At 46.9% G+C, this 144,179-nt stretch overlaps 1 protein-coding gene across 4 annotated transcripts; it reads right to left on the bottom strand.

Moving 5' to 3' along the window:
• Positions 1 to 1,451: 1,451 nt before the first annotated feature.
• LOC118510168 (myb-like protein I) lies at positions 1,452 to 120,141 on the bottom strand. 4 transcript variants are annotated; one of them, XM_036051680.1, is made up of 4 exons: positions 119,781 to 120,141; positions 117,974 to 118,413; positions 116,902 to 117,869; positions 1,452 to 13,620 (listed from the first exon to the last, which is right to left on the bottom strand). In XM_036051680.1, exons 3-4 carry the CDS (start codon positions 117,094 to 117,096, stop codon positions 11,539 to 11,541), a joined length of 2,277 nt encoding a protein of 758 aa, XP_035907573.1. In that variant the 5' UTR covers positions 117,097 to 117,869; positions 117,974 to 118,413; positions 119,781 to 120,141; the 3' UTR covers positions 1,452 to 11,538. The 4 variants fall into 4 exon arrangements, with proteins under 4 accessions (XP_035907573.1, XP_035907574.1, XP_035907572.1 ...); XM_036051681.1 differs by lacking the exon at positions 117,974 to 118,413 and having other exon boundaries at positions 119,942 to 120,141; XM_036051679.1 differs by lacking the exon at positions 117,974 to 118,413.
• Positions 120,142 to 144,179: the final 24,038 nt, after the last annotated feature.

A 144,179-nucleotide genomic window follows, 5' to 3' on the forward strand; every position in this document is an offset into this window, starting at 1 on the left:
TGAAGCAAGAGGATAACCATTAAAACAGGTTGTGTGTGGCGGTTTTGAGTTCATTATTCAATAATTATCCTTACACTCTCATACACACGTAATTAACTTCAACTTGAACGGTCTCAACGGACCGTTCATCGGTCACCCGCACGCACACACTCTCGCTTTACCACTTCACTTTACAACTTCTAGTTTATATTGTATGTATTTTGTTTCGTTCGCTTCTACCGGTAAGATTGTGTTGTATTTGTATTGTTTTACTTTAGTTTTGTTTATCTGTTGCTGTTTTCTGTTTGTGTGTTTTATGTTGTTTTCTTTCACTTTTCTTGACCAATAATACTACCACCACTACAACACCGCAACTTCATAACTCTCACTTACACTTTATACACAATATTCACAATGCTGCACCGTTTCTTTACGCTTCGGTAACGTTTTGCATACTTTTACTTGTTTTTTTCTTTTGTTCTTTTGTTTGTTACTAATTTGTGTACTGTGGGCCCCAGGGTTACAGTTTGTGTAGTGTTTTATTTCTTTTTCGAATTAGCTTTGTTTTTTGCTAATTTGTCGTCCCTTTTCTTTACCTCTGCTAAATTGATGCACCAGTCAAGATTATTCAATTATGTTTGTTTGTTTTTTTTTTCCTTTTTGTTTAGCTTTGTTTTCGTATCCAGACGCAACGACACAACACTGGCCTGGTTTGGAAGGCTCCCGCAAAATTGTCCGGGTACTATGCTTTACCCCAATACCAGTTTACTTTCCAATTGCAAGCAATCATAACAGAACCCCCGCTAAGGAGTTTTCCCTTTTGTTTCGTTAAGTCATTCTAGTGGTAGTTGTTGTAAAGTAGCACCTTGCCACCGAAGTCTGGCGGCCATTTCTAAAGCGCGATGTCGGTGTGATGATTTACCTATGCTTGTAACAATGGAACACACATTTTGACATGCTGGCTGTCTGTTTTCTGATGATGATGATGATGATGGCGAGTGAGTGGCTAGCGCTCTAGCGTCACAAGAGAGAAAATCCCGAAACATTCCTAGGGCAACGACTAGCCGACTAGCGATTCTTGTGCGTGTGTGTGTTAAAACCATTCCTTTCATTATGAAACCATCGTCTGCATCTTGTTTTTCTTTTGTTTTCCTTTCTATGGTTTTTCAAATCAGTGTTGCTAAAGTTTCTCCCTCTCGTCCACATCTCAAGCTTAATTGCCATATGCAAATATGTTTTGCGTGTATGTTAGTTTTCCATTCGTTTTTTGGTATTTTTCATAAGTTTTGCTCATGTCAACTGCCACGCGTCCAGCGGCTCCAAGTCTGCCGCATTCCCAACGTCTACAAAATCCCATCTTCAAACTAATTGCTCCTTTTTTCGTACCCATACAATCATGCCCAATGACACAAATGTTTGTGTGTGTGTGTGTGTGATTTTCCTTTAATGTGTTTTTTGTATTAATATTACTCGTTTTTGTTTTTGTTTCTCTCGTTCTTGGACCTAATTTTTTAGCACCCGGTTCAAACAGTTGTCTCTGCCCGTTCGAAAATCGAACCCTCCCAAATTTATTACGTCTCACACAGGGGACCCCAGCACGTACGCCAACCGCACCCAATAATAGCTCAACTTGATGGCTAAGAGAGAGACAGAAAAAAAAAACACTCAGAAACACAAACAAACAACATCCGAGCAGAAGATGGGTTTAACAACAGTTCGGTTCTAATGCTCAGACTCTTTAGCTACAAAATGTACAAAACGTTCGGCACATCCATCGGCCGTGTGCTCGTTGTCCTGCGGAGAGGACATCGTTCCGAATTGAACAGTCCCATCCATCGAGCTGAATAATTTCTCCGGCCTAAGACACACGCACGTACACGCCAATAGCTGGCCCATTTGCCCAAAGTTCGTGGCTTGGCAAAATATTTGCAACCAGTCCAGTAGCACGACCAAAACGACCAGACTAGCTCCAACAGTGTTGCTGCCGATGCTGTAAATATTCACTCTCCGTTTTGTGTGTTTTGCTTTTCTTCTCTCTATTTGTTACACTTGTTTAAATCTTGAGTTAAGTGCTGTTTGTTTCATTAACGTTACCAATTCCAACCATAATATTGCTGCCGCCGAATGGTTGTCACCATTTAAATGCTTGCACTAATTGCACATTGCTTTAGCCACGTTAGGTTTTTATTTATTTTGTAGATAAGTTCTTGTCCAAGTCACACACACACACACAAACACACGCACTCTCACATGCTAACCAGTGGTGTGAAGATTTCAATAGTCCTTATCGTAATAGTAATATAATAATATCAATACTTATTATTATACTCCTAGTGTACTGCTTGCTCCTGGTTGGTTGGTTGGTTGGTTTAGTTTACTTGCTTTATGCTTTATTACTTGTTTTTTTTTGTCACTTCCTTTTACCGCTGCTTCTCTTGTACACACTACCACTTTTAATTGGTTTTTCTTCTTTACTTTTCTGATTTGTTTGGTTTGGTTGTAAATATATAAATAGACATTTAATGATTTGTTTTGTTTCGAGTTTCGATTAATATAGTGCGTGTGAGTTTTGTTTTACTTTGTTTGCTTTTTCTTTCTCCTTCCTACTTCATCTGTTTTTCTGTTTGTAGAGTTCTGTAAGGGTATTTTAAAAATTTCAATAACTTCACCCACAAACGCGCCCATCTGTGACTCGTTTCAGACACAGGCTTAGTGCTCCGGTTCAAACACTGTTCTCTACAAACTCGATAAGAGACAGCAGTAGGACACAGTGTTTTTACGGGGTTTTATTTTAAATGGGTGAATTGATTAGTTCTCGCCACTCGCCACATCCACTAATTGAGTGTTGGTTGTGTTTTGTTTAATAATAATATTCAATATCACTCAATGTAACATGTTTTGTTTTGCTTGTTTTCTCTCTTTGTATAATGTATAACTTACGGTATGCTAGATTATTCTTTACCTTTCTGTTTAGTCTTAATATGAAAGAAACGGTTCACTACACATTGAAAGCGATGTTTACGAATATGTTATGCGTTCTCAACCCTTTTTTAATAAGTTTTTTTTGTATTTGTTTTGTTTAGTTTTTTTGCATCATTTTCAATTAAGATGCTGGTGGCTTCTAACTTCAGCCTTCTGCCGGCCTTTGTTCTCCTGTTTGTTTGTTATTCTGTTTATCAATATTAGTCCTGCTTAACGAAAGCACATACTATACTCGGTGATTCGGTATACTTAAAGGAAAGAAATATTTCTCCAAACTAAATAAGAATAACCCCTTAACTTCTCTCTCTCTCTCGCTCTCTCTCTCTCTCCCACTAGTTATTGCCACAGTTTGATTTGATTAACTTTGCCGTGCGTGGAGATTGCTCGGATAAAAAACTACCCATTGAATCGTTTCCGGTTTTGATTGAGTCTTGAGATGAAAAAAAAGAAGATCATTCAGGAAAGAAACATTCTGCAAAGCAACCTTTTCATCCCATATAAAAAGTCAAACAAACACAACAAATAAAACACAAATGCATCGTTTACCCTTTTTTTGTTTTTGTTTTGTATGCTTGGCAGTTTCGGTTTTGTTATGATCATGATTGGTTTTTGCGTTGTCAGTTTTTCCTTTCGTATTTGTTTTTTGTAGATTGTTTCGCTAAAATGTTATAACTTTTTCGGTTTTTGTTTTCTAAAATTTCTTGTTTTAACTTCTTTTATTTTTCTAGTTTGTTTTGCTTTTTTGTTTCTGGTCTTTTGTTTTGTTTTTGATTCGGTTTTTGCTCTGAAAAATTGTGTTTTGTTTCCTTTTTACTTCTCACATAAATTTTTGTATTCAAACATAATCTTCATCATGAAAAAACACACAAGAGAAAAAAAGAAGAAGAAAAAAACAAACATAGAAAATAACAAATGGAAGAAAAAAAATATTTGAAAAGAAAGTTTTAATAAAAGTAAAACCAAATCTCTTTTTACAATTAAACAGTAAGTTGAAAACGAAACCTAAAGCGAAAACGAAACCTAAACATAAAATACAAACACGTATACAAATACATACATACACACTTCCAAACACCACTGTCTCAAACATGGATCAATAAAAACTAGAATAAACAAATAGACTATTTCACAGCCTGTTTAGATACCTGAATATTTTATTCATTTGTTTTATCGTGCACAAACCTGAACGGTTGCCACCACCTTGCACTTCCCCCGGTGCCGCTGATGAGGTTGGCTATATAGCAGCGATGGCGGAGTATGCGTTCGTCCCATTCCCTACGCTACACAATGTATCGGCCAGCACTAAACGGTTGTGCTGCATGTGCCTTAAATAACGATTATTACCATGGTTTGCGTTTGCCAGCTAAGCACTCGCATTTTCTTCTCTTCTATGCCACTCCGAACAAAGTGTTTGCCCAAAACTATTGGTTGGTGCAATATGTCGTCTTCTTCTCCCTTTCTACCGCACTCTAATCGTTGGTTGGTTGGTCACAAAAATTCAAAGCTATATCTATCTTTGCGCCTTTTTCTTTTAGTTGTCCTTTTAACAGCTTTTTTGTTTAGAATAAAAATAATAAAACCGAGTAAGGAAGGTAGTGCAACGAGTAAGCACTAAGATAGAGATTGTCTGAAAAATTGGCTTTTGGATGACTCGCGTGTGTTATGAGATCATTGTGGGAAAACAATAGTATCCAAAACAGGCAAAGAGGATCATTAGTAAGAAGAGGTCGTTAGAAAATTGTGAGAAAAAGTAAAAGAATAGGGGAAAAGACATCAAGCAAACCAATAAAACTGCGATATGTTTGTAACTTTAAGACATTAGTTACTTGAGTTTGGTTTACGACAAAAATAAGAGATGCAAATAAGAGAGGATTATCGCACGAGACAATTCGAAAGCGTGGTTTTCGGTCCTGGATTGGTGGAGAGTATTTCAGTCTTCCCGTATCGTCAACGAGTTCTGGATGCACAACAACGCACCGGTCCTCGTCAGTGAGGACCCCCGCGCTTCAGTATCGCTTCGGAGTACATCTGTAAACTTTAAGCCTTTGTTCGCGTCAACCTAATGCATTAGGTGCTCGCTATAGTATATGTGTTGCGACCTAAGCGTTTATGTTGATAGCCAGAGAAAACACTACTAACACCGACACTAACACGATTGACGATTTACCCATTTTTTCTTTTGCGCTAAGGTTTTGCAACTGTTGCCGCTTTAACCCTTCGGCAAATGAAAGCTGCACGGCAAGGATGAGTGTTTTATATGATTGTTGTTTGATGAGAATTAATTGCAGCTTAAAGTACCGCGCATGAACCAGTTTACACACGTCATTGAGCATCAGGAGGGCCACACAAAAATTAGAGTAAAACCGCGAACGCTTGCTCTTACTGACTTGATAGGCTCACAACCGGCTCTAACAAAAAAAAATAGGCTCGCCAATGCAATTTGCAAACGAAGTTTTTCATTCCAACCATTGTAGTTTGCTATTAAAAATTCACATCCTTCCCCCTCTCAATTAAGTGAGCCGGATGTGTCTGTTAAGTGGCGAATTGTTGCTGTAAAATGTAAACTGTGTTGTCTTTATCGATTGTTCGTAGTAATGATTGTTGCGGATGTAAAAATTTGTTTCGTATGTGTGTGTGTGTGCGTGTATGTGTAAATCTGTTCTATTGCATCCACCAAACACCAAATTCAAACTAGCCCGGTTCCGAATGATACATCCTTCCCCGGCCAGATAGCTGTGGACTAAGTGGAGTTCGAAGAACAACTCTCGGTTCGATCCACGACGCGTTAGGTTTTCGTCTATCCTGCAAAAAAGGATCCATTTCGTGTTTATCACTATTCGTACTGCGTTTCGTTAGTAAACTGATTGGTTTTCTTCCTGGTAGCTGAGCTTTCGCGTGCTATTTCGTACGCGACTACATGCACAAAAGAATCTATCCGATCAAATAAAACAAACCAAGCTGCATGTCCTTTTCCCCACTATTGCTACTCATCTTGGCCTCTCTTCTCTCTTTTATCGCAATGAAGATTTTCTTTTAGAAAGAACCTAAACACTACTTACACCTTTTTATTTTTCCGGGTTATTCGTTTTTGCTGTTTCGCTTGTTTCCTACACCACAAAGTTTTGCTAGTTACGTTTCGCAAGAAATTTGTTTGTTTGTTTTGTTTTTTTTTTTCATTTCCTGAGTTTTGTAATTTGTTTCATTTATTTTGCTTCTTTGTTTGTTTGCTTTGTTACGCTTTTTACTAATAGGTAAGTAAAACCGTTTGTTTGCGTTTTGCGATTTGAACCTTGCTGTAGATGCTCTTGGGTTTTTTTGTTTTGTTTTGTGTTTTGTGTTGTTAGTGTTTGGTAGTGTTTTGTTTTTATTAGTTACTTACTTATTTCATGTTTTTGCTTCTCTTCTATTTGTTTGTAGTGTTTTATTCTGTTTTTTTCTCATCTTCTTACCACTTTTCGTTGTAAATTTTTGCTGCTCGGATATACGGACCGATTTACGACGGCGTTATTTTAAAATTCTGTGTGCCCAGTAGCAGTTTTCACTGCTTTTCTTTGTAAAACTTGCCTATTTCACTATGTATGGTATGGTTTTTTGGAACATTTTTGCTGTTACTGCGAGTTTTATTGCATTTGAAGTTTGAGTTTTCGGCTTCTCTATTCTATTTCTGGCCTGGTTTTCTTTCTTTCCGCTATTTCTTTTCGATGTATTCTTGTGTAGTGTTTGATTTCCCCTTTTTGTTTTTGCTACTAAACACAGCTCACTAGGGATTGTTTCATTTTTTCCATTTTCTTCTCTGCTTCTTCCATTATACGGTACAAAAATAGTATTAAAAAGCTGTATGCACTGTTACGCTGCTTTCTTTCGCTCTCTCTGTCTCCTTTGCGTTCTATGTTCCGAAAGATGGTTCCCTGATATTTTTTGCTCTTGTTAGTTCTGAGTCGTTTTGTTTTTGACACTTCTTATGCAAATAAACCATAATTGGAGGATCGGCACCTGAAACAGAGTGCCACAATTGCTTACCACAAAACGGTTGCTACTGAACACATGCTGCCGGAACACTGTGCATAGTACTTGAAAGAGGGCAGCAATCCACAGTGGACCGGGCGAACTTTTCTCTCGGTCGCTTGTAGACGGTAACAGAAACCACAAACAAACAAACAAACAAAAACACGAAACCTTTTCTAGTGAACCGGCAAAGGAACTTCTCACAACCCCCATTCGGCAGTTCGAATCCGGAAACCAGCAAGGAAACAACCCGGTAGATGGGAACCCCCCCTTGGGCGCCTATTTTTTTGTAAGTCATCGAAGAATGGGAACAAACGGGAAAACAATAAGAACGGGAAATAATAACTTAAAACCATTTGTTTTTTTTTTTTGTTCAAGGTAATTCTATTGATGCCTTCATTTTTCATTTGCAAAAACACATGGCTGCGATTATTCGGTAGTAGTTATAATAGTGTTTACCAGTAGGTTTTTTTCTAATAGTAACCGTAATTAGTAGTAATACCTTACCTAGCTGAAACTGAAACGAACAAACTTTCAGCTGTAACGTGTCTTGCTCCGATTCTGTGTTTTCTTGTGTCTGTGTGTGTTTGTGTTTTTACTAGCCCTCCGATGAGGAACGAGCCGCGGGCGAAAAAGGGTAACATTTATAAAATAGTTTGCGATTTTCCACTGCCTATATCACACCCATGGGACGTACCAGGGAGGGAAAATGTTTTCACTTAAGTGTGTTTCTCCGCCGTCTGTTGGTAGTGTGTGTGTGTCTTACGTTTACGAGGCTGTACTAGCGCGATAGGACTTGTGCAAGTGTTTTGGCACACTTGCACCACACCAAACGGTAGTTCGTTTCGTGTGTGTGTGTGTGTGTGATTTGTTTGTGTCACAGTTTGAAGGGGGCCAAATTTTGGATTACTTACGGCGGTGTCTGCAACACCGTCAAAACTAAAACAAACCCTGCGCTAATCGCTCTCTTAACTCTCGCTCTCTCTCTCTCTCTCTTAACAGTAGTAGCGCATTATCGCTTCACTAACTTTACACAAATACATTTTATATATATATAGATATATGGATATAGCTTAAACCCTTTTTTGTGTTTTCCTGCTCGACAAAAATGTTTCGCACATTTCCCTAAACGATCGCCGGCCCCCATCTGCAGCACAGTGGTTCGCCATTGGTCGTCGTCGCCGTTTCGGTTTGCCTTTTGCCTTAATCCATTACTTTAATCACATATTCAGCTTAGTTTTCGTTATTTTCATATCTACAGTGTGTTTGCCTGTCGAGCAACCGTCCCGTCACCACATGCGTCTGCCTGGCGTTCGTTTTTTGTTTAAATTGTGTTTTTTTTTTTGTTCAGAGTAGTTCACTACCTTAACTAGTCGCACTCCACTAGTTAGCACCGCGGCCGAAATGATTGGGCGATTTATAATTTTGAAATGGGGATATTCCTTTTTTTTGGGGGGGGGTTTGGGGAAAGTTGGATTGAGAATAGAGATGAAGAGCGATAATAAAGTACGCACATCTTATAGGATAATTATAGCGCCTAAACATAGAAACAATGTGTGTGTGTTGTTAAAGTATATGGTTTTAGGATTAAGAGTGTGAGTGTTGCTTATAAGAAGAGGGATTTTGTTGTTGTTGAAAATTGCTCTCACTTATACTAACCGATCCGATCTAATGGAGGGGATAGGGTAGGAAGAAAGTAACACAATGTCAACACACATCGATAGGAAAATCTGAGTGGCCGGAACGCTTGGGGGGAAAACAGAAAACAAAACAAAACAACAAAACTGCACCGGACAAGCGTACGACAACGACAGTAACTACCTTACCAAACTCAAATGTACAACTTTAAACATAATGTATAACATCAACAGCTAGATTCTTATTCTTAGGAAAGAAAAAAATAATTCCTTACAGACTAACGGACTCCCGCACGCCGCTCTATACACGCAAGCCGACGGATTGAGGTTGTGTGTGCTTTTGGTTGGTCATCAAGTTCATAAATTGACCATTCAAAAAGTGGTCTGACCAAACATGAAACATGACTCTACTTCTCATTTCAAACATCCGCTGTGAAGTGTGTGTTAAAGGTCTGCCTCGCGTCCCGATTTCTCTGCCCAAGTACTGCCAGGAAAATGGGGTGTGCAGTGACGGCATCTTTTCGTCACAACCCAAGAACCAGAAATCAAACCAATCCTTATCCGGCTGGCGGCTGACACACCACCCCTCTCGAGCTGGTACGGGACCGAAAAGAAATTGCTCGTAATGCTCAATCATCCCAGGTTCGGCAGGTCGTTCCCTAGGTCGTTTGGTGATTTTTCGAAGTGTAAAGAAAAACTCGAGAAATATTTCCCGAGCTTGGCTGGTAGTAAAATCGTTCCAGGATTTATCGGGGGCTTTTTTTCGAGCGTAAGCTGACAGATGGAGTGAGAGAGGTGGGAGGATAGCGAGAAGGAAAAGAGGAAGAGTGTGGCGCACAATTTTCCCAATCTGGAGATTGGCTCTCGATTGAGGACGCACACACCCAAAAAACCGAATAAAAGTCAATTCTTTTTTTCTGCTTCTAAAGTCCACAGCTCCTCAAAACATCTTGGCGAGAAAGGAACGAAAAAAAACAGACTTTGCTGAATCGACCCGGGAAAACCCCGGAGGATAATAAACCTGAAACCTTCATCCTTTTCCCTGCACTTTTCTTCCCCCTCGGCGGGCTGTTTTCAATATCGGCGTGGCTAAATTTCGATTATTTCGTGAACCAAGAGCGAAAAGTGCAACAGCAGCCAGGGCGCGGTGCCAGCCGAAACCTGGTGAGCGATATGCTCGCTGTGGAATCTGGAATGCTGCTCCAGGAAAAAACGCTGCCCGAAAAAGTGTGTCCCGGTGTGAGAGAAGAAATGGGACGAAAATAGGACAGTAGGGCGGGGGAAAATCCTGCACTACCGGTTCAGTTGGTTTGGGAAAGCGTGCGTTTTCTATTAGCTTTCTTCCAGTCTGGCCGGCTGGTTGGCTACACGAAGCGTGAAAGAAATTTAATAAAACACCTTCCTTACCGTGGAAGGATCCTTGGTCGCAGTGGCCGGATACTCAGGGCATTACATTAATCAAATTGTTTCACCTTTAGTAGTGGAAACGTTTAGCCTGCTGGGATGCGAGGCTGAGTTGTCCGGTGGTTCCTACGGGAACTCAAACCTCTTTTTATCCCAAAGTCCAGCACGAAAGGTCCACGAGAACTTGGGAGCAAAATAGAAACAAAAATTCCACACGAAGTGCAATGTCTTCGCTGAGTCCTTGAGGACTCGCCAAACATTTTTAACGAATGTTTTGTTGGGATGTGGAATTTAAAACAAAACGGCCCCAAGAAAAACAAATAAAACCCTGGATGAGCGATTTATTAATAAATCGTACTCTATTAAAAACACGTACCGGACCAATTACGCTTGTTGGAATTCCACCAAAGAAATGGCATTCCGTTTTACAATCCGTTCCTTGCTTCTTGACGTAGCAGCAAGTACGTGAGCTATTTTTAATTACAAAACTGGGCAAGGCGCAATGGCCGTTGTCGGATTTGTAGCAAAACATTCCAAACCGCACACTTTACCTGATACTTCATCTCCACAGCTTCGAGTAGAATTCGAGCTCTATTTTCACCGATATCGAGATGGTGTTTATCCAGGATACAGGAGGAAAAGCTCACCAAGAACAACAAGCACGCACCTCAATCTGTCGACTTGCAAAACGTCCAACTTCACCAACGTCCAAATTCACTCAAACCACTCACTCGACACACTCGCACGCTCCAATCCATTCACTCACCTCATCTGGTATCTTCATTCTAATTCATCCCCACCCGTGTTTATGTCCTTTTCGATCACTTTCTTTCCGTGTGTGGCTGTGTTTGTTTGTTTTGTCCCTATTTTCTGTTAAGCTCTGAATCGCTTGTTTGTATGTGTGTTTTGTTTCCATTTTCTTCTGTTTATTACTTTCTCTTTGTTTTATTTCATTTTTCTTCGCTGCTTTGCTTCTTCTCTTAACTGTGTGTTTCTTCTTGCTTGCTTACTTTCTCCCTCTTTTGCTGTTTGCTTTGTATCTCTATATGTAAATTGCAAAACTTGACACACGCGTGCCGTACAGTTTCCCAGCGTCACGTTAAGTTTATCCTTACTGTTCTAATGTATTATCGCACAAAACATTCGCTTCCTTTACAAGCTTTACGCTTTACATTCACGCATCCCGTACACGCACTGTTCCACACTCATGCACCTCTTTTCATTTGATAAAGCACTTATTTTTTCCACGTCTCGCTCCTTTTTCTCCTGTTTCTTCTCTTTGTTTTTCTTCTCCGTCTTTTCATTCCGACTTTTCGTTTCACGCTTCCGCTCTTACTTAGTTTTTGTTTGCTATTTTTGTTTACCCAATTGATAAAATGGTTCAAGCAAAGTTGTGTTTTGTTTTACTTTTGTATTTTACTCTCTCTCTTTCTCTCTCTCTCTTTCTGTATGTAAAAATTGAATTCTGTGTATGTTTGTGTGGGTATGTATTTTAAGGGGTAGGAGAGTTGTTCGCTCACCGGTCGCCGTCCTAAACGTTGTAACCGATCAGGTTCGGCTCGGACAGGAAAATACTGTTGTCCTCGGTGATGAACTCCAGGTGCGAACCGCTCGAAGACGACGCCGTCTCGAACCCCTCGAACGTGTAGTCCATGTTGGTGGTCCCGAGCATGTCGAGCAGCACGTCCGTCTGGCTGTTGCCGTCGATGATGGTACCGTCGAGCACGCCGAGCGATAGGGACGCCGCACCGAACCCGTCCACCGATGGGGAAGGCTGACAGTTGGGGACCAGCGAGGTTTCGGCCAGCAGCGGCAAGCTGCCCATATTCTCCACGGCGACCTGCGAGTCCACCAACCCGACCTGCTGGCAGCCGTACTGTCGCAGAGGTAGCTGGAACTGTTGCTGGCTCTGGTGCTGCTGCTGCTGCTGGTGTAGATGCTGGTGAAGGCTGTTCGCGACCAGGGGCTGGATCGCCAACGAGAACTGGAACGGTTGCAGCTGTTGCGGCTGGTGGCACTGTTGTCCGTTGGTAATTTCGTTAAAGCTCGCTAGTGTGCCTCGCTGCTGCTGCTGCTGCTGCTGCTGCTGCTGTGGCTGCTGTTGCTGGTTGAGGTGATGTGACTGGTGTGGTTGCAGTCGCTGTTGCTGCTGTTGGTGCTGTTGCTGGGACGCGTTGGGCAGCGTGAAATTTCCGTTGAAGGTAACGATCTCACCGAAACACGCCCCGGAACCGGGCGGACCCGCGGAACCTACCGAGCCCGGGCCGAGATCGAGCGAGTCGTCTATTCGGTTGATGCCGGCCACACCATCCAGACAGCTGTCGTCCAGCATGCTTCCGAACCGGTCGCTCGGACACTCATCGTCCTCGTAGTACTTCTCCGTCTTTACGCAGTCACCGTCACTGTCGGTGTAGACGGACTTGACGGACGGCGTCGTTTGCTGCTGGTGCTGGAGGTGATTGTTGTTGATCTGAAGACTGTTGTTGTTGTTATTGTGATGCTGCTGATTGTTGCCGTGTTGCTGGTGTTGGTGTTGCGCCTGATTGTGATGCTGAGGATGGGGACTGTTGCAGGACGCCACGTGGTTCCCGGCGCCGACGTGACTGAGCGCACCCGGACTACTGTTGCTGGAGGTGTTGTTGTTGTTGTTGTTGTTGTTGGTTGTAGTGGCGGAGGTGGAGGAGGTGATGTTGGTGTTATGGCCCAGCGGACTCCCCACGCTGTCACCGGCGAGATCGGGCGTGTTGCCGTTCGCGTACAGGAAGCCTTTTGTGTCCTGATCGAAGTGATTGCTTTCCTCCATCACGAACACGTTGTGGTCCGGCGTCGGGATGAAAATCGGCGTACCTTCCGAGAACGGACCAAACGTGGGTTCGGGCGAGATCAACGACCGTTCGTCGTACAGTGTGGCACTCTCCGGTGAGTTTGGCAGCAGTTTGGTCGCCGCCAGCGAGTAGCAGTCGGGTTGGGCCGCAAGCGTCGTAACTGTGGCGGGTGTCGCTACCGCCGCCATCATCGGTTGGGCCAGTTCGTGGCTGATAACTTGCTTCTTGCCCTTGAGCGAACCCGCACCATTCGCGGCGCCAGCTTTGGACACCTTCCCGCTAGCAGTTCGGCTGCGCTTGCCGGAAGACGCCGGTGACTTACCGCCGACCGTCGAAGATGATGACGACGACGAGGAACTGCTCGACGATCCACAGCTATCCCGGGACGATACCGATTCGGGCGAACCGGTCGACGAGGAGGAAGAGGATGATGTGGACAGGGCGGGTGAGCCGGCACCCGTCGACGAGGACGAAGACTTGGACGAACCACCAGTTCCTCCAGCACCACCACCACCACCACCAGATCCACCCTTGACCTGCTTCTTCTTTGGACGGTACTTGTAGTTGGGATATTCCTGCGTGTGCAGCTTGCGCAAACGTTCCGCTTCCTCGATGAACGGCTGCCGTTCGGCCGGGCTCAGCTGCTTCCAGCGCTGGCCAAGATTCTTCGAGATGACCGCATTGTGCATATCGGGCGTTACCTCGCAGATCTTGCGCCGCTCAATCTGGCTCCACACCATGAACGGATTCATCGGTCGCTTGATGTGGCCGGGGCTGTGTTTTTTCGTCTGTGGATGAAACAAAGAGCAAAGGGCAAAGTGGCGCTTAGTGAAATGAGCCTTCAAAGGAGGAAAACTTCGCGTACATAAACCAGACACAACAACACGCGAATGCGCACCATCCAACGCGAATTACGAGATTACGGTCTCCGGTGTTTCGATGCTCACGGTTTGATGATATGAACAAAACGCTTTTTCACAGACCTTTTGGGGGGACAGTTTTGACAACCTAGACACAGCGGGTTCTTCAATGGACCATTAAAAAGAAACGAGACTCTACCGTCAACGACGACGACGACGGTGGACTTCTCCCTGGGCCCTGGGTTAAAAGCCTTCCATTACCGGACCGAAGTTTAGTGGAAAAACGAATAGCGGGCTTTCAACTGTCAGCGACCGCGCAAAACCCTGGCAAAGTGTTTCAGCGAAATAAATTCGTTTGATGTTTTGCAGAGTTGCCCGTGTTTTCGGCGAAACACAGGATTAGAGTCCTTTGCCCGCCATCCGGACATCACGGGGTTTGTGGAGAGGGGAACTGAGGGTACTTTGAGGTAGGAGATTTTACTATGACGATGAAAAATAAATCCCTTCGTACGATGTGCATACCCTCTCTGCCGAGTGTCCCCCTCCAGACTCTGGCAAGGACTCATTTTTAATTCAACCGTAAGCTTGTTTCATGCCGCACATAAATGTTTGGATATTGTAAAAACGGACCACAACCACACACGGTCGGTCGCCACTCACTCAAACCAGCAGCCGGCGACGTCGTCGTCGTCGTCGTAGGCTAATGAAATTACAATCCCATCCCAACTGCGCGCGCGCGCGCTCACACACATCTGATTGACATTTATCGCTGGCAAAATCCTGTCCACGCAAATAAAAGCTTGGGACGAACGCGAACCGAAGGGTGGCACAAACATTTACTGGCCTGCCCTTAACCTCGTGGCGAGTGGGGGCAACAATAACCGCCGGACGACTTTCATCACAGATCCGTGGTTTTTTCGTCCGTGATTTTCGGAACGAAAACGGTCAAACGAAGGAAGCAACACCGCTCCGTCATGCGTGTAAGTTTATTATGTTCAACATGGATGTTCTACCCGACGGCCATTTCCAGCACGAGGTACCATGGATGGGGAGAGTGTGGACAATATTGGTCCACAGCAACGGCACAACGGGCTCCAGCGCCGGTGACAAGCGTGGCAGTTATAAATTATACTTTATAATAGAGTTTTTTTTTCGAGCTTGTTCTAGCCTGATTCTCCAAGCTTGGCGGACGTCCTGATAACTAGATTGCGAGCCGAAGGAAAAACCCCGGAGTTGGTTTAATGCCATTTTTTTAAAACCCATTTTCCACCTAGCAAGCACCGATAGATGGTTCACTATAGGAACATACCGCCATGCTGATGTTGATACTGCTGGTGAAGAGATTTTAGGAACGACGGCATTTTTTTTAACTCTCTTTCTAGTACAAACATGCTCTTGAAGTAAAAAAAACGAACACATTCGTGTTGTTTAACCATGTTAGGAGCAAACGACCCCGAATGGCCACCGGCTGACAACAACATATGGTTAAATTAATCTACCGCCTGGTCTCGGTGATCCGAGCAAGGGAGAAATAAAATCCCACCACCCGCTCGCTACGGCTTCACTGCACAGGGAAGAGTGGAAAAATTAAACTGTCACCGATTATTTTTTATAAATTAAAACACTGAGCGACGTGTGTATCGTGTAGCTCCTCCAGCACCACGATACGGAGGGTGGGAACGGGCTTAACTTAACGAAAGGTTATGTATGCAGAAATTATTATCGCCCGTGTCCATTTCCGCAATCAAACAGAATCCCTTCTGCCATCCGTCCGACACATTAGTGTCACCATCAACATCATCATCGTCGTCGGCATCAGCCGTCAGTTAGCAGTCGGGCCGATTGCGAGCCGTGCTGAACACCTACTCGCCGCCGCCGCTGCTGGATTTGCTGCGCTCTGCACTGCACTTATAAAAATGCATAAATCGTACAGGAACCCGCACCCGCCAGCTGCTGCGGCGAGGGTGGCCGCGAAATTGACGCGTGCGTAAGCGGTCGCGGATGAGGAAGTGTTTTCGCAATGAACTGCCGATCTGTATGCCCTGCGCACCTCGCTAAAACCGCCACCGATGAGCCGGGTTCTCCCGGGTACGTGAGTGTCCTTCGGATGCCCGTATAAGTCGCGACATGTTTCGCGCGCTCGCTCACTCTCTCTCACTATTCCGTACCACCTTCTTCTAGCGCTGGGGTTTGATTCAGGTTGGTCAGTTTAGTGGAGTGGTCTAGGGTCCAGCGAGGTTTGTTTGCGTCGGGCTCGTTTTGTGTCGGGTCAGGTTGCCTTTTCGAGCGAAGATTTCTTCAAGCTATACAAACGTATGGGTATGGCTGACCTAGGCCTTGGACTAGGTCCTCAAACCTTCGAAGGGATATGTGATATTCGGCTTAAATCGACCAACGAAACTAGAGTTTTTGAGACTGTACAGCAAAACAAATAGGAGCATATCTTAACGATGTTAGAGGGTTGTTTAGTTGATGATACGGATCAGTCAACGCTAAAGGTAATGGAGGTGGCATACTACGCCGACAGCAAATATCAGTCCTAAGTCAAGTGTAGAACTCGTCAGCATCTTTGGAGCTAGATATCTCCTAAGATTCCACTGCTTCACAGGTGATGGATACTACCAAGATGTCAAAATACGTCGTGATTGCAGTGCCATCCTTTACATATTGCTTTGGACCTTATCAACTGGAAAACCCTGTATACATTCATTTTCCTAACTCAAAGCGTTTCTTCCGCTCTTAGGTACTGTACTTAGATCTTCACACACAAACTCCAAAACAACAACTTCAAGCTCTGACTAGCGGATGGTGGCTTGGGGCAGGAAATTGGTTCACCGTTCCCATGTTGCGTTCCGAAAAGCCGAATGCAAAATGGATGAAAAATAAACAACATGGCGGCGTGATGGGATGCCTAGGATTGCAAGTGGCCACCGAGTGTCTGATGGTTTATTTAAATTTTTGCATTTTTCCATCCCGTTCCCCACTCTTTCCCTTCCTCTCATCATCCCATTTGACCACGGGACCACAGTTCCGTTCCGCAGTTTCCTCAGAACCGGAGCAAAACAGCGCTTTCCGAGCATTGCGCACTATCTGCCATCACTAATCTTTTACGATGATGAATGAATAATGAGTGGATTTTTCTGTTCGTCTGCTGCTTCATTCTTTTTACTGTGCGCGGGGCGTTGTGTGTTGCTGCACATTTGCATGAAATGTGTTCTTTCTGTGCTGTACGTGCACAGTTTTTAACTCAGCTGCACTTTCCATCGTTCCATTATGTCACCCATTTAGACGAAAAGAAAAGAAAGTCTGACAACGCCAGGGATGCTCACAGATGACAACGAAAAGAAAAAAATAACAACGAGCCCCTAACCCCAGAACTCCGAGAGTGTTTGTCTGAAATTAAAGAGCATCCACCAGTCAGCGATCAAGATTATCGCTTGGTCGTAGCGTAAAGGGGAGTAGGGGAAAATTGGCAAAGTTAAACCTTGTGTTAAAGGATGGACGAAACACGGACTCGGTGGGATCGTAACTCAATTTTTTAGCGTTTAATTAAAAAGCTTTCTTTGCGATGAATCAATTTGGAGGGAAAAATCAATAGCTACACACACACAGACACAGAGAAAGTTTTTCGGAATCTCATTTTTCCATAACTGGATGCCTAATAAAGGAGAAATGAATTCTGCATCTCCGGGACTCTTTTTTGCCGATGTCCTCTTTACTTCAATACATTATTCAAAGTGCTTCAAATAATTCCACGAAACAACTCGAACCTTTTTGTTTCATTATTCCGGGAACCATCAAGACGCCGGGCAGGGAGCACGCCTTAAAGCACCTAAATTCATTACCATCCCTTTATATGGCTTCTTGGAAGATTCCGCTCCAGAAAACCAGGAAGAAGATACAAAGTTTTAGATTTTTTCGCGAGTCTCCAATCCAAACATTGCACAAATCTACCTTCTTTGTGGAGCAACAACAGCTTATCCGCCGCAAGACTCCAATCCATCCAATGATGTTTTATCGGGAGAAAACTTCACAGCAAACTCCCTTTTTATAAAAAAACCCCCTTATGTGAGGGTACACCCGTACCGGACACCGTAAGAAGTGGCCCAACCGAAGAGCACGAGTGGGAAAAGACAAACAAAAAAGTAACGAAAACGAAGCAAACTGACCACTAATCAATTAAAAATTTTGTTCATCTGTCCCCACCACAGCCACCCTACCGGGCTTCTTACCGTCGGCGAAGAGCGTATGGACCTAACGGGGCTTATTGGTGAAGATGGGAAACCGATCGGCAAGTTCCGGTCGGCGAGGATACTGTCCGACGGAGTGCGGGTAACGCGAATAAGTTAGCGTAGAAGTTTTCTGACACTTGTTTCAATTTTTTGTTTGCCCTACACCGCCAATCTCCACCGGCTATCTTTGCCGCCCTCGGTACCCGTAAAGTACTAATGGTTTAATTTCTTTCCTTCTGTTCCTAGGTGTTTTTTTTCGGGAGGTCCCTAACTTCCTTCCTTTTTTTTTTTGTTCTTCTAAGGGACACCCAAACTGACAGCCACGACGCGCGTCCATCGAGTCCTGCTGTTTTCGAAGTAATTGAAAACTTTGTCCCCGACCGACCTGTTTGCTTTGTTAATTGACTGGTCTCGTCCACTTCCTTCATGTTGCCTTCGCGTTCGCTGACTATCCGTATAAGTGTAATAAAATTATTTCCCCCCTCCCGCCACACCGTGCTGGACGGGTAGGGAATGATAAGGGTTTTGGGGCCGGCTGCGATTCGAAAAATGTTCGTTTAATTGATTGCCACAGCCGAACGGAAAGTAGCCGGGTGGCACGGTGACTTTGTGGGTCGTAAAACAGTTCGTCATCCGCCGAAGCGCATCAGAACCGAGGCGGACTGAGTAAAGGACAAACAAACCAACAAAAAAAACCTACCAACTTTTAGGGCCACAACATTACAAAGTAAAATTTCCGAAACGATTTTCCTCGTTATGGTTTTTTATTGCCTTCGAGGCCTCCTAGGGCAATGGTGTGTCTAGGATTGAGTTGCCTTCCATCGGCCCAAGGGGGAAGGTTTAAGCCAGGCGCTAAACGTCATAAAATGCCCAACAAGTGCGTTAATATCGGCGTCACCGTCGGTTTTATTCAGACGTACAGCTCTATATATTCATGAACCTGGACAAATCGAACCCATCAGAACCGTTTTGAAGCGAAGCATTCACTCCAAGCTCACTCGCTCTTGCCCTCGTGCCTTGCTGGGAGCGTTGTCAGTGGGTAATAAATAATACAGATTATGCACTGATTATGATTTCCACATGTTGACCAAAAACGTTGACGCAACGACCACCGACCGAGAATGTCAGATTATTCGGAAGGTCTCGTAAAACAAAAATGCCCCAGCAGGACGAGCTTGGCGCAGTTAAGCTGCCTTGCTAAGCCTCTGCGGGGAAGAAGAGGAATCCAGTTGCAAATCGGGGTGCGCATAAACATGTCATGTTAACGATATGTGAGGAGTAGCGCGGCTTCAATAAAAGCGAAACTAAAGCAAAATCAATTTGTAACCATGGATTACCATTCCGTGAGGTTGTAGTTGGTTTGGAGAGATCCAGATATCACGCACTGTTTGTCGGGATACGCCATTTGCGTTGAAGCGAACTCCTCAGAACTCATATAATCTCATGTCTATATTAGCTTATATCTCTTGTGTGATTTATTGAAGAAATGCATTGAAGAACTAATTACCACACTAAATGTTTTGAGCAAACTCTTCTTACAGCTTGAAGACCCGATACAACCACCATCAGGCACCAGCCAGACCTCATCATCATCATCAACCAGAGATCGGAATAAACCAGAAGCCCTCCCCTCCCCGAATGGCTGCGCTCATTCGCAATAAGGTAGATCTATACTTTTATGAAACTTGTTATCTGCAAACCGCACGGGCGCTCACAACAACCCTTAGCTCGCATGCTCACCAAACCACGGTGCAGCGATGCCGACAGTGGTGCAATCGTCCACCGAGCCTGCCGGGACCTGTGAGCTGCCCGTGATTATTGTTATTAAATAGAAAATAATTGCAAATAATTACATAATGACGACAAGTTACTCTTTTCGCCACCCGATCCCGCCACTCTGGGGATCTCCCGTCCGACTTACGCTTGAGCCACAAGAATCTTACCACTACCACGCCACCGTCCGCAATCGCTCAAGAAGGTTTGTGATGTTTGTTTCCCCCTTTTCGCGGTGAGCGCACTGGGCCCTTCATTCCGCCACCAATGCCTCGAACTTATACTATTAAAAGCTTACTCACTGACTTGCGTTTACGGCGAATCTGTAGAAAGTTTTCGGCAGGTTTGTTTCGTTCGCTCACTCACAACGTTTCGAGACTAAATCTCTTCACCAAGATTCGTTTCTTCGAAGGAAAGGGAGCTTAGTTTTGGGACCAATTTTGCTATTTTTTTCGGCCCGTAAAGTCAAAGCCTGATGTCGTGTCCATCAGTGGTCGAGAATATGTTCCTTCCAGCAGCTCGGATGCGGATTAAAATCACAAACTGTAAGTCTCGGTCCGAAAGCAAAAACGGCACCAACCCTGTTTACCTTTCTCTTCTCGGCCATTTTGACCCCGTGCGTGTGTGTGTGTGTGGGGACGATAATGACAATCGATCATCGTTAGGCGCAATTAGGCGACCTGAAAAAGTGAAGTGTGTCCGCTTGTTTGGGAGGGACGACCGTTTTGCTACAGGCTTGCTGTGTGCTAAGGCTCCGAGATGGGTCACTGGGTGACGTTGGGATTCGTTGGAGACCTCCCGCTTCTAGTATCATTTTGTTCTCTTTCGCCTTTTTTTTTTTTGTTAGGAAAAGTTGGACGTCGCTTAGTCCCCAGGCCCGTTTCGTTCGTGATCAACATAAATGGGAATCGTATGGGAAAAACACCCGACGCTTTATCGGCCGCTACCTTTTCTTTAAGGCAGAGATTCAATGCTCCGTTGAGGCTTCTTTTCCGACAAACCCCTATCGCCAGCAAATCGTAACGTAACCCGGTTGGGGCGGATGACCTCTTAACGTACCTTAAGTAAATATCGCAGCAAATGTTTCGAACAAATCTTTTCTCCCCCCCCATTTGCACGACACACAATCGTACCGTTCTCCATCAAAGGGAAAGCTAACTTTTCTGGACATCTTCACAACTGTTTGCTTCACCGCATTTTGTCATTATGCGCCGTCGCAACCCGCGACTGGTTACTTTTCTTCGCTGCCAAATTAAATTAGAACGAATTAAACATCTTCAATTTCACGCTCCCGTGACGCAGCTTGCTTCTGGCCGGGGTTCGCTGTGTGTATGGGCGCGCACCCTTTCAGCTCACCCCCAAAGGGCCATGCTGGCGAGAGGCCCTTTCCTGGTGCGCGTAATTCGTCCAACGGGTTGAATTTTCGGGTGACAACGAACAGTCGAAATTAATTAATTTACGACGCAAGCTGTGAAATCAATCAAACTCTCGAAAAGAGAACTTCTAACCCGAATCCATGGAGAAGAATGGGAGAGCTGGTTGCTACTTTCGCACCCGGAAGCGAGGAACTGCTGGCTTTTTTGTGTGCAAGGTTCCCGGTGTCGTCTCCGCCGGGACAGGTTGATGAGGCTCACGGTGATTATGTCGTTTGAACGCTCGCTAGTAGCATCCGAGGGTCGAGATTTTTCAGCCCCGTTGACAACGGTCGTCCCGGTGCGTTGATCAAAGTAAATAAATGCGAAATTGTCAGCCCCGGCTCGGAACGTTCGGCGCAGATGGACAGACCGATTTTTAAGAAACGGAGAATAAAAACGAATGCGTAAACGCATGAACACACGCTCAGACGCACATGATAACCATTAAAAAATCATAAAAAGACCCTTCGCCTTCTCGTACAGGGGGCGAAAAGAGAGACCCAGAAAAAATGGGAACAAAACCATCAAGATCTGCTTGGAGACGCCCGCACCAGTGGACGACCGGGAACGGAAAATCACATAATTTGACATTTATCATAATAAAAGATGGGCATGTTTCGATGATGCGTGCACACGGTGTGTGGAGCAAATAAAAAACCAACGTTTTTTTTCCAACCCTACTTCTCATCGGCAACTCTGGCGCTGGGAGTTGTTTTAAGGAATCCTGAAGCATTCTTGGGCAAGCGTAATGGGGACTCACGGAGTTGAAAGGAAAGGATTATGCACAGGGTTGGCTGAAGGGGTTGTTTTTTCACTTGGCTGGCCTCATTTTTCTACCCAGAAAAAGCCACTGTTGTCATCGTTCGAATTTTTCTCCCGCGCTCCGGCCTCTTCTTATCCCGAAAAACCCTACAAACGGCAACACACTGATTGCCATCGAAAATTTCCAGCGCGTTGAATCGCGTTTCAAATGAAAACGCAACCATATGTATGAATTTTGAACGCCCAACCGTAGTAGGTACTGTTGTTGGCCTCGTGCAACCCGGTTCTACACCCCAAACACCCCTTTCTGCTTCCAAATATCTTCCAAAGCAACACGATCTCCTCCGCATTTAGAGCGTGTGGATTAGCGTCTTAATGATGTGATTATGGTCGTAAAACATGTGGTAAAATTTACGACCATAGGACCGAGTTTCGGAATTTTCGAACACACTGCCTCGTTCCAAATTGGAAAAACCGTGAAAAGGCTGGCCTCACCGGAGCGGTGCATCGTTCTAAGAGTCGCGCACTCTCCCAGGCGACCTCTGCGTGGCGTTTGATCTGGCGCGCCGGAGATGAAAGGACACGCGTAAAGAATATATATTTTTGAAAAACACACCACCACATCTCGAATCGCGCCGGGAGCTGAAGTTGGCTTAATTATATCGGAAATTATTACACACACACACACACACAAGCACAAGGAAGGAGGACTGACGGCTAAGCGTGGATGTTTGAGCAACGCGGGTTTTTTTGGAGGGAAAAACAACCAGATTAAACACAGCTAAATTTTTATGGCAATTAACGAAACGTTCTCCCCGAGTCGCCCATTGACTCAGGAGTCGCGATGGCAATGGCAAAAGGTACAACGGTTCCACATAAAACTGTAGCCAATAATCGGCGCAGCTACGTCAAGGCCAGGTGAGAGGTTTTGATTTGAGGAACCGAACGTGCTCTGCTAATTGAAATTTACGATCCGAGCTGCAGAGCTGGCACGTGCCTTATGATTGTTTGTTTGATTCATCGATGCCTTTTGGGGGTGATAGTTTCGGACATTTAAATCATTAATTAGATGACAGCAGCCTTGTGGAGTGAGATTCTAATAATAAGGATTTGACAGGAAAATGCTGCTCAGCAATTGCCGAACTACAGCACATCCCCAGATAACTTCGTTTAAATTGAGAATTCTAGTTATTAACGTGGAACTTTGGGTTGAACCAATTATTAGAATCGTGAAAATCTGCATCCTTGAGAACCTGTCCTTCTCGAGAAGACTAGCTGCACCTCCATATTTTTTGGTCTAAAACAAGTCTAATTCTTCACCATCGTAGACCTCATAAATCGATTCTCCCCGGTCGCGCACCAGTCAACGGATCCTCACGCGGATCCTATTAATAATGGCCCTAATTGTCCATTAAGGACGCCTCCTTTTATCACTTCCTCTACCGACTCTTCCTTTCTGTCCTCGCATTCCCACCATCTCACCCCAGTCACAAAAGTCACCGTGAAAGGATGGGTTTCCTTTCAACCGCCGGTGTATTATATCCACCGCCACTGAACCTTTCCACGCCCGCGGAACACACTGATTGTCCATAATTAGTGTGAAACATGCGAGGTCATAAATTCACTGTTTACGATCCCGTACGTCAAAATGGGTGACTCTGTTTGATAAAAATAGAGCACGGATCGGCGCCTCTACCACACACACACATACGCGTACAGCAGCAGGGTGTTGTTGGGAGAAACTCGAACTCGGTTGAAATAAAAATCCATATCGATGTCATAAAAGATCTCGCTTTACATACCACCTAGTAGTACTGGCTGTACCCGTCTGGCAACTGGGGAACGAATTACGGTCGGAAACGCTATCGTAGTTTCACTGACAACTCGTACAGGAAGACGCGCACCGAAAAATGCGTGCGAGAATTTAAAGCACATAACAATACAACGTGGAACCGGGTCGGAACTATTTAATTCCTTCTTCCCATTCCCAAACAAAAAAAAATTGACCGAATTGTTTCGCTCCTGGGTGTCTTTGGATGTGTGTGTGTGTGTGTGTGTGTGTGTGTGTGTGTGTGTGAATACCCTTACACACCTTTATTCTTTTCAGTTCCGCCCGTCTATTGTCCTGTCCTGAAGGGCAAAGAAATTATGCGGCCCCGGCCTGTCAGTGACGGTTCGGTGGGTGGACGGCAGTGACGGTTTTGTATGCCACCATGCCTGAGGTCACGCAATTTCCACGCCGAATCAACGTGCAAACACGAGCATCATCTTTGCTGCATGTTTTGGCTTCCTTTTTGGGCAGCGCTGCCATCCCACACACGGAGGAACGCACGCGATCTCGGCGGACGTAGACAATCGGCAACTTTCGGCAACAGTCCAGTCCAACTCTGCCCGACAAAAGACAAACCGTCCAAAGTGCACTTTTATTTTTCAATGGAAAGAAATTATTTATTCGCTCTGGTAAATTAACGAAAATGGTCTCGGGATTGGGGATAGCCCAAGTTCTCTTGGTAGATAGAGGGAGGGGACGAAGGTTTGCTTGGTAGCTTGGCACGGGTTCTAATGCAGTTGATTGATGCCGTCCATCAAAATTGACGTTGACTTCCTTTATGCTCGCAGCTTTGGTTCAGTTCCACTCAGAGGTTTTTACAAAGTTTTTTGGAGAGGTAATCGTTGGCAAGACCTGAGATATTATACCACTACTTCAAGACATAAGCTTACTAATAATTCTTACAGTAACTTTCAACTGTTTAAACTCATTAGACTTTGCAAATCTCAACTACAAAACCTTGGCAGATTGAAACACACGCTCGTGCAACACCCAAGTCCATCACCGGATCCGTCCTTCAAAGGTGCATTAGCGCTGTGCCACAGTGCACCACTTCTCATCCTTCAACAGTACGGACCCCGTAGTAATGTTGTATGCTTTTCTGTGTCATTTTTCCAACCCCCTCCCCACCAACTTCTGTGCACGCTTCACTCAACTCTGAATGCGTTCAGCAACAGCGTTTCATTTTTTTTTGCCATCGGTACGCAAACCCGCCTTTTATATTTTGTCACCATCGGAATGCACCGATCGTTATCGGGCCTGTTGCATTAGTAGCGCAACCGTGAGTTGACAATAATGTTTCAGGGCTTTTCGCCCCCTAAAATGCCACCGACACTGCACCCGTGTTGAGGCCAGCATCGGTAAGCAGCATCGTGAAAGGGTAGCAATATCCTTGAACCTCCTGGTCCCAAACGCAACCCAACAGCGCGTCATCGTGTGAGTGTGTCTTAATTAGGAACCGCAACCTGGCGCTAATGATCGACGTGTGCCTGTGAACGGATCGATGATCGATGAACGGGAAATTAATTAAATGCAAGTGTGAATACGCCGGTCGGACGGTTCAGGTCGACCGCAGCACACGATCTTTTGTACCAAAAACTGCAGGCGCACATCGATCAGGTCCCGGTATTGCCACCCGTTCGGAGCCGGTGGTTATGATTGATGGTGTCTTACCCGGAGCTCGCCAGTAAATCGTGATTTAGTGCACCGTTTGCCACCTGCAATCGTGCTTGAAAGCGATTTGTGGCCCCTTCCTATTGTTATGTAAAATAATTAACCAAACCCGAGCGTATGTGACATGCACCTAACATCCGTGATCTGTTAGGGTAAAAAAAAAATCGTCCACTTCTGTAACACCGTCGTCGGCTAAGAGACTCAGCCGAGCCAAAACCACAGAGCCATAGACTGTTTCTGAGATCGCCACCATTGGTTTGAAGGGTGAGAAATTCAGCGCTCCAGCATCAGCAACGGTCATTTCAGCCTGTCCCGTACCCGAGAACGAGCGCGTTTTGCCAACTTCAGTCCACGTCTCTCGGTCAAGCTTCATCGATTGCGCCCGATTGGCACCCTTACTCGAGTGGAGTTGTAAAGTGAACCGGCTCAAGTGGGTGTACGGACCAGGCTATAAACACACGATTTCACATGAGGCGAAACGGCGGCGTCCGGATAGCTTTAAACACATCCTCGCTCGCACAACTGTCTAAAACCTCTACACCGCTCCCAGGCAGACGGTCCTCCCGAATGTCGGCAACCGAGAGGCACGTCTGACGCAAAGTTTGAAGTGTCTTTGCCGCGTTGGCGTGGTATACATCATCCCGTACACCCGTGGCCACGGCAACAACAACGAACCTGATTGATGGCAAAAGGAGGTTAGGACTTATGTAAGAAACGCTCAGCAGGCCAGCGTCTACCGAACCCGCACCCCGTCTCGGGTCTCTCGGTGGATATTGAGAGGAGCTTTCTCTTAGCCTTCGTCCCAATCCACCAACCCACCTCCCCCGGGCAGAGTGGCGTCTCGAACGAGGAAAGATATGTTCACTATAATCCCAACCACACTGCAGGATTATAATTGCAATCGTTGAACATTGCACCGTCGTCGTGGTATCGCCGACACAACGACTCCGTTTGATGGTGCCACCCGATGCTCGTACAGAAGCTGCTAACAGGGCTCTTGCGAGTTGATTCATCCGATGCGTGCATCCGACGTTACAAAAAAAAAGAAAAGGCAAGAAGACCAGAAACAAGAAACTACATCATCCATCGCTCCACCAGGCTCTGGTCCGCACCGTCAAGCTTCGAGTGGAGTCCGGGCGAAACCGACCAGGAAAGATAATAATTAGCTCAATGTCAATTGCAGTAGCAGCAGCAGCAGCAGCAGTAAGCTTCTTCAGTGTGCTGCCAGCAGCGTGGTGGTGCCGATGGAGGACGATGGGGGAGAATGATGAACGCCATCTTCATCCATCGATCCGATCGATCAACGGGCACGGGCGGTGTTTAGTCAGGATTTTAATTATTGGTCCACCGTCCACCGACTACTGTCGGTCGGCGCAGATCCCCGATGGGCTCCTTGATGTCCATCGTCGCGTAAAGTCAAAGGAATCACAGCAGTAGCGCCTCCCCCGTGCTATCCATTTACCGTTCCCCGGGAGCCAGGTCCCCGGGAACGGCAGAACACGAACAAAAATGAGAACGAATCGAATGGATATAAATTACACTGGCGTCAATGGTGAGTTCGTCCACCGGGCATCCAGACATCCAGTTCGTCAACGTCATCAGTGTCGGTGGATCCGAGCAGTAACGACCTGTTGGGAAGGTGCACGCCTGCTTCCCTCGGGACGTACCACACCACCGTGTTCGTGTCCTGATCCACCACTCGCTTGGCTGTATGCGCATGAAGCAGCCGCCGTCGGAAATGACTTTTGTGTAATCCTTATAATTTCGATCGGCTTTTGATAACCGCTGTTCGAAACAGGGCTGTCCGAAGCGAAGGAAGAGCCACCCCGGGACCGATATATCCATGGCCCGATGGATCAATAATCTTGTTGCCCCTGTCTCTCTCTGGTGCTCTCCCCCAGGCTTCCAGTTGTCCAGTTTGTCTCTTAAAAGGTGCATATCTTGGGGAGGAGGACCGGGTTCGCGGATTCCCAAGAACTGAGTGAGAGCATCGGTGCGAAGCGGGTGATAAAACTCATTAAACCTCTTTCAACGGTCGATTAGTTTCCTGATGAGGTTGTTACACAGCAACCAGGCAAGCAGCAGTCGCCCGGGCACATCAAGGGAGGTCTTTTTCCAATAGAATTGCAACCGCTCCGAATGGACGGTTGTGTTAATTGTTTTTAACGGACGATTGGACCGATGGAGTGGTATTGCAAAAAACGGACGGGCAGGGAACGCAGTTGACGAACGGCATGGGGATGCAAGGACAAGTTCTTTTTTGTTTTTTTGCTGCTGCTCCTCTTCATGCTGTTCGGTGTTCCGGTAAGCGATAGAAAGATGAGTTTCGCGCTGAGAAACTATAGCCGGCGGGGATCGAGACCAGATGATACGCTTCACTACGCTTACTTCAAACGAGACATGATGGTAATAACGAAATGGAGGATGAAAAAAACAACTATCCTCCTATCATTTATTGAGCGATGTATCGCTCGTCCTCTACGGAGAAGCAGGCAGCAAAAAAAAAGACACCTGTTCAGACAATCTGTTATCAAACTAATTTGCAGATAGCCAGTAGGCTTCCAATTCTTTTTTCTACAGCCACTGTGATACGTGTGAGGTCCAAAAGCCCTAGGAAATAAGTCGCCTTATCACAATCTTCGCTTAGCGAGACCGTAGCACGCATGCTTCCCCACTAAAAGTCTTTACAATAACCCGGGGATTAGGAACCGATACAAGTTGCTGCCTGTAAAAACGGACATTGACCATCCCCTAAAGGAATGGAATGTTTGAGTTCCTGTCAAGAGTATTGGCAGGCCACTTTCGCTTCCCTTTTAAGCGGTCCTTTCCGCTATTCCCGGAAGTTCGCGTCAGGTCAGGCCTAATCGTCTAAATCGTCAAGCAATCGTCAAACACACTTCAGGAACGCCCATTTCGATAAGCAGCGGGCCGGGGAGTGGTTTCGGGGAAAATTTCGGTGCGAGTTCGGTGTTTGCTTAGGCCAATCCCAAAAAGGAATTCTGATTATTTTGCTCAAGTAGAAATTCCCTAGTTGCAGGTAATTTACATCCAATTCTTTCTCTATCAGAGATTTGATACAAGACGCTTGAAGGTTCCGATATTATTATCAAACTAAACTGGAGCTATTTGTTTATTTTGCGCTAAACAAATATCGATCGTTATATCCCTCGCAAGCTCTGACTTGGTCTAGACCATTTTACCACAAATTCTACCATATCCACCATACATCGCCGCACACCGAGTGCCGTGGCGTACAGAACAAGTAACAACTTTTTTTTTGCCCAGTTTTCCACCATCCTTACACGACGACGGGTTTCCCAACAGGATGGCGGGAAAATTGTTCGTACCGTACCGGACCGGAACTTTTTCCTCCCGCATCGCTAGGATGAAGCAATAACCGCAGCGCCACACTAAAAAAAAGACAGAAAAACGAATAGCGCAAAGCAAACGGTATGGTCCCCCGTGGCCATATGGCTTATTTCTCACTGGTTTTTAATTTCCAATTAAAAACTCAAAGTTGAAAGTTTTTGACATTGGTCTGGATTCCTTGCCTTGCAGCTAGTGCTCTCCCCACCCGCTTCCCTTCCGTAGGAAAATCGACAACCCTCACCGTTCTCCTTCTTCTACGCGAGTTTTGCGCCATTTCCAACAGTGACACGAAGCGGACATCCAAAGTAGCAGTATCGTCGTCGTCCATCCGTGCTTCGGCGGTTTCGGGAGATGTGAAATGGGGGGGGGGGGGGGGAAAGAATACCCGGCGGACTTTATGTCGAAGAATGTAGCTGCGGCTTTTCTAAGCCGCCAAGTTGACGAGGAGCGACCACACCCCGGTCGGCCGACCAAAGTCGGCAGGCGCTAAATGGTGTCAAATTTTATGCGGTCTTACAACTGTCCGATGCGCCCGGGTGGTAAATGAAGGCAACAGCAAAAAAAAGCCCCACCGAAATGGTTTCAAGATCTGACAGCTAGAAGAAGATGTTTTTTTTTTTTGTTGACGTTTGATTTCTGCAAGTAAGTTGTATTTTTTTTTTCTCTCCTGGGGTTTTGTTTCTCTTCACCTCTTTTCTTCGATCTTAATTTTTGTTTGTCAGTTGCAGGGATTGCCGGCGGTGTGAGAAAGGCGTGAGGCACACCAATGAAGTGGTACCATCTTAAACGGTTTGATGAAGATTTCAGCCTGTCAAAAGCCGGTGGTCCCGCACACTTTCAGGCCTTGCGGGCAGTGGGTAAAGTTAAGTAGGTAGGTCAAGAGTGCGAATCCTTGAGTCACACCGTGTACGCGAAGCAACCTGCTTACTTGCAGACAATTTTCCCGGTAAGCAATCGGTTCAATCAACCAGCCTAGGTTCAAACCAGGACTTGCCTAGCAGCAGCAGAAAGAAAAACTCGATGAAACCACTATCACACACACACGCACGCGGAGCATGGAAGAGTGGGTTCGAAATTTAAAGTTTGCCCACGAATAGTTCAGCGGCAGAGTTCGCAAACATCGGTTCACTGGCTAAGGGCGGTGACGCCTGCGATGGATGGAAAAATTGTCCAAGGTTAGAGGTGACTAATGGAAACGCGAAAAAATGTGGTAGTCGGATAAGCATCGGGTAAGGGAGGGGGAGGAGGAAAATTCAACCACCCAACCAGGCTGCTAGGGGGGGGTGAGAAATATCTCTCTGTCCGCCTCTAAGCGCCGCTACTCAATCACGTGCATTGTGCAAGCCGCAACCGAGCGCGGCCAAGACGGTGTGTCGTTTGAGGCTTGGGCTAGAGTTTGGTTAGTGAGTGTCTATTTTTTTTCCTCCACTTGCTGTTGGTATTCCATTTTTCAAACATTTGTTGTACTCCCCCCGTACTCTATCTCCCCCTCTCCTCTCCACCAACTCCACCAGAAGGGATGAAGTTAGTTTTGGTACAGCACAGAGGGGTTGGAAATTGCTGCCACGGTATGTTGCATAAAGCAGCGAGCAGCGATACCGAGGGAAGATTGACAGGGATTGAGAGAGCCTTGAGCGTCATCATTCAACATCGCGGTAGCACAACCGAGCAAATGGTGGCAGCCACTCTCGTGGGGCAGCCAGTGATAGCCGTGCCGGGGAAAATAAATCCACCCTCCCGAAACCGAGCAGCGGCAGCAAGAAGGCCGAGACCGTTCATCGCGGGATGTGAAAATGCATCATACGCTACGTACCAGCAGACCAGCAGAAAAAGAGAACGGAGGAAATTTTCAATCAATTTTCAAATCAAATTCAATATTCACCAGTGACCGTTGCAGGAACCATCCGGCACAGTGGTCGAGCTTGAGGCCGATGGACAATATCGGAACAGTTCTCAGAGTTTCGTGAGGAATAGTTCTTCCAGAAGGAGTGTCTGTCCAAATTAAGAATTTTTACGGTGATACCTTTCAAGATAAAGGAGGATGTCAAGATAAATTATAGGTTTTAAGTAAAAAACTATCCTTCTTGCAATAAACAAACTTGATTCTTAAATCCTGAACTCTGACATAAATATTGCAAATGTCCGTCACTGAACCATCGTGCAACAGCTCTACAAACCACAGCACCAGCACACCATAACCGCAACTCGGTTCGGTCGACACCAAAATAATATGTTCAATAAATAGAGTTTATAAGTAAACCACCAGCAAGTAAAGGCGTTCCCTGTTGAGTGAAAGGGAAAAAAATTGTACAGTACAGAGCAAGCAATCTCTTTTGCTCATCTAAAAAGCATCAAGATAATGCTGCCTATACAGTCTTGTTGAGGACATATTATAAGACTTATAACAAGCTTTAAAAATACGCAAAGAGTACATTACCCAATGCAACCAACACTTCCATCATGAGCAAAACTTCATCCCCATAAACTTCCATACCACAAGACTCGAAGCAAACTTTACCTGTAAAACAGAGAAAAAGAGAAGGAGAAAGCAAATTCAAAACATTAGTTCTTGTGTGTCAACTCGTTAGCGAAGAAATGGAACGTTGCTCTTTTGAATGGTTAAGCTGACAAAAACATGTTACTTTGCGTTTTCAAATCCCTCCCTACCGAGGGGATCTTCCGTCTCGATGAACCCGTCACAACCCGGAAACTAAATACGGCGCCGCACTTTACCGACAGCAGCGCTGCTGACAGTTTTACTACTGAAATTTGACCAAGCAATTTCCGCCCCCTCCCCCCCCCCCCCTGCTTCGACCAGTCAGTCTCGCCGGAGTTCTTTCCCCCCCACGAGTCACACTGGCTGCAGTGACCGACCCGATAAGGCAGAGATAAATTTCTTCATTTATCCAATTAATTCTTCAACCATAAACATCATCCAAACCCGGTGCGAAACGGGTCCAAGTGTCCCCGAAACTTCCACCAGAGGCTGCTGGTGAGATGCTGCTGTAGCCTGGTTCATGCTGCAGCAATAGCGTTGGTGCAAAATTCGAGGTGAATAAAAAATCCGTCAGCAGAGATAAAAAAAAACACGAAATTAAGGTCCGGGACTGCTGGCGCTACAAGGCGGGGAGTGAGATCCAATTTCACAGAAGCATATCTTCCACCACCAACAGACCAGAGCAGGAACGCATGGGACAAGGTGGCAAAGCAAAACATTAACACGGTACCGAACAACAGTCCAAAACAATGCAGTGCGCATCCGGCATCGTACAGCACGGAGTCTAATGGCGTAAAAAACCCCTCACCAGACGAGCGACCAGCCAGACCAGCCAGACCAGCCAGCCAGAAGGAGCACTGCTGCTAGACGAAAAGATAGTGACAGCAAACAAATAATGCGCTTCCTGTCCACTGAAAAGCGATAGCGAAGGCTTCCCCAAAACTTTCTCGAGGAATTGTGTTGTCTGCTGGAGGACCCAACCGGCGCGGGTGAAGACGAAAAACAGCAGCGGCGATGAAACAGAACATGGAACCCAGTGGAAGATAGAGACAGTGAGGTGCTTCGAGGCAGTGACAGTACGGGACTGGGACCGGCATTTTTCGGAACCAAAAATGCAACGTCCTCTGCTTCGACCCGAAAGATCGCCCCCGGGAGAACCATTTCAAACGACCCCTATGGCAAATGGGGCGGGGGCGAAGTGCATTGAGATACACAAGGAACAGGCCACAAGGAAGATATCGGCCAGCGTCCAAAACAAAATTAAACCCACCACGAGCCAACGAACGAGCGACACAACCTGCCAAACGCTTCTTCCCAAAAACCGTTTGTGAGGGTGAACTGCTGCTTGCACATCTTGTTGCTTCCATTTCCTCTCTCTTGCACACGAGCGCGCGCGCTCTGGTTCACTTTTAATTACCGGAAGTCGACGGAAGACAAAAGAGCAAACTCATGTCGGACATGCAAAAGCGTACGAAATTTGCGCTCGACTACGGAGCACAACCAGGGGGGAAACCGAGGGTTCCCGAAATTATCCACGGGTAAGATCTGGGCAGGTCCTCCTGAGGATCTAGAGGTGCATGTTCTGTGTCGGTGGCAACGATCAAAGCGGGGGACGATCTCTTGCCCTTTCGCCATCCTTGCCCTTCAGTTGTCTTCAACAGTCTTTGCTATTTGCACGTTTTATTTCGTTCGTCCTCCCTCCCCCACACAGAAAGGACGCTTTCTGGTGGATGTTGTACGATTGTTACTGATTGATAAACAGACCGCTTGGTTAGTGGGTTGTTGTTGAGGGAGTCCGGGAAGCAGAGTGGAAAGGAAAGCAAAAGTTAACGAATCTTAAATGCATCCAGTCACGCGTTAAGCGTTGCACTTTCGGGTTGTGAGGTGGGTCAGAATCAATTTAGCACCAACACAATAATATCACCCAAGTGACCCGACTTGACTGATTGCTATTAAAATATTCACTAAGCGATTCACGGATGATTGGAAAAGGGTGTTGTGTTGTTGTGTGTGCCAAAGATTGTTACAAAAAAAGTTGCTTAAAATCTATCAAACTGTGGCAAGCCATTACCCGGGATAAATAGAACTTCTCGAGAGTTCCAATCTCCAAGGCTTTTTTTTTCTTAGGCAAACGAACAAACTCAATCATTTGCTCCTCTAAATAAGAAAACTCAAATCGTGACTCAATTCTGAAACGCCAACTTCAGAGCAAAGAGCTGGACAGAAAACCGTGATCGTTTGCTAATCAAGCCACCGAAAAAAAAAACTGGAAGACTGGACAACCCGAGAACGACCGAAGCGATCGATCAAGGCGAATTATCAAACCCCAATACCTTGAAGAAACTGCCAGCAGGGCAACCGGGCGTAGGCAAAGACGGTGGTGCATGCTGCGCCACTCGCGCCACGCCACCACCACCCGGAAGGGCCAAAAGGGCAAACATAAAAGTGCATTTTTCAATCATAATCCATCAGGAAAAGCTCGGTCGATAAGAAGCGATCGAGCGCGGCAATCGTGCCCAATCCAAAACGCTGGCAAAAGCGGATACGAACGAAACGGGGATACACAAAAAAAAACTGACCGAGGGGACGAAAAATCTCTCGCCAACCTTCGAGCGCGCGCCTTGCGAACCAGTAATCATAATTTTATGTGTGTTCCTCTGGTGGCTGGTGTTCGTCCGGCCGGGACAGAAGGAAACGGCGAGGGCGCATACACAGTCCATCATCATCGAGCATCGTTTCATCTTCTTGACGGGTTTTTTTTGGGGTGCTGCTACGGTTGCTGGTGCTGAATTGGGGCGCAGATATCTATAAAAAAAACGACTCTGGACCAAGACGGCGCAAAACCGAAGATAACCGTGGAACATGTGCGGCCACTAGCGCGCGCGCCTCGCTTCATCGGTGCGGGTTCCGACGCGGGTTCGTCGCCCCGTCGTTAAAGGTTGAAAATCTATATTTCATTCGCTTTAATACGAAAACAAATTAAAGGTCGTGCCATAAATTTTAAATCATTTTTCCTTTAAATTGATTTTTTATGTTTCACTTCGGGCCGCGGACTCCCGCCGAGTCCGAGATGCCGTGTGGAGCGCGTGGAGCGTCGCTCCATTGGACCGGGGACGGTATGCTAAACATTGGGAAGGGTTCTAATATTGCCTATAGATTAACCCTTTTTTTTCGCCTGTTCGCTTCCAGCAAACATCGTTCCCGTTAAGAGGCCACGGCCTTTTGGTGGCTGTGTTTTCGTTTTGTGTGTGCCTTCTAGCCCGTGGCACATTAAAAACCCTGGCACCAATCTAAATAAATAATCTCATAAAGTCGATTGCGCGCAAAACACACACACTTTCAACCCCCGGGTGAATAGAGACATTTCCTTTGGTTGATGCGGCACCAAATTTCGGCGGAAAACAAGTAAAATTTAACACGTGCCGGGGTAAAACGCTTGGAAGGGCGGAGGAATAGGTTAAGGGTTCCGCTAGTCAACTTCCCTAGTCAACTGATTGCCCTGTGTCACACCTAATTTCCTATCACAGGAACTCCTGATGGCTGCATACAGTGGCCCTCTAAAAGTAAAGCCTCTGCCTTTCTACACGCACCGATTAATTATCCCGGCCGAAGTGCGGCAGGTTGAAGACTCGATGCATGTGGCGCACGTGATGGCGCAAGGCGGGAAATTAGCTTAAGCACTCCTCTAATTACATCTGCCTGATGGCCACTAATAGCAACTAAAACAGCAAGTTAAAGAAACGAAAAAAAAAAACAGGAACGTCAAACCTTTTTTTTCCTACCAACTGAAATCGTAGATCGATGTTAGAAGATTAAGGTGAGCAGACGGTAACAGCAGTAGGAGCAACGTTATGGTAATGTGGATGAAAAAAGTATGCATAAATTATCTCAATCATCAAACGAACTAACGACACGCCTCTTCTTCATGCAGTATGGTCCCCGGGGGTAGAAATTAAAAATAAAAACACAGAAACGATTCAAATCATGATCAAAGTAAAACAACTCGGCAGCAACAGTTCAACATCAAATTTACCCTTTTTTTTTGGCTGCTGCACGCCCCTACACTCTTCGATTGCTGTACACATTTGGATAAACAAATCATCCAACAGATACATCACTCGCGAGTCGCGAGTCGTTGACACTAAGTGTCCACATCTCACCTCCCCCCAAAACCGAACAAAAAAATGAAACTCCACGAGACGCTAGAGCATGATGGAAAACATTGCCAAACAATTGCCCTCGGTGGGGACGGGGTTTGCCGGTCCGCAAAACACTGGACGGGCACCGACGCAGAGGCAAGGGGGCTCATGACCCCGTCGTAGTCGCGGTCTTCACAAGAAGAAATTTAATTTCACGCACACTTCAGCGGTCGTAATGGTAATGATTATTATTATTTTAAATAACTTCTACCAGCCAGAGTCCCACTGGTCAGGGCGTACGAAAGCCAATTGGCTGGTATGAGGGGGGGCGGGGGGTGAACAGCAGGGAGGAAGGTAAATTTAGCGACGAGTGCTGGGGGAGACGTACCGTGGCAGGCAAACAGCACAGCGGAAGATCATGTGCTAAGACGAAACGCAACTGTCAAGCTAGCCGAACCTCGGCACGGACAGTGGAAAACCGAAACAAAAACGGCCAAAACGGTAGTTTTAGACGAGAGGAGAAGGAGGACCCGAAGGGAGAAGACAAAATGAAAAATTTACATAATTTTCGTTTGTCCATGTCCGTGGTACTCCTCTTCGTGTTGCTTCGATTTCATTTCGCTTCCTCTCCACGCCCAAGTCCACGTGCGTGTGCGCGAACGAGATAGAAATGACTTTTCCAGGTCGCTAGGTGAAGTCATCGTCGTCTTCTTTCTTGCTTTCCGTCTTCATCACTCTTCTTCTCCTTCTCAGGTTCACCCAGTCCCGATGTATGTATGAAGCAAGACGTGGGACACGCACGACGACCATGCGTTTCGCCAGCATTGGAACGCATGAGTGCGCTTTTCGGCGGAAAAGACAAAAAAAAGCGCCCAAATATTCACATGAAAATGCTGACGCAAAACGGCCGACTCCAAATTCCAGCAGAGCAGCAAAGCAGCGGAAGAATCTCAATTCAAACACGCGCGCCCATATGGGGAACACGCACCAGAATCGCCGGCAAATCGGCCTGTCGCGGGCAGGACACCGGCACCGGTGTTGTTTCCGACGCTATCTTTTATGACAGATTTTAATGGTAAAAGCTTGGTTCACACGTCGGTGTGCATCTCGTACAGGGGGAGTTAGGAATGGGGACCCGGTGTGAAGATGGCACTGGCTTTGGATCGATATTGCCGCACGCGTTGGCTAGGCGAGCGGAGAACGACTGAGAAGAGTGCAGGGAGGAAGTGACGTGAATTATTGCTTTCAGATGTCATTGGAGGTGGAAAAGAGAGTAGAGACTATCGAACAGTGAGAGCTAGACAACTTCCAGGCACTCCCTGCCCATGTCCTGGGTTAGTGCGTCCACATTTGAGGAACAGGTCTAATAAGTTCCTGAGCAGGTTACTAAATAACTTTGAGCAAGGTTGGGCGTCAGAGTTCTGCTCCCTGGTGGTGGTGGATATGGTACAGCAGTAGCAGCAGCAGCAGCAGCAGCTACTACCTCAGTAAGATCCTTACACCCCAGAAAGCATAATTAGAAAACTTCCATTAGACACGTTGGATGCTCCATTTTACGACCGCAGATCGTAGCAGTGCCGGCGTCAGAGCAAACTGTGCGTGTGTGCCTCCGGTTCTTGGACGATGGGACATAAAATTTTATTGCCGAGCATTTAAATCTATCCACCTTCCTCACTGTTGCGACACACAAGCACACATTCACACTCAGACGAGGTCATCTGTCTGTACCGTCCCAAAATGGCGAGCAGGCTGGTTCTCATTTCGATTTTTCCTTCTCGTGGAGAGTGTGCTGTGTTGCGGGTGTTTAGGAACTTTACAATTCTCTTACTGGGTTTGCTGGTCTTACTCATCAGACACCAGCATCACACCCTCCGTCAGGATTGCCACACGGAACCCCGCCTATTCCATGCAGGTTGCGCCGGGTCAGAGGAGGCTTCGATTTTATGGCAATTCACCACTTGCTGGAGGCTGGGATTTGGCTTCTGCCAGACATTAAAAGAGCATCCGCCCCGCCAGATGCACTCATGGAGGCGGACGGCAACCTGCTGGTGACCAGCACCAAAACACTGAAGCTCAGACCCAAGTTCTGGTATTTTTATATGCTGATGCCACCACCTTCCTGCTGTCACCTTGCTGCGTTTTGCTGGCTGCCGAAGCCTCCGTCCATAAAACGTCGCTGCGTGCATGTACACGCAAGGGGTCCTCTGTCCGATGAAGCCCATAAATCCTAAGTGGGACGAAATGGTTGTAACTTCGTCCGGTACTTCCCGCACCCGATTGGCGCTGGTCAGTAGGTCCAAACTGTCAGTAAAGTCACTGTCAATCGCGTCTATGTGTGTGTGATGGGTTTACTATCGGACGCGAACTTAAGATTACCGAAAGCCCATCCACAGCGATGCGAGAAAACACTAATTTGCTGACGGTCCGCTACGAAGGTGGTGGAATTATCTTCCGGATTGAAAAATTAGCCACCTCAGCGGCTAGGGGAGTCCGATACCGAGCAAAACGATAATGGCGCGACAAGCAGCGGCACTTTACCAACACCCATCATCATCAGCAGCAGTAACATCATCTTGTTGCTGGTTCGTTGGGGGGGAGGCTCTTTTTTCTTTCATCTCTTGATATCTGTCTGGGGTGGCCATCGACAAAGAACGAAAGGTAGGTAAAGACGTTGTCTGGAACTACCGGGATGGGATCAAATTTAATGTTCATCCCTTTTTTTTGCTTTCTCTCTCTCTCCATCTTTCGGCTTGGTGTCATTTCGTCGGTTACGTCTGACCCACAATGGGAAAATGGTACAAAACATTTGCCGGCGTGGTCAACAATTACGGTACCTGCCATTAGCAAGTGGGCCAGCAGCAGCAGTAGAAGTCTACACCAATCCACCCTTAGTCCGTCCTCATTCGATTCCTTTGGGCGAAATTTAATACAATCAACTGAAATCGCACCCAGGAAAAGACTGGGGACCGGGTAGCTGTCGGCAATCTACAGGTTTTTACTTCCTGTAATAAAAGGTTCCACCCACGGAAGATCTCCGAAACGATTTCGCAACAGTTCAGTTCCAGAATCCAGAAACTTCCGAGGCCTTATGGAGGCTGAAGCGAAATTAATTCAGCGACACACGTAAACACACTTCTCGCACCCCCCAAAAAAAAAGATGCCTGCCTGAAGAGATGAATTAAACTTGGAAATAAAAAATTTCACTGTGTAGCACGCCTTCATCAAACACTTTACTCCATCATCAGTGTCCCATTAGGAGCCTACCAACGGCTGATGACGAATTTCCCAAACCTATTCTCGAAAACATCCGATCCGAATGGTTTTATCCTGCCCGGTTTACAACACGTCTCGTAGGATGTTTTTCATCATAATTTTCACTTCACTCAACCCCCCCCCCTCTCCCATCCAAGTGGAGAGTGGAAAACGGGTGGTGGAAATTGTGGGAGAGCATCACAATGGCAACAAAGTGCTTGGAGCTTTCAGCAACAATACGCCGGCCATAAGTGGATGTGCTGCATATTTATAATGGCAGAGTCGGCCGAACACCTTAGCACCGGGTTGATGGAGTACGAAATTAATGGCACCGAGGGAAGGGGGGAGGAGAGGGGGGGGAAATAAAAAGAGGAAAAATCATTTCAATGCCAGTAGATTTCCCGGTACACCATTTTCCTTCCACTTCCAACCGACCAAGAAAAACATTGACACTTTTCGCGCTTCGTCTTCGTGCTGCTGCTGTCTTCATTAAGGTCCGTGGGGCAGTGCGAGTTTCCGTGGAAATCAGCTTGCTGGTGGAAAAAGAGAGACAGAACCACGCTCCTAATGGAGATCGTATGAGGTAAGGAGAATAGAAAAGAAAAACGCACACACACGCACACACCAGCAAGAGGGCAAAAGGTGAACTCCACATGACGACGGGTAAATGTCTCTATCAAACCGGGCTGCCATTAATGGGTGGTTGGAAAGGTTGGGGTGGCAAGGTGAGTGTGTTTTCGTGCCAGTACAAAATGGCGCACAATTTGTCTCACATACACATTCACTCGGCCGAGGTTTTATCACCCCTTAAAACCCCTCGAGCCGATAGCGACGAAGTGGGAAATTCAGCATTCGCTGCAAATCTAGGGCCACACCGGGCCATTTGTTTAATTTCTACTGTTCTGTCTGCTTATACCGCTCTTGGTGGGGAGAGGGAGCACATGAAACGATAGGAGGTTGGTAATCAAGAACCGGGGGCTCTTTTTATGAATTCAAACCCGGCCGCACGACCGGTTTTTCGCCATTTTCCATTACACATTTCCCTCGTACGCTCTCGTCAAGCATCATTACGCGTTGTTTTTAACGTCGCGACAAATTCCAAAACCACACCACAGAGGAAGCAGCAGCGTCAGCAGCTCGCTCGAGGGGATTGGAAAAACCTGCGTGCCCCACAGTAGCGATTTTCGCGCGTACCAGGGGATGGATTTTCCACACGCGGCAGTAATGCGCACGGTTGCCTCTTAAATCATTTTCGCGCGATACTTGCTAAACGCGCGTTCGCCTGTGTGTGTCCTGGGCTGGAGATCCTGGAGAGGGAAAAAGTACACCCCCTGCACACGCACACAGGGCTACAATGACGTGGCTTTAATTGGAAAACCATAATCGCTGAACCGTGCCCAGGTGCCACCACTGCTCGGAAGGTTTTTCCAACCGATGTTAGTGGTTTGATTTTCCGAGTTCGAAAGGAACGCGAGCTCACAGGTGGAAATCCTTGGCAGTGGGGGGGGGGGGGGGGGGTGTGCGTAGTGTCGCTTTTCCCAATTATCTCACCTAGCATCAGGCTCTGTAGGGCAAAAAAGAAAAGAAAGAAAGAAAACCCCCCAGTATTCCACACACACATGTGCACTTTTGTCGCGTACCATTCAGCTGACTTTAATTTCATTTCCACCACATTCCCATTTTCTTTTCCTCGCGCCGGATTTTTCCGGTTTGGATGAAAATTATCCCCCCATGAGCAGCGTGTGTGTGATCATCGCATTTTCTATAACTCAAACGAACCAAAACAATTTTTTTGGTACGTTCACCGGTTTTTCCTTTCCTATTTTAATGTCTGCTCGCGCTACCTTTTAACAGTCCGGGCTTTTCCTTTTATCAAACTTTTCAATTTAAATGCTAATCGGTCTCGCGGAAGCTAACAACCGGCTAGCACACTTATTCGGGGTAGCCAGGCTGGCACAACGGGGTTTGTGGGTGTTTCCACGGGGGCATGAAGTCCTGATTCTGATGTGATATTTTTTCCCTTTCTTTTCCTGGCTTTTCATTCTTTGGTTCACCAATTTGTCCCATTTGAATTTGGCTTCCCCGGTTTCTTTCCAACCCCAGCCGAAGCTTGCTCCCTGCAGAAGGAAAATTATGTGGAAAATACAATTTAACAATTCAGTTACCGCCGGAGAGATGTCGCGAAAAAAGGGAAATGAGTGAATTATGGGGAAAACTCTCTTTCGCTAGAGAATCCGGATTTGTGGCATGTAAAGCGCCAGGCTGAACAAGAGCATTAGACCGAAGCTTAGAAGCATAGGGCAAACCCCTCCTAAAGACAGCACCAGCAGTAAACAGCTAATCAATGTGTGTGCGTGTGAGAGTGTGTGTGCTTCTTGTTAATAATTCCATTCGCCAAACGGGCGCTTTCCACCGAAAACACGCACAGGTGTTTAACCTGCCGCTGTTGGCATGATAGCAAGGAGTCCATCCTAGGCTTCCAACCGGGCAGGAAGGTAGGAAAATCGATCTCAGTGTTTCCCAACCGAAACACGGGTGACACGCAAACGCAAATGGACAGGGTGCTTTAATTTCAGCCCAACCCTACCCACCACCCGGTCCCTCCCACCAACATGCGTTCGCGCAAAAATATGACAACCCGGGGGGGGGTTTGGTAGGAAGCAGCGGTTGAAGCAGCGGAAGCGGTAAAGGTGTTCGAAGGATGTGTTAAGAGGGAGTTCGTTCTTTATGCTGCATTTCCCCCCCCCCTCCCTCACCCCCTCTCACCAAAACCCCCATGCTGTGTCCAACCATCCATACCGGTCCATCAGCTTAGGACTCAGGCAAGCGTTTTCATGTGTATGCGTGTGTCATAGCCGTCCAACGAACGAGCGCACGGTGCGGAAGTTTCATTAAAATTAATTATATTTTCCTATCGCTCCTTCCATACCCGACCCGACCGAAAGAACCCAGCGCCCAAAGAGTGAAGTTGTAGAGCAACGACTTATGGTATGGCAATCGAAAAACGCCGGTGCCACCAGGCCTAGAACGCATCGATTTCGCTTGTGGTCGGTGGGTAAAGCGGGGTGGAGAATTTGTCGGGGGAAAGTAGGGGGGGGGGGAAACCCCCGTGTGCAAAAGAAGAGTGACATCGGTGGTGTGCAGAAATAAAACAAAAAAAATCCAACCCCAAAGCCACCGGTGTACACCCGTTACGCGAAAAACCTCATACATTGTGGGGGCCAAACGCATGAATAATATAGAGCAGCGGGGAAGGGGGGGGAGGGGGGGTCTGCGCGCGAGTATGTGCCACCGCCATATCCGCGTGTACGTGTGTGCATTAAGTAGCATAAAGTATAAAATTTTATGCTCCAGAACGAAGTGTTCCCTTCGCTTAACCGCTCCTTTAGCCCGGGTGCTGAAAGCCCGCCGTCATCCGCGGCCTTCGCGTGGTGATGTACGAGCGGACGGTGTTGATGATGACGGTGGTGGGCTGGCTTCAGATATTGAAAATCCGTACATTAATGCCCTTCTTCTGCTTCCCCCCCCCCCCCCCCCCCCCCCGTTAGGCAAGCGTGTGGCGAACCTGTGTCGTAAACAAAAATAATATTTTATTTAACATTATTAACAACAATGTATGCCCCGGTGCGATACTTGCGCGAGACTTATGTTGGTCGCCCGGCAGGGACTTCCCAGGAGGAGTCGAAGTGGCAGAGGGTTCGTATAATGCACGAAACCAGATGGCAACGAGGATGGGAGGGAGAAAAAAATACCCCAGCCGAGGGATAATGAAGGTAGGGTTATTAATATTTGAGCAAAGGTGAGGTTCAATTTGTATTTTGGGTTTAATTTTTTAACCAAGCCACATCCTTTTTGCAGGGAATACTCCTGCCAACACTGTCTAGCAATTATTAGATAATATAATCCAGGACATAACAACATGTGACAAACCCCGAAGAGCAAGCTTGGAACTTGTCTTCCCAATCTCTCTCAAGTTTTTGAAACGAAAGTCACCAAGCGCCAAGGGACCAAAACTGGGCTGTCTTCAAAGCCCGTAAAACATTTCATTAGTACGGCTCGCGGCCCGCACACTATGCGGTCTCCGATTGCCATCGTAATGCTATTCATGTTTTTAATGCACACCCAATACATATTCACAAACGATGCTCCACAAACAATTGCTCGGGACGGAACACAAATTCCGTGGTGATGGGGCCGTTACGATGCATTGTCGACGGGAATGGGAATTGAAAAGGAAATCATCATTTCCGGCATTCATCTTGCAGACCGAATTTTGGAAAGGGGGTGTTTTCCCATTCAAAATAGTTCCTCACCCGAATCTGTGGATACCTGCCCGGTATCCCCTACCTACAATTAACCAACGTCCCGCTGAGGGCACACGCAAGCGCTCAGTAGTAGCGCAACCATCAAAATCTTTCAGGCGCATATCTCGCTGTCCGTATCGTGAGCATAATATAATTTCCCTCCGAAGGTAACAACTAAGAACACATACACCAGGGAAAGCGAGGGAGAGAGAGAGAGAGAAAGAGAGACAGTTGGGGGAAAACCACAAACCGAGGTAGCGATGACGGTATATAGTTACTATTATTTGAAAACGCCGAAAAACGTTTTCCACCAGGGCAGACGTCCGACCCCGCGGTCGTCGTCTCAGTGTGACCTTCAACCTCGCCTTCGCCCACGGAATTCGACGCCCTAACTGGAATGGACGACGGAAAAACGAACGCGCTGACGTTTTTACCCGAAAGCCTTTTATGGTCGTCGACGCAGTCGTCTGGTTGGCCGAGGGAGTTCATCCCCCTCCCCCCCATCCCGTCCAGAAACGGTACCGGTGATCATTATTATCATTATAATAACTAATTAAATTTTATTTCAACCAAGCAGGATGAGATTCCTAAGGTTGTCTCGCCCTCTCGCCGTGTGCTTGCTTGCTTGCTATTCCAATCAAAATCATGGAACTCATTAACGTAAATCTCATTTCTTACAGACCGCTGAGCCGCACTTGCTCGAGCTTGTTTGCGCGTTTTGGTTGGTGTTTTGTGTGAGTGTGTGTATATGCTTTTTGTTTGTCTTCTTCCGCTTCTTCTTTGTCATACCCCTCGGTAATGAAAACTCGCCGGGCCCGAACAGTTGTACCCACAATCCACGGGCACGATTTTCCAACCAGTGTCCTGAAGAAAATGCGCTCCAGTTTGACAGTTACATTTACTGTTGTCGTCAGTGTACCACTTTAAGGTGCAGTTGATTAAACTTTTATTTGCACAGTCGGAACACGGACGGAGCTAAGCTTATCCATGGCCAGATGCGTCCCTGTATGCCTGTGTCATCGAGACGCTCCAAAGCCGATTCATTACGCTATGCAAATTTGGAACCTAATGCACGAAATTACCGTACCGGCGGTACTGCTACTCCTCTGCCCAGTGATAAATGACGCTCATAAATTCATCCATCCAGCCAGGTTGGGGAGAAGCAGAGAGAAAGCGGGAACAATGTTCGGTCCCCCGTTTCGGAATCGGCTTTACCTATTATATTGACCATCAAACCAGACCGGCGCTAGTTGTTAGAGAGGACGCGCGCGCGCGTGATAATGCAGAATCTATCATTCGCATGCATCGCACCCAACGGCCCGGAAAAAGGCGTATTGTGTCTGGCGCATCCGGGATAAACCACCGGTTTGATGCTCATCCGGAAGCACCGGGAGCTGCAATCCCGGTCGAAGGTGTGATGAGGCGCTGGATTTGGTCAAACTGGCACCCAAAATCATTGTTGTCTCCCCCCCCCCCCCCCCCCCCCCCCCCGGTTCACGATAATTGAAATTTTCCACTAAATTATTCAGCTAGCGCGCGGGACACAATGCGCACCAGCAGTGATACGCGCGTCCATAATTATGATACGGATATCGCGCGTTGCAGCAGCAGCAGCAGCAACGACGGTGGGCACGTAAATCAATAGGCTTCTGCTAGATTTCACCACAAAACGTTAGCTCGCGTTGGGCGAATGCCTCCACCGATGCCTCCACCAAAGTAAGACCGCACCGTGCGCTTGTTTTTTCGGCAAACGCCATGTATCACGGGGAGCTAAGCTTATCCGGAGCTCAAACAAACCCAGATATTCCTTTCCCCCGCCAGTGGGACAGCAAATTACCGGAATCGTCCACACTCGATCTCACTCCCCCCGGTGATTGGGAGGACCTGGACGGGGAGACCCACGAGCACGAGGCAAATTTGAATTCGATGAAATATTTGCATAATACATAAAATAATTTCCACGCCGCACATCGTTTGGTGGGTCCTCGCCTCACCGCTCGATACGTTGAACGAAGCCTAACTCGGTACGAGGAGCGACGGCAACACGAACGAAGTCCCAGGTGTGTTTTAAAAGCATAATCACCATTGCACAATGGTGTGCCACAACACCCAACCTTTCCACGGGGGGGTTCCCGGGCAGTACCCGTGGCTTTGGAAATTGATTTCATTGAGAGCATAATTTGTTGGCTTTGGGGATTCGTGTGGTGTCCTTTAGCCGGTGTTTTCGGGGTCCAGTTTCGTACTGGTCAGCAAGCGAGTTTTTTTCTTGCTGGAGAGCACCGGCATATTGCAACTGGTCGATATCTGGTCAGGATCCCGAATGCCTCACAACCCAAGCGAATCGCCTGTTTTCGGGGACATGGATGGCGTGTGAAGCTAAATTGAATGATTTATCTTTCCGGTTCGCCAGTGAGAAAGACAGATGAATCCCGGGTCGCCGTACCAGGGGCAGAAACGGTACAGAAAACACCGATCCAAACGATCAACCCCGAGAAACGGAGTCGTTGCCGTCGTTGCCCGAAAAGCGGATCATCAACGAAAGAATCGTTTCCTTTTCGTCTGTCAATCAAAGAAATGTGCGAAAGGGAAAACAAATGCCCCCGCGCAGGGGCGACACGGAGAGGTGAGTTCGGTGGTGGGGGGGGGGGAGGAAAAATCACTACCCGGCCGAAAAAAAAGCTGAGTGGCCGCATGTGGCAGATGAAGATTCTTTGCTCGGGAGATGTTTTTTTTCTTCTTCTCCTTCCAGCCGCTTCGATCACAATGGAATGAAGTGTGAAAAAAAGCTTCACATAATCTTTCCCTCAATCCTTACACGGAGACCCCGAAAGGTGGCTACCCAAGGAAAACTCTAGCAAATGCTAAACAAAAGTAGCGAAGCAGTAAAAACACGCTTTCTTATCCTGAGCTAAGGGCAGGAGAGAGAACGGCAGCACCACACGCTTATCTTTCAAAGCAACATTCCTACGATACCGCCTTCTTGCTCACTAGCAACAGGAGCAACGGGCGGCCCCACTGAACATGGGCATGGGAAGGAAAAACGAGTATCCTAGTGGAGCAACAGACGAATTCGAAGCGAAAGAGATCCCTAGAAAAAAAAGAGCCCCAGCGAACCACTGCTTCTGCCTTTCACAGGCCGGCTTACATAATTTATGTTGCGTAGCTACCATTTCGAGTGATAAGACTGCGGATATTGCAAATGCTTTCGCTTCGCTCCTGCCTTACTTTACCTTGTTTCTTTCTTCGGCAATGGTTCAACGGAAGTAGCAAGCAAAAAAAAACAGCTAGCCCCAGAAAACCCACTGTTCCGGCACAAAGAACGCTAGTGCGATCAAAGCCCTTAACCGCCCTACCACGTGGCGGTGGCATCTTCTTCGCTAGGATGCCGGTCAAAGACGGGGCACGTTTACATATGTTTTCTACATTGCACCAGGAGGCATGCGGTAGACGGGGAGCTATGTGCATGGGGGTATGATTTTGATGGCCGAGAACAAAAGTTCTCCCCGAAAAATCCATACACACCTCCCCGTACACAACATCACCATCGGGATCGGGAGGACCATCAGAGGAGACGAAGCAAAAAACCCATTCCTTCCATGCCATTTCATTTCAGGAGGTGTTTTTGTCCTCACCGCCGGTCTTCCGCCGTCGCCGTTAGGCCCGGTTGGGCCTCCACCAGAAAGGAATTACAGTGGGTACACCGGGTGGGTTTTGCAGATCGTTCGAACACAGATGCTTTCGTTCCGTATCATTGCCAGTATCGGATGCCGGTGCTAGAAGCAGCTGACCACGGTACGCACGGCTGAACAACGCATCAGGCGGGGGAAAAAATGACCATAAACTCAAGCACACACGCACGCACACGAGGCAAGCAAATACGTCGCCCCAACAAAGAAGAGGAAAACCGAAAGAGGGACACACGCAGAAGGTCCCGATGGTCTATGGGGCGGGCTTCTATATCTCCTCCTAGTCAAACAAAAAAAAAGCAGGCCTAAAAGAAGAAAAGATCGAAACATTATTGGTACATAGTTGTGTTTCGGTGCGTTCGGTTGGTCCTCCGTATTGCTCCAGCAATCCCACAATCCCGTGTCCTGATGACACTTATGAGATTGTGGAAAATGACCGAAGGCAAACGGAACGGTCTTCCGGAGAAAAAAAAACCCGGCTCCGATCGCCATAAGTTCAAAGGTAAGTTATAGCACACACAACAACAACAAAAAACCATCCTTCCAAGCACACATGTTTGTGATTGTGGAGCTTATCCGTGTGAGGACAGAAGAAGTACGACAAAAAAAAAACAAGCGACGACTTCTTCCCAACAAGGCACGTGGTTGATGTGTCCCATTGAGCGAGCAATCACGATTGAGATGAGGAGGAACCAAACTCGGGAGCAACAAAAAAAAAAAACCAACGCCTCACATTCAATTCCCATGGCCGGTATGTTATTCTAATGGAGGAATGTGCCACTTCAAGGGAACCATCAAGCTAACAAGCAACACACGTCGCTAGATGCGCTGGAATGGCAAACATACCTTCCTGACCGGGAGCACTACTACTTAGCGCCGATGTCAGGCCGGGTGACAGGACTCTGGGAAGCGAAACGCATGTACATTTGCTAAATTATACGAAAAGTGCCGGTCCTCGCAAAAGCAATGGCCAACAGGAAGCGGGGTGTCACATATGGTGCGCGTAGATTGTACGGTGATTTATGGCCGGGCCGGGCACATACGCAAGATAGCGGGGTTTCAGCTGCCACTTAGCGTTCGCCAGTGTTTCCGGCAGTGGAAGCGCTTCGGACCAAAGATTTACTGTGCCAAATCCGCTAGTGACCTTGCTCACCCTGCTGAGGCCCCATCCCTGATATTCCCAATTTTAACCTCCAAAAAGGTTGTTTTTCTTTTTCCTGACAGAACTTCCTCATCATTCGATTAAAACTAATGTAATGACAGGAAACGACGGATGTGTTGTGGCACAAGCCTCGCGCCCAGCAATAAGTGACGATTTAAATTGGCCCGATAACAGCTAACAGGAACCGGGTAAGAAATGTGCTTTACTTTAATTTTATTGCACACAATTAATTCTCTACATACCGGTGCTGCACCTATGAACCCTTTCGTGGCCAGTTCCCTTTGATCTAGATTGCAGGTGACCCCCGGTCCGATAATCGGCCCGATTGTCGTAATGGGCAATGTTTCATAATTTTAACCAACCATCAGACCACCGGACTACAACACCACCAGCTGTCAGCAGTCCAAAAATCAACGTCCGCAAAGCGTCCTGCTGTGTTTTTGAAGTGGTTTTAAAGTCCACCACCTTCTAACCCACCCAACGGTTTACCTGGAACGTAGGCACCTTGCTGGTGTTGTTGCCCAATTGCAAGGTTCGTGTCCGAACAGCACTTTCCATGCTAGGTAGCAATTCAAACTGCTCAAATTTTGATAGTATTTCCAATTCACCCATTTCCCATGACGACGCCGGACTCGGTTGGGAGGGAAAAGCGGAGGCCAAGTGATGATGGTGCCTGACATAAAAGCCCAGGAAATACGACTCTAATCAACCATCGTACCGGCTGAGCCTGGTTGGCAGGACATGCTTCCTCGGCTGAGGGGCTGTGTAGCGTACCCGTACCGCTGCACGTATTAGATGTTACACATGGCGGGCAAAGCAGGCCGTACCTGCTGACCATCCGGTTGTGGCGGACGCTCAGGACGAAACGGTATGCAATAAAAAAGCATAAACGTAGTAAACAGCTTATAAACGCTGCCTACCAACGACGCTTGATGATAGCCGTTGATGGCGGCAGGAGTTTTCACCCGTTCCCGTTCCTTTAGGACCTTCGCACAGCAACATGGCGGCTCGTTTCTAATAAACAGGGTGCGACGCAAGCATTCCACGGTGCCGGAACCAACGAACCACTAGGTCGTAAGCGAGTGCGCGCTTTTACGACTCCGGAACACGTGATTCCGCAGCTCGTTTGTTTATGAAACATGCTGCTGCTGTTGCTGCTGGGTGCTGACTTCCAACAATCGCACCTTCGAGGAAGTTGCCGGTGGTGGGCGAAATGACCAGCGGTGACAACGGTCGGCAAACAATGTTCAACATCAGCCCACCGCCCAATGGTGACCAGCGCCGTCTGTCCTACCAGGTGCGTCTTCCACGCGGTTGTGTGGTTTTCCTTCGTACGAAGAAACGAACGAACCCTTGCGAAGCGTTATGGTAGCACCTGCATGAAACGACCCGTACCCGGACCCATTTCCCAACGGGGCCCCCCGTACCGGAGTGGGGCCCGCACGACGTGTACTGAATGGTGCACAATTTTGTGATTGCCGTCCTCCAGAACGGGCGTAGCAGGAGTCATTTCAGGCTAACCGCCACACAAGCGCCTGTTGACGCTACGCATCGTTGTTACGGGGGTCCCGCCGTACACCGGAACAATCACGTCGCGTACTTACAAGAAGGTGCCCATGATTAAACACCTAAGCTGGTGTATCCGAGGGAGCGAGAGATGTTGACTATATCTTGTGGGGGGGAGGGGATGTGAGCCTACGGAGCTTGGTATGGCACGAGAAAAACCCTAGTGCACCATGTTTGTACCGTGTGCCAAGACGTATGAGTAATTACTCGCGTTTTCGTACAGGAAAGGCCTGCTACATTTGACACAATTTCCTACCGTGTTCTTGGCGACATCGAAGCTTTCGTACGTACATGTTCCGGGCGTCTCCCCTAACGGGCTTTTGTGTCCAACCCGTACACGAGCGGACGGACGAGTTTCTTTTTTTTCTTCGGCTTATAAATTGCATGTTACACATTACCTGAAAGTAAAGAAAGCAAGCACGGCAAACGTTAATTATCTTCGGATATGGGTGATTATTTTGGTAGATCTAAATTTTGTTGCTCTGCAAGGACAAGACTTTGCCCGTACGGCAAATACATACGGCGTGTGCTACGGGGACAATATAAACAACAACCATTGGAGTAGTGACATCTGTCAAATTGACGACCATCGAGCGAACCACTGTGCGGGCGGTGCGAGTGAACGGATGTGGAAGTCGCACTAATTTGTGTTTAGTAAACAGTGTGACAGGATTGTAAATGAAGTTTTCCAGCAGTTAATTGTTGTACTACTTGAAGTCCCAGGTGATTGATACGAGGTTTGTGTAACTCTCCAATGTAATTACAGTGCTCATTGAGAACGTTTTAATTTTCATTCCAGGCAGGCAAACAAAAAAACCGGCCGATTCTTGTAAGAATGTCAATGTCTGTCCCAGAACCGTTGGACCAGTTCATGTGTGTCATTAATTTTCTACCAGCGCGCGCGTAAAAACTCGACTAGACGGATTTCCTCCACTCGCTTTAGCCGCTGGTGCGTGTGCGTGTGTATGGAAGAAGACAAAAAGGCCAAACCACGAGGACCGAATGGGGGCCAAAAAGCACGCGGTCCGATGCGTTTTTCCAATGCTGCCGCCGTGTGCAATGCCGCTGTCCGAACGAAAGTTTCGGATTCAGTTTCGAGGCAATACCGATTAAAGTTCCAACTCGGTGCAGGTCCGAAATGGTGCTGGTCCTCGCACATTGGGGTTCGGTTTCACATCGAACTCGCTCCACTCGGTGCTCGTACGGTGGTGAGCAATAAAATGGCAAATCGAAGCTACAGAAAAACACATTGCTCACACATAATCACGGCACATCAGCCTGGTGCTGGTGGTGGTGATGGTGGAGTTCGAGACCGGAGCATAGAAAACTGGCAATGCTAAAGCAATTAGCTCGCGTACGCGAAAACCGAGATTAGAAGGAGCTGGTGGAAGGTCGGTTTCTAGTTTTCTACCAACCGCCGCACACTGTGATACCTCGAAAAGCGAAATTGCATCGGAAATCTAAACATACGGCAGGTTCTCGCGGGTACGCACCAGTCCACGATAGTGACATAGCCGGAGGAATCGCGAGGGGTCGGCGGTCTCCACATATCAATTCCGTAGATTCCAATTCGGTACGGTTCGAATTCAAGATTGACCAGGCCCAGGTTGGGCTAAGATTCGTACCCCTTCGTGGAATGCTGCCTGGTTTCAGACGATTGTGCGCCACACCGTGATACTATCCGCTGGCGAAGGTTACCGTTGCGGTAATGATCGCGCGAAGCGTATGAAATCGATGTTGTGCGTTACATTTACACACACACCCAGTTTAATTAAGACAAGCGGAGAAATGTGTACGAATGTTACTTCACTTTGTAAAGGCAACTTTAGTACAAGCTCTAATGTAACATCTTGCTTGTATCAGCTTCACGGTGGCCTCAGATTAATGAGCTAGGGATGGGAGAACTCGGTGCGCTACGTGAAACACATGTGTTTATGACTTCAACTTCTTCACGCTTTTACACGCCTTCAAAAGAATTTCATTTTTCGGTCATAAAATCAAAAGTAGAGCCTCTCCAACTACCAAAAGTCTCGACCAAAAATACGTTACCAAATAGCGTGCACCGGTGTTTTTCCGGAGGTGGGTAAAAGTTTCCAGGAAAGTGTGATAAATTCCAGCAACATTCTGATCTACGTGACTCACTCGGGAGGCAAATTCGGATGGGAATCCCCCTGGTTAGGCAAAGCGACAAACAGTCACCAAGGATTCCCTTTTACCATGCCCTGCACACCCCAGTGGAAGCGTGTGAGTGTGTAGAAAATTATTACAGAAGCGTTTGATTTTCCATTTTCCCACCTTCTGGAGCTTCTCCCCCGACCCGGCTTCCAGTGTTTATCGCTTTTCCATATTTTATCCCCACTGGCCGTGGATCTCGCGCAGGAATGCAAATATTTCTACCGTAGAAGTCCCACCCCCACAAACAGAGCACACACGTGTAGGCACCAGGGTTTGAAGCATGCGTAGCGAAGGGGGAAAAAACACAGAAAAACGCGCAAATCAAACAGAAAACGTAACGGCAAACAAACGCGCGACATCCCCATCCAACCCCACGGGGGGGGGGGGGGGGGGGCTATGCTGCTGCAACACACGCCTCGGCTACGGTCACATTGCCACACGCATCGGTACCGTGCGCCGTCTTCCATATCGGCCGACGACGAGCAGCACGGCTTATCGGCCACGGTCGCCTTATCTCGCACTCGTACGTGACCGACTGCGACGAGTTGCGTACCGCGGCCGACGTCACGAACGTCTTGGGCAAAAATATGCACGCGTGCACATCGAACGGTCGCGGTACGGGCAAAGGTAGGGTAAAGGCAACCATGGCCCCAACATCCCAGCCTCTGCCTTATAAGCCGTGACACGCTGCTGTCGCTCACGCAAATATGACGTTTCTATTCATTATGCTGGCCGGGTACGCTGTTTAGTTTGTAGTCTTCGGCTCTGGTTGCCGATAAAAGCAAATTCTTCAAATTGCAAACATTCGCTTCGATGGGCATCGGGAGTCTTGAGGACTCAACTGAAAACCCTGAAGTAGCTGACCGGAAACCACATAGCATTTTTCAACACAACCCATCAGTCCTAATAAACAAGAACGAGCCCATTACATCCCGGCACCGCTCGATCCATCTTGCTGAGGTGCTTTTCCTGGAACTCTTCACACCTTCCCCAAAAACATACCTGGTCATACCCAGCACGGCACGTTGGGTAGTTTTATGTGGCGACCCTGCCCACCCCAAACCCGAAATTGGGTTGGAAAGAAAAGGGTTATGCGTAATCAATAATTCAGTCCATCTTTCGGTCTCCGGAACGCCTGGGACGCTTATTTATCGGCTTAAAAGCAAGTGTTAAATCGGCTAGCTACTCCTCTCACCCTTTTTGTTTTTGCTCCCCAATTTTCCATCACCTCTTTCCATTCACCAAAGGCACGCACGCACGCACATGGTGGCATGTTTTGGCATTACAACTTCCGATTTCGAGTCAAGCAACCGACACGGCCGACACGGCACGGGAGGGCGATTTAAGAACATATAGATTTATTGTTTTATATAGTTTTATGGGAAATCTATAAATCAAACGCACCACCGTGTGCGTGTGTGTGTGTGTGCCCGGGTCAATGCGTGGGGTCACACAAACAACGGCGAGGCGTCGCTCGAAATTTTCGAGGGGGGTTTTTATGTTTTGCTCCGACTCTTCACCGGTGTGACGTGTATTTTTAGTTTTCGGAACTCTGCCCGAGGCTGTGGAAAGAGTTCACGGTACGGCAGGAAATAAATTAAAGGTCAATAAAGTTCTTCCACCGTGTTTAGTACAACACGTTTGACCCATTCTGGCCCTTCCTCTACTTCAGGAAAAAAAAACAACTCCACGAATTTGGGGTTGAAATATTACGGATTATTGTTTACGTAAAACACTTCAGAAGAACTTAATGTCCTGGACTTCTACTTCCCGGGTTGCCGGGACCTCGTGACCCGGTGTGCATCGTATTTCTGGTTTTGGGAAAACATCCGTCCGTGATTAAGTAGTGAGAGTGAAAAGTGTGTCTGCTTCCCAGTTTCTCAACAACCCGTTGCCCAAAACCTGGGCAGAACTTTTAACCCCGGCCGGTAGCTAATTAATTTAAACATCCTCTCGCACGCCACGTTCGTGTACGTGCGATGTGCGAGAATCAATTGAAGGTTGATTAAAATCTTACGGAATTTTACGGGTGCACAGCAACGGTCCACTGGAAATGGGGCCCGACCAACACTCCTCCTGTTGGCACCGAACGCACCACCACGGTTGCCGTCGGTGCCAGTTTGATTGATTGACAATCGTAAAGCGAAATTTTCATTGGGCCACCACCTTCATCCGCAGTGCCACAAGTGCCCCGGAAAGGTTGCTCGGACGAACCCCTTGTCGGAGAGGGGTCTTCGAAAATAGATAGAACGGTGCGAACATTCGGAAGGTGGTTAAGTTCCGGCAGAGGTGGCGTTGGTGGTGGTTGGAATATGGTAAAAGTTTATTGATTTATAGTACGAAAAATAATAGTCCTCCCGGGGCGCGTACGAGTGGCGAAAGTACCGAGGGTTGAGTTATGTGCGTTTGTGGGCAACCGGTTCCCCATCAGCGCATTTTGATGATGTGATCGAAGGGCAACCCCAACCGTTGGTGGAAAACCACAGCCAAAGGTGTAGCAAGGTTTTTGGGTTTCAATTTAGTCTACAGGGGAAGTCGCATTGCGTCGTACACTTTACCGGTTATTAAATCGTTCTTCGTCCAGCAGAACGACCCCATCATTTGCTAGGGAAGAATACGCACTCCTCACCGTCCAAAAAAGCCAGTCGTCTGTCAGCACCATCCACGTGGATGATAGCTTCAACCGTAAAGTAAAGTTCGCTTGTACGTCAGCGAAAAATTAAGATTTTACTACCGGTTTCTTCTGGAACTCACTCAAGAAATAGATCGCTCGCGAGCGTCTCGCATAATCATACCATTAAAAATCCGGTACTTCCGGCGGTAGAAGGAAACCTCCGGCCCGGTTAAAATGCGCACCGGCAAGACAATTCCCCAAGGGGAGCGTCGTGCTGTACTCCGGTGGAATGATTTACGATGGCGCCCGTTATCGATCGAACGATCATCCCATGGACCATGCTCGCAGCAGTATGTCACAACATGATTTTACAAAAATGATACATTGTTTCGAAGACCCCTGTGGCAGTGTGGTGGAATTGTTAATGCCCCCCACCCCCTCCCCCTCCCATCACGAGGACCCGACCGAACTCGGTTGCTTGGCCATCGTAAAAAAAGCGTACGCGCGCACGTCCAAGAGAGCGAATCCGCTGACGTAGGTGCAAATGGAAAACTGAAATACTTAAACGCTCGTACTGTTTTCCACGTGGTGCTGTTGAAAACCTCCCCGTTTGCGCGTCACGACCGGTGCAACGCCAACGAAACGTGTCCTTCCGGGCGAAACGCTCGCACTTCATTCCTTTCCCGAATCCAGACGTCCGGTGGCAATGAATTCGAACCGGCAGCTATCGGAACGCCTAGATCTTAACTTTCACATCTAATTGATAGTAAAGCAGATTTATGGCTTCCCTTCTGCACAGGGGGGTTGTTGCTGCTCTGGACACGCAAAACTCACGGTGAAGAAGCTTCGGGAGCCCTTTTGTTCCGGTAAAGAGTCTTCTGCTTCCAACCCGAACCGAACGCGCAGAGATATACGGCATCTTCACCACATAATGCGTACTTAAGGGAACGAAACCGATGCTATCGAGACACTGGGGTTGGGTTTTGGGTTTGTTTTATTGCAAGAAATAAAAACACTACACGCAGTTGCTAATGCGCTGTATTGCTCCCTCTCTCTCTGTGTGGTTGGTTGGTGCGTCTTTAAGTCTCCTGGACAATGTTTGTCCCAGAATAACAACATACAAAAAACTGCTCCAAATTATCATTTCCCAACGAGATGAGCGAACGATAAGAGCTGTTGCCACTTTGCAGCGGCCGTAGAGCGGCCCCTTCGATTGGCACCTGATGAACCCTTTTTCCTCCATACAAATCGTTTGGCTCGTCCGTTCCACGCACGCTCGCACGCTGGAAAATGAGATCGTTCTGTTTTTCTTCCGTTTTCTACCCGGAGTTCTCTAATCGAATTACGAGCCAGCTACTCAACTGCTACAGCACGCAATTATTAATCCACGAGCCAGCAATCCATGTTGATCGTTTAATTACGTACGACCACTTGATGGCCATGCATGAGCACTCCGACCCCAAAACACAGACGTATCACGCGTGCGCCTAACCGAAGAGTTCTCGATTCCAAGTTTTAACGCACGCGGCGCTCACCGTACAATGTTTTCGGGGTGGTCTTGCCAATCTTGCTTTCTCCCTCCCATTTAGGCTAGAACGATCTCGCTAGCTAATTACTGATCGTTTTCCAGCCCGATGACTTCCCCGTGCGTAGCCCAACTGATCGAGACCGAAAGTGAAGCCCTAGTGTGAGGAGGTAGGCGCTTTTCGGGTGTTTCCTGCTGCTCCCGTTGGCTCGCTTACTTCTTCCAATTGAAATTTTGCAACAAAATGGTTAATGGTTAATCGAGCCCAGCCCCCCGGAACGCTCCCGTTCGCTTGTGCGACGAGTAGCGAAGAGGGGGCCGGCGTTCGCTCATCAATCGAGACACCTTCATCAAGATCGGGATCAAGACCGTGCACGAGGATGGGCGAGCGACGTCGTGAGGTTGGTGGTGGCCGGTTTGGTGCGTTGCGTGTGGAAAGTATATGGTTTAGGTTGTAAATCGCTTTGGATTTATAATTAGTCACTCCGGTTGTAAAGGGCGTGTAGCGTGTTAATAAGCCGGCCATAAAACAGCAACTACCGAGCTACCGAGCCGGGTGCCCTGGCGCATGGAACCGTTTTGTTCGACCACCGGGAAACACGGGATCGTGAGGGATTCGTGGGTCTAAAGATCCAACCTACCGGCCGGGAGGGTGTTATTGTTTTTCCCTTCCCTTTCCTATTTCCCCGCGCACGCAGTTGAAGACCAAAGGTTTTTGGGCCAAAGATTTGAAGATTTCTCGTCGGAAAATGGTAGTGGAGGAAACAAGATTTAAAACCTCCCGAAAAAGCGATTGTAAAACACACACGAAGCTACCAAATGGTGCACTGCGTCTAGTTTATTGGGTAGCTTTGGTGAGCTTTGATGCTTTTATCTGGGAAAGCCTTTCGAAAACAAGGGCCTTGTTCCTCGAATAGCTGCAACTTCGGAAGGGTTACTGTAAGAGTAGATCATAAGAGTCAAACTTCAAGCAAAGGTACTTCAATTAAACAGCCATGAGAACCGATTCCCTAACAAGCCCAGATGGCGGATATTCGCCGAGGACAGTACATCACAGTACAGTATCTTTAACATAAATAGTTAAATTGAACGATTCTCCCGTTCGTACCAACATCAACTTCACCCTAGTTAAACGGTCTATCGGACGACACCAACCGGATACGTGTGCTCCATCATAATTATAGTAATGTCAACCCGGTTTTTCTTTTTCGCTTTCTTCGCAACACACAATCTTTCTTCATTCTAACCACCGGTCTACCAGCCTGGTGGAGAAAGTTGATCAAAGGGCAAAGAATCACTACCCGCACCGCGAGTCCTGGTCGAGAATTCGTTACCGAAGTTCATTTTTCCCTTCAGCTTCAGATCAAACCAGACAAACCCCGATTGACTCGACCGCGCGTGTGGTGGAAATCAAGTTTGCTTCCTGCTGCCTTTTCACGCTCGTCTTCCGCCAATGTCTTGCAAGCATCGATTTGCGGCGCGTACGTTCGCCACGTTCCTTTGAACTTTGCACGCAAAAGGCGCCAAGGCACCAGGGCGAAAACCGGGAGAACCCGCCCGCGGACTACCTAATGACAAAGTGCTGTTACGGCGGGTGTTAACAGCACACAGTCGTCGGCAAGGATACGCCGGCGCAAGGGCGAGTGTGAGAGAGTGTGTATCGAAATGTCCACCAGTGGCACGGCGGCAAAATGTCGTGATAGAAGCGAATTAGTGTACTCTCGCACAAAACCCGTCGATAGCGCCCGTGTTCGGAAAGCGCACGAATTGAGGCCAACCTCGGCCGGTGTAGTTCCCTGCCGTAAGTGCCTCCTCGACTCTCTGGCTACTAATTATATCACTGGAAAATTGTCTCTAATTACACTTGCGGCACTGCGGTGCGCACGAAGAAGGTACCGTGTTCTACCAAGGGACAACAAGGCACGGTAGAACTGGACGAATCCCGGCCCAGAAGTTTGGTGTCCGAGTCCGTGGGAACGATTTGGGCTAGACTGCTAGAACTTCAGGCAAATACCCACAACCCCACACCGTATCGGTGATAGTGTTGATAATTATTTCTCCCTCTTGCTAAGCGCATGCCCCTTTCCCTTTACGAACCAGGGACAGCCCTCGAAGCCACCGGGCACAAAATCTTCCACTCGCATACATTCCGGTTATTATCCGCCCTGTAGCAAACCGAGTCGTTCCGAAATCTTCCAGCGTCGTCAGGTTCAGTAAGCTGGACGCTTTGCGTTAATGTACTTGTTCAACACCCCCGAGCAATTGCGTCGTCGCCGGAGTTCTCCACCAGTTCCCGGCCGCGCTCGATTCGTTACGCCTGACCGGCTGATCCACATCCTCATCAGCCGGGGCGAAAGCACGTGAAACACTGAGAGCTCGGGAAGGCAATAAATTTACAGCCGGATTGCACATAATTTATCTTTAACAACTTATCGACAAACATTCGCAGCAGTTGTAGCTTTACACACAACGCATCGTCTGTATGGGAGAGATGGAGAGAGAGAGAGAGAGAGAGAGACACCTAGCAAATGTCTTAACAAAATGCCCCAACCAACTACACGCCCGGACCTACGCAAAACCCCCCAGTCCGGGTATGCATGTCCGGGTTTTCGGTGTGTCGGTGCGTCTGTTTCGATGTCTACGGCCAAGTGCAATTGCCCGTAGTACGCAGGGCACCGAGTGGGGTGGTGGAGAATTCGGTGGGAGTTCGGGCGGGGGTTGCTGTATGTATGTGTTGCTTCAATCATGTTAACGCGATCCGACGATTAAGCTTAAAACACACATTAAATATTCGCATGCAATACTTATGTCTTAATAGGTTTCGGTTTATGTGCATGAAGAAGCAACACTAAATAGCCGCCCATTACTTCTTCCCACCTCCACGCTACTCTCCCAAACAGGGTCTATTAACGGGGTGGGGCGAGGGCCCTACCAATAGCTAGTAGTATTTGCTGCTGCCCTGCATGGTGTAATGGATCATGGGCCTTATTGCCAATCCATGCAATCGATGGAGATAGTTGCTGTGAGGAACGGCAAGGCAGCAAGTGGCAAGAGTTTTCGATCGGTGTTGCCATCAACTTTAAAGGGCGGCTTATCCGATTTGCTTACTCTGGACGCTGCAGATCTTCTAGTCCGACGGCACACAAATTAGTCCATTTCCTGTGAGGTCCTATGGGTCGGGATGTTCGGGACACGTAGGTCCAGCAAGTAGAAGTCGGTTTTAATTTTATTGCCAACCCCTACACTTCGTAAACCGGAGGCCAACGACTTTCTTCTGGCCTCGAACAGCCAACGTGTGTGTGTGTGTGTGGCTGTAACATACTGTGCTGCCCTCATCGATCGTCCAAACGTTGCATGCGAGACACCGGCAGCAGCTCTCGTTCCACGGGTCGGCCACGGTCCGCAGGAAACACGACGAGCCGTGCATCATAAATAATGCACGATGTGTGTTTCCGTGGGAAATATTAATTGATTATGCTGTCAGGCGAACGTAATGGGGTCCGCTTAGATAAGACCGGGCCACCGGATTACAACGTCGTTGTCGACGGCACCATCATATGATTTCTTCTACGTGGAATGCAGACGACTCCACCGATGTCCGTACCGACACGATCGATGTTTGTGCGGGACTAAAATGGGAGTTCCATTCGAATCGATTGCCAATGGACGGTGGTAGCTTTCACGAACGAATAATACTCAAGTGCCAGAGGACAAAATGGCTGGACATCGGTCTAAGAAAAAAAGACAATGGATGAAAAAAAAAACAACCTTTCACAGGCACAGGCACTAAATCCAATTTAACTGTTCTACGTTTTTCCGCAAAATTTGTGATGTTCGCTCCAATTACTTTCAAATTGGCGCATCTATCGATTCGCGGTTGCTTCCCGGCTCCCGGGAGGAGCTTCTTGTAAGGAGGGAAATTGTAAGGACTTAATTTGCAAAGCTACCAGTTTTTGGGCCACTGATACTCCTCCCCATTAGCTTGTCTTTCCTAGCGCTTTTCGTTCAAGGTTTTCCATTCCTTACACCAAAGAGACCAGGACCTCACTGCAGTCTTCTTCTGGTAAAATAAAGCAATACAACGAACACAAAAACGCAAGTCTAGCGCCAGGACCATCGGTCGTCGGAATGAAGCGCGAAAAGGAAAAGCGCAGTAATTTGCATGGGATATAAATCGGCTTTTAATTAAAATTTATTCAACCATCGACAGGGAAATTGTGTTCCCGTATCGAACTGGTGGTAAAAAATGAGCTCTCTCTCCCCCGACAGCAACCGCAGCGACCTTCAAAGAACAGTCGGTGAAATTGGAGCGAGCGCACAACAGCAGGAAAAAAGACCTGAGTCGCCACCTTTTAATGCTGCAAAACCGAAACTCGCTCCCCCCGGACGGAAAAAAGCGGGAAAGAAACGTCTTCGCGAAAAGACAATAATTTCGTCAACTCCCGCGGAAGTCACTGCCTGCTGCTTGTGCCCTATCGCTACGGCACCGAGGACGCTTGCTGGCGCCATTTTGAGGCGCCTACTTTCAGGGTGAGATTTATGGTTAAACGAGCTCATAATTGCTTTTCGCCAGGGTAACCTTCCCGACTTGGCGAGGGGACGAAACAGGCATGCCATGTGTCTGCTCCGGCCTGTTACCACTCACCACCAGCACCGGAACCGGCGCAAGGACTTTGAGGCGTGTGCGTGCGTGTGTATAGGAGCGTTGGATGGTAGGATACGGTGTGGTGCGTGTGTGCGTATTTTGGGGCGTCAAAAATAGGTGTAAGATGTGTGGGGTACGCACTCACCATAAGCCACCAACAGTCAGCGCCCGGGCCCCGGGTTGGTGGTTTGTTTTATAAAAGCGATAAACTAATTCAACGGAACCGGATGCCATACTCACACTGTGGGTAAAAGGTGGTAAAATGGTAGGATACCTGTGCTGAGTGCGTGCCCTTTAATAAGGAAGGATGGTGTTGCCTCGCAACTCGGGAAAGCGAACGCAATTTATCTTCGTACAAGCTAGTGAGGTTGAGTTTTCTGAAGTTGTTTGAAATTAAAATTGGAGGAATGGAGCATGGCGTTCCTGAACGGTTGATTAAACCTATGTTTAGTGAGTATTTTTGGAGTCCAATGTTATCAGGGGCCAATTGGCAAATTGCCAGCTGGATATAAAAGGACACAACCGATTAAAAGCACCAAATACTCGATGCACACAGCTTTAAAACTGCGAGTCAGGCCAACCGGTTCCAGCAGTGCCATTGACACTGAAATCCTTCAAATTAAATCATACGCCTAAAGTTCATTGGAGCTGGTTGGTGACAACCTTCGCATCGGTTTGCCTCCTGCGATCGTAACGGCTTTACCCATTCACGTCTTGAACCACGCACAAGCTCAAGGGACCGATTTTACTCACAAACTAGATAAACTATCAATGCGTATTAACTCATTATTAAGTTTAAAGAACCCTAGATGCTGCTCCACCAAGATAAAGCCTAATGCTCCTCAAAGCTTTACCTCCATTACCTCCGCTTATCGAGTGCCGCAGTTCCGCAGAAGGGCCGCAAAATATTTCTCTCCCTCCCGGACAAACTTTCTCCTTCACTGCACAGATTGGACGCCCATAAATCATGACCCACGCCTCCCTGGAAGTTGTGGCCGAGGACATTTCCACCCGGGGTCACACAGCCTGTGTCTTCACGCAGCCGATGATTTCACCGAACCCAACCGAAGCCCCTTTGCGTTACGAAAAATCTGATCCCAATGGAGGCGATGGGACATTCGGCATCGGCGGCCGTAAATCCATGGACGACCCAAGTTTGCTACGACTACGATTGTTGCTGATGATGATGATGATGGGTTGCCAAACAGTGGTCAACTGGTCAAAAGACCCGAAACCGTTCCGTTGCTTCGCAGTGGAGGTAGTGAAGCTTTTGCGATGACCGTATCGGGAGGAGGACCCGAGCACAACAATCGACGAGTGCGATGGTGCAGCTGGTGTGGGAAGCAAAAAAATAAATAAGCGAATCCCCGTACCGAATATACAACTGATTTGATTATTCCAGACACGTTCCGGTATCTCCACAAGACTGGCCGAAAATTAACTCGATACGCAACGAACCGAACCGAACCTGGGAGAGGTCCTCCCTGGCTCCCAAACACCGGCGGGACCTCATGGCGGTGAAGAGGGGAAGAGTTCGAAGTTCGGTTCGGGCTGGTGGAATGCGGAACCGTACCGAAAACCGTCCCACCCAGTCGCACCTCTATGTGTGTGTGTGGATACGGTGTTCACACTGACCGCAAAACAGCTGATTACTATTGCGGACATGTTTCTATTATCAAACTTCACATAAATATGCACCTCTGGTGGTGCGTGTTTGGTGAGTTTGTGGCCATGATGAGGGCCATGATAAGCGAGAGAAGGGGTTAGTTCCCCCAAAAAGCCTACACATCCCCGAAACCATACGGACGAACACAGGGGGGGGGGGAAAAAACCTTCGCAGCGCAACATCGTTGCCATTTCCGCCAGGTGCGTTCGTTTCGACGCCCCATGTCTAACGCACTCTCTAACGAGCCGGGCCGCTTATGATGATTGAGTTCGGGGTCCCGTATTTCGGGGGAACAGGTTAGTGATGCTGGAACGTTCAACTCCATGTCCAGCAGGATGTGAGTGCAATTTTTAAGCAACAGCCGATCGAGCCGAGTTCTCCGGAGTTTGGGAGCACCACGCGGAAGGTGTAGTGAATGTGAACTCTTCCCGGTCCTTAAAAGCCTGCCGACCTTTCCGTGGCGCGTTATCCCGATTGTGTCCCACCGACACAATGGGGCACGAGAGAGCCCCATTGCGGGAAAAGGTTGTTTACGGTTCAGTGGCAAACCAATATGGATGCCGGCGTGTGGGTAATGCCATGGCCGGTCAAACATGTTCCAGCGGTGCAAGGGAAGCATCCACACGCGCTGGGCGGTGGTAGGGATAGGTTAAACTGTAGCCACACATTAAAGCACATAATGAAGCGACCCCGGCCACCCCATACCCACCCGGACCAAACCTTGTCCGCAAAACGGCCGAAAATCTATCGGTCAGGGCAGGATTGTCGGACGTGACGTGCGAAGCAAATAGGTAGGTTCGGTACCTAGGCGCAACAGCAGCAACACCGGCATTATCAGAAGATCTCGCCGAGTGGATGTTGGGAGACGGTGCCGACTAATGCAAGCCATCTCGCGGGAAGGGTCCAACACGGGTGTGCAAACCGAACCTTGAACAGCGCTGTGGACGCAAACGAATTATGAATTCCAATTGGATTACGGTCGGTGGTTTGGTGAGTTGGCGATTTGAGTCGATTTCTTCCGGGATGGGAGTTTGGAAGTTCCATTCGCTATCGCCCAAACGCCACCAGAGAAATATGGCAATAAATGAATCCTGAAGCTGCTGTAGTGGATGCAAATTTTGCGAAAGTAAATTAGTTTGCATTAAGTCCCCGAGCACCGGATCCTGCCGGTTTACAGACGCGTTTCGGGGCGAACTTCTAGACGAGCAGCTGCGTGATGTTTGATGATATCATAAAATCCGCCCGTAGCTTCAACGCTCTCGCAAAAAAAAACTGAACGTGCCGAAAACCTTGAACTCACTGCTCGACCTCACCTCAGTTGGTGAGGTTGTTTTTGGAAAACTTCAACCACACGCACACCCCCCCCGTCGTGCACTTAGAGGCGACAAAGTTTGAAGGGATGTTCGTCGTTCGGTTCCGTGGAATCGATTTTTGTGACGACGACGACGGCGAGCCTATCGGATTACAACGCACGCTCGAGATGAACCCGGCTCGGCTCGAATCACTTTGCCCGCTGTGCCGTGCCTCTAACCCTTTCGTGAGATGACGGTGTTTTTTTTTTTTTTTGGTTTTGGAGGTGGCCCCGTCAGGACATATTAGTCGTGTGCGTCAGACTGTGGGATCTCCGCCATCTGCACCGCTGCAGTTGACGCTCTTACTAGCTCTCAACCGATACGCTAACGATAAACCGGTTGCGCGTTAAGGCTGACGTTTCTATCCTCCACCAGCCGAAGGACGGTACGGTAATAGAGATCGAAATCGGACACCTTCCAGCACGGTGGCCAGCTAGCGGACGGCTCGATCATCGATAGCGCAACCCCCTTCAACGGTGTGACGCGCCCTCTTGTGGTGAGGGCCCGTCGAAAATAAAATATATTTTTACATCACACGAGTCCCGTCAAACTTCGCTGTTCCGTGTGGCGTCCCGCATCCGTCCGATCGATCGACAAGCTGGATGCCCCCTTTGGCCCCCTCTTTCGGGCACTGCTGGCTAGAGGACGGCAACGATGGCAACGGTTAGTACAGATCAATAATTTTGTGAGCTGATGGTCATGGGTTACGCTCCAAAAACCTTGCCAGTTCCAGTCAATCGTGCCGGACAAAAACCAGACACCAGGTTTGGGAGGGGTTTCGGCAACTTTGGTGGGTTGCAGAATTGAAAAATTAACCAGCGCACCAGTTGATGTTTAAAAATAAATTTATCATTTTAATTTAGATAAATGGCCCGGGCTTACCAGGCACTGGGTTTCGAATAAACTCCGCTCAGTCTGTCTAATAAATATTGGGATAGCGAGTGTTCTAATCCAATGCCAGCTTACTCCCTTCGCAGCATCTTTTCTCCACACACAAAAACAAGTGGAAAATGTGACAAAAACCGCGTGACGCCGGGAAGCCGGCACGGCCCGCGTTTTACAAGATGTTGTACCACAAATGGGAATCTGATTGAATTAGAAAAGTCTTAAATTCGTTCAAACTTCACTGCTGGTGTTGGTGAGACCATCTCCACAGCAGTCGGTCTCTACTAGAGGGTCACATTTCCTTTCCACAGAAAAGAAAACTTAACTTCAAATTTTTTATCGTTCCAAGTTCGTCACTTTCACTCGAAGCGACGAGACGCGGGGCTAATGTAAAATGGAAGATTAATGTAACACGCTAACCGGGAGCTATCGGAAAACCCCAACGGTAACGGTCGTAAATATATTCCACCAACCCTTTTGGTTTTCAGGCTCACTTCGGCGTACTTGCCACCAGAACTGATAGAGTGATGGCCTCGTTTTCTTTTAACCGATTCTACCCCAAAACCGATTCGTTGGAGATCGACCAATGTGTCTGTGCTTGTTTTTTGTGGGGCCTGAGAAACATAAGATACAGCTCCCGTATCTTGCACTGTACCAAAACTCACCATCATCGATCGATGGAACTTTTGCGCGTGGAATAATGATGCGTATCATATTAAAAATTATGAGTTCTCTCGGGTGGGAGGGGGAACACAAATTAGACAACCTCGTGCATAAGATAACACAATAAGCATCACGATGTACAGGCAGCATCCACGTGCGATAGGAGGATCGCTTTTTTTCTCTGGACTACCGACTTTCTAGCCATTTCTTCACCAAAGTCACCCATCCGACCATCCGACGAAAGGAGAGACGAGTGCGATACACAGCCGCGTTTGAAGAAATGGGCCGAAGAGAAGTTTAAAGACATCACTACACCCCGGCCTATCGGCCGCCTCAGAGCCATTACCTCCCAAAAAAAAAAAACGGGGACGCCCGGGCTGTATAATGTTGCGCTCGCTACCCAAGACGGCAAGAGGATAAATAAACAGCGCTCTAATAAGTAAAACAAACATAAACAAAGCACTAAGGGCAGTACGGTGCGGCGTTGCGTTCCCAGCCGAAGCAGCAAGCGGCAGCATTTCGTGGGACCCGGCACACGGCAAAAGGGTGGCCGATGTTTGGCATATGCAATGCTCGTGTTGCCGGTACCGAATTTTTACCGGAGGCCACTTTGAGGTGCACAAACAAGCTGTGATGTTATGCTCTGCAGGCTACCTGGCACCCGCTTTCCTCCTGTTGGAATGGGCCGAAAGTCATACCGATGGGAGGAATTATTAAATTTATCATACCTGCTGCTCTTGCGGAATCAGCATCTGCTCTCTGTACTTCAGAGATATCTACACAAGCATAGCAAAAGGAATTAACAATCTTATCTAAGAAAAATTCGCATCATTTGTCGTGCGTCAACTTGATCTGCGCCATAATTCCAAAAGGAACCCCATTGCTCAAAAAGCTGACGAGGCGTCAGTCAGCTCAGCCAAATGGCGACACGATTCCTTCCCATCAACATAGTGATCAAAAATTATCCAAACTTCAATCGACCGGCGGTGTGGTTTTCAGCCTTCAGACGCTGGCAAACCAACTCAACTGGAAGAATTTGTCATCATCATGGCGCACCGTGCCGTGAACACCATCATCGTCATCATCATTATCATCCAGTCAGCGTATAAGGCCCGATTCCGGCTGGCAAAAGCCATCGCAGCCCACGCGACACATGCCTGTCTTGTGGTTGGATCGTTCGGTTTTCCCTAGCGCCCCACCTTGGTGTGTGTGTGTATTTTATGGAAAACTGGCCTGTTTGAAGGTCCTGGTAGATCTGGTACGGGGGAAGCAAGTGATGCGGGGTTTGACGGTATAATGCTACTCATTATTTAATTGAGTGGATATTGAGAAACGCCACACAGTTGCTGCCCGTCTTTGGTGTGTCGTTAGTCGCACAGCAGCACCTAAACGGTACCATTTTGTTCCCTCCCCGCGTGTGTGTGTGTATTGGCGCTTAGTGTCCTTCCGACCATCAGCTCCGGAAGCCAGCCACCGACGAACAGCGATTCAAGAATTCGGCAGGAATCAAGGCTTGAAGGAGCAACCAGAACAACCGGAAGCCAGGAAGGAAAAAAAAGGAAGAAGAATGGAATAACAAAGCACAACACCGAGTCTTTGGAGGAAATCTTTGGAGCCAAACCCGAAGACCCCAGTCACAGCCGTATCGCACAAGAAAAGCAGCACCGTACACCGTATTATTTCCCGTTTGAGGAATTTTTCGGCTCCTGCCTCGCTTTTGAAGCTCCGGCTCCTTTCACGGCGACGTCTCTTGGATGCCTTCCAACAATGAGAAAATTTCATTATTATTACCACAGATAAGGATAATCTCGGCGAAGGATTTCCATCGGCGTTTCTTCTTTCTTCGCCACACTTGTTTTTTTTTTCGGTAGGGAGTGCATTATACGCGGGGCGATCTCACATTAGTGGCATGAGGATGGAGGAAGGACCAGGATTTGTTGTTGGTTCCGAACCGAGCAAATGAAACAATTGCCAAAATTTATCCAACAAAAACAAGTATCACATCACATCAAGAGGAAGCAAAAGAAAAACAAACACACGGCGCACAGTGTTGGCAGGAACTGTGTGGAGAAATGGTTCTCCAAAGGTTGACCCACAGTTCGGAGCCAATCCGGAGAGTTCAAATGGATTGTTTTAGTTTGTTTCGGTGTATGTGTTTATGCCACACGCAAAAAAAAAGTACTAAATGGCACAGCACGAACGACTAGGAACAAGAAAAACACACACACACACACACATAGAGAGAGCGAAAAAAATCGGAAAAGGAAATCTTCAAGGACTTCGTGTCGAGAAACGATGCCGTCCCGGATCGTTTGACGCGACGCGGACACGGTCCTTTGGTGGAGCGGTCCCGGAGTTTGTGTGGACCTTATTTGGACCGTATCGTATCACCAGCAAATACCGATTCTTCTCAGAGATCCTTCCCCCAAACCGCCTCCTTCGAGCGACCATCGCTACATTCTTTCGACCGGGTGACGCGCTCACTATCCTCGGTAGGATTACAGATAATTAGAGGAAAAGAAATCTTAATTATGTCGTATTTTAGTCGCCACCGCTCTGTGTGTCTTACCCCATCGCAGGGACACCCCACGGGCTGTTAGTTGGCCCCGCGGAAGAGGAGAGCTGGACTGGAAGATTTGCTTCTCGGGAGGATTGCACTCGCGCTGGTCGTTGCCTTGCTTCTTTTGCGCCCGTGTGAATGTACCCGTGTTTTTTGGGGGAAATTGAAACGACCATGGTCTGGTGGATCCAGCGTAACTCCCAGCTTCGGTTCAGATTTTTGGAGCAACTGGCCCGACAACAAAAAAAAGGCAAGCACGAACGCGCGCCTGTTAGCGTGAACGATGCCGTGTACGGCGGAAAAGGGCGAATCGCCATGATCAGATTTTAAATTCCGGTTGCGTCCGGCGCCGGCAAAGCTAGGGATCCGAGGATACGGGTTTGCCGGAATCGTCCTTGGAGGGTGTGCCCGAGATTCGGAGGAAGGAAGCATTCATCGGAGCATAAAAATGACTACGCCACTGTCGACGCTATCCTTGATCCTGCGAGCGAACGGCGATTGCTTCGGTGGGTTGAACCGTTGGGGGGTTGGAAACCTATTTTGAAAAGCTTCATTAATTTTTACGACAGCATGTACGGCGCCTCGGACCGCTTTCGCGCGCGGATCGGAAATTCGGCACTCCCTAACTGCACCGCGTCCCATCATTATCATCAACATCGGCATGATCGTTGTCTTCGCGCGAGGAAATGGGTGCGAGCTTAAGGCTACCGCTAAACCCGGACGGACGGTCATTAATGGACGGCTCCTGCCTGACAGCGAGGCCGATCGGAACGCGAACTTCTCGCGAGATGAGCTCCCGCCGTTCGTGGCATAAATAAATGCCTCACACCAGCCCCAACTTACCAAACACCCCTAAAGGGCAGTGAATAGGTTCGTTGTAGGTAATTAAAATAAATTTCCAATCATAAATTTCCATAAGCCCGCCAGGACTCGGTGGCGGTCTGTGTCTGCGCGTGTCGAATTTTGTCGGTGCTGCAGCATCACACATAAACAGAACGGTGCAGCATGGTCAGACAGCGCTAGACGGCACTTGCTTGTTTGCGCCTTCTTTTTCTACGCTGAAAACGTTCAAAGTGATACATCTACGCGTGTTCCGGGTTCTTCAAACCACTGACAACAGGCACGTGGATTGCGCCGCGCACACACTATCATAACCCATTAATAGTCCATTTTTGGCAATTATTTTTCGCTAGCACCGATAGCTGGCCCGGTTACTAGTGTCCCGGCCGTCCGACACTCACAGCCGACACTATCATTAGTGGCGAAATGTTACAAGTTCATCAGCTCGGTCCAGCTGCTAGCTCCGAGTGTTCGGGGTAGTGCTCACACACCATTAGCCGGGTTGGCCCGGGTTGAACTTCACCGCCAACACCCAGCAACCCACACAAGCGCGCTCGATGATATAATTACCCCGGACCCGGTGGAGCCTCTCAAGGTCGCGAACGGCGAAGCCTCACCAAACGTCAAAACAGCAAACTCATTAAACAACCATTGACGGATAGCCGCTACTTTAGCCCGAGCCCCACTGGGGACCCATTTGGGTTGGCCGAAATTGCTGACTGAATCGGTCTACCGTTCGCTTTTCGCAAACCCTTCGCCAGACCAAACTGGGACCTTGCTTCTCAGGCCTCAGATCGCCTGAGCTTGGGCCGTATGTCAGTTTCGGTATCAGTTTCTTCAGACCTTGGGGCTAAAAATGCGGAAGCAAATGGGCGGAGCGCAGAGTTGAGGCGAAATCAACTCCAAGCGGGGAAAAACCCCTTAGTTTTAAAAGGTTTGTCCAAAGGATACGGTCGAAGATGCAAAACGCCCTCGAGTCCCCTGTCTACCACCTGTGACAAGATGAAAGTAAAAGCTCGGGAAGCTGCAGCTGCAGCTTACGCCTTCAGCGTTTCGCCACAATTTGTCGTTCGCTGGGGCAGCTGGAATAGCTCTTCCTTCGAGTCATTAATTACGTCGTCCAATGTTTCCTGTGCGCCACCAAAGCAACAATGGCGATGAGACAGTTTTCCCCCTCATTCGTGGCGACATATCGGCAACGTTGGTGCAGAAATTTTAATATCCTTTGCCGTTCGTTCCCTTAAAGCCAACATATGATCGTGCTCGTCATGTTGTCCACAGACCATCAGTCGTCTTTTCGGCGTTCCGATGCTGATGGATATAGAGGACCGCTCTCGGATGCTGCTGCTGCTGGATGTGTCGACATAATTGAACGCAGCGTACACGAAGATGACGGGCACATGTGCAAAGTGGCGAAAGAAAAAGTGCATCACACGAGTGCCGATGCCGCCAACCGTACAGGGAAGCGTGTAATGCAATATTAATCAGCGTCTCACTCGTTTATCTCTGCGTCGCGGCAAGTCTCTGGGTCGTTTTCTTTTTTGGTTTCCATTTTCTACTTCAATCTTTATGTTTCAACCACTTTTTTCTCTCGTCTATCAGGGAGCTATGAGCAAGAAAGAATGGTGCAAACCGGCAGAGAAGAAGGAAAAAATGTAAAATCACACAACAGCGCTCTAGCGTTCCCCGGCAGTCCAGCTCAGCTACAGCTAAAGCTGGTTCGCACTAGACGAAGCAGAAGACGCTTTTCCACTGCCAGCACACACACACACACACACACCAACACAGAACGGTACGGTAAGGTTTTCCAACCTCCCTGGCACGTTACTGCCCGACGCTGTGTCGGGCAGCGTTTGCGTTTTCCGACAATTTATCTCGACCATATTAGCGCTGATAAATGTTTTGCTTGATTCCTTCCAGAGTTTTGCCCGATACCGATCCCGTGCAGTGCCGGCGCCAGCCGAACCCGTTTCTGCCAACCAGTTCCAGCCGCTTGCCGCAACGCTGGGCTATCTGCTTGTGAACATCGCGCCAACATACAACATGTGCTTGCCACAGATGCCGTGTCAGCGCTACTTCACTGCCGTCCTTCGTCGTCGGCATTCGATCCCCACGGCACTGCCACTAATCACTCCACACACACGAGAAAAAAGAGCAGAACCAAAAGCATATACATGACAAGCGCAAGAAGGGCAGCCATCGCAACACAGTGGGCAGCCCCGGGGACGGTTACAATTAATGCTGCTTGTCATGTTTGCACCACCTCGTGTTGGAAGTTGGCCGGGAGACTCCAGCCACTGGAGTCGTTTAATTATCAATTTAGTTTTGTCGTCAGGCGCGTTGGCCGGCGCATATGAATCATGGGAACTCGACACGTTCGGCAACGTGAAGAAAGTGCAACGAAGAAGTGATCTGTGTCGTCCAACATTCGTCCAACTTTTTTTTTGTTTCGTAGAGAGCGATTTAGAATTCAACCGTCGCTCGTCCGTGGTCACCTTGAATCTTTGGACCACTTTGGACCTCTAGTTGCGGTTTCGGAATAGGCAGATCACACTCGCACCAGCGCTAATGGTGACGATGATGATTACGCTTGATCTGGAATTCCAAGGCACCCGCGTCCTAGATTCCACCGTAGTGTACCGTAGAGCACCGTCCCGCAGTCGGGTGACCTGCGTCACCGGCGTCATCTCCAGGAGCAGAGATGTGGTTTAAATATAGGTGTCTTGCCAGTACCACACTACTCTAGGTGGTGTGGTCAACCTGAACACATACACACACACATCACACGCCACACGGATTTCGGTACGGTAGACCCGCTATAATTAGACTGTTAATTTATTTATTCCGTAAACCGCCCGGTGCACCGATGCAGGTCAAATCGTTCATCGGCGGCCCTCCCGGAGTACCGGAGGCCTGGAGGCCGTTCGGTAACACTCCGAGAGAGAGAATGTTATTTATTACCCGTGGAAATGTGAACCGCAACAAGCGTTCTTGCGGCGCTCGTGTCCACCCGCTCAACCCCGCTCAGGAAGGGAGAAAGTCTACAGCTGACCCCAAAAAGATGCTGACACCCTTCAAGTGGTGCCGAGGTTTTGCCACCCTAGCAAGACACGAAGAGAAGGAAGAGGCAGATAGTCAAATTTGTTACGTAATTTCATCGGTCCTCACCATCTTCCGATAGACACCCAATACCCCGACAACGATTTGTGACGATCGACAAGAGCCTGACAAGCTAACGCCAATGGACGGTTAGGTCGACGATTCGCGGTCTGCGGGATCTGCCGGAGTTTTAAATTTAAATCCCCACCGGCAGCGATCTCAAGCGTTTGATGGATGTTGGGCGCACACACACACACACACACACACACACGCCCGCTGGAAGTTCCGGACCACGATCGCTCCCGCTACGCTTCAAGTGTCTGCTCGAATCCGGAACAGCTCCGCGCACGAACATTGGCGGAAGATCATTTGTCATCTCGCACATCGTAAAATAAGGGAAAAATGGCCCTCAACGAAACGAAGCTCGAAAGATATTTGGGGGTTCGCTGATGGGCATCCAACATACCAACTCGATCATCTTTTTCGACCACCAAGCGGTATGACTGACGGGCCTGGAGAGCTACCGGCGCGTATTCAGAACGCACTTGTGAGTTGCTAGAGTTTGAGAGGAACTCTAGTGGCCATCTCGAGCGGATTCGTTCTCACAAGACTATGTAGAGCGTGATCGATTGAGCCGCGATCGCACCGTATCCGACACGGACATCCGAAAGAATGTGGAACGCACCGAGACGGGCTAGCAGGGGCAGAATTTTATTCCAGCTTCCCAACCTGGGCACACCACTCGAACCATAGCAACACGTAGCAACGGGTAGTAACGTTTGTCAACAAGTCACCCATTTCTACACCGGCCGTCCCACACCCCCACTGACCCGCATCCAAAGAGTTGGACCAAGGTGCCATCTGTTTTCTGTTGTCTTGAAGTGTTAATAAAAACTTTTTAGCAACGTTAAACAAACTCAAACACCGCGGGCCGGGTTGTGGGATGGGGCATGAGGATCTCGATCCGATGCTTTTCCCAGGCCGGTGGGTGTTTTCTTTTCGACCGTTGCGCATAGTTGGATGGATTGGATCATTAAAACATCATCTCTGGGCGATGTCAAACCAAAGAAAAATAGACCAAACGGTTTGTTTCCTGGGGGGGAAGTTATTTTTATCACAGTTTGTCACTATTTGATCAAATTTTAAACACATTACATAGATACACATGCCGAGCAGAAGGGAACAGGCATTGCGTGACGTTTGAGATATTCACGGAATTTGACAAACCAATTGCTGGCGTGCCTTTCGAATGAAGCTGTTAGATCGACAGAAATCTGTTCCTGTGAGCATCTCAACCTCAGAGAAGGGTTTTACCAGTATTGATCTCTAAAAACCCATCTAAAATTGTTCTCCATACTTTACATCCAGGCATTTTCCAGACAAAAAATCTTCATCTTCAAGGGGTCAAACAAGCAACTGTCCTACCTCCGTCAACGCACGCATAATTAGAATGGATTCCTTCGACGTCCCCTCCCGGCAGGGTCCAACAATCAAAAAAGGCACTTAGAAAAAACGTACCTGAAACGAAAAAGAAGGTAAATAAACACACTTGATTAACGGAATGATCATGAACTAAATCCTTCGTGCGTTCCTATCTCTCTCGCTCTCTCTCGGCAACAAAAAACACACTCCAAAACCGCTTACTAATAGGTTCAAAAGTCAACCGAAAGAGGTCCGCCAGAGTGGTTTTACTTAATGGAGAATGGTTTTAAGTGTTGGGTTGGGTTGGGTTAGAAGAATAAACACACCGAGCGTTTCCCAAGCTTAAGGTTAGGGGCGTTGGGCACAAGAGACCAGGATTAGATTGTAACATTAAGGATAAGGATTAGGGAATATAATCACCCTCATCGACACACACAGGCACATAAAAAAGGGCCTCCCAACCTGCCCATGACTAGGTACATATTCCAGGCAAGCTTGAAGGAAGTTCTGTGTTGGACCAATTCTTGGGAGAAGATTAAATCGATCTTCTCGACTGTGTTCGAGAGATGGGGCAAGCAAGCAAAAAACCAACCTCCACAGACGCAAGTAAATCCATTTTTACCCCCCCCCCCCCCTCCAACTTACTAGGTAAGGTTTGATTGACCAATTTGGGCGCTTGGTTACAAATGGAAGCAAATTTGCCGACTGCCGCCGACGACGACGTCGACTCCCTTAATGCCCCTTATTGGATTATTCCCATTCAACGGCCGAAATAAACGCCGAATTGTATGGGCGGGTGGGCTTCCGATTCGCGCGCGACCAACTCTGCCAAGATCTCCCGAAGGTGATTCGTGTACGCTGGAAAAACTTATCCTTGCGCTGCTCTGCGGTCTGCCGCGAGGTTCGTGCCACAAGTGATAAGACAAAAGCAAGAAGTGAACCGATGCGATATGCGTTGCTTTAAGGGGGGGAAAGGGAAAACCCACGGAGGGGAGACGCTGGATGGGAATCGTGTGAGCATTAATGATAATAATCATACGGAAAAAGGCCGAGGTGCCTAGTTTGGGGGGAGCTCAAACGAAACCGGGCTGCCGGAGCCGGCATCGACGCCGAAAGGGCTCACACCAAATGTTCTAACATGATTGTGCCCGGGAATCGTATCGCCCTCGCACCACACACATGTAGCGGTTTCGAGCGGAACATATGTTTTATTCTTCTTCGGGTAACTTTTTATGTTTCACTTTTCCACCGCCACCAGCAGCATCGTCGCTTCTACCGTTGTGTTATTAGCATCATCGGCTCTCACCGCACTGCAGTCGCTTCCCTGTCAGCCGCTGTACAGCCGAAGTGGTTGTTTAAAAAGCGATGCAGCCCGCGGTTGGCTGGAACCCTCCGAAAGGATGACAGGCGCGGTACAGGCCCCACAAACACATGACAAACCTTTAATGGAAACGATACAACCACTCCAGTGTTTGCATTTTCAAAGCAAAGCGGAGGTTTTTTTTTTGTTTTGTTTCGTTCGGCCTCGGCCTGTTGGGCAACAGAAGGCATCACTGCAGCAACCGCGACTGGGTGCGTGTAAAACGGGGGCCGCCAGCCCGTGTGCTTTTTTTTTCTTTGTGGGAGTGGGAGATAAATTTTGAATAAACATACGCTACTACTGCCGCAACTAAACACCCGCCAGATGAGAGGGATTAACCGAACGGAGCGGAAACGGCTTGTTCGGTAGGCACGGTTTGCTATCGCCATTGCCGTTAAGGGTTCTAGCGGATCAGATGGTTTGAAGAACGATATTAGAAGAGGTTTGTGAGAAAATGTTTAGAAATACGTAACATTTAAAGTTATTAAAAACAATTAAAATATAATAAAATAACAAGAAACTCAAATCGTAAAATTCTAACTAAACAAACAAAGTGTTTTAATTAATAAAAGTGTAAACTAAGAAGATTAAGCAGTGAAGACAATTTAACAGAAAGATAGAAAAACATAAAAAATCAATGAAGAACTATAACGAAATAGCGTTCAGAAAAACACGTACAAAATTTACTTGAAATTAAATAATTACAAAACTGCCAGCAAAATTGGATAAAAATTTTAATAAAAAAATTGTAAAAAAATATATGAAATTAAAACAATAAAATAAAAAGAATTTATTCTTTAAACATAATAAAAAAAATAGAAACATCATGGCCCAAGCCTAAATCGAATAAAAGCACTAAACTGGTTAACCAGCACAATATAATTAGAAAAAAAATGCAGAATATTAATTAAAAGTCAAGTAAAAAAAAAAAGTAAAAAAAGTCAAATTTCCAAAAACCATAAAAGAAACAAGAAAGAAGAGAAAAGCCCATAATTAAAATAATCACACATAACAAACTATTTCTTTTCAATCAAACTAAACATGTAAAACAATGTAATGCAATAGCAACTACAGTGATCCTCAAGTGACATTCAACAGTCACATGTTTATTTATAGCATGTGTTTAAAAATGTATCACAACACATCGAAATCGATCAACCGTGTCCAGAAAACACACACGCACATGAAACAAAGAAGGAGAAGGGAAAAAAAGCTGTAAACATATCAACAATCCCGCCAACCGTTTGGGCTAGCAAATAGGACCGCCACGCCACCGAGCTACACATGTGAACCCGCCGAAACCCATTCAACAATCAAGCGGGAGAAAAACAAACGACCGGCGGACAGAAGTCGCCCGGACCGCTGTTTATGTATTCATGTACGGCCATGATTGCAGGTTGGTCTAATTAGTGTCACCGTTAACAAATTTATGGGATTTTATTTTTATTGCTCCCCCCTGTTTTTTTTACTCCAGCGAGCCCTGCAGAACCGACCATTCGCCATTCGCACACGGACGTACGTGGCGGAACCCTTGCAGCAAGGAACCACCGGTACGCTTATCTCTCAAGATGCATACGACCGTGTTTTGCTGTGGTGCAGAGAAAAGGGACTCACTACGCACGCACGATGAGCTGCAGCATAATCGCTCCCGGTGACCGTTATCGAGGACTAATCTGAAAGTGTTCCTTTTGCCGGAGCCAAAACTGTTGGCCAGTTGACCGGAGCCGGGGTTGTTGATCCCTATCAGGTCCCCAACCGGACCGGGGGAAAGATGCGTGCGATGCGTACGAGCGGGGCGTATCATAAACCAACAGCCAACCGATCCGGCATCCGGCCACGTTGAGGTCACCTCTAGCCGAAGACAGCGAGCAAGCGTCTGGAAGTGCGTAGCCGGTCGTCGGCACAGCTCAAAGGCGGCGCTCTCGAGGTGATGTGCACTAAAAGCGGATTTAGCGTGGCTTAGATTTATTACAACGGCAGCAGCAGCAGCAGCAGGATCTTCGATCAATTGTTTTGATAAATAAGTGCACGGGATGCTGCAGCAGGCGTACCGGCGGCATTTTAGTGCTCTTTGACGCAGTAAGTTTTTGGACGCAGTCCTGCCAACCTTGGTGTACACGGTCCATCCGACACCACATAGGCGTACGAAAACGTCGTCACTCGGTACACGGTTTTTTTTTATTGCCAGCAGTCCACGGCCTCCTTCCAACCGACAAGGATCCCGGTCTTACCTTTCCACGCTTTGCCACGCCACCCAACGGCGATGGCAATAAATATAAACGAGCGAAATAAGCTTACGGTGTATCGGTTCAGGAGCATAATCAGCATAATATATCTTTTCCCAGCCCTCGTGTGTGTGTTTGTGACTCCCGGACTACGTCACCAACTTTTCCCGGCCACCGGCTCCTACCCGGGGATGGTATCATTTTGCGGGGCATGAATCAAAACTTCCCGTCGAACGGTCCTGCGGCCAACCGTTAATACCACTGCAGCTTCGATGGCAGGCGCTCCGACCGAATTGGAGCCCAAGCTCCGCCCCAGGAATGGGAGTCTCGAATCTCGGTAGGTAAGATTTATGGTTTTCGGAAAACAAATCTCCGCCAATGATAGCTCCACCGTCGCTCGGTGCTGTGGTTGGGACTTCTGAAGGGCTCAAATCGAAGCTTCCGCTCGGTGCTTGAGCTGAAGGAACGGAAGGATTTTCGAAGGACCGGTGGCGAATGGAGCGGTGAGCCGGCCAGGTGGATTTCACATGTCCTTCGGCTTTCGGGTGCCCAAGTGGAACAGGTCGATGCGGCAATCGCAATGCCGAGCAGGGAATGCGAATTCGATGCCGATTACGCCCTATCCGCTCTGCACACAGCAATAAATGATTAATCACTCAATGTCGAACTGAGCGCTCCGATCGATGCTAATGCTGCTGACGGCGCCGAGGTTCGCCCCACTGGCAGAACTCCATTCAACCGGCACCGAAACAAAGGTATTAATAATTACTTGCCATCATCATCATCATCATCGGCGTCCTCATCCGGGGAGTGAGATCCTCCTCGAGGGACAGCTCACGCACAGGAAACATCCAACAAAATACCTCCCAAGAGCAGGCAGAGAAGAAAAAACACACACAAGGAACTGAGTGAAACAACGACTTAAAGTTCGCCATCTCCCACGTCTTCAGATGGCTGGTAGCGAAAGCGGCAACAGGACACATTTCTCGTCATCTTGAAAGTCATTACGATAAGCCTATTATCGGCTATGATTGCCTTGTCATTGTATCCGTACAAGCAAGGCCACGACGCCCGAGAGAAAGCATCGTAAATTACCCAAACGAAGAGGCTTGTCCATTTAGGTGCCACCTTGCCGTCGCAACAAAAAAAAACTGAACGGAAGACACCAGACGGATATACACAAGAGCACGTGGAAGCGCACACACGCACACCCATATTTAGGCGAAAATGATAAACGACAGGTCGGTCACCCCGGGGCTGAGGAGGATCCTTTTCCACGCGAGGTATCCACCCGGCGCGAGTGGAGCGGACGCCGCGAGGACTGATTTCTTAATTTTCACTTTTGATAATCATTTGTGTGGCCACCCTCGAATATCTGAGGGTGAGACTCGCTTGGCTTGAGGACTTTGAGGGACTACTGTTTCGGGAGCACGTGGCACAGGATGGATGATACGAGGATGATTTATCAAGGCGCCCATTGTCCCGGGGTCCCTGGGTCCGTGGGCCCATAGTCCTATGATTTTAATGACCATTATTATCCCAAACTGTTTGACAGGTTTCATCGCCGTCACCTTCGTCCTCGTTGGGCTAGCATAAATCTAACGTAATGCGTTCCCGTAACGGATGGGCGCACTTGTTTAGAGATTTCGCTCCCGGAATCGGTATCGTGCCCCCTAATCTTTATCCTGTATAAGTGATGAGGTGCGACGGTTAAGGTGATGCGGAACTTAGATCTAAAGAAAATGCTTCCCCCTTTCTTTTCGTCAAGTGATTCCCTCCAAACGACCCAATTGTTCCTGGAAGAGTGCGAAAAGGCTCATCAATCAATAGCAATTGTTACTCACGGCCAAGTAAACATTCAATACTGCGCAACTTCACCCTCGTTGGGCAGTGGGTCAAATTTTCATTTAAAGTAAAGCAACCGGAAGCAAGCCTATAACTACCAGTTTACAACGGCGCTCACAGAAAGGAAGTGCAAAGTGTGGAGAAAAAAAAACATCAAACAAACTGATGATAAGATCACAATCACAACAGAATGTCGGAATAAAAATCGCTTCCCTGGCTATCGGTTCAAGTGATGAAAATGAGTGCAAAAAATCGTCAATCACTCATCTATCAATTTCCACCAAGCGAAGAAAATGAAAGTAAAGGGAAAAATACACGCCATTCGCCCCAAACACGACTTGGCCAGCGCGCCAACCGTTTTCTTTTTGAAACCCCCGTAAAGCAACTTATCGAAAGCGAGTTTGGGGCGAGGGACAAAATCATTGCCGAAAGAAAAATCAACCATCATTAATAATCGTCCGCTTGGAGACATTTTTCCCCGGGCAGCCTTACGGAAAGCGCAAACAGGAAATAAAAAAAATGGAAGAGGTCCTCGAAAGAAATAGCCTCTCTTGGAAGGTAGCTCGCTAGTTAGGGAGACTCCTTTTTGTATCTCTTTTTTAACCGAGCGACTCGTACAACAGAGTAAACGATTTCTTAACTTTTGCACTCATCCCTTGTGTGCCTTGTGACAAAGCTCGGCAGTAAGACCGTTCCCTACGATTGAAACACTTTTCTTAATCGCTTCGGTGAGGACCGGCGACCGGAATCACGAGGGTGCGTCTATGCTGGTGATGGTCAAAACATACGCCAACGCTACAAATGATCGCCTACGCACGCATATTACCCGCATAGAAAGGGAAAGCAAAACAGGCACACACACACGCACACTCAAACGTCCTTCGCAAAACATAAAATGGCCACTTATCAGCCATGGGGAACCGATGCGGCCAGAGGGCGGCATTTGGACGTCTCCTCTGTTTTTTCTTTGCGGCTCGCTGGTTGGAAATTCATTTCCACAGACCACAGCCAATTCTTACAAAACGGTTTCTCCACCTACGGGACCCATCTTCGCCGTGCGTATTACAAGTATTTATCGTTATTGTTATTATTGCTATCATCATTATTTATTTAGCTCCCGGGGTCTTGCCGCGGTCTTGTCCCCGGGAAGACATGTCCCAATAGATTCATGTTCTTGGCGATTGTATTAGAAAAGGGAGACAGGAAAGTCGATTTACTTTCTCGGATGTGTGAGTGCGTAGTTCCCGTACACACACAGGGAGAGAGAGAGAAAACCGCGAGAGCACTCCATATTGATCCACTTAAGGTCAGGCTTGAACGCAGTGCAACCTTCAAACCGTTCGACCGGATCACATCCTGCTCTTCCACCGTGAACGCGCCATGTCCCCGAAATCGTTCAACGACATGGAACAAACGGGGGGCCGACTGAACGTGACGGTCATCTCCGCCTGTCGCCGAGAAAAAGCGCACCGCGCACGGCAAGATACGCGACACGGGCGCCCTCACGCGGGTGACGGGAAGCTTTCGTGTGTACGCGCGAAGCCAATGAACCCACCCGCCATCGATGGCGTACGCGTGGCACGGCGAGTTCATTGGAACCGTTCAATGCAATCCGGCTGCGCGATGCAATCTCTGGACAGGACGACGGTAACCGGTAGGACCTGAATAGCTGTTCCTTCACTGGTCTGCAGTTTTCGGATACCTGGCGGGTATTTAGGTCTTTGGGGACGTGCTCGCTACAAGCTAATTTAAAGTTGTCGGACACCCAAAACACACACACACAAACACTTGGAAGAATGATATGTTTCCGTAATCGCGCAGCGCCGATCAACGTCAAGTTCCTATCGAAATTGTTTCAAGGCTAACCCGTGGTGGTTTTCGGGGAGGCGATGGTGAGTTCTGGCAATGTTAATAACATCGAAGCGAGCACGAAGCTAGCTGGCGCCAATGCAGCATGTCGAGAGTAGTGGTCGAACGATTTCCTCCACCGAGCAGTCAAAAGCTGCATCCCAATTTCAGGTAGTAGCTACAGCCGGTCCCATGCAATATGCTGACCTTGAAGTCATCCGAACCGGGGTCTCTCGCTAGCTCTCAACTGGGACTGATACATTGAATATATCGAATCTGGGGTTGGGTTTTAGAGTTCGCAAACGCATGAAGAGTAGCACCGGATCGCCATCGTCTAGGTGGAAGCCGAGCCGAGCCGAGGGAAACCTAAATTATAGCCACTGCATCGTGAAGCTTCCACCATCCCCACATCTAGCCGGAGCCCAAAATCCGGTGCTTTTAACCGCCGGATTTTACATTTTATGTTTCAGTTCGCCACTCACACGTCTGGTTCTCAGCTTCGTCGAGCTTGAGCCTCGTGGACGCGTCTCGTTCGCTTCTCGATGTTACTCCATTCGACCTTGACTTTTTCGAGCCTAATGCTGCTGGCAGGAAACATCGAACCGCTATGTCTCACCGCTAGCCATTTAAGCTATACTTCAGCCTAAGATGTGCTTTGGCCAGACAAACACACACACGCACACACACCGAGAGAAACACACATCACATCGCGGCGTCTGAAGCGAGTCAGACCTTGGAAGCTGACCGGCGAAGCGCGGTCGCAACAACAATTTCGGCGACACTCATGCGTACCGAATCGAAAACTCAGTCAATGACCAGCGACGACCGATCTCGCTAGACGTCTGCTGGTACGCTCGCTGGTCTAATTTGAGATTTTTTTTTCGGACCAACATCGTTTTTTTTTCTCTTGTTTTGGGTTTCCGGCCAACCACAGACGAGCCGCCTGTTTGCTTATGGAATTGTGAAGGCGCGTGTGGAATTCAGCCTGGACCGGAGCAAATCGGAACGGAACTTCGGCGATTTCGATACACGCCCGCTAGATGATGACGCTGGGGAATGTTGCGTGAGGAATTGGGAATGCTTTTCGGGGGCCCACCGGTGGGAAGTAGAAAAAATCGAGATGCTTACACCGGTGTTGATCGCAATCAACAGTCGCGAGATCGATCTCGGGATCTCCATCCGTCACGAATTCATTACACGCTACTGTTCGGGTCGGATTTTTATACCAGCACAAACAGCAAATAAACCTACAGCAAACTTAAATGAAGATGCATTGACGATTGTGGGACTGCGCTCGAGGAGACATCCAGCGTCATGAGTTATGATTCTTGGGGCGCTGGGGAACCTGATTGGTTGCTTGGTTCTGGGCTGTGAGCCGGCCGCAAGGAGTTCAAGAGGTCAAAGCTGTTTACCGAAACTTTATGTCATTTTAACACGTGAAACTTTCACAATTACCCTTCAGTGTGCCATCATTCATCATCCGCGTGCACAAAACCAATCTTTCCTCACCCGTTTTCGGTTGCCGAGGACCCTCCCGGGCGTCAGAACCGAAGCAAACATCGGCTCGCTATAACAATAAATAATGCTTTATGAGTTTGCCTTTCGATAGCTGTCTCCCCCCCTAAACGGCGAGCCGACGAAAACTGTCATCTTAACTTTACCAAACGCCAAAACCGACTCCTAGTCCTGCCTGTGTGAGTGTGTGTGCTTCTTCAATCATCGAAACGGATCTCTCGGCTTATCGAACTCCGCCCGGTACGTGCGCTACGTGTGTGAGCCGCGAACCGAAGAAATTCGATACCACTCCTCACTCTTCCGAAGGGTGAATGATGACGGCTGAAGCGAAATGGTTGAATGCGAAAAAAAGAATGGGGAAAAATTGGGATAATAACCTCGGCGGAAGGATCTGCTTCCTTTCCCATCTTGGCGCAAAAGCTGCAACGCCAGAAGTCCTCGACGAGAGAGAGGAAGCGTCAGTAAGTCCGTACCTCATGCAAAGAAGGAAGCAGACACTCAATCGAAGATAACGACACCCAGTCAACCGATCCGGGACGCAGGCTGGGATCGGAAAGATCGAAACCCCGTATCGAATGGGTAATGATGATTTAGAAAGAGGCCATAAAAAGTAATTTGATTGGCCCGGGAAGACTATTTTTCTTCCGTGTTCGTGCATCAGCGGGTCCATTCCCGGGGTGGAAACTTTTTGACAAACGGCCGATGTGACGTCCCTTGCAGACAGTTTTTTTTTCTTCCTTGGAGCAAGTTCCCTGCGAGGAGAGCGAAGAAAAGGTTGCCGGCTTTCCGAATTGTGTCCCAAAGAACTGAAGATGATTGAAATATGAAAACCAACCGTCGTACTTCAGAGTTGCCGAGCTGCCTATCCAAGGTCATTCCGAGTAAATAAGGACACGTTTCGCTGGTCGGATGAAGGTTTCCGGGTTCAGCATTTCTGCAAGAACCCTCGGTTCTCTACGAGTTCCGCAAAGCACACGCACGGGTTTCGATTCAAAGGTGTTCCACATGCGTGTACTACATGAGGAAATGAATTGAGGCCCCATTTTAAATTAATCAACAGCAGCAACAACGTGTTAGGAAATTGATACGCGTTCTTGTTGCAATGTACAGCCGAACGGCAGTTAACAAGCTCGAAAAAAACAACGCTCCATCCAAACTACGGCAAATCAAATTCATACGCGCGCGTTTTATTTCGTAACTACAGCAGAGCGCAGCACCACGGTAGACGGTACGGATTGCAGCCCGCGGCCCGAGGGTTCGGGGGGGTGGGGGTGTTTTGTTTTGCCTGCGGGGTCCGAAGTTCAGGGTAGCTCAAGAAGGCCATTTGTATGCAACCGATGCCCGATACCGCAATGTAGCCGCGCATACGTACCGTACGTAACCTTCCATTCGGAGGGGGAGGCCTCTAATCGGGGGCGTTCAGTCGACCGTGCCTGGGTGCCTACCCTGAGTGTGGGGGCTTCGCGGCATGGTGGATCCATCCGCACACTAGCTCCAACCTCCCTCCCCATCGATGCCTCCCCGGTCGAACGTCATTCTTCAGAGCTAGTGTTTGCCAGTAGTTCGGCCCTCGTACGTACGATAACGCGTGCACGGGGCCATCTATGCCGACACGTGCTTGCTGGTAAGGATGGGTGTGCAGGAGTGAAGTGGGGAAGGGAAGGGGAAGAGAACCCGACCCAAACACCCGTACAATCTTGTGCCCAGCTGCCATCTGTCCGTCCGACGACAAGCGACACCGCACAGCTCCCGGGGGCCTGTTATGATAGTAGCGCTAGCCGGAACCACTATCAGCGTTGCACGTTCCCGAAGGCGGCTGGCGCGACTGCAGGAAACCTGGAGTACGAGCAACAATTCACATTTCGGTGCTGCAAGATAAATGCTGCTGTTGTAATGCTGATTCTGGAACTCGGCGATACTTCAGAATCGGTATGCCCGGTACAAGCAGTCGCTCTCCCCTTTCGAAGGCTCCCCGGGCCGGCCGGGCGTGCAGATGAAGATGCTGATGCACACTCAAGGCCAGGTTGGTCGTTGACGTGCGGGCTACGGCTTTTCCGCTTCCCACGGCCTTCCGGGCAACCCTCAGTACGGATAGTTTTGCGTGTACACGAAATACCACCGATAGGAGTTCAATTCCGACACTGCATTCTTTGCGCGAATGGAAAACCATTTACCATCGTTGCGTTCGCATCGGGTCGCACTCAGTACGTACGGGGGAGGTAGCTGAGCGAATGCAGCTGCACTCGCAACAAGCGCACCGGATTCCAGCGCGCAATTTTGCAAAACCCACCAGCAAAGCAAGATAGCGCGGCGGAGCGCGCTTGATATTGAAAACAAAATGCGGAAATGCTCGGCACGGTTCTGCAATTTCCTTCACCGATGAGGCAGCACTGCGCGTTATGACATTGCCGCCGTAACGCATCGGCTTTGGGGACATGTGTGGGAGAGGTGGGGCAGGGGTTGCACAGTTTATCAGGCATCAGTCAAGGCAAGCGGTGGTGAGTTCTATAATTTACACACTGTTTCCACACTTTTCTCACAGCGAGTTCAGGTTTTTTAGGTTAACCCGATCACACATCGCGGTGACTCCTCCTTGGAGAGTGATGAAGGTCAGATAACGCTCGGTACAAGTACACTGTAACAAGCTTCAAACTCAACTTGGTTCAAAACTTCTCCCTTGCAAAGCTATATCCCCCGCAAGCTCCATATACTCCACGACCGGTGCAGAGTACTGGAGAGAGCCCCACGGACATAAATATCCGTCAAGTTGGGAGGCAAAAAAGTACCCCCAGCCAGCACACATATGGGAACCACTAAACTTCACCACGACCACGCAGGAATCGAAGTTGGTTAAGAGCCGTGAGCCGACGAAAAACCCCTGCGCGATGAATTTATGATTCCTTGGAGAAATGTTGGCTGAGATGTCCTGACTGTCCTATTCATAACCTGCCCGCTTTGCACTGCCGCCTGCACACATTCGCCGCGAAACTTGGTGACAGTGAGACAACACAGGAGAGAGAGAACAAAAAATGGCTGAAACCGAAGAAGTAAAGGAACCCTTTTTTTCCCCGGCTTTCGGGAGTCGGATTCTTTTCCAACGCCCAAAACGCAATATAAATAAATAACGAGTTTCGGTCAACTTACGCCGTATCGAATCGCCATCTCTCTCACTCGCTTGCTTTCGTCCTCACCGTGTGTTTGCTGCGTGCGTGCCTTCGATCGATGTGAAGGCTATAAAACTTTTCGCCGAGAAAATGCCCACAGCGGCGGTGCCAAACAGTAGCACAGCGAGCAAAGATCGGATTAGGGCAAACATACACAAATACCTTTGTCACCAGCAGTGTGTCGGTCCGATCGCACCATCGCACCCATCCTCTCCAGAGGGAATCGATGGATGAATGAAGGAGCGTTCAGGGCAGACACCCTGGGCCGAGTTCTGTCAAAACCCGTTTCCCTTAAAGGCGAAAGTGTCAGCCGGCAAGAATCAGCCCTCACCGAGTCCTCCTCTGCCGGGTAGTGGAGTGAAATACGATCGATCTGGTCGCAACACGGCGGCTGCTAGCAGCAGCAGCAATGTCTCACGCGCCCTGATGGATCCCAAAATTTGGCAAAGAGGCAAGTAATAAAAGCGGGAATAAGCGAAGGAAAAACCATCGAACAAGGGAATCGAAACTTTCGCATTCAATCCTTCCGTGGGCGAATTTTCCGACCAAACAGACGTCCGGAGAAGACGATGCTGATTAACACACACAGTCGCAAATTGTGCAAACTCTTTTTTACGCCACCGACAACACCAAAAAAAAAGGGCACAGCTAACTCACCCTACTCACTGATGTTGTTGGAGACCTGCTGGCTGGACGAAAAAAAAAACGCCTGGCTTATATCCTGCCCGACCAACAAAACTTTTCCTATCCGCGCTCATCCTCCGGCCCCCGGGACGACATGTCCGGGGAGCGGAGAGAAAAGAGTTAAATTCATCGTGTTGCGAAAAACCAATCGAAGAACACGAATATTGTCACGCGTAATGATGACAAAACTTATCAAACTTCAGCGAAACTCACGCGCCCTCGAGTGACCCAATGGTGACAGGTTCTCCGTAGCACGGAACGGTGAACTTTCACCCTTGTGTGCTGGTGTGTGTGTGTGTGTGTTTATCCGGGGTCCTTTGCCTTATCGGATTTTACACTTTCCTATCTCGAGAAACTTGCCTTGCTGTCGGTTCTTCGTTTCCCTTCTCCCCTTACTGTCAAAAAGATGGTTAGGGCTTTGGGAAGCAGAAGCTCGAATTTCTTAAGCTACCATCAAAACCCCCAGGACTGAGGCCCCCAGCACCGAGAGTTCCGGAAGACCGCGACCCAGTGCGAAGGGAAAGGAACCGAGGCGAACCCGAAAAAGCCTCCAAAGGGCCAGCCAGGGCTAAATCGAAAAACTTTTACGGCTTTAAAGCAGCACAAATCGTTAAATTAACTTTTTTTCTCTCCTGCCTCTGGTTGGTAGGCTTCCTATCTTCTTCGGGCGGACGCTACTCTTGGGGCTTGATGGTGTTATTGGGGGTTTGTGTAGGTTCACTAGCCGGTAGCACGGTTATCTTCGGGTGGCAAGTTTTACGGTCCCTAGCTCCCGTGTTGGCGAGGCAAGCAGGAGAAGGAAAAGGTGAATCTGCCAAGTGCACAACCGAAAGGCAATAATACCCAAAATACGACCCAAGAAGAACTCGCCGTGTCGAGCTTTTTTACGACTTTCGTTTGGCGTGTTTTGGTGGTGGTGGTGGAAAACGACTCAACTTGGGCCAGTAAGGCAGTCGCCCAACTAAGCTGGGTTTTGTTTTTTTTTGTTGTCTACTGGTTTGCCACTGATTTTTGGACCGGCACCGGTAGCAGTGGAGTCGAGTAACCTCCCTCCATCGAGGGGTCTACCGGCCCCGAAAAATCTGTTTCTGTGACTTCACGAGGTCACGAGATCTTCGGGGACCTCGGCACGACCCACGTCCACGGACAGTCGAACAATAAACCGCGCGACTTTGACCGACCGACCGAAGGAAACCCAAGACGATCGTAGAGACTGGAAGTTGGATAATCTCCCGTCCGGTCGGCCGTACGCACGGAAGCTTAAACGATGGATGAGATCATGCTATTTCGCGTTCTGCCTGAAGACGAGGGAGGCAGAAAAACGCTGGTGCTGCATCATGCTCATGCGTCTCACCCCTACAACACTCCTAGACCTTCCTGCTTCCGGAGGCTTCTCCAACGTCTCGACGACCACACAGGTCAAAACTCGGTACGCATGTGTATTGTGCCTTTTTTTTTGTTCGGCCAAGCCAAGCTTCTCTCGGTGGCTTTCGTTAATTCTGCTCGGTTATTAGCATAATTACTCATCATCAAATTTAAGAACAATTTTTCTTGAGCGCGCGCGTTCACTTCCGCCGAGTTTCCATTCGTCACAACTGGCGTTCCGCACTGCACGTCCGAATCGTTCGTCACAGAGATTTCGGGGTGGACCAACCGATTTAGCCAGCCGGGGTGGGCTATGTACGGGCTTCCCCACTTTAGTTCCCATGTTATGGCGATGCCAGCAGCTCCACCACACCACCAGTCAGTACTGAACGCGCGCCATTGTTTTTTGTTTTAGGGGGCCACGGTAATTGCGCGACCTATCGAGAATTTGGTCCGATCTTCCGAGCAGCGTACCTGAACGCGAACAGGAGCGATTGCCCGGGTGCGATAGTCGAAAAAGCAAACCGATAGATAGTAATCACTTCATTTGCATAGAGCGAGCGAGGGCCCTTCCACGGAGCGTTACGCTGGCGGGCGAACGGAATGGTCCGTCGTGTGCGTGACTTTGGCTCACAGAGGGCACAGCCACCGGAAAACACCTTAAACGCGCTGATCCGCTTTCCAGGCAAGGGAGTGCGGGCTCGTTTGAGCGCAGGATTGATGTAGTTTTAATGTAAAATTCCGCGTCCACCAATCAATACGGCTTATGTACCATTAACTTTAACACATCTCGCGATTTGCATAGCTCAGTTGGCAACTTAGGGGGTTGATATTTTTGCAGAAAAACACACATCAGTTCGCTAGCAGACGGATACATATAAATCCCACTCTTAACGGACTGTTTTGATTTGCGCTGAAGGAAAATCGTACCAACAATCGCTTGATTTCGTTTTCATAATTCATTTCCTTTCGCTTTCGCGGGTCGAGCTATCGTCTAGATTGGCCAGATGGGGCATCATCAGCATCAGACTCTCCATGTACAGCGCCAACAAACAAACACTCACACACACACAGCGACTCTATCATCGAAATGGTCGTTGACATTGGCCGTACCGGCAGCGTTGGCAGCAGCCGTTTCGTCATAATTTACTTCGGGAAAATATTGTTGTTTCGACCGTCGCCATCGCGTGCCCATGCCACGGGGACGCTAGATGGTATCGTGTGTCTATCGGTCATGTCCCGCAAGCGTGGCGTCTCTTGCACCCAAATCCGGAGTCGATTTTTGATCGCATTAGTTTGGGTTTGTCGTATGGCCGTTGGAAGGGCAATGTCACCGCGGTACTGATGCACACACGCCATCAAATAGGCTGCGCTAGGGTGGCAGGACACGACAAAAACACGTTCCACAGGCGGTAAGTTTCGCTCTAGCCTAATTTAAAGGCTGATGGCATTAACCTTCGGTAAGTCCGGAACATTCCGGGTGTGTGTCTCGGGTTGCTGTGTGACTGAACCCTGAGGTAACGATAAAACGTATGAAACTTCCACATCAAAAACAACTTTGATGGACAACCACTTCGAACGCTTTTATCCCGATAAGCGCTAGAAGCGTCTTTTCGATCCCTCCCAATTCGTCCACAAAATCGTACGAGAATAATCGGTCTCGTCCAAGAAGTGAACGAACTGTCTATGTCCAAGCGTGACCAAACGGTGTCCATTGGTGTCCATAATCATCTGCTGCCTCTCTCTCTTTCTCTCCGTCTGCGTTCCGCCCCAATCTCAACCCAGCCTTATCTATCACAAAACCACAAAAGTAAAACAAAAACTCCGTCGAACGTATCCGGAACCGAATGCGGTACACACGCGGCCAACGTTTGCCTGCGGAATGCGATAAGCAGCCGATCAGCTGAGCACGGCACATCGGCAGACTGCAAACTGTCACCGTTGCGGAACGATGACCTCACCACGGGTCTGGAGAAGGTCCAGAACTGTTGGTCCTGGTACCCGGTTTAAACCGGACAAGATTCTATCAAGGAATCGCTCCAAGACGCTCATCAGTCTTCGTTAGCATCATCATCATCATCGAGTTTCGGGAGGAAGGGGTTTCGTGATGCGGGCGAGACTGAGATTAATCGGAGAATCTATCAGACTCGTTTAACTGTAGGAATGTTTTTTGCCAAAACGTTCGTCTGGGAGGGCCTCATGTTTCATGCACACTTATGCCACCAAATAAACCACAGCCCGCGCAGCAAAAGGATTATCAGCAGTAACAGTATCTGCCTGGCTGTGTGGTAGAGAATGTTGAGGTTTGTGGATTACCGAGCATTGGCAATCGCTAGGCCCCAGCCAGCTGGCCCCCGTCTGTGTTTCGTTCTACATCACCCGACAACAACAACAAAAAAACGAACTAAACTTTGAACGTATGTTGTAATGTCCGATAAGGCAAACTCCCACACGGCAGACGCTCTGCCGAAAAGTTCGCCACGCTAATCGTGCTCGGCGCGCTTTCAACGGTGCGTATCTTTCTGGGTCACATGGGCAATCGGCCTCGACTGCTTCGGCCAACTGCACGCAACCGCCCAAAAAAAAAAGCGAAAACTGAGCTGACTTTTGCGTTCAAGGACAAATGCAGATGATCTTCGTACGAGCTGCAGTTAAGTACGCAAATAGACCGTTAAAAAGCTTAATACACAAACACACACACGCACACGCCAAATTCAATTTGCCCAATTCTTGATCTTGTTTCAATCGACCAAGACTCAAACCCCTGTAGCAGGGTTCGCCACACCCAAGGGAGGGTAGTGAAGGCGAGCGAGACGGTGGCAGGGTACGCACTGCACTGCATCATCATGTGCCGCACCACTTATGCAGCGGCGATCGGTGCACGGCCGGAGATCGGTCGCCGAAGATAGGCAAAAGAAAACGAATCCGAAGGCCAGCCGGTCTGCAGTAGCCGCCGTGCACAGCTGGAATCGTCGTACCAGAAACCAATGCAATGCCACCACCGCGAATAGGTGGGTGGACCAGATGGGAAGCCAGGGTACCACCTCCCTATTTTCCTTCCCTCCCTCCCTTCCTCCTCGCTTCACGAAGTCGGCGGGTAAACGACCGGTTGCCAGATTCGATTCACTGCCGTCGGTCAGAAATTCAATGTCAAAAGTTGCGCATCGGTCGGGGCTCATTCACCGGGGTTTCGCTGGCCGTCCTTTCAGTCGGGTGAGTGCAATGGCACACCAACCAGATGCACCTATCTGTTGCTTTTCGCTTCGCTATGTGTGTGTGTGTGGTTCTGTGTCTGGGTTTGCTAGGCTCAAAAACTCTCTTTCTCCTTGAAAGTTTTTTTGTGTGTGCCATTGCACAACTTGCATAATGCATTGAGCCCCCATTAAAGACTCTAGTGCACCTTACAATTGGCTTGCTTTTATGGCTACGCCACTTCCACTCTAAGGTCTCTAGAACCGCTAACATTGTTTGTTCCAGCGAAACGATCGGCTTGACTTGCTTGACTTAACTAGCGCTTCCGCCCGCACCTAGACCCGGAGGTGACTTCACACCGGTCACGTTCCCTGCAGCCGACCGGCAGTTGGCTGAAGATGGTACCGTCGACCACGTCAAGCGGGCACGGGCGGGCTCGCGAAAACTCTGTGTGTGTGTGTGCACACCTCACACGTCGAAGCGTAACCAGCGGTCGACTCTTTTTTGAGCGAACGTCCATCAAGGTTCCCGCCGAGCCTTGCGATGGAAACGATGGTTTGCAGCGCTTCTTTTGCAAACCTTTGACGTTGGCAGAAGGTGCAGAACGTCGGCCGGGTGGATTGTAATTTAGACTAGCATCTTTACGCCCGGTCTGTCAATATTTATGCGCGCGTAAGCTTCATCCCTTCGATTGGAGCGTGTTTTTGCTCCAATAGAATGAGCCTAGAGCATGCGATAAATAAAAATAAAACGAAGATTCTATTCAATTAGCCACCCTCTGCTAAAAAACTGTTCCTTATTTCAATTCTTGCTCTTAACCGCTGGAATAAAATTACAGTACAAATTTCCAACATCAACGCTTACACTTTCAATTCGGTTAACGCTTGCTTAGCGCAAGGTGTCCACAATTCCCACTCTCTCGAGCTCAATCTTCCAGAGAACATTTCCCAACAAAAAGACAACAACGAAACCCACCGGTGACACCACAGAAAGAAATCTCCGGAAGGAACATTTTCCCGCATTCAGTACAGCGGCTTAGCCAATTGGATTGTTATCCCGGGGAAAAAAAAGGCCGAATGCTTTCGCATTAGAGCAAGGTTGGCCCCCGTTGGCCAGACCCCGATAAGCGCATCTTAATTTCCATAATCGCTAGCCGACCTCCCCGACAGGGGGGAGAACACACAACCGACACAGCAACAACCAAAAAAGAAACAAAAGTTGGTGTACGGAAGAAGGAAAAACATTTTCCTAAGAACATCCCCGCCCCATGCCAGAGGGATATAAAACGGTGACCAAATTTCTTGCCGGTCGTTACGCGAACTGTCGCACGAATCGTATCTTTTTTTCCCCCCCTAATGTTACCATTTTCCCTGTTCGTTCGTTTGCTGGTTTATTCAATTGCCTTTTCGCAATGTTTCGGCAAAGACACAACGCCGGACACACGCGAAAGGAGCAGAAATCTTATTTGCATTCGGTTAATTTTAAGTCGCATCGTTTGGCGACTTTCACGAGCCCTCCCGGGGACGACGAGACGGCCATTGACTGTACGAAGGTTTTGTTTTGTTTTTTTTTTTTGTTGCTGCTGTACGTTGTCGCCATTTTCATCGGTCACTAGTCTTAGTAATGGTCGGCGTAGGGCAAAACAAACAGGGCTAAATAAAATCTCACAATAAAAGCGAGCTCCGGTGTGACCTTAAACTCGCCCCGAACGAGAGAAGACTTGCTTCTCGAGTGAACGAGCAAAGGCGGCCGGGGTAAGCCTTCCTCCCAGAGGTCTACACCGTTAGCCCGAAAGCGACCGTTTAGTGCTTAACCCCGGCGAGGATGACCCAATTATTTTGTAGAATTTTCTTTCCCGGAACTATTCTGCCGTGTGGCTACAATTCTTGGGCCCTCTTTTTTCCTGATGTAGATGTAGAGGTCCAAGGGGAAGATTCCAAGCACGGGCTGGATGGCAACTTTATATTTCACATTGAGTGTTGAAGTTTTGCGTTGCTACGTAAAGGTAAGAAAGGAGGGACGTACAGCAACTAAAAAGATAAAGAACAGAGTAATTTAATTTGTGATGACATTAGTAAGATCTTTATCAGGTTGTGGTGTTGTACCTTTCGCCAGGCAATCGTGTCTGCCTTGTGATAGCCCAACCGAGTTTAGCTTCACAAAAAAGAAAACAAAAACACACATAATGACCACGAGAGTGGAACACGCACACGGCAAAGATTCGACGACCTTTGGGTCGTGCCAGCGCTTAAGCGAGGCATAAGCCACACCACGGATGAACGGGGATGAGCAAAACACGGATGATGACGATGATGAAATCATACACCACGATTTTTGATGAATGATAGGAGTGAGCTGGTTGTACACCTCACCCTCGTAGTGCACAAAACGGATCAGGTTTCCACGGGAAAGTCCTGCAGGGTAGTTGCATCGAAATCCATCATCCCGTCCATGGCGGTCCGGGACCGCTCATCTGGCACGACCAGCACACCAGACACACCCAACCAGATCCGGGCCTGCCATCGCTGAGAGTTTAATAACACCAGCAGGAAAATGAAGAGGTAGAAGGAGGATGAAAAAAATGAACCCAACCTGGCAGACCTCAGCTAGCTGTGTTGGAGAATGTGTTTTTGCAGAAACAAAAAACACGCACAAACACAGGAAACAGCCGAGCGTTGGTGCATTTGGATGCAGCCGAAGAAATATGGCCGACCGGGAGGCATTTCGCAGTGCGGGTGATCAGGGAAGAAGTTTATAATTTATAAAATTACCTTCATCCATATTCATCCCAGACAGGCGAACGACCAAAAAAGCAAACTCCGCTGTGCCTTTCCATCATCCATCCAAGTGCTGGGGATTTTCCTTGCACAGTTTGTTGCTGTCTGATGGCGCGGCAACCGCGACCGACGGGTGTCCATATGGGGACCCCGTCCAAAATACGGGACATCGTAATTGGTTGTAACATTCACTAAATATTTCATCGTAGCTGAAACCCCCGAAGCTGGCTGATACCGGGACGCCGCCGACTTCACTCGCGCGGAGGTTCCTTGAACCGGAAGGTGGTTTTCACCACTGCACCGTATCTTTCTCTCTCTCTCTCTCTCTCTCTCTCTCTCGCTGTCTCGTTTGTTTGTTGACTTTTATCCTTGCGTGTTCACAAATTGTGTTTGCGGAGCTTTTTATTTTCCACCAACACCGACCCACAATGCTCCAACAACCCTGGCGCTCCGACAGCCACGAGCAGGTTTTTCACTGCTTGAAAAAAAAATCCCTCTCCCGGGTTCTAGAACCCGAGAATGTTAGTACTCGTCGTTTTTCGTGCAGATTCCAGCAGCAAATATGAAATTTAATTAAATGTTTACATATCATACTCCGGCACCAGGCTGGGTGTATATGGAAAGCTGCATCGTTCATAAAGTCGCTTCCGACTCTGCCCGACTGTCATTTGGTTCACATTCTCGCAAGTTAAAGCGATGAACGGGGAAAAAAATGGAGGTGTGTCTCGAGAAATCGACAAGCGTAATCGAGGAGGTCAGAAGCCAACATCATCATTCCGGGTGCCTTTCCCCCGGGATGACATTTGGCTCGGAGCTGGGCTCGATGCACTTTTTCCGCCTCATCAATGAACGATGCATAATCTCATCCACCGCTCACACATAACCTGCTTTCCTTTGCCCAGTTACCCAGAAACTGGTTAAGTGAGAGCGAAAATGAAAAGTGCATTGAAAAACACTTTAGCGAAGGTGAAATTCTAACTTCCTGCTTAAGCCCACACGGAATACAACAACGGAAAAGTTTAATGAACACATTTTTGACACTCACTCTCATACACGGTGTTTGCTTGCGTTGAATAATTAATTTTCGGTAACATATTTCAATTTTCATAAACTCGGACAAAAGTAAAGAAAAACGGAAGTAGGAGGAGGAATTACAAATATCAAAAACAAAACAGGAAACAAGCTTACCATTTATTACATTACAAAGACAAAAGTCCAAAATATAATTACCTGAAACGATAAAACAGAAAGAAAAATAAATAAAAAATCAATGGAAAAAGCTAAACATAAAAAGTAAAACCAGAAAAAAATATTATAAGTTTGCATCAAATAATGATAACAAAAATTTAAACAAAACAAAAACAAAAGAGGGTACTAAAACTATAAAAATAAAGCAAATAAGTATTTGTTTCTGTGATCAATGTGCCAAATGTGTAACCAACAAAATATAACAAACATGAATAAATAAATAAAAATAGACTTTAAAGAAAAACAAACTCACAACCTTTCTCATATACAAAATGGTCTCACTTTATAGAATAAACAAAAAAAATCAAAATAAAAAAAATCAAAATAGAATTAAAAAAAAAAGTAAATAAAACATCGACAAAATTTAGCAAAATGTTGAAAATCAGGTGCATAAAACATTTGAAAATATAGAAATTAAGCAAAGGAAAGAATATAAAACATAACAATACGGCCAGGCCGTCCTACATTTATAACATAAGAACAAAATACATCGAAAAGAATAATAAAAATACACGAAAATGTAATGTTTATGAAAAAGGATTAAAGTGCGAAACAAATCAATGAAATCAAACCATATTGACAAATTGATCAAATGACACTTAACAAACTTATACAAAACAGTCTAGTTAACGTTCAAATCTCGCTTTACCGAAAACCATCTACTAGCAATACAATGAAATCATCATTTGCCAACAACTCTGCGCTTTTCCACACAAACATTTCAACCCATCCACTCTACCGCCTCCAAATGATCGCCTTGCCAAAGAAAACGAAAAACATAAAATAAACTATGCCACCCGTTCCGCCATCGTCGCTGCGCTGCCAGTGTTGGCTGTGTTATGTTTGGGCCCGCACCACAATTCTTTTAAAGCATCAAACAAAGTTTGTGTTGTGCTGTGTGTCTCCTTCTGTTTCGGGGTTTGTTTATGTTGTATACATATATTCTTTGCTACTGGCCTGCCCACCCAAAGCAACGCCCGGCACACGATTAGCTCAGCTCACAGTTCGCTCGCCGAGAATGGGAGGGGGAGAAAAAACACAACCAAAAACTCCGAGTTGATGGTGATGGCTTATGTTGATGATAATGTTTGGCCTCCATCGTCGTCCTCGTCGTCTGTCTCTACCGGCTCTTTTGATTGCATCAAAACCGTTCCTTTTCGCCACCCGCATCTGCTCATATGGCTCCTCGGCCCCTGGTTTTTTTTTTGCCGGGCCCTCAACTTTCTTCCGAATCAAATTGATTCAACTTCACAGCGCTGTGCCAGGGATAATTCCGGTGAGTGTGTTTATTTTTATTTATAATTCATTTAAGCTCCCTTTTTCGCCTCGTTCGCGCTTCATCGATAATGCAATAATGATAAAAGCTTGAACCGTTGGTTTCGTTTCCCCCAACTAAACCGTCTGCTATCCCTCCGTGCGAACCCTCTACGGACGATTTCGTGTGTGCGCTGCGAGACAGTGCGGCATTTAACCGGCGAACCGGAGCGATTAGCAGGCAGGAAAAAGGCGTCAAAAACCGCGACCTCACGCGCTTTTCATGGACAACAGTGCGAAGGCGAAAGAAGGCTGAACCGCAAAACCGTAAGGAATCAAATAAAGTTGAATGATTTTTATTTTATTAGATATGGAGTTGAGGGAAATTAAATTATTCACACAGCGAAGGAGCGTTCCCAGCTGTATGTATGTCTGCAGAAAAGAAGTTCTCACTTTTTTCCGGGCGCATTGAAGCAACACATTACCGAACGGGGGGGGGGAGGTTTCCAACAAAAATGGAAACAAACTCCCAAAAACTTCACATTGAAGATGCTACACAATCGTCTTAAATCACAGAACCGAAAAAATGGCAGCAAGTTGGGGCAAGTTCTTCTTCTGCTCATTTCACGCGTTCGGTCAGACGAGTTGCAACAGCGAACCAACAATTGTTTGGCCGAAGCAAGCGCAAAGCGGAAAAACTTTTCGCCTATCGCCACACATCAAAACCAGGACCTTCCATCGTACAGTGCACGACACGGAGCAACAAGGCGCAGTCAATTTTGTATTCATGAGATTCACGAAGAAGATAATAAATGATCCATCCCGTGGAGAAGAGGAAGTGTTGGGGGTGGAGGGGGGAGGGGAAGGGCGGACGGTTGCGTTTGAAGAGTGACACCACACTTCCGCCCTCCTGGCGGGTCTGGCGTGCTCAGTAGAGCCCGCACTTTTCCGAGTGGGCTGATCGCCGGAAAGCTTGGAACGCACTTGAACCGGAAGCGATTGGTGAGGCCATTTCCTTGGCTTCCGCTCATCGAAGCCAAGCGCTACCGACCCCGAGGAGGAGGAGTTTTTTTTCTTCCCTGCTTTAGGGTGGGTCAGCAGAGTAGAACGATGTAGCGAGATTTTCACTGCAGCTAAAAACCAAACCTCGGTGGAAAGTCGTTTAAATCGCTTTATTATGAACCAATGAGCTGTTCCGCAAATGGTAATTTATTGCTCTCAACTGGTTTGTTTTTGGAGTTACAATTTATGCAAATCTTATGTTAACATTATTGAGGAACACATTTTAAATGTTTTTTCTAATTCAATTGAACTTCCTGTAGGGTGTGGAGCCCATCAATCATTATTCACGTCCAGGGATATCGACTTTTTATCCTGGTATTATCAATGTAAGGTAAGATATTCACTTAATAAACTCCCGAAAAACTATCCAAACTCTTTCATCCTTCTCAACAAATGGAGATACGCAATTGGGATAGTAATCCCTCCAAAACAGCATTGAATTTGTGTCTGACTCTAACAATATCCCTTCTTCAGGAAAGCAACTCAAGCTACTGCTCTGCCGCCGGAGGGATGTTTTTCCCGGCACACACACACACACTCACACAACCGACAGCGTACCCCAGCTCATTCAATAAGCGCAATCCAATCGAAAAGTTTTGATTTCGCCCACCCATACCACCCCTGGGAGCTTCATTCGCACTTCAAGCATTACGAAGCCATGCCCCCTTCAAAAAAACACAACTACACAACAAGTGCAGCTCAGCCATCGGGTATGATGATCCCGCTAAACAAAAGCACTACTTAATATCAATGTTGATAAACACCCACCAGGAAAACTTTGTCGTATCCGGCCTGGAAAAGCACAGTCCCCAGACTGCAGGCACGGCACGTAAAATCTGTTTTCGAGGTGGGCGGTTGGGGAGTTCTTTTCGTTCTCCAATATTTATTTTTTGCAACATTCCACCACATGCGGTATTGCCCCCAACCCCTCTTCCCCCCCGGGTTACAGAGAATGACATTGGAAGCTTGGGTGCTAGTAGTTTTCTGAAGGCTCCCTCAGCCCAACCAATCCACAAACTGCCTTACCACTCCTTCACCTGCACCGGGGGAATGGGAATGTCCAACAGTCAAATCATCCTCCGACCCACCCACCCACCACAACAACAACAGTAACGGGCGGCAGCAGGAAAGAACGAAAAACACTAGCACCAATGTTTGTTCTGCTAGAAATATACTATGTCTCCCCTGTTTCTCTTGCAATCTCGTCCGTGCGTGCAGTTTTTGGCAGCTTCGCGCCCGGAACCGACGAACCCGGAAGAATAACATTCCGATTTTCATATATTCACCCCAAACGATGACTTGCCCCTTTTCGCGCCGGCCACTTCCAGTCCCCTCCCTGGGCCACGAACGGGTCACGGAAAATGGGGTCGCACATTCGAGGGGGTTTTGCGAAAGACAATGTTGCTGCCGGGTCGTCTTCTTCTGCGCGCAAACCGTGCGGTGTCATACCGGAAGCAGAAGGATTGAATGTTTTTCCTAAGCCCTAACTCTTACCCTCTGCCACAGCACACACACACGAAGTGAAAGGAAGTTGGATTTCATGACTTTACCCGTACGCTTAAACCCGTGTCGAGGCACCATGCATGAGTGTGAGTGTGTGGCTGGAAAGGATATATGTATGTTCCACATACTCTCAAACAAACACACACACACGAGTTTGGATATGCTTCAAACAATAATGAAAGCTAGCGAAAAAGTTCCATCCCTCTGTCAGCTCACGGGCTCTTTGAATCCTCCAGGACTCCACACACACACACACGCGCAAAAAAAACCCAGAGGAAGATAAACAGAGGTGAAGAGAGATAACGAGAACGAGGCAGGAGCGCTAGAACTGAATGCTAGAACAAATATTTGCCCTTCCATGCGATTGGAATATCACTCCCCCCCCCCGAATGCAAGTCGGCCGCCGGTGGTGACTCGGTGCTGGTGTTTGTTGAGATACGGCAAATGGTGCTTCTCCCTGCTCCTCTATTCGGGAGGGTTCTGCTTCTATACTTTTGTTCCAGTTATTTTGTGCCCTGCTCGGGTTTGCCCTTGCTGTCTGAGGCCGGGTGAGGTTTAGTTTACAAGGGATGGGAAGGACCCGCTCGGTGGACACATAAGTGCCATCCTTTACTTCCCTAGGAAAAGTGTAGTCGGCGCAAACGAAATTCAGGCAAGCGAACGGAAAATAGAACAGAAAGGGTTTTTGGGGTGAACAATTATACGCCAAGTAACACAACATTGTCCGTACAAACAATATAATAGATTGAACACCATTGGTCTTGCTTGTTTCGTGAAGGAAGTTATATATGATGATAAGCGTGAAGCATTTCATCACCTAGTTTAAAGTTCCGATTATTCAGGAATGATTCATTGGAGAATTAAACTTAATTATCTTTGAAGTATGTCAGGACATACATGATTTCCGGGTGTCTGGATTCGGATTTTCTAGAGCAACTCCCTATAACACCAGAGGTTTCTTCAAGTCATTTGCCATGTACCAAACATTCTAAAGAAGCCTCGGAAGGACCCCAGTTTCGGAGCTGGAAAACCCTGTAAAGCTATCTGTTCCTTGCGGCACTCGGCACAAAACATTTCAATCGGGTTCGTTTTGCAATTACTTTTCGGTTAACCCGTTTGATTTCACATAACCTTACGTTCAACATCCCCCCTCCTTCCTTTACCCTCCATCAGCCCCTAAACACCCCCCCCCCTTCCTTCCGAGACGTTGAGTTGAGGGCGGGGAAGTAAAAACAAAAATATACATATTTTCTCATTTTATTTTCTCACCGCTCACGCCAGCGCACGCCAGCGGTTGGGAATCGGGGAGTAAAGGTTGCCTTTTTTTTCGGTTCCATGCCGATTCCACCGGGGATAGGAGACAAGTGAAAAATTATATGCGTCCCTTTGCTCTTTAACAATAACAACAACAGCTAAACATATCATGCTCTCCGAATGCCATGCCTGAAGCGAATGCTTATCCACTCACTTTCATGTGAGTGGGAAAAATAGGGAAATCCAAAGGAAGAGCGGCATCCGGACACTCTACTTTACACCGACGGATCGGCCGGGGGGGCCACAATTTCCTTCTAGCCTTCAGCTGTTTTCTGCCGAGTCTGGATGGCACCAGAACTGTGTTGTATTGATTTTGTGTCCCTGTTATGCTTCCCCCCCCCCCCATCGCCTCCTCCCCACTCCCCATCCATATCAAGCAGAGGGGTTGTCTGTTTTTCTTTACCTCTTTTCGTCAATTTCCCGAGCTGTGTCAAAATTCGACTGGCTGTCAAGAAAGAGGATGTGTGGAATATGCTACACCATGGGCACACAAACACAGACCCAAACTAACCAATTGCTCTAGCGTGCGTGTGTTCTCGTTTCCGAAACATTCATCGGAAAGCGGAAAAATCCTTTCACTTTTCTTCTGCGTGTTTGCAAAAGAAAACCAACTCCACCAGCAAAAGGCAGCGGCAAACCCCTAGCAGCGTACCTTCTCCACCAGCTACGACACTGCTGCGGCAGCAAAATATCATGTCAATGATGTCAACAATCGTGGCCAAAGTCGTCACCCGGCCGCCGCCGCCGCCTGCCAACCCTTCCACCCAATGCCTACGCCAGGGCGCAAAAGCAAAAACCTAATTTCGTTCCCGTTCCATTCTCGCCGTTATCTCGCTGATATCGACGAAGAAAAAAAAGGGGTCGTCGTTTCCGGTTTGTATCGGTTTTGCGGGTGGTGGTGGCCCGTTTGGTGTTCTCCAGGACAGAAAACCCCCCGCACCAGCGTTGGTGACGAGGTAAAGGAAGCCTTAACGGCAAATAGGCAAAACTTTCGCCGGCACGATTGATGCCGTGAAAGTTCGTGGAAAAAGTCGATCCTGATTTCCTGAACGTCGCTCAACGCCTACACGACACGGGCAGCACGGGCATTCCAGGGACGGCAACAATTTTATGTCACTTCTTTTTTTTATTTGCTTTTTACTCGCCTGCAACCGAAACTATCGGGTCGTGTTCTGGGGGCACCTTACCCGTACACGGAGCTACCCGGAGCAGTACGCATCGGTCTCCGTTAATCGATGGGAAAATCGGAAAATATGAAAAACTTTTCCCAACTACCCAACGTTTGGCTTTCTCTCCCTTTCCCTGCCTTTCACCGATTCACCCTACCGTTGGTCGACTATTTTATTTTTCTTCATTATCTTTTATGGTACCCCGTTACGTGTTAGTGTGTCCTTAGGATGGTGTGGTGTCCTCGGTGAGCGTTCTCAGGGGGTTTTCCCTTCAGTTTTGCGAGTTTGTTTCTACTTTATGTTTTCAATTTTATTTTCTCCCTTCACTCGCTCTCTCCTGTCCTTCGACTCCCCATTCCCGAATAACTGACGAACTGGAGGAAACTCCATTCCGGGACTTCGATCGCTTGCCGGTGGAAGAAAGTTTTAGTGTCGGGTTCTCTGGAGTACAAGGACTTCGTTTGATTTTTTTTTTTTTGGGAAAGGCTTTTGTTTTGGCGAGGCAGCACACAAACATTGAACCACCCTCCGGAGCACTCCGGTTCGGGCATGATTGAATGATCCATGGCATGCAAACGATGTGCTTCTGGGGATGGGGGTTCGATGTTGTTCCTCCTTCCGTTTGGCACTATTTCGTCGCGAAGGCATACCGTTCGATGATCGTGTGTTGGCGCGTGTGAAACACTGAACGGATTAAGCAGCAATATTGAGCAGAAGCAAAAGTTTTCGCTGTAATTTGTAAACTTTCCTCCCGGCGTTCGGTTGCAATTCCTCCCGCCCAGAAGTCCAGAAGGTATAAGGAATTGTCGATTTTTTTTTCATTGCTCGATCTCCACTTATGCCACTCACCCTTCCTTGCATCTATGCCCTGCAATCGTAGGATATTTGCTTCAAGAAGTGTAAGGATCACGTCCTTCCAAGCTCTCTCTCTCTCTCGTTTCGTCCGACACTACTCCAAATTCTCACCTCAGGATCAGCTCAGGAACTCTCTGGATTTCCAGGCTTCCGACCGAAAAACTTCAACCCTTCGTTCCGATAGGGCGACGGAGAGAGAGGAGGGTACAGAAAACAAATTATGAAAGTGTTTCGATTTTATTTTTCCCAACCGTGATGAGAAAATTCCTTCCGGTGGTGGCACTCCTCCGTATCTTGATCATCACCATCACAAGGTGAAATCGTCACGTTGTATGTCACCGTAGCTGTTGTTGTTGTTGGGGGGGGGGGGATCAGGCAAGGCGAGAGTAAACACACGGAAAACAAACTGCACGAAATTTTCCCGGGCTTAAGTTTTCCACCGTACGCGGAGGAACTTTTCATCGTCCGAAGAAACACAGAGACACAGAGAGAGTGAGGGCTTGTATGAACACGGCACACCGAGTTGGAGGTGTGCATCGTCTTTCGGTATTCGGTATCCCCCCTTTCCCCCCCCCCCCTTCTTCACCACCCAAGGGGAAACGCAAAAATTTATTACTATTTACTCAAGCATGCCTCACGATGCCTTCATGTCTGGGCGCTATCAGCCGGCATCGGTTTCATCGGCCCGGGCCGGCTCTTCACAGTCACCTTGTGGAAATAAGAAGTCATTTCGCTTCTTTACTGCCCTCCATTTTCCACCAACACCCTCTCTCTCTCTCTCTCTCTCTCTCTCTGTCAGCTTCACTATTGATCCAATAAATGGAACAAATCGTCACAAGCAGATAGGAGTCTAGATACAGGAGACGACCCGTTCTGGAGGACCTCTAGTCTATGGAAAATGACAAATTCAGCGTGTGATAAAACCATGCGCCGAACTCAGGAATGGGAATATGTTTATTTCGACCTTTCTACACCCACCCTAAATTTTTGGGGGTGAAAGACAGAGAGAGAGTGAAAACTGCGAGAAAAGCAATTTTTTCTACACTCTTCCAAGTCCGGGCCGCATAGTTTCACTCACAATCGATCACGCCTGCCGTCCGGGGTAAGCGGCTTTTCCGGATCGCTGACTGAAGCGTGCCCATCCCTCCTTGGATTTTCCTTCCCCCACGTCAAAAAAAAAATGTCCACGTCACGTCAGATGTTGTCGGTTGATTTGTTTCATATTTTTTCCCGTGTGCTTTGATTATGGCACACATCATCGAAAGTGAAAGCGCCGGCTGGGAATCTGGGGAGCTGAGAAGAATTCGTTCTGATTTTCTCGGAAAAAGGCAGAAAACCCGCTCCCGAGATGGACAGCTGCTTTTCCGATTATTCCTGCCAAGCAATGTGCACACACACACACAGAAAGCCTAGCCTTCAAATAAAAACCGATATGATGGAGTGTTTATTGTTCGCCCCAAGTACGGTAAACGAAAGAAACGGGAAGGAAAATAGATACAAAAAGTCTTTGCCGTTCCTTCCCGGCTTTTTCTCGGTGAGCTGTCCATGTCCTTTCCGTGTCTTTGGCGTGCTTGCAAAAGGAGATTTCAATCATTTTTAGTATCTGTTTCGTTTACTTTTTGTTCCCCCCCAAAAGCTTCATATATTTGAGCTTCAACTCCACCTGACTGTTCGGAAACCCGTGCAAAGCATCTAGCAACAAACACTTCTGCGTTCTGGTGAATCTGGATATGCTGTGAACCCTGGTATCACCCACGTGAAACGGTAGCGGTACGAATATCGTTTTCTTTTCGCCTAATAAAAATAAATCGTTCAGCTTTCTCGCGCCTCGAACGGGCGCGGGCAAAAAAGGCAGCAAATGAAATGTCTTTTTATGCATCCGGTATGATTTAAATAAAAACACTCACTGCCCTCCGATTTCTTTTTCTTTGCCGACACGTTACAACACGCCACGTTCGGGGAGTTTTTTTTTTGCCGCCGGAAGTTCCGGAAGCAGCAGCAGAGGCAGAAATTGGTGTTTACGATCGTTGAAATTAAACTCGGCTATATCGGGAATATAATTCGAAATTGCATTTTTAATACGTTTCACGGCTTTCCCGCATTTCGTTTCACGCTGTTCCGTTCGCTTGGGAGTTTCGGGGGACAGGGGAAGGATTTTTTTTCTCTCTTTTTTTTCCTCGGTTCCTTAAAATTCCTTCCTAAACTCTGTGGCGCAGAACCGGAAAAGGCCAATCCGAAGTGCTTAAGCACATTGGGATGGATTCCATGGCGAGAAGGATCAGCAAAAACAACGCGAGGAAAACAAACGAACGAACGAACATTCGACACGCTCACTTCAAATGGTTCTTCTGCAAAGGGAAACCCCATCCTTTCTGTCTCGCGTCCACCCAATCGTTCCGAAAATGCTTTGCACAGGAATTTTCAAGGCGCAAAACCCACCCCGAGCCGAACCGCGTTCGAATGAGAGAAAAATCAAACGAAATTAAATTAACCATACATTTTCCCGCCCCGGTGCACCCATCGGCTTTTCCGGTTTTGGATGTGTTGGCCAGCCTGCCAGCCAGCCGTCGACTTACTGTCCTTCATTTGCTTAAACCATTTGATTTTGTTTTTTTGTTTTTGTTTTCCGAGCAACGAGCTCACGGAAAAAAGGGGCAAAACTGGTCGGCAAAAATGGTTCGCTTTTCGCTCACCAACGTGGAGCACCGGCGGAGGAAAGCGATAAACTCAAATAGGATTTTCCATTTTCCCCTTCGACCTTAGACCACACCGGGACAACCGGGAATGTCCGCCCCAGCTGCCTGCCTTCCCGAATCCACGATCTAATCCTTGGGATGTTGAGCTGTCCCGGTTTGCGATTCCAAATTTCTTTCCGAAGTTTTTGTTTTGCTCCTCATTTCTTCAACCTTTCCGGGTTTTTCTTTTTTCACGACACGGGCACATTTTTATTTCATTTTTATGGCCAATTTTATTTTACTTTCAAATGAAAATTCGAATTTCTACACCTCTTGCCCGGCCAGCCCCGTTGGGCGCGCGTCCGTTCGTTATTATGTGAACAAGTTCCAAACCAGTACTTGAAGCCGGGGTTTTCCAAGCGAATAAAAAATCAGAAGAATAGCGGGAAAAAAATAAAACACCGGAGACAAGCATAGCACAGCTTTTCCACGCTTTTCTTCCTCCCACTTTCCAGCTTTGCACCCGACATCGGTTGAAACGGCACAGGTTAAATCGATGAACCAACAACGGCGCTAAGGGCGGCCGATACTTCCCGGCTCGGTTCACGATACGGCATCATAAGCATTCAAAAGCGGCACGGGAGCACGGTTTGATTTGGTAGCATTAAAAGAAGAAAAGCACACACACACACACACACACACACACACACACACATCGCAAAAATCCTGGAGTCCTTTCAGTTCATCGTTAAAAAATAAAAATGGATGAAAATGTTTTATTGCGATGGGTGTTTCGCCGAGTGGTTTATTTTCGTCTATTCTTGAGGCTTTCTTTTTCGAAGAGCACGACTGAGGAGATCCTTTTGCTATGGGTTTGGTTCTACCTCTTTTCACGACCGAATGTGAAGGATCGCAATCAATCCTACTGCTACTTCGTCGTACGTGCATCGGAACGTCAAAATGTTCTTTTACTGTTTCCGTTCCAACCATCTGTCGGGACTTCAACGTTCAGCAGCATCCAGCTTAGTGGGATCTTTCTTATCGCACAGCCAAAAAGACAATACCATTTCGCTGACCAAACTCCCTTTTTCTCTCTCTCTCTCTCTCGCAGCCTCCGTGTGCCGATTGATAAGGAGAGGCCCCACAAAAATGATGCACAACGTGAAGAAAAATTAACAAACCATAAACCGTGCAGAGGACATCTCCATCGTCACCCTGGCGTCGTCTTTATGGATGGGATTTTATTGCTTTTGCTTTGCCCCAAACCCGGAAGTCGCTGTGGTAGGGGGGGGTTGAGAAAATCAGTTCTTCAAAGCCATTTCGACCGTTCCGGCAGCCGGCAAGGAATTTCTTGATGAGAACAAATTCATGCCGAAAGCTTCCAAAATGGAACGGGAAGAACTTTAACTTGAGCAGCACGGAAAAAAATGGAGCACGGGAAAAAATAATCGACCGAGTGCGTGCATATCAAAAGGGCAATAGCGAAGGGAAAAGGAAGGAAAATTTAACAGCAAAAGATATTATATTTTCTGCAGTCAATTCTACCGCGCAAAAGAAAACAAGTACCGGAAGCACGGAAAATCGGCACAATCACGATCGAAACAGTTGTTGTGCTGGGATGAGATGCCCCTTTTTTGTTTGCTGCTCTTCCGGTTCCCCCTTGGGCTACGCTTGAAGGATGTCGATGAGGAAGATTAATGATGATTATTCAGATTTCTCGCAAGGAGTTTGGGGCCCTCCCTCTACTACTCCTCCCCTGGACCGGCATTAATGCGATAAATTGCGTATGCCAATTTTTCATCACTCCAACTTCACTGGGGGAAAGGGAGGTTTTGCTGGGTCCGGAAATTGGTTGGCCAGCAAGTGAAGTTTGTAAGTGCAAGAACATGAAGAGAAAAAAAGGGAGTGAGTATCCCGGTTTTATTAATTCCCAACCGGACGATTTGCGTTCGCTGCAACAACTTTATACGGTCAAGCTTTAATACCTACCAGGCGTCTCCATTTTTGCTAGGGTGAGTTTTAAATTTTTCCTTAGTAAACTTTTTTACCGGAAATTTGATGAAAAAACTTTAAATGTAGAGGTAAAAAAACTTATCTTATATTTTAAAAAATAATTAAAACATTCATTTGAGTCCAAATAATTTGAAAAAAATTGAAAATTTAAATTGGCTTACCAATTTCATCTAACCCGAATCCAGAGGCTTTTCCTACCAAACCAGTGATCACCAGTTCCAGCATACCCAATCTTTTCTTTATCCTATTTTTCCTGCTTCTTCCTAACATCGCTTTTCATGCGTAGATTTCATACCCCATTTCATCGTTTATCCCGTTTTACCCCCTGATTTTCCCGGACTCTTTCACCGGGTGTTTGCGATGTGTGCCAACCAAATCTCCGTTCTTTTTTCTCCAGTCACGCCACACTCTTCTGGCCGCGCAAGGTCACTCGCCGCTTATTAGACACACGGCTGGCACGGCTTGGCGCCCTTCAGCTGCACACCTTTCTGCTGCACATCGACAGTCGGCTCTTTCGGCTGCCCGCACCGCAGGGATGCCTCGCTCTAGCGTCACGCACGCACCCGATAATAAATTATCCGGCGGTCAATCATCGTCAGGCGTGGGTCAGGCGTGGATGGCAACGACTTGAGGATGGGAGTACGGGAACCGAAGGATAGGTTGCATGTTGTTAAATTATTATTATTCCGCAGCATTGGTGGATGCCCTCGCGCACACACACACACACTTGGGCGCACACACAGTCGGCCATCTTAATCGAATCACGCACCGGGTTTTCCGGATATGACGGACGCCAACGGCTGGGAGGACGCTAGAAAGCGGGAAACGGGCCGGCCGGCAGGCCGGCAGTCAGTCAGGCTAGCAGCTGAAGTCAAACACAGAAGGGACGGACCGGGCCATGTATGTGTGGTGGCACACGCGCTTTCCCGCGGGTAGCGCTGCCTCTCGACGGGCAGCAAGGATAAACGATGAAGCGATGAGGAATTATTCAATTAATTACAACCAAATTACGACCGCAAAGTGGTCAAGCTGCGATGGCTTAGGATGGCTGGAACCGGGACGACCCCGGAGCAGGATTACCTTCCACAGTGCCGAAGAAAACCTAATTGCGAAACAAAAACTCTAAAGCTCCTGGTCTGTTCTCCCTATTTTTCCCTTCTCCCGAAACGATGTGGCGCTGAGTTATGAAACGAAACGGTCCCCTGCCAACGGTGCTTGCCTCCGAAAATCGGAAGGAAATCGACCCGGGCGCGCCGAGATGAAGCTTTATTATCATTCGCAGCACGCAGCGCCCGTCATCTTCATCAGACGGATTTCAATTTCGGAAAAGTGTAATCTAATACGAATGAAGGAAAATCCAACTGACAGGCCTGGCACATCCAGAAGCCGGGTGGCGCGAGGATTTTGCTCGTTTCTTTTTTTCCTTTGCCAGGGATCCCGAAGAAGGATAGTAGCAGAAGATGAGGATGGCAGCATTGGATGCAGAGCAAATAAAGCACAGCATGGAGAAGCGGTAGACGGTTTCCATCTGGTTTGGAAATGACTGTGAAATCATAGTCATAATTTTCACTACCGAAATCGTTATGTAAATTGAAGTGAATTTAGTTAATATTTCATTTTTATTTTAAGTATTGATTTTAAGGAAGCCCCAAGAAAGAGGAAAATTCCGGAAGGGACGCTTTGTGATGCATTTATAACAGTGATGAAACATTCAAAATTAGCTTTCTCCTAATATCTCATCCCCAAGTAACAAACTGTAACGTGCTCGTCCAACTTTTTTCCTTCCTCATTCATCATTCACCAGGCTGCAAATGGCACAGCTCACAGTGTGACGTGATTACCGTGTGCTGACAGTTTTTCCCCGCCGAAATTTCCCCCAAACACAATGCTTAATGCATAATCCCGGAAGTTGATTTGTTGCGCGAAAAGCGGTTCCGAAAAAAAAACTTTCTTCGGAAAAGGTAAGAAAATAAATAATCAACACGCAACACCGGGTCGTCCGTCCGGCTGCGAAATTGTGATCGTGAACGCAAGATACGCCATTGATCCTCTTTGCGAGGATTAATTCAAGTTTTCCGATTTTATCCCATTTTGGGGGAAAAGAGAAAGTACGATTATCCAGCGCAACGCTTTCCTTTCCGCCACCGGAATCCTTCACTGCTGCTGGTATTCTAATTTCGTTACGCACCGAAAGTCTTTTCGGATTGCCGGGTTGTTGCCTCGCCAAATGCTAGCAGGTTAGAGCCCTCACGCCAGAGTTCGGGTGGTCGGTACGATAAAGGACAAAAGGGTTCCGCCTGTTTCTCTGGCTCCAAAATCCAACGCTAATCCAATATTGTGCCGAAGCCGCAAGAAGTGTCGAGCAGTGGGAGATATTTGTTGCGTAAATAACTGGGCGGCGGCAAATTTTGCTGGAGTCTTGCACCGGGTAATGGAAATGGCCGTGCGTCGCTCAAATTTAAACAGGCTTGCTGAAGCCAAAACTCCACCACCAGCCCATCCTCGAAATGAAAAGAGGTTTAACTAGAAACCGATGTGCTTTTTTCCTAAATCTCTGTGTGCTTTAATATCTCAATAACGCTTCCGGGCATTGATTAAACCGACCAGGTTCGCGCCGGTGGTGACTTTATCAACGAATGCGGCCGGAATGAATCTTCAAGCTTCAAGCTAGCCCGATCTCCAGCCACCCCTAATCGAGGGCTTCCGGAACACGCCGGTCATGATGGCGGCGATGATGGCCATGAGGCGTAGGAAAGTTTTCAAATTTCATCATTTAATTAAATTCCATCATCGAAACCAGTATTCTTGCCGGCTGCTCACGAGAAGCTTCAAATTTCGTGTTTGGATTTGGGTACTTTGCCTAGTTTTGCCGCGTTACGCTATGAAATCTTTTTCCCACTCCCCCGTCTGGGGGGCCCGATTTAATAAGCAGCATCCGTCCAGTGGCGAACCAGTTTTGCGAAATATGGCTTTAATCTGGTGGGCTATTCCCCCCGGTGGCTCAGTGGTTCGCCCAGTGAGGTGAATTTAATCCACACTTATTTAATTAAACGGTAAAGCGTCCTTTAAAAAGGTGCGTGTGCCGTCTTCCTGGAATCATAACTGGTTAACAGGTTGTTCGGGAACTGGGGAGACAGAACCGCTCACGGGAACAATAGTGAGCTTCTCAATTTCTTACGTGGAATTATTAGGTCATAAGAGGACCTCAATTTTGAGGCCAGTGTGTTTGCTCACAATTCTAAAAAAACCCTTAGAGACGCAGAACACTTGCCCTGATTATCCCATTGTCAAGATCGAAATCCCATCCCCAACAGCCCGAGATTTTACGATCACCCCTGCCAGCCGTTACTAGACGATAGATGCAACCGGTAACCTAGTACGCAATTGGCGCTGCTGACGGACGACCAATTCGGAGCGAATCCATTTTATTTCCCACCCTCAGCGCGCGAATCTAGAACACATAAACACCCAATCTATCTCTGCAGAAAAGCGCGCGCGTGTGTGTGTGTGCCTGCTCGCTAGTCCACCCCGTTAGGACGCGCGCCCGGACTAGCCGGGCATCAACGGCGACCCTGATGACATTAACGTGTAACTAAATTATCGTTGATTTGTTTTGTGTAAACAATCCCTCAATCGTGCAGCACCCGTGCAAATTGCAATTGAAAGAGCGCAGGGCTAGTTGTGTGTGTGTGTGTGTGTGTGTGTCGGCCTCCCTTGCAGCTTGTGCAGTCGCACAACTATCAGTGTCACCAAGGGGTGTTTTTATTTTATTCTTTTTTGTGTTTGCTACTTCCCGCGTATGGGGATGCTTCTAAGAATCGCGTCTTCAAGCAGTGCGCAACGATGTCGGCCGATGTCGGGAAGGCGTTGAAACGATTTGTATTGTGTTAGTCACGCGAGTACAGGCGGAAACCAACTTGTGGGGACGATTTGTTTGTCTAGGCCTCGGCGGGAAGAAGATCACCAGTGGGAGAACAAGCCGGAAGGACAAAGATCACCAGAGCGTGTATGGGAATGGGGTGAAGGATAACGCTTAGTGGGGTGGGGGGTTTGGCCATCGTAAGCAAGTGTCAGATGAGCAAACTGCCATCATTTTACCAATCATGGTATAATGCAAGGGTGCATCTGAAGGCGTTTAGAGGGCGTCGTGGTGCTCGCGGGGCGATAATATTTAATGCAAGGACTTGCAACTAGAGATACTATAACTGGATTCTTACTTTTGGTTTAATTCTATTCTGTGCCTTGTTCTATCCTCTCTTCTACTTCCGCCGCGGTCATCCCTCCTTGACGCCTGCCAACTCCTTCATTCCGAAATCCATGCGCTCGCAACACATGAGCTCGCGTGGATAATTTTAAGAACATTACAGCTCGACTTGGTAAAAACCCACTAACCACCTAAACCTATTAACGGAACCGAAGTTCTCCAACCACTGACCACCCCAAAATAGAAGGCTCATAAACGACTCAACTCAGGGAGTTGTTATTACAAGGCCCCCTAATGACGACGGGCGCGAAATTCATCGAAAACCCTGGTACCGACAATCAGCCCGACGTAGCAACACCTATTAGAGCGTTTGCTTATTTTAGCTTCTGCTTCTTCATTTCTCCCCCCCATTTGCCACCCGACGTGACGCATTCAATTGATGTCAGCAGAAATGTGTGGCCTTCCGGTGCATCGCGCGCTGTGAAATGATTCTCTATTTGCGTTACTCAATTTAATTTCAACAGCCGCGCCCCCTTTTGAGCTAGGTGCATTTTTAATTAACAACTGCTAAGTTTAGCTGTTGCACCTTTGCGCAGGCTAGCGAACACAAGTAAGAAAAAAAAAACCCCAACTGCAAGCGGCATAGCAAATGCAACCTCCGCTTAGAACGCGGTACGGGCGAAAGCCGTTAAACCGTGCGTCAAGCCTTTAGAACGCGTCTGTGCACAACACTTGCGTGCTGCATTTCCGATACGCGTGGACGGTGTCCGATTGATCCGGCGACCCGATCCCGTTTCCCTGGTGTCCTAGAATTCTCAATTTCACCCATCAAAACACTCGCTCACACGCACCGTCCAGATAAGGCAAAGGCACAGTAAAACTAAACCTTAAAACACCTAACAAATCAATCCCCGTCCAGTGTTAGTGGGGCACACACACAGAGGTGCCTAGTGAAATTAACCTTTCCCATTCCAGAGCTAGACTAGAAGCAGCGGGCGAGACTTATAGGCGCGTTTTGCTAACGCCTTACATCATACCGGTGCATTCCAGTGCCTTCCAAAGTGGCACTCGTAAAACATTCTAACTAATTCTAATCGAATTCGCGAGTCGCCGTCGCTGTCTCTCTCTCCCTCTCGCTCCTGTACGCTGAGCTCTGAGTCATCCAGGGCAAGAAAAACTCGCTTCCCCACAGCAACTTGAAGCTGGGGCTCGAAAAGTTCAAAACACCACCGGCCGGCAGAAACCCCAACCAGCGAATCGTTGCACTTGGATGCGCGCGTGTCGGGTAAACTTGAAAAAACCTCGCCCGCTCACTCCAAACAGCCCGGCAAACAGTAAAAGTCAACCGACCATCCGGCAATCACGCCGGCAATGCTTGCCTGCCTGTGCCTGAGTAGGTTACATCACATCCCCTTCTGACAACCGTACGCCGGGTAAGTTGTCCGGCACGTGGAGCATGGAGCACACAGCCATATAGATTCGCGGCGGCGGTGAAAGGTGGAGAAAGTGGTCGAAAGCGAAGGTGCTAAAGAATAAAAATATCCCGATGGCGGGCGCGGCAGGACGTATCCACCTCTTTTACGGCCTTCCACAATCGAGCACCGGCGGGGTGTGTGGGGAAACAAGTGCGCAAGGCTTGCCGGTGCTGTCAAGAAGTCGTCTAAATGTCTGCCTGCGATGGAAACCGAGCCGCAGTCGCAGAGGAAGCGAACGTTGTAAAGTGTACTTAGGCACTCCAAAAGCCCAAGTGCCATCAAAACAACAACTGCCCCGATAACGACAAGATCTTGGCCGGGTTTTTTTTTTTGTTCTCCTGGTGCTCTCTAGCTCTCTCGTTCTATCTGTCCAGCTCGACGAGACGAGTCGTAAACAACTGCACCTTATGGCGAAGCTTTGCTCTTCCGGAATTGTGTCTACCTTGAGGAATGGCGTCCTATCCCTCAGAATCCTGTGTGTGTATATATAAGCGAGAGATGCACAAACAAACTGGGCAGCCCTAGGTTGTCTCGTTGACCTGTTTGGACAACGACTTAACGCCTAAACTGTCGCCTGCCATCCTCTCCAAAGCCTGGAGCTCCCCCGGAGCTTATCAAGCTCAAGCACCTTGGACTTGAACACTTGAGACCTGGCCCATTTGCACCGGGGCTAGGCGACTGTCCCGCTCACCCGGTGGAGTTCGATGAACGGTTAGAGCATCCTCCCTGGCAATGGTTCACGTGTGAGTATAAGAGTGTGCCGTCCCCGCCTATCAGTCACCTGGCTGAGAGGATGCTAACAACACATTATATCATAGCCCTAAGTACTGTCAACTTGAAGATAGTGCTATGGCAACAATAGGGCACCGTTGAGATGTCGTTAACGTTGACGCCCTCCCCTTTCCCAGACAGCAATTTTTGGAGCCATATTTGCATTTAGCCGTGGATTTAAACAGGCTAAAATAAAAACAGCCCACCACGCGAATGATTCAGAGCTGCAGGTCGCTTCCACCTTCAATGCTTAATCGGTTTTCGGGTTCCAAAGCAGTGCACCGGACTTTGTCGCCGTTTTTCCACACACCGAGCGGTGGGCAAACCTGGTCAGCAAATCATACAGTCACGTACGGTCGGGCTGATCACGTTTTCTGTCCGTCCCAAGCACGCTTCCCATTGCAGCAGCACCAGTGTTGCATCGCTTGTTTGCGCCGTTGTTTGTTGGAAGAACGAACAGAAAAAAATACTTCGACGCAACATCAGGTCTCCTGCACACACACACAGACATTGTTTTTGCGATCACTCATTTACTACGGTCACAATATACAAGCCCTGTGTTTTTATTCACCCATTTATCAGAGCTGTGTCGGCTGCTTGTTGACATCGGTGACAGAGCTACTGCGTCGGGGTAAGGAAATCGAACGCCGAGACATGACTCATGGTTTGGGGATAGAAAAAAAACACTTGGTAAAGCGCTTATAAAGCTCCAGATATTTGATGCAAGTAATTTAAGCTGTCTGGTTTATTATTAATGCGCCTTTTTTAATGGTAGACTGTGTCCGTTACGAGCTTATTGTTGAACAATTTTAAAACAACACCAGCCAACCAACGCCGCGGAAAAGCAACACGAATGATATTTTATTCTACACTATAAACAGATAAATCATTCTAAAGGAGCAATAAGCCCATTTTTGCTCTCAGGTGGGTTAGCTGTCCGTTTCATCACCACAGCTAAAACCTAGTTCGCACCTACTTACGAGCCTTTCCTTGTTGCCGGAAAGCTAACCTCCAACAAAGCCCAAAAAATGCTTCCAAACATTTCTCGCTCGCTCTCTCTTTCTCTCTTTCTAAGCACTTGGAACCCAGAAATCTAGTGGCTGGGGCGAAAAGTCAACCAAAACCGGAAAACACCCGCTTGGCACGAGATATTGAGCCCGAGCCAGCCGAAACGATCTGAAAAATTTGCCAAACCCCCTTCTTGCGGCTCTAGTTGGAAGATTTTTCTGCCTCCAACCTTCCAGATGGTGTGTTATTTGCTGCTGGCCAAAAATATTCCATAGAAGAATAATATTTGAACGGCATTCTCCGCTCACCGTTTCTTGCCATTTTCCAAGGCATCTCGGCTGTTTTTTTTCTGCTTCCATGGTTTGCCTCGGTGTTTTTCACCCTTCGGAAGCCTTGCAGGGTATTTCGACAGTTCGTCACCTCAGCTCGGCGACGCACACAGCCCAACCCGGGGGACACGGGAAGCAAACTAAACCAACAAAACAAAAAAAAAGCAGGCATCAACCACGTTGGGCTTCTACCAAGGCGACACACGAACACACACACATAAAAACAGACCAGTGCTGAAGGCACACAAAAAAACCCCCAATCCCCCAACGAAATGCGTCAAGAAAACAAACGCTCTTTAGAGCTCGCGCATAATTTTGGCACAATCTGGCACACTCCACGGTGTGGGGCCAGCGCCACCGGGTAAACGATCGTATTTATCAAGCAATTAACACTTCTTCAGCACGGCGCCCCGCGAGAAAATTGCCAACGGAAGACGGCGAGGCTGTCGAGGGGGAGGAGGGGGGGAAGAGAAATATTTTTGCACTTTGCCAGGAAAAATCCGCCAGACAGTGTTTTTTTTTTCAATCCTCCAGCGCCGGATCTTCAAACGGGCCAGCGATGGTAAGAAGCAAGAAGAAATTACTAACGACACCCAAAACTCGGCGAACGACGAATATGCCCAACCTGGCCCGTACACAACGGCTAAACGATAATGATAAAATAGCGAGCCAAGCCAAGAAGAAGCTAGGAGCTAGGAGTGCAAAAGACACCCAAACTACCTACGTCTAATAACGAGTCGCGGAACTTGCTGACGCCTTTCGATAGCCGAGCCGTGCCTAGCCGTGGCGGGCAGAAATACATCATCGCTTAATTCGGTTTTAATAATTCATTCTATCTTCTTGCCATTTAGCGACCAAACACACACACACACATAGCTGGGGAAAAAACACGAGTCGTGATTCTCCAACTCCAAGATAGCTTGGCCCAAGGAAAGATAGCTGACCGAGACCGAGCTGGTGTTGGATTACGCATTTTCCGCACATTATATTTTGGACTCCAATCGGCGAATCGGGCGGTTGATGATTAACAAAAACATCAAACCAACAACAACAAAAAAATGGATCGGTTGGAGTGGACCGGAAAAATGTGGAGATGGAGACCGAGAAAAAAAAAACAGGACAAGATAATGCTTTAACGACAAGCTAAATCTGCCCCAAAGAAGATGATTAGCGTAGCGTCAGTCAGATCTTAAAAGCAATGCAAGAATCCGGGATCCTGTCCGGCAGGCACGTTGGTGTTGAATGCTAATTTTTGGTCCCAACAAAAAGAAAAAATTCGGAAGAAAACTGGAAAACAGACTAGCGCTCTGTGATTGTTCTAATTTTTCTGCTTCTTTTTTTTCCTCCTAGGGGGGGGAGTATTTGAGTGTTTTTGTGCTCCGGATAAAGATTAAAAATTAAATTGGATCGGTCGAACGGAAAGGTGACATTGGCGTGCGAAGCTGATCCCTTTTCATTGTCAATTTTCCCTGACCCAACGCAACGGTTCACTTCCGGTTGAAGCGTTGAATGTTGAATGAGGACGCTTTCCAATTTAAGGATAAAGGTTTCTTGAGCTCTTAAAATGAAACTCTGAATCATTCTTAGCATGGTGACTAGTTTTACGCTTTTCAGCTTCCTTCCAAGAAAATATGATTTAATCTAAGGTTCGAAAAATACGACAAAGTAAAGCTACAATAAAAGCTTCCTGCTTTCTTCCCACGCACACACACACAAGAATAAAGGCAGGAAAAGGTAAAGTGTCCATTTCATAGAACGCGACGAAAACTTTCCCCTATTGCACAGTGGCAAGACGACAACTACAAGAATTTGCACAACAACCATCCGCGAAGCGTGTCCAAAGAACGAAAGAAACCCCATTGTTCCATTTCCAGTCCCAGCGCCCACCGATGCGGGGGGCAGGGAGGAAAACTTTAACGCAAAATCTTGCCAAGCGCGCCTTGGTTGGAAAATGTCAACCCACGTGGGGTGGTAGGAACGTGTCTCGGCGAATGGACAACACCGGAAGAAAGACAAGCGAAAACCGAGAGAAGAAGCGAGAAAAAAAAACCACCGTCCTTTTGCACTCGTTTTCCTGCCGGTCCATCGGGGAGTGCAAGAAAACGGCCATGGCATGGCGCTCGCTCAGTTTTTCCGCCCGAGAACCGCAGATAATATGGAAATTTATGTTTTAATCTAGACGATATAAATTATGGCCATCGATTCCATCCGGCATCCAGGGTACCGGGGAGGTTCACTCGGTAAAGAAAATGGCCAAAAATGAGCAATGGTTTCCACCACCTGCAGGTGGACGAGGAGGACGCTAGGGAGATGGAAAATGGAAAATCTGTGTGACAAAACGATCAACCGACCGAATGGACGCCAGCAAAAAAGCGGAAAAAACTACTACTAAAGGTTCGTCCTTTAGCATTCTTATTTTGGGGCGCGCGCGTACGCCTGTTCTCGCTGGAATTTATGTGCCAGTCAGTGTTTCGGGCATCTTTGATTTATTTGTGGGGCTCGCTCGGTGGTGGTGGGTTTTCTGTTTTCCTTTCCCAACTCTTCGCTGGCCTTTCGCTAGAGAGAGTTTGTGGTTTTTGTGTGGTGCTGCTTCATCCCGATGGGTATTAGTGTGAAACGAACGGATTATCCTTTCCTGAGTTTTTTTTTTTTTGTTTTGCTATTTTCATCCGGATCCATTGCCTTTACTAAGCAAGGCTTGGAGGCTTAGTGATGGTGCTATTAATTAAATGAGGCAGCCGTTTGGAGGCTTAGATTTTTGACTGCTTAAAAGGTCTTGCTGGTTATTGAAATCAGCTGGAGATGGCAAAAAATCCTGTCAAAAAATTAACTTCTAATCCAATTCCGAGCGTTTGTATTTAAAAACACGACACAAACCGCTGCAATGCCACACGTTTCGCGCGGAGAAAAACATTCATCATGCTAGCACCAAACAGTCTACGTGCCTGTCGGGGAGGCCACTGATAAGCCTGCACCGACAGCAATCTCCCACCGGGGCAAACCGAACCACACCACCAACCATCGATCGTAAAAATAAAATTGGTTCGCCTATTTGCCTTATCACCCTTCTCACCCTCAAATCCCATCCACCCCCCGGGGACCGGAGGGGGTGAGAATGCAATTTTTTGCGTTGCTGTACAGATAAACACAAGCCCCAAAATGCAGCTGCATCAATAGCATGGTTTTGTTTTTGGCACAGTTTTTTTTTCACCCCCTGTTTGGCAGTAGATTGTCCCAAAGTTCACTCACCTGCGTTGCATCGGTGTAGGGTGTGCTGGAGTTCTTATCCACCATCTGGGAGCCGAAGACGGGCGGTGAGGCGGCGTTGGTGGCGTACTGTTGCTGCTGCTGCTGCTGCAGCTGCTGTTGCTGCACCATCACCGTATCCATCTCGCTGTCGTGCTGTGACAACGCGTTGATCACCTGATTGTGTTGGGGTATCATCACTAATGCGCCCGGGCACGAGCGCACCGACGACGATTCACACGTCGCCGTTTCCCCGTTTTGCACAACGACGACAAGCACCACTAGCACCACGGGATGCACCAACGAGAGGAGAAAAACCAAAACTAATTGCACCAGAAGGATTGGGCAACTCTATTCACACTTTATTCCTCTCGCGAATTTTAACGATCAAAGCAACAACCAAAAACTACGTACCGGGATTTAACAATCGATCATTCAAAAATAAAAAAAAACACCGTGAAAAACCGTGTTGAACACTCGGCAATAAGGGAGGGGAAATGTGATCGCGATCTATATGAAGGTGTGAATCACTCACTCACGCACACGACCATCACTAGCACCGAGAGCGGCTAAGGGATGTGCACCGGATGTACTTTTATGATTGCCGGAAACATAAGGACGAGTGCATCATCCTCTTGAAGCCGATCGTAAACCACCGAAACCGACTGACACTTTTACTACAAATTTGCGTGTGTTGTTTTCCTTCCAAGGGGTTGGAAAGTGTGGCACCCTCTTCTAATCTTTTGCTCTCGCCGTGTTGCATACACTCGCGCACCTCAAGGGAGATGTTTTCATTTTTTTGTTGTAAATTTACACACTCACACACACGCACGACAGTTGTTGGTTTGTTTGGTTTGGGACTTTTTAGACACACACACACACACACAACAAAACCAAATAATTGAAACTCACTGTTGTAACGTATCACGTTGCAAGCACCGCACGTTTGTCGCTTGATAAAAACTGCATTACTTTTTTTTTCGAGAAGGAGAGAAAATTGAAAAACTTTTATTATTTAGCACATTTAATCACTTTTGCGATTGAAAAATTCTTATAAATCTTTCAAACACTTTACAGAAACACAATCCAACACATCCAGCCAGTTCGGGTCGTCCGCTACACCAGATGCACTTGATTGATGGAGTCGAGGCGAATGATAATCCACCCAACCACGTCAATCGTCTTATAAATCACTTTCGAACGATTTATTGATGCAGATGGTGTGTCCCGAAAAACACACACACACACACTCACACACCGGTGACACAGAGTTGCATTTACGTATTGCACCTTGTCATCAGGACTGGGAATGATCGTCTCACTGGATGCGAAGTCGAGTGATAAATCAAGTTCACCATTTTACTCGCTTTTCCGGTGTTTTTCCACCCCACGTACAGGTACGATCGCACTTCGGGTATGATGCATTAATCGGTTGCGTGTCACTGAATGTCACCTCACTGCCACCACGAGAAACGACCACAAATCGATCAATATACACGCGTGTCCCGGATCAAACTGTATCGAAACTTCAAAGTAAGCGCCTGGTTTATGTGTGTGTGTCGTTGGAAAATCTGAAAACGTTTGGTGTATGTACTGAAGTTCCAGAAATTACTCTAAACACCGATGACAGGTAGAGCGAGCAGTCAGAGTTCGCACATGACTTCCGGATTTTCGAAACAGAACCTCGACCAGGAAGGGATGCTCGTCAGTCATTTCAGGAGAATGTGAGATGTGGCAGGGCCCTACTTGGTCTAGACATGCGGTACGCGATAAGAACTCTGTGGAGAGTGTATACGCACCGAGGGGTTTACTTCCGTGTATAGAGTCTCAACATCAATTCATGTCTCAGCCAAAGTCCCAAGAGCGAGATCCTCAAATCTGTTTGATATTTATACTAATGTGTCAGATTTTAAATTTTGGACTTTGAAAATTGCATAAAATTGTTTAAAAAAAATCCAACACTCTCAACTGCAAGATTTTTTTAATTCAAAAAATTTAACAAAAAAATACCAAATTGCTCAAAAAAATGCTTTTTGGATGTAAAAATTAACCTTAAGATTATTGAAAATTCTCGGTAATACGGCTTCAAGCCGTCATGATTAATAAATAAATAAAAATAAATAATTGAAACTTCACACAAAAAAAAAATCGAGCTCAAAATTCAAACTCCATCAACGACTTGTACTAATAAAACTTCAACATCACTTCACTTGCAAACAGCCTTTAGCACGTAAAAAAAAAAAATCACAACGACCCGCAAGGGCATCTTATCTGTTGCTTCGAGTACCTACTCCTTACAGCCCTTTTAGCTGTAACTGTTGCCACTCTCTGGTTCAACCCCAAAGCGCACGAAAGTGCAAGTGCAAGTGGTTTTACTTTTTTGCAAGCGAATGCATCATGATGCACCACCACCCCTTGCAATGGTGGATGCAGCCGCATCATGTTGATGGTGGTGACAAACAGTCTCTGCCTGCGAAGGAGGTTGAGGAACTGACTACGAAACATAAAATTATCGAACTTTAAAAAAAATCAGCAAAATTCACAATTGCTTCGATAAGATAAGAACGGACGTAGAACAGTCGGGCAAAAAAAAATATCTTCAAACAGATTCTTGGGTTTAGAATTTCACAAGTCCCGGCTATTGTCGATGGGTGGTATACACTCGGACTGTTGAAGGGACAAAAAATCCCAACACTCCGCAACTTCCGCAGATCGATTGCAGTTTCGACAACAGATTCGATAAAAATGCATCACTTCACTCACTGCACCGATTACATGCATTACATCTCGACCAACTCTTCAACACTATCACACTTCCGACACTCGCTCATCATTAGATCAAGCAGATCGACCAGCTATTCCACAACGCTTCCAATATTCACCTATTTTCACGTGTCTGGAGCGTTTGGCTCTGCTCACATTTCCAGACTAAAAATTGCACAATTTTTGCAGCAAGGACATGTCACGATACGCGCGTGTATGCTTCTTGTGTGCGCTTCCAATGTTTTGCAAAAGCGTGTCGTGCCAAACACTCGAAACAAACCACAAAATATGCCGGGTTCGCCTAGCTTCACTGCTTCACTTGCTGCGGCACACTCAATCTACACTTGTCCGATTTTTGCGATGCCTTGCTATGTGCTATGTGTCTGCTGCTACTACTAAGATGCAAAATCGACTTCTGACTCTGACGGCCTCCGCAGCTTTTGCGTCCGTCCTGGGTAGTGTTGTTTTCAGACTAACGTTCCGTTCGACGGTTTCGCGACGGCCAACTCGCTCGCACTCGGGCTCGGGTTTTTCGGACCGCCACTCACGCACACCGTTGCACAATACGGAACGTTCGGCCCGTGGGCTCTCATTCATGCTATCGCACGCTCACGCTCAATCTCTCTCTGTCTGGCTGACGCGAATCGCTGAAAACACCACGACCGCGCGCCTCCACCCGCGCAACAGCATCCACCACACGAGCACGCAATTTCTGTTCAACAAACGACGTTCGGTTTCGTGAGTTTGAGAGCTCTAATGTCGTGAGTGGCACCGATGTGGAGGAACGAAACAATTTGAATCGGACAGGATTTTCCCACAAAATACTACACTTATTGACTTCACTATTTAGAGCGATTAGTACTAGACTCATAAAAGTAAAAGTAAACAAATGCTCGTTTGCTAAGTAAATTCAGCTCACCGAGAAATAGTGCGATGCACAACATACCACCATTCGATGCACTCACGCTGAGTGCCCTTCTAGAGGCACGCACACAACAGCGCGAACGCATTTCCCTGTTGGTGCTGTTGCATCAATGCTCGTCAGCTGTTCGCTACAGTTGTGTGAGTGCATATACAGCTTCGTCGAGCGAATGCGTATCCGTACGCGGTTGCGTGCTGGTAGTGGTGTGCATCTGTCGCTAGGGAGTTAACTACTGAATCGAGAGCTGGATTGTACAATTTGTTTTTAAATTTAATTTATTATTCTTATTTTTATTAGTTTTTTTCAATTCAGGAACTCTTATTAAATGAAAGCCTTGAAATAAAAAAAAATACTTCAACATCTTAAAATTTTTTGTCATAATTCGTCAAATTTAAATCTCTCTCGAAGCTATTGTTGCAAGTAAAAACTCAGTCTCAGAATGCTTACAATTTTTTCTGTTTGTTTGCAAACTTTATCCAACCAAAGGCACGTTTTTCGGCAATCGGGAAAAAAGTGTAGGCCCGTACCCAAACAACCCGCATCCCTCTCACCACCCACTTACGCACCGGAACATGCAGCAACACATGCGCAGCTGACCGGCAATGCCGTAGCATTTGCATGACTTTCTCACACGCGAACAAAACGTGCAATCGGCGTTGAATCACTCGCACGGTTGTGGGTGGATAAGGAAAATCACTCCCCCACAAAAAGGCGGCTAGAAATTGAATCCGCTTCAAACGCACCGATAACGTCCGTTATCGGTCAAACTCGAAAAAAGGGGTGAAAATAAAGTAAAACAGCTATCACCATCTACACTCGTAGGGTCGTCGTTCGGAAAAAAAAGATTAGATGGGTGAGTGTTTTATTGGTTTTTAGCTTTTTGTTTACTTCGATAACGTCACAGTGAGAATGCATTTTCGTTTTGGAAATCAATTTCAATACTGCATTTTGTGATGCAAAAAAGCAACATAAAACTGGTTGCTAGTGTGCGTTATAAACATAACACACACCACCATCGGACCATCTTATTATGCTTCCAATGCTGAGCATAAACATACCTCCACTTTCCTTCCTCGTGATTCTTCTCCTGCCCCTCAGAACAAGCGCACATGCATGCTGCTGCTCTCACTGTAGTGGTAACCCGATTCCGTTATGCTTCTGTACGTGTGTGTGTGTATGAATCGATAGCAGCATACTCTTGGCTGAGGGTGGAAGAATGTTATGTTTCGCCCTTACGCAGCATAATTTTTGCACCCATCAATAACCGAGTTCCTCTAGTTTCCTCTTTTGCACTATCCTCGTGAGGGGCGACGATCACGTTGCGCTGGAGCATAATTGCACCTTCTCTCTCTATGATCTGTCCCGTGTGCTTGTGTTTGTGCGACCGTAAACTGTGTGAACGGCAGTCCGGACCGATGAAGGGAAAATAAATAAAAATACAAAACATATGATTTACGGCTTGGTATTGGTAGACGGTAACCGCTCTTCGCTTATGCTTTTATGCCTTTCGTTTATGCATCATTCGCTGCCCAGCTCATGTGGGCACACCATGTGTGGGGAACTCGGTTTGTGGGCTCGGAAGTTTCCGCTGGTTTGTTTTGCTTCCTTTGCGTTTTTTTGTTGCTTGTTTTTTTGCTTGCGGCCCGTTAAACATGTTGCTCTGTCGCTCACTGCTGACGGATGAATTACGCATTATCTACCATTCGCAAACGCTTTCCGATAATTGCGATTGAAGCAAAAAAAATCATAGCTTAGGCGAAACAAAAACGAGGAAAATGGTAAATTGAAATCCTTCTTCGTGTGTACGGTAAATAATGATCAATTATGGTGGAAGTGAAGGTAAAACTGATAAAAATGTATTAAAACAGAGGAGTTCCCCCGATAAACCTCCGGATTTATATGATTTATTTTAATCGATTATTCCAGACAGGAAAATAAAACGTTTTAGATTTATATGGTTATGCTAAATAAAAGATCCTCAACATGCACGAAAATGCCCTATTTTTCTATATTTTATTAGAATTTTAATTTAAATTATTTCCGGCTATTAAATTTCCTCTAAAAAATCAATCCCCTTTTTTCAGCTTTAAATCAATTGTTCAGCGCATAGGTTTCCTCTTTTTTCCTTACATTGAATACATTAAAATGGAGCTGGTTAAACAGAATCATCCATCAAATTGAATTTCACAATAAAATTCCTCGCTGCTTCTTTCTTCCTTTTATTTCCTTCTCTCTTTCGCTTTTTTTTGCCTTCTCCCTCTCTCTCTCTCCTTATAAGCATTATAATGAAGCAACAATCAATCTCAACTCGACACAACACCAGACACGGTACACGTTCCCCTGCTTCTTCGTGCCAGACTGCCAGACACAACAGCACCGAAAACACACCAACACCATTCACTTGCTGCTGGCCGGGTGTGTAGTGGTCCAGCATCCTTTCGCCTGCTCATCGCCATCGATGTACACCAACACAACAGCGCTTGTGCAACAGACGATACACACACCTGGCTTCCTGCATCTTAGCCATGCAGGACGTCCCTAATTCCTTGCTCAACTACGCAGCAACAAAAAAACCACGCAGCAAAACTGACGACTGATGGCAGGTGGTTTGCGCAAGGATACGACGGCAAACTCCCGACCCGGTCCGGTGATGCTGCAGACCGGGCAGACCGGGGACGGGAATCCTTTTGCATTTAATCCTCGCATCCGTTTGCGTCTTTCCGTCGTTCGTATCGCGTATAAACAACGGCATCGGGGCACGGAGAGACCCAAACCCCGGTCGGCCCTGTTAGCATAAAGCGATGTTATTATGTACACAGGTATTTACATAAACACACAGAAGATTGCTCGCTTCGAGGTGACCCCAACCGTCGTCGCGGAATTGAATGCTCCTTCTCCTCGACCGTCGATGGATGGCCAAATTCCCGGTGGATCATGATGCGCATAAAGGGGGGTGGCGTAAGCAAACCATCATCCCCCACAAAACACACTTGCCAGGGCTAGGTCGGTGCACACCGACAGCGCCTGGGATGAGTGTGTTAGGCGAGTGTGTGTGTGGATGGATGCAATGGGCTGATGGGATGCCGGTGCTGGCTGTCTCTGCTTTCCGTATTGCGTCTTGGAAGAAGATGGTCTTGTGGGTACGATGCGATGAAGAACACACCACCACGACTTCGACGATGATGGCGATACTGATGATGTGGCAAAGTGATCCTTTTTTTTGTGTGTGTGTGCTGGGTTGTTGCTGCTATTCGCCGGTTTGCGTTACACGTCTCCGCCGGTTGGAATGTGTGGCGAATGGAGCGAATGGGCCAGCAAGGAAGTCCCCATCTGGATTGAGTTTCTTCGACAAACGCAACCAGACGTGGTGGTTTCTTTCGATGGCGATAGGGAAACTGGATTTCGGGGTTGAAATTAATTGTAACATCAGACGTTCTGCCACGGAGCAGCGGCGATGATGCAGCCGAATGAAGGTGTCAGTGTGGATTACGGAGGAAACGAGTTATTGGTTGAAGTATACAAAAGCAACGGTTGTCCTGATCAGTTAACTGATGATGTTGTATGTAATTTATCATTTAATTGATGTTTGACTCGCTTCAAATCTATTATTTTTCGAATAAGAGTTATTTTTCATAAGCAAGCATACATTCTTGCATGTCTTATAAGTTTCATTTATATCTTTATTTCTGAAATCTTAATTATTGATATAAAATGTTTATTTATCTGAGTTCTACAAGCATCCAGAGCAGCTTTAACCTATTGCGGTTTGTGTGTGGCAGAAGCGATAGCGGTGACGGTCTTCACACGATAGGACCGGCGTTCACATCCCATCCAAACTGCCTCCCCTAATGGCAGGTCTGAATATAAAGCTACGGATAGTTTCAAGACACAGAGTGCCAGAAATTGCAAGCAGAGACCTCTCAAGGTTGTATTGGCAAGCAAGGAGGAAGAAGGATTATCCTATTTGTTTTAATATTCTTAAATTTCCTTTCGTAATGTTTCTTAATAAATTTCTTCTTATTTAACAATTTTACTATCGCTTCAATTGTATATTTCACTGTCCCTTTTACTGTCGGAGACTTTAATTTGGAATGTAAAATTTGGTAGCTGAGATGTGTGTGAGATGCAAGTGATAGTGGCCAGAATGACTCAATTCTACAATATTTGTCTTCTTTAACGCTACCATATCGAGAAGCCTTTCCTGCCATTAATAGCTTCCTTGGCGTGATTTTTCCGTAGCAGAATAGTCAGGCTAGCGTATGGAAAGATGGTCCCATTGTGTTAGCAATTGGTCTCTCTCCATATAGTTATTTTTTAAGTCAACAAACATAATTACTAAATTTCGGAGATCTTGCAGGGCATTGCATGGAAAAGCGTTGAATAAATTTTATTTGTCATCCTATATGTCTCTTGAAAAATGTTTCTTCTCCAACTGCCATTTCAATCTTCCTTAGCACAGTTCAACGTAAGCTGAGTGCCCAATCCTGCGATACGGCAATCAGCTCTTTTTACTTCTACGTGTCCTAGCTTAGCTCTGGTTTAATGACTGTATGAATCAAAAATACCTAGCGCTAAACGTAATAAAATACGGTTGACCAGGTTCTCGAAAAACAGATAGATTAAATTTACTACATATCTTGAAACGATGATGACCTTGAGGAAACTTCTGTCTAATAAAATATAAGTTTTGTATTGCTGCTCTGTGCCGCTGGACATGCCCAGCAGGAAAACCTGGACATCTGTTAACCGTAATTGAGGATGTCGAAAGAACAGCAAAAAACCCCAAAAACTTAACAGATTTGAAAAGTAATTTTACGAGGTCATAAAATTGGTAAAACTTTCACCTCCGGATTTTTAATCCGTTTTGAACCATTACGTTTTGAAACTGAAAAAACACTAAACAAGACCACAAACTTTGAAGTGGGATTATGCAAAGCGTTTATAAATATCATCCACATTATTGAATCGAAACAGAGACTGTCATCCCCAGCATAGTTCTAGGACAGCTAGGAGCCAGCACTTCAGGTCGTCTCTTCATCGATTAGATTCGGGCAGAAAAAAAAACAGTAACGGTGGCCAATTGACAGCAAAACAGCTTGAAGCGGAATTTTATGCCCTTCTGCCCCTCCGCGGAAAAAACGTCATCGAGTGATGAAGTGAAAACTCTATTCAACCCAAGGAAAAACTTCACCCCGTCAATGAATGCATCTTTATTGTTTGACTTTTCATGAAGAAACTCAGTCTGACATGCTCCCATGTACATAGCATCAGTTCTCGCGGTGTCTGGTTTTGAGTGGTTTCAAATTTCTTCTTGAACCTCCGACCGTTTTTCGGCATTGAGACGCACACACACACACACACCAAAAATCAGATCAGAACTGTCACCGTGGCGTGGAAAATCGGGAACACCGGGAAGAAAACCGATCGCAAGTAAACCTGTGTGTACATCGAACGCAGCTGAACTGCAGCGTAGCATAAAGTGGTCCATTAAAACACACACCGTGCCAGAAGAAGGAACAAGAATGCTTGAAAACTTGAAGGAAAAAAGCAAAAGAATTATCAACGACGATTCTTTATTTCCTTTCCAGTGAGCGGGGAAAGAAAAATGATCTGTTTAACGTTTTCAAGTCTACGCGGCATGTCAACAGGAGGCGTCCCGGGGCTACGATTGGCGGTGTGGAGGTGTGTGGGGATGATGTGAGTGGAACCGATACGCCAATCCTTACCACAGACCGCGTGTCATTCACAATGCATCCGGGAGTACGGGCGAGCCGAAGTATGAACGTCCTGACGATGTGGAAAAGGCGCTTTACCGCCAAGCAGTGGAAGCTGGCAGTGGAGAGTGAAAAATTAAAATTTCACCGTTTCATCGTCGGTGATAAGGAGAAAATGGATACCTTTGCATTTGGTTTTGGTCGCTGGGACGACAGAACAGAACCCAAAAAAAAAACTCCCTTTCCGAAGGTAATGCAGTCCATTATTCCAACCGTTATGGCATTGCAAATATTGCATTTTCCTTCAATTGTTGACTCTGAACTTGAGATATCCGACCAGACGCGGGAGCACTCTTTCCGGGGGAGATCGGAAGAACGGGAACATGGCAGGATGCCCAGGATCAGGTGTGGGACGTCAGCCAAAGCATCGTTCACCACCAGGATTACATTGCGGTACGGTGAGGAGATATTCTACCAGGACACCGGCAGTCATTGATTTTTGCTGACATCATCAACTTCGTGCTCCGGGCACCGAGAAGAATGCAAAAGGCGGATGGATTGTGTCCGACCGGTTCGATTGGCAAAGGGCTCTCTGTTAGAACGCGGGACATTGTGTTGAAGAAAAGGAAAAAAGGCAAAACCTGTTAGCTACAGAAGATTAATTCGTAAGCAAGTGACAATCGGATGGGGTTTTTTGCTCGCTAGTTCCCCAAAGCGAAAAAAAGGGATAGTGTTCAATCCCTTTGTAACGTGTTTCGTGAGCGCTCCTGAAGGATGGAAGGTCCTCCCATTGCGTCGAATGCACACAGACACGGCTTAACGCATTCGTCCTCGATAGTTTCTCCAGAGGGATAAACATCCTGCTTACCTCTCTCTCTCTCTTGCTCTCCCTACCATTCACTCGGTTTTTGCACGGACAGATGAGCTAAATATGTCCATGGAGTGTTGCGCCGGTTGATAGATAGGGTCATTTGGGGCTATTTCGAAGGGTAAACAATTCCAGCGGCGGCTATCTGTGCCTTCCCACTCGACAAAACGCCGAGCGGGATGGGAGGCCATTTTAAGCGAACGGTTCCATGTGTGCCGATAAATCGTTGAATGTGTTTCATAAATTTGTCCTTTAAGCTCGCACATTTTCGGTGACCAGCGCCGGGAGCTGGGTGCCTTAAATGGGTCACGGACTTTAGCCGCATCGGCGGTGCGGGATTGGATTGGACTAGGTTTTTTTATAGTGGGTTTTTACTTTAGTAGTACGGAGTTGTATAGTTAAAAACTTAAGGAATATGTGGATTAGAATTGTCAATTGAAGAAGCTTCTAATACAGCTTATTCTTAACAATGTGCTTTAAAGTGCACCAGTTCAGATTTTTTTGTCGTTTAGACAAGTAATATAAGCAAAATGTTGATAGTGTTTAAAACATTTTAAAGTATAATTTTATTTTTACGATTTTTAATGCCCTAAAAAATATTTTACAAAATTTGATAAGAAGCTCTGATATCAACTTAGAGGACAGAAAACTTCTTAGTCACTACAATTTATATAACTAATCTGAACCTCGCCCTTAATTTCTATTCATATTTGACCAGTCTAACAATTTATCAACCTTAAATTTGTTGGCAATAACCGAGCTCACCCGGGATAAGGTGCCCTTTCACGGTTGGGAGAAGGAAATGTCTCCAAAGCATCATGAATTGTACTAATATTTGTATTTTAGCTTTAAGCAATACGGCCAGGCCATTCTTTATGAATTAAAAAATAATTTGTTGGCCATAGTCATTTGGAGCGTTTTTGTGCTGCAGACGATAGCGGCACCGTTCTTCATTCGGCAGGACGGGAGATCAAATCCCAACCTGAAACCCCTCCGTTGTCTGACTATTCACGCCTCCCCGTCTGACGCAACCACAGGACTGACTAATCAGCGACGGGTAAAATCAAGTGACGGACAGCCAGAAATGAATAGGGCCGAGATTTCTCGAGGTAGTGGTGCCGAAGTCATGATTAAACTTAGCGGTCCAAATTCTTAACTGAGGTGTTCACTTCAAATAGACTGATTAAATTTTTTCCTAGAAATGATCCTGTGTCTTAGCAATCCATATAACTTCTCCACATCTTTGGTAATAATTTAATAAAGTGTTTTAAGTAGTGATACAAAATTAGGTGAATTGACGTCAGAAACAGTCTTAGTTTGAAAGATTGTTCTTAGTACAAACATATCTGCAAGGAATCGAAGATCGTGAGGTACTTCATGGATTCAAATATACTTGTTGCATAACAAATGCCAGCTTTACCAAATTTTCTGAGTTCAACAAAACTGAGAACATGTAAGTGAGGCCAGGTAACCCAACAGTCGTTGACGAGACTCCAAATCTTCACTCCAAATCTTGGGCCCAAGAGTCACAGGATCTATCTTTGGTGTATGTATGATGAAATTGGTGTTGAACAAGATCTGGACTTTAATGCGAAATTCCCTATCCATGTCCAAGTCTGAGCCCTAGGCAATCTTCCTATATGAGCGGCCGACGATGCACTTGTCAAATATTTTTCTGAAGTAGGAAACTTGAACCAAACAAGAAACTTGAAAAATTCTTGAAAAGGAAGAAGATTAACTGACTGCAAAGAACATAAAAGATCTGAATAAAAGTCGTCAATGGCCTTCAATAGTCCTCAACAAATATAAATATCCGAATTTTTTTTTTCATTAAAGTTTAAATAATGTGTGATACTTTTATAAGAGTGATTTTTGTAAAAGATGCGCTATTTAATGTTAAATTTAAACGAATATGGTTCGTTAAAAACTCAATGTGGAAAAAACACCAAAACACTTCCTCCTACTCTACATCAAGCTGCTGCTGTCTAGGTCGCCATCGATTCGATGCATTGTGGTGTCCTCTTTCGAGTGGGCAAATGCATTCCACAGCCACAAAACAGCCTCTCCCCCAGAAAAAAAAAAAACCATATCGAATGTTGACCGACCGTACAAGAATTCGGTTGATCAGCTTGAACCCGGGACCCGTACAATGAAACGAGAATAAGACACATCAGTAACATGCAACGAAAGAGAGACAGTAAAAAGAACCACAGCTGACTCGACATAGAAAACTCAGTGTTCGGTTTCGGAGCGATGCAAAGAAATGCGTCCTCATTTGCCCATGTGGGTCCAGCCGCACGTTACGCATTCCAATTCTCGCATTCGATCGGGTGTACCGACCTGAACAACGCATCTGGGTGCTTGATTCGGTTAGGGATTTTTTAACACCACTTCTGGAGCTCACCGGTTCGCAGGTACGATGTCGATGGCGGTTTTAATAAAATTAATTACGCTTAAATAAATAATTGGGTTGCCTCTTGCCTTTTTGCTTGCTTGGTTGCTTTTTTTCTCTCTCTCTCCTCTCGTTAACCTAACACAAAGCAAGAAAAAATCGAACGTAGCGTCCACCGAGTGGGACGTCTTTTTACCATACGTGCCAACGCGTAACCGGTACACGTGCTACTGTGCACACACGCGCATTTTCTCCATTTTTCTTTTTGTTGGCGTGGTTCACCCGTGTTAGAAAGATTAAGTGTCCGAATTTTCCGCTCCCGAAAGCTTTCAAGGGCTATGGGCTGTTACGGTTAGAGCTGAGCATGCATAATTTCTGGTTTTTAGTTCGAGTCGACTTTTTTTGGTGAATGACTCTTTTACATTTCCCCCCACTTATTATGTGGAGGCGATACGTTGACGATTCAGCTTCAGCTTTGGAGAGCATGTGAAATCAATGTGCTGGCATGAACATTCTGATTTTTTGGCGTTGCCTCCTAGAAGATCACAAGTAGAACTGTCTAATTATTCTGTCTGGGTGGAGCAGAACCGGTGTAACAGCTTAAAGAATCTCAACAGCTTCAACACTTCCAAATGCTGCTTTCCTCCAGCGAAAATCCCACAAGGTAAATCATAATTAAAAAGGAACAGGTGTTGCCGTTCCTCGACGTATCGTGTCAATCGCCGTATTGATCCCCCAAGAACGGATCGTTTACCATCCATCGCTGCTACACAATTACCACGAGTCAATCGCGCTCCAATTGCCGGTTTTTCCAACACTTCTCGCCAGTTGAATTTTATTTTTCCTCCAACCTCACACAGCATCCACGGTACAGTGACTGTTCCCCGTGTTGGGGAGGACCCCGGTCTCGGACACGCACTGCCCCAGTTCTGATACGGAACCTTATCTCCTCTTTTATTCTCTTCTCTTCGGGGGTCTCGATGGTTGGTGTGGCCCTGCATCTCCTCCCAGCTTCCACCTCCCACATCTACTCCATTTCGAATGGGTGCGTCACGTTGGAACACGTTCCCAGGCTCCATATGCTTCACACTGCTCCCCATAATGATGCTGTGTCAATTAGCGAATTCAAAGAAAATGATTATCAAAACTAATAATTTGCATGTTCCCTCCCAACACCACCAGGTGGAAGGAGGTGGAGTGAGTGGGGGGGGGGGGAGGGGGGAGGTAGTGGATGAGAGAGACCAGGGTTGTATGGATTTGGCCGCTGGCGATTCGTTTCTTAAAAGTCTTCGTACGACGATGTTGGGGTTGAGGGTTTACCGTTCTTAAGATGAATTTGAAATGGAGCACAAGAAATGATGCTGGCATCTGCGGTGAGAATTTATATAGCTATATATTTTTATAGCTTCTTTTAAGTTCATTTTGGTCAATTTTTGTTCTTTAAATGTTAATTTTGTTATATGTTATAAACCATTTTGATTTTTTTTATTGATGTAAAGCGTTGAACATCCTTGGCAATATCTCAAGCTGAAGTCAAAACAAAACAGCACGAGTTGACCAACCACTATCACCCGACGCCGCCGTTGCCAGGCCGGACAGCACGGCACACAGCATAACGACGGGAACGCATCGCACGCGCTTTGGCCGTCCAGCGCGTGGTCAAATGGATTGGCTACGACGCACGATCCCGGAACAGGCATTATCTATGCCTTCTATGCCACCCACCCCAACCACCTCCCCGTACCACCGTCTCGTCTTCCACCTCCACCTCCTGGAACCCAGACCACGAGTCGCTTCATTATGCTATTTTATCTTTGTTTTTCTTTTTAACTCCACACGCCACGCCACACCGTCCACCGTTTTGCCCGTGTTTTGCATGAGATAGCATTAACTGGCACATTCACACGTGGCCCCTGAAAGGGGGCCTAGGGATAATACAAGTGGGCAGGGGTGAAGAAGAAAAAAAAGAGCACAAAAATTGGAACGGTCACTGGGTGCCGGGCCCTGGACCGACCGGACCGAATGCGGTTGCGTTGCGTTCGCCTGCTGATCTTCCGCGATCGCGTGCTGTTTGAGCAACGACGAAGGGCTGTGGGAGAGAGAGAGCGCGGAGGGGTGCGGGATTTTCCCGCACAATGTTGGCCAATGTTTTCTGACGCACTCGCTGTGCTCGGGAGGCTCGCTGGGCTAATAGGTAGTTAGTTTTGCGTTTACAGCTGGAACATGATATCTGTCCTAAGGGATTTGGACAAGGTACAAGGTTGGTAAGCTTCACGGTATGGCTTTTCTTTCAACGGAAGCAATCGATCGTTGCCGAGGAGAAGTTGAAAAGTGTATTGATTATTTAAAAAATATAAACTATTTCATTCGCTTCCCAACTTCGATACTGAACTAGAATAATACTCTTAATACTTTCATCGTGAATGCCTTTATTTATTATGAGGAAGGCTACTGTATTGAAACTGCGAGGGAATGAAGGCGTTGAATTTCGTCTAGAAAATATTATACCATATGTATCAAAACCAACTTAAAGATTATACACACATCAAAAATTTAGTGGCATAAATGTTGGACAGAGTGAACGGAATAGTCTTAAGAACGGGAAGTATTTTTGGCTTCTTGTGACTTGAATTTTAACCGGAACAAAATAGTAAGTCTTGAGTACGAAGAGCCATTCTCAATAAGATTTCATCACTGATCATGCCGTGTGAAGACCAGCACCACTATTAAATTGGCCACTGGCTACCGCTGGCTCCTATAATTCACTCCAATGAATAAACTTGCTTGTCACCTTTGAGATATCGTTCTATCTAGAATCATTTTTACTGATGGAGAGGTAAATTGGTAGAAGAAGGTCATCGAGACGAAGGTCTAGATTTTGTTTTTGCTTCGGAAGAGAAGTTGAGAGAGAGTTATTTAAAGTCGTCCGTTCACTGCATATGCTTAGCTATTCCAGGACACTGTGAGAATCTCAGTATATTCAATGCTCCATTTACCTTTGAAACATGAACCGAAGAATATGTGTAACCCTATTGTAATGGTTACATCCGAAGATATGGTGAGTCATGTCACGCGAATGATACCTAGATAATACCCATCAAAAGAATAGGTGTGACATTTTAGACTTTAAATGGATCTGTGCTGTCAATAATGTTCCACCAGAAAACCAAGAACCAATTAATGACACACACACACATCAGCGATCGTTCCGCAGCGATTCGGACCACAACGTCGGTAAACAACCCCTAGACAATAACAATTCCCAACATCCAAAATCTAGCCGCCGCAAACTTTGTACAGCTGGACATAAAGTGTATGGAAATTTTGCCAGTGACTAAGCAGTAATTATTTAATCAACCGACCTGTCCCACTGCCGATTTCGTTGCACTATCGCTGTACTCCATCTACTGGGGAAATTCCCTCGTCACATCCCACGATGAGTTTCCAGCGAATGTGCCACACTACCAGTAGCGGCACGGGACCGTCTACTTCATTACCACGTCATCCCCAGTTCCATCCCACATTTCACCGGGTGTGATCAGTTTGATAACGGCCGAAGGCTTCCGAGAAAAACATTAACCAGTTAAAAAGTGCAATTTGCCACACGATCAGTACGATTGCCGGCCGGCCAAGTCCAGCCAATCCCATCCCCAGAATAAAATGTGTACCGGCACAAAAGAACAAACCCAGACTTTCCTGTTAGCTGAGTGCCATGGGTTTCGTCACGAGCAGTGCCGTACCGCGCACAAGATTATCATCTCAAAATTCGCCAACTGTCGTCTGGTTTCGCGTAAGAGTGAGCAAACTCATCAATCATTCAGCGAGACACGATGCACATTTATTGCCCTGTGTCGGTTTGAGTCGCGAGTGATGATTTGTGGCACGTCAACGGTGAAGTTTGAATGTTTTATTTCAATGTCAGCGGCCGTGAAGATGGTAATGTTTAGATGCTACCGATGAGGCTTAGGCAGATGCGATGGAGGTGACGTATGGGAGATTGAAGAATAAGAGGACATAAGCATTAACACTTAATTCTAACAATTTTTTTTAATCAGTTTTTAGGATAATAATTCCTCATTTAAATATTCTGAATAATATTGTATTACTCAACCCTAGTCGAATGACGCGACCCAACTTTCAACCCACTGACAGACATTTGTTTGACGTGCATTATCAAGATTCCCTTAGCTGTGTTACGCTCTCTCCGCAATTTGTCCACCCGACAGTGCGTTGTGCGGATGATTGCGCGGAGTGGTGGGTTTTCAAGCGGATAGCGATAAAACCGAAAACCAAAACAAACCTGCCCCTGGGCGATGGGCCCCCCTGATAAACCGCGGACCACTATCACTGCCTTCTCCAATCGCTCAAGGTTTTGACACGGTTTGGCGAACCGTATCGATTTGTCGATCGGACCCCGCTCGTTAAAAGACAATAAAATTGCGCGTGTTTGATAACAGCCGCTGCCAATCGTGACTTCCTCGTTAGAAAATCCGTCCAGTCCAGTCAAAGTCTACCACAACACGGTCGTAAATTGGTGCGGTGTAAACAAAAAGGGCAGCTGCTGCAGTTGCATCAAGTGACGCGGACACATTTCTAATGTGTAAAGCGCTTGTGTCAGCGCAATGCTTATCCTATCTGGCTATTCCTGCTGACTGATTGATTCACTGATAGGTCTTCTGATGTCTTTAAAGAAGTGAGCGACCAAGGGAGCCTCGGTAGATCGTACTACACATTTGATCGATTTCTAGCAGCAAAATCGCTGGACTTGCATAATTGCTCGCGGTGCATCCAGCTGCATCGACACACTACGCATAAACAATTCCAAAGCGCACATGCTTCCGTCGTGTCTTTGAATGACTCGCGCCCCGCTACTCTCTGCCACCGTTCGGAGAGCAGCTGGAGCGTGGCCTTTGCCCTTGCGGCGTGCAAAATGGTGCTAACTTCCACACGGTGATGACTGATGCGCAATCCTGCCCAAGTACCTACCCGATACTTGGGGGAGGCCGGGCGTGTCTGACCCATTTGTTTGCCATTTCAATCGCGCGATAAGACGTGCTGGTACTTGGCGAAAGAAATTTGTGCGTACCGGCCACTGGAACACTCACGAAACTTAGCCGACCAGAAAGAAGCCGCTTTGGTTCCTTTAATGCTGAGTTTGTTTTTCTCCTGCTCAATTGAGGATCGTTTTCTCGCCCACTTTGGGGATGGCGTGCAGGCGTGCGGAAATGCCGGTATGAATCGGCCTCGGCTACGAAATGCCATTCCGGTGAGCCATCGACGGTTTGTGATACACACTCACACACAGAGAGAGGGGTGGAAAAATGCATCACGGCCAATTACCCGCACAATTGCAATATCCACCAACGCCCCGGACGCGGTGGAAATGCGTAAGAAAATAGCATTTTAAACATTTTCCCATGCTAATACGAGCGATCACGAGTATGGGTAAATTCCGGCCGGCCGTCTAGCCGTGATATGTATTATGATTCATTTGCATGAGTAGCTTTTCCGTGGCGGGTGGGCTTTTCGTCCGATACTCATCATTGATGACGTGGATGAAAAAAAACACACACTGTGAGTTAAGTACGGATGTACTTGGAGTGATAATTGGTGTATGGTCGGGTGTATGCAATTGAGTGTGAGTATGGGTAGCTGAGGATTAAAAATTTTTACTCATGCGTTTTTATTTCCCCATTTTTTATGTTGGTTAAAGAATGAGGATTCATAGGCAGGGTTTTCCCATATTTTTCTCAAATCTGTTTGAGGTCGTTTCGACGTTTTGAAGGGGTTTTGATTCATTTCTTAATTCTCAATTCAACTCAATCTTTAAAATTACCCTAACACAAAAACCAGCAAACAAAAGAAAAAGTAATAATTATATTTGTTAAGAGATTTTCCCTGATTTTTTTTTGTATTTGTAAGTGTTTAATGCAGCAATTAGAGTCCAAGATACTTCCAGAATATTAGAAGTAGGAAATTCTTCGATGTCTCAGATACGCTTTTTTTAAAACGAGACAAAAATTCAACCTTCTACGAAGAAAAACACTTTTTTTTATTTACGGGGATGGAACTTTCAAAAGGTACCAAGATCAAGGATCCTGCCGCGGCAGAATAAGACCCTTTGAGCTGGGTCATGCGGGATTCATCGATGGGCATGCCTAGTCACCAAACCACTCCACCACGCCGATGTGCGCTGAGTACTTCATGCAGGGTCGTGTGTGCGATGCACCTGTGTTGTCGCTTCTGCGTCGTCCTTCCTTATCGTTTCCGCTGCTGCTCCAATCCACCCGTCCGTGGCCATCGCTTTCGGGTGGTTTGCTCATGCTGCTGCTATGATTGCTCGCCACTGCTGCTGCTGAATGAAGAAAATGCCAACTAGCCCTCAATGTACAAATAAAGGGAATGGTTAGTTTATTAGAATTCTAAACTAAGCTAGTGTAATTAAACGCTTGAACTATATGTTTAGTTTACAACTTAATTTTATTTTTTCTAATTTTTTAGTGTTTTATTATTCCTAATGTTATTTGAAATTGGGCAAACTATTTCTTTGAAAGTTTTAAATATTCTATAAAATTTAACAATCCATTTTTATTCTAGCTTGAAGACAAATTTTAACTGTTACGGTTCTGTTTATAATTCGTTGAAGCCTTTACCATATCATCACAAGTGATACGCAGTGATGGGTCGAGATTGTAGGACGCCCTGAGTGGAATTGCAATTGAGGCCCCTCTAGTTGTGATATTAGAGGGAAATAACAGGATTTCCCTCGCCGGTGAGGTCCTCCTAACCGACGAGGCCCCGAGCAGCCGCTCCTTCCGCTCCTAGGTTGATCCGCCACTGGTGATACGTCAATCAAAATGGAACGTGATATACTAACAGATGTAAAGTGCAGCAAAAATTACTGTCAAATTTTCCGTCAAAAGACCTTTTAATTTCTCAGACCTGAGTCCATTGGACTTTTTTGTTTGGACTAATCAATGCCAAAGACGAATATTTAAAGTAATTTCTAAAAATGGCATGATAAACTACCCTTTCTTCCTTAAGACATTGTTCAAAATAATTATTTATTTATTTATTTATTTATTTTTTATTATGACGGCTTGAAGCCGTATTGTCAGCACCGCATGTGCTGAAAAAATAATTATTTAGTTCCGATTTTTGTTTTCCGTAGGTTCAAATTTACCTTGAACACCCTGTACACACTATTTTTTTAAGAAAAAAGTTCGTCGCTTGTTTATTAATAGTTTTTAATTTTTCCACACTCATATTTTTTAATTTTTTGTAAGCATAAAATTTTATTTTGCTTAAAACAAATTCAACTGAACATGCCAAGATTGACATTTAAAATTAGAATTTTTTTTTTTGTGGTAAGTCAAAGTTTTCTTAAGAATATTTAATTTTATTACACGGGCTTACCTTACTCTTAACACAATCCTCCAATCTTTCACTTTCTTCTCCTAGTACTCTGTTCCAAAGAAAACTTACTCATATACATGCTTGGCGCGTCTAGGGAACGATTTGTCTTGGCCATTAGCGGCTATCAGCACGTTTCAAATGATACATAGTTTGATTGTGCCTTCTCCCATTCGAATTAGTTGCGGATGCGCTTTGGCACGAGATGACTTTGACGACTTTCCTTTGGATGTCTGGTGCCTGGTCCGTCGTCTGCATTTCGAAGGCTGGTGCTGTAAGTAAATGCATTCACCACCTTGTATTGCCAATCCAACGAGGATCGCGTGAGAGAGCGAGAGAGAATGCTAACAAATCCAATGCCCATACACTCCAAGCCTGTCTCGAGGGATAGTCGTAATAGCGGCCGACTGAAAGGGTCGATTGTTTTGTGCCAACTTAGGCACTTTTTAATCGCCCACAAAACTTCAAATATCTATTATTAAGGTCAGTTATTTTAGTGATGATGGAGTCATTTCGCATGCCCCCGTTTTTTTTTTTTCTTCTGCCAAGCAGGAACTGCCGTCTACCGTGCTTCAAATCGTGCCTGCCAAGTTCATGCCCAATCCATGCCATTGAGTCATGATCACCCTCGTCACACACTCGCCGGCTGACTATACCACCGTCCTCTGCAACGTTGTACCGCCTGCAATATTGTTGCCGTCGGTAAGTGCGCAGTACTTCTGTTAGTCACTGCTGACCGACGCGCTTTACCAAACGTCTTGCAGCGATCCACACTTTCCATTGCACTTACACCGACCGGTACGAATTAGGTTCACCGAAACGTAATCAAAACAGAACATGAGCCTTTTGGGGCGGGCGTCTTTAGGGTGGGGGTGGGACAAGCAACTCTGGTGGAAGGGGGGGGGGGGAACGAAACCCGAACGTCGTACTATCCTCGATGCGTATCTGCTTTCCTTCACCTGAGCCCCCCGTCGGACGTGACGTCGTTGCTGGTACCGTGAAAAATTGACATAATTCTACTTCGGGCAATCATCGCGCCAGGGCAACGGGTTTTTTTATGCTGATTCCTAACACGCCCAACACGCAATGAATGTACGCCTTGGGGCGCAATTCACCGTCCGTGTTGCCTGGGTCGTAGTAACATTATTTCAGGTAAAAGATAGCAAGCAACGTTCCTTCCTTAGAGAACTTTCTTGGTAAAGGTGTAAAAGTATGGTATACTCATCTGTAATTAATTCAACTTATTTTATCAAAACTTATTTAATTTTTTAAAAGCATCTTTTGATAACAGAAGCTTAATTTGCTTTGTAAAATGATTGTAAAAATATTTTCATTTCATAGCTTCCAAATATTTCATTGCTTTTAAACTGAATTGAAGATGGGCTGGTTTTCTAGATACGTTTTAAATAGAAATTTGTAAGCATAAAAATAAAAATAAAATTATTCAATTTTTTTTATTTATACAGTTTTGATTTTTTTAGTTAAAAATGCTCAAATCATTGCGTGAGAATTAAAATAATTTTATTCACACAAACACTCTCAAATCTTACTTTTTTTAATTTCACTGATGGACTGTGTTTAAAATTTAAACAGAAAAGAGAGGATTCCTATTAAATTAAATGATGACAAAAAAGATATTCAAAGTTTCAATCTTGATTGATCCGGTAAAAGGATCATTTTCCAAAAATCTTCAAATAAATAATAATAATCACAACCAAGTTAATTCGCTGAAAACAAAAACGAATTGATGACAATTCAATTCAAATTCAAAATTAGGTTTAATTATTCAGTTGCCTATTCAGTTCTCGCTGTTTGCTCTATTTTTATTAGCATAAAGTCTGGTTCAAAATCAATGTATACACTTTGTTTGAAAAGTGTTTGGTTGTCGTTTGAAAAATTGCATTTACTGAATGTAAATTATAAATATGAACATGAAAACCCAACAATTTATTTTAAGGTAAATTATGCAACACTATCTCAAATCCTCATTATGACAAATCTTCTCTACACCTTACAGTTATGGATGGTTGGAAAAAATATTACCGTGTTTAAACAAATTTTGCTCACATTTCACATTTCCAAATTGACTGAATGAAAAAAGGGTGTCAAGCCGTAATATAAAATAAATAGTATTATATTTAATACGACATTTCTTAACGTAATATCCAGTGAAAAGAAAATTATTTTTTGATTCTCTTTAATATCTGCTTCTTCTTCCTTGGCGCTACAACCTCGAGAGGTCTCGACCTGCTATTTCTGGCTTACTGTGACTTAATTTTACCCGTAACAAAGTATGCAGCTGTGTGTACGGGGAGGCAGTCTAGATGGGATTTGAACCCCGGTCCTGCTGTGTGAAGACCGGCGCTGTTATCGGCTCGACAACAGGACCACCCCCCTCTGTAATATAGACGATTTACAAGTTTAAAAAAAAAATTCAAACCTCGTAACAAAACTTTTACATTCCTTTCAAAACCTTTCTAAAGCAATGTACTTCGCACATTGGTCCATTTTTGTCAAGGTTTATAGCTTAATTTCACATAATTTAGAATTGTATACAGCAATTAATAGACTTTTGAATGAAAGCATTAGGATAACAAATACGAAAAAAAATGAAAATGCTGATCGTAAAACATAGTAAAAGACTTTCAAGTTTTAATCTTCTTTGCCTTCTACTAACAATCGTTAAATAATATTTATCATGTCCAAGTCCAATTTCAAACATAATATGTTTCAAATCTACATTTTGCTGATGTTGTTTATTAATCACGGAAATCTACAAACTCATGCCAGATTCCCCGGAAACAACCAACACTACTGTAACCATTAGTAAGCAAACATTCCCAATTCTACTGAAACAAACAAATATGTAGATGTACATGATGCGACAAAATGCATCGGAGAACGTCTCTCTGTACCGTAGAAGAATTGCAACTGGACACACAACTCCGAACCAATTGCTGTGCATGAGAAACAGAAAAATAAGCAAACAGCAACGCAAAACAACAAAAAAGCATAATTCAATTATGTCGGTTAAGTACCCGTTGGTGCTCCAGCCGTGCACCGGATCCGAATGCATGGCTCCCCGGTACGAAATAAAGCACGAGCACCCTGTTGAACCTACTGCACCGGAACCGTCAAGCCGTCGGATTTAATTCACTTTCATTAGCAAACATCAAAGCGTCCAGCGTCCGCTGCGAAAGCCACCGTACCGGCCGGATTGATCTTTCCCACTCGGCCGCCGACTCGGGATAGCACAGCTGCAGTGTGGACCAATTTCCCAGTACACCGGAGGTCTCACTTTCGCTCGCCAGAACGTTTTCTCATCTCGCGTTACGTGCTACCTCAGGTCTTGTCAAAAAGTTCGGAATAAAATTGCAATTAAATAGTTCTCGGAAGTGTCTGTGCTACGGGCCGGGATTGAGTGTTACAGTGGGCTCCGAGGATGGCAAGTGTAGCATATGCGTACACCGTTTGTGCCGGTCACTTCACTCGCTCACTAATCATTCCACGAATATTAAAAATATTTTCCTTCTTTGTGACAAAATAGTGAGCGAGCGAACGTTCCAGCTGCGTTAACTGGTGCAAAGTTTTGTGTTTTTTTTCTCCCATCACCCGGTAGGATAAGTGACACGATTATTGCATAGTTAGACAATGTAGTAACATCCAGCTGGGGTAGATTCTGGGGAAGCTGTAACGAGCTGCACTTGTGACTGGAAATATGGCAAAACCTACGAGTGTTCTAGCTACTCGGAATCCTGCTCGGTTTTGTATGGTATGGTTTCATACTTTTAATTGATTCCTATGTGATGCTGACTGTTTACCGGTGACAGAATCAGAGTGCAGATAAAAAACTTATACTACTCCACTTTAGCCCCAAAAATGCCATTAAAAATCACACTGGATCCGCCTTTTACGTGGAATCAATCTTCTGGTCGGCCTGTGCATTCTGCTCACTTGTGTGAAGTTCAGTGCTTCAGAAGCTCGTTTTGATTTGCTTTTTCTTTTCCACATGCAAAACGAAGCTGTCGCTTCCTCTTAGCATTATCATTAATTAGTGGAAGCGCGACTTATTGCACTGGTGTCACGCCACGCAGCACCCTTGCACTGGAACATTAATCAGCAATCTTACCCCGGCACAGACCAGTCAATCAGTGAGCCGAGGGCGGTACCGTCTCATCTTTCAACTTCCGAATCTTGCACCGGACCGAGCCCGGGTTCGGTCCAGCTCCGACGATCGCCCACCACTAGAATCAGCTACAAGAACCATGCGAAAAAAATAAAACAAAAAGCAAATAATAAGGCAAAAAAATCCCTCCCAAACAGCCGATCTCGCCGAAGCACGCGATGATCGTCGGCAAACCGTTTTTGCAAAAACGAGATCGAGGTTCACTATCTCGCTTCGCCATTGCATTCGCAGCGCAGTTGCATCCCGCCGCACTGGTCCGCACTGATTGTACTGACTGTAACTTGAGCCGAGCGCTACACGCCCGCCGATAAGGACCTCCACCAGACTTTGGTGGAGACCGCGCGATGGAGCAAGGAAGGCACAGGGAGGGGGGCAAACGTTCATCTCTGGCGGCACTTTCGGAAGCGTGCAAACGGAAAAGCCTCCTGACAAGTAGGCTGAACGTATCGCGATAAGATGCAACGCAAGACGATGTCGACCCACTCTGATCTTGGCTGACAGCCGCCACGGCCGTTAGACGCTTCTGGTCCATCTGGTGCGGTTGCTCGCTGCTAAGGAGGGCGAATCTTCCTTGCCACAATATCGAGCAAGAATGAAGAATGGAAGGCAATCGCTAGGTTATGAGATAAAAATTAATTACGAAGTTACGCGGGGGTCTGATTTATCAGCATCCGAATGTGCCATCCATCTCGTTCTTGGCTCGGTCACGTGACGCTGGTGATCTTTGGTAAAGGCGATAGTAGCTAGTTGCGCAGTTATGCGTTTAGAGCTAATTTCTTCAGTATATCTAGCTGTTAGTTAAAAGATCAGTAAAAAATGTTCTCAGAGCTATTGCGAAATAGTTTTTTATTCTTTTGATGCTAGCTATTAGCTGTTTGAAGTAAAGCAACGCAATCTCCCGAAGAGAAGTCGCCTGTTCAAGCACAATGAAATTCTAGTGCGTCCATAATGTGATTGGCTAATATGATTGTGGTTCAGATTAGCGACATAAAACAATTACTTTACGATTAACGATGAGTTATGGACCCGATTGTGCTTCGCTCGACTGTGCGTTTGCGGTGTGATTAAACCTATGCCCGCACTAGAAAACAATACGTACTCCGCTCGAAACCCCATTAAGATGGTAGCTAATGTGTGTAACACGGCCATTAAAGTGATAACGAATTTAGATTCATTAACAATTCGAAAACAATCCATAAATTTTCATTTACATTACGACTGGCGGATTGCTTTCGGTGGCTAATGTAGGAAAGGGGTTTCGGGTTTTCAAAAACTATCCAAATGGTTGGTCCCAACTGCCTGTCCGAAAGAATTTTACTATGGTCCGAAAGAATTTTAGATTTATGATGGACGGATTAGTTTTGGAGAGAGACTGTTGTGTTTCTTTAATTTGTTGAAACTTTACACACCCTCAACAATATTCGTTTTTATCTCTCCAGCTACAAGCTTCAATAAATTGTTATGGCTATTATATTCGGGCTAAGTTTTCTCATGGAATTCACATTAAAGGAGCTGAAGCGAGCATTAGTTATGCAATGTTTTAAAACCCAAAAAAATCGCTAGTTATTTATCGAAAAGAAAACAAGCTAACATTGAATAACTAATAGAATTGCCGAGGTCTTGTTGTAGAAGCCGGGGGGCTTTAGCACATAAAATCGGCTGATAAAAACCTTCATTATTTTAGGTTCATATCCCGAGCGAGCTAGAGGTTCTCCAACCATGTTCTTTAGATCAAAGTTCGAGCATTTCGTAGGCGAGCCTCATACAATTGATTTTGGCAGTAGCAAATGCTAATTGATGTTGGCGTAGTAAATTCTCACCGGAAGTAATGGCCGTGATAGTGTCTCTCTGGAAAATAGTGTCGATCTAGTACGAGGAAGTTGTCTGAATAGGACTTGATCTCCTGTCCTGCGTCAGGCATCAGGACCACCCCAAAAGAACTAAGCAGAGAAATGCTTACGGAACAACGATAATATCCCAGGAATGTGGTCTGACTATCCCACTACGAGGTTTCATTAAGACTAGTAAGTCAGAAAAACCAGTCCTGACCAATGAGAGGTCGTAAGGCCAAGAAGATAGAGCGAGTGAGATACTTCAACAGACTGTGGACTATGGAGAGTGTTCAGATATCTTGGCGAATGCAGATATTGGCAGATGCAGCTGTGTATGAATGAATTTAGTGCTAGACAAGGCTTTTAGAACACTGATTGGGGAGCACGTCTATTGTTTTTTTTAAGCCACAACACGAGCCAATGCTCATGTTCTCAGGACTGACCTTTATAAGATACTAAGCAAAAGGCTCTCTAGGTTCCTGTGAACTAAGTAGAGCTCTTTACGAGGGTAAGATTATTGTGGAAGAAAGTGTTCAGTAAAAATTTAACTGTAACAGCACCTCAAATAACATCTGAAAATCAAATTCCTTGTACTGACATTACGTGGAAAACTTACGCTACTGAATGTAACCTTGAGGATCTGTTTGCTCCAGATTCACGCTCTTGAGTATCTGAATGATTCATGTCAACCAGATAACACAACGACACTACAGCTTGCTACAATGTTTAATGTCAAACGACCATTTAAGCTCAGTGAACATACTAATTGCCCTACAAAACAACCAAACCTAGCTCTTTGCGACATGGATCAATATCTCAATCTGGTCAATTAAAATACCCACAAAACATGCATGCATTTCCTTTCTAAAGCCCCATATCCTCATATCGTCACACCTAGCTAACAAAATTGACATTAAAAAAGAGACCAAAACTAGGCGCGTGTAAGATTTGCTTGTCAACCACATTCGTGCCCCGGGGCAAACAAATCTGCCGCGCTAAAGTACCAACCAGAAGATAGAAAACAAAACAGCACCCTCCGAAAAAAACGGTTGCAAGTGCAGTAAAACATGGCTATAAAATGCACCCCAAGCAGGACAGTAGCTCCAAGACAAAACAGTCCACCAATTTCTAGCCAGAGCTGGGCTAGTTCTTTTTTGGCCCGACCGAGACTCACACACACACACGCCCGGC

Source organism: Anopheles stephensi, chromosome 3 (genome assembly GCF_013141755.1).
Source record: "Anopheles stephensi strain Indian chromosome 3, UCI_ANSTEP_V1.0, whole genome shotgun sequence".
Classification (NCBI taxonomy): domain Eukaryota; kingdom Metazoa; phylum Arthropoda; class Insecta; order Diptera; family Culicidae; genus Anopheles; species Anopheles stephensi.

Coding starts and splice junctions, on each gene's coding strand:
- LOC118510168 (XM_036051681.1), bottom strand. CDS start 117,096: ATGATACCCCAACACAATCAGGTGATCAACGCGTTGTCACAGCACGAC. Junction 13,621..116,901: donor CCTACACCGATGCAACGCAG/GTGAGTGAACTT, acceptor TTTCATCCACAG/ACGAAAAAACACAGCCCCGG.